Genomic DNA, 144,179 nt, shown 5'->3' with positions numbered 1-144,179 from the left:
GCTATTAAAGTCCTTTCAACTGATTGAATGAGGTCACCCAGGTTTTCAAGATAATCTCCTTTGCTTAAAGTGAACTGATTGTGGATGTTAAGCATGGTTTCAAAAATCTCACAGCACCATTCAGATTAGTGTTTGACTGAATAACTTCAGCTTAGCCTAGTGGACACAGAAAATTAACCAGCACAGTGACTTACCTCAAACATTTGGCTGTTCATATTTAAGTTAAGGCCCAGAAGCACTAATAGGGGAGCTCATAGGAGGGTCTTGCCAACCAGAAGCCTTTGCTTTAGTATGATAAAGGGGAGGAACAGAAACATATGATGGGAGTCCCCTAAAAATACCAGCATTTGGAAGTCTTTTCCCTGGAGGCTCTTGGCTTCCCTAGAGAAGTATCTGGAGTTTCTGTTCTCTTGCAAGGAGTGGGGGGATGCTGTGTGTGGGAGTCCTTCTGTAAGGGGCAGGGCTGTGGATGCAGTTGGGATTTCACCCACATCAGAATCTTTCAACCAGTGTCACTGTGTTTAAGTCCAAGTCTTCCTCCTGCCAAAATCCCACGGCTTCCAGGGTTCTGCAGGGCATGCTGGCTCCTTTTGGTCCATAGCCCTTTTTGTGAACTTCATCCTTACTCCACTTAAGCTTTGGCTCCTCAACATCTCATCATGCCTTTATTCACATTTGACCTGCCAAAATATTATTCTTGTGGATTTATTCATACATTAAAAAAAACTTGAACTGGGCTGGGGCTGGGGCTCAGTGGTAGAGCACTCACCTAGCACATGCAAGGCCCTGGCTTCGATCCTCAGCACCACATAAAAATAAAAAAAAATAAAATAAAGGTATTGTGTCCAACTACAACTAAAAAATAAATATTTTAAAAAACTAGAACTAATGTGTGGTTCCACCTGCCATTTCAAACCACTCAGGCTAGTTTTGTTTTTTTACATGAAATATCCGTGTTTAAATGTTGGGGAGAAAGTGGGGAAGGGTGTGTCTTTCTTTGCATCTGAGAATGCCACAGCCACCAGGGAGGGGTCTGTTGCACTGAGATTCAGTTGGATGCTGCAGAACATCCAGGTTTGAGCTTATTCTGAATACTAGTGGCTGCAAGGATATGTAAACTCACATCAAAATATCAGTATTCTATTAAAATTGAGATATAGTTATCATCTTCCCAATACCGCATGCTGTTCCTCCTTGGGGAGGCTCAGATGAGGTTGTTCTGTCCTTCTGGCTTGAGTGCCTCTAGATAAGATGAAAAATAAGGTTCTAAATAGAATGAATTATTGTAGAGGAGAAGGGATAGGATCCTAAGAAAAGAAATCTGACCTGGATGAAGAAGGGAAAAGAAGCAGAAGAAATTTAAATCACAGGAAAGGAAGTGGTAGCCTTTGAGAGAAAAGGACTGGGAATTGGGCATGAGAATCTCAGGCACCCATCCTTTGCCTCTGGTTATTCCCCTATCACAAATCCATTTTCATCGCCTTTTAATTTAATACACACTCTATTCTAAGTTTACTGTATCAGAGACTTCTGGAAACAGACCAAGGGCACAAATAGACTCTGAGAGAACAGGTGACTAGGAAACAGAAAAAAAAAAGATATTCAGCCCCACCAGAACCCATAGTTGGCCATTTCAACAACACTAAGAGACCTTGGAAACATTGCCCAAAACATGTTTTATTTAGTTGTTGATGTACTTTATTTAGTTAACTAATTTATTTATATGTGATGCTGAGAATTGATCCCAGTGCCTTATATATGCTAGGCAAGCACTCTACCACTGAGCCACAACCCCAGCCCACAAATATTTTTTTAAATGTGTAACTCAGCTGGGTGCATTGGTGCACACCTGTCATCCCAGTGGCTCAGGAGGCTGAGGCAGGAGGATCATGAGTTCAACATCAGCCTTAGCAAAAGTGAGGTGCTAAGTAACTCAGACCCTGTTTCTAAATAAAATACAAAATAGGGCTGGGAATGTGGCTCAGTGGTTGAGTGCCCCTGAGTTCAATCGCCAGTACCCCCACCCCACGGAAATGTGTGTATCTCTGGTTTAAAATTTTAATGTAGGATATTCTCTGTGCACATCTCAAGATTAGAGTTCACAGAAAAAACAACAGTGTTCAAGCATGGCATGGTGGTGTACACCTGTAATCCCAGCTACTCTACTCAGTCGGTCGAGGCAGGAGAATGGTGAGTTCAAGGTTGGCCTGGGCAATTTAGTGAGATCCTATCTCAAGTAAAATTTTTAAAAAGAAAAGAAAAAGAAAAAGAAAGAGAGAAAAGACAGTGAGTGGCCTTCGGGGGGGGGGGGGGGAACATTTTGTTAGTTTAAAATTACCAAGGTTTGTGGTTAGGGAGGCTATGGCAGGAGGATTGTAAGTAAAATGCCAGCCTCAGCAAGGGTGAGGCACTAAGCAACTCAGTGAGACCGTGTCTCTAAATAAAATACAAAATAGGGCTGGGAAGGTGGCTCAGTGGTTGAGTGCCCCTGAGTTCAATCCCTGGTTCAAAAAAAAAATTATCATGGTTTCAATATTTATATAACTAACAGATAAATGGATAAACTAAATGTAATATATATATACAATGAAATATTATTCAGCCATAAAATAAATTAAGTACTGATACATGCCACAAACCTTATGAACCTTTTTATTTTTAGTTTGTGGTACTGAGGGTTGAACCCAGGGCCTTACCATATGCTAGGCAAGCACTCTACCACTGAGCTATATCCCCTGCCTTTTTATGAGCCTTAAAAACATGATTTAGGGGCTGGGGCTGGGGCTCAGCGGTGGCACACTTGCCTGGTGTGAGTGAGGCACTGGGTTCAAATCTCAGCACCATATGTAAATAAATAAAATGAAAGTTTACCAACAACTAAAAACAAAAAAAAGGAATGCATCTCTACTGAACACATAGAGACTTAAAAAAAAAAACATGATTTAAGTGAAAGAAGCAAGACACAAAGGCCACATATTGAATGATTCTATTTATTCAAAAAGCCCACAATAGGCAAATCCATTGAGAAAGAATGCAGATTAGTAGTTGCCTAGGACTGATGGTGATGGGAAATTTGGAAATGATGGTTGAATGGTATAGGTTTCTTTTGAGGGTAGATTTGTTCTAAAATTAGATTGCAATGGTTTTGCATCTCTGTGAATATACTAAAACCATTGAATTGTACACTTTTTTTCAATATTTTTATAGTAGATGGACACAATACCTTTATTTTATTTTTATGTGGTTCTGAGGATCAAATCCAGTGCCTCACATGCTAGGCTATCACTCTCTGCCAACTAAGCTACAGTCCCAGCCCTGCAATGCACACTTTTAATGGGAGAATTATATGGTATATGAATTATATCTCAAAAAAACTATTATTTGGGCTGGGGTTGGGGCTTAACAGTAGTGCACTTGCCTGGCATGTGTGAGGCACTGGGTTTGATTCTCAGCACCACATATAAATAAATAAAATAAAGATCTATCAACAACTAAAAAAATAGTTTGTTTTTTTTTAAAAGCTGTTACTTCAAAAAAGCGTGGTATTCTAGAATACTAGAATTCTTACAATTTATAATTGCTAAGAGTTGAATATCTTTATGGATTGAGACCCTAGACTTTATGAGCACTAATGTTCCTTTAAGACAGTAGAGGTCTGAAAATTATAGAATTTTGGTTTGGCATAATATTCCTTTAGCACAATACGTTGGTGTGGTTGTTTTCACTTCAAAAATGCTAGTGGGGGCTGAGATTGTAGCTCGGTGGTAAAGTGCTTGCCTGGCATAAGTGAGGCACTGCGTTGACCCTCAGCACTGCATAAAAACAAACAAACAAATAAATTAAATAAAAGTATTGTGTCCTCCTACAATTAAAAAATATTTTAAAATGCTAATGGGCTAGGGGTATATCTCATTGTTAGTACATGCACTCAGCATGTGTGAGGTCCTGGGCTCAATCCCCAGCACCAAACAGAAAGCAAACAAACAAAAAGCAATTAAGATTACAATTAGTTGGGCTGGGGATGTGGCTCAAGCGGTAGCTCATGCGCAGGGCGCTGGGTTCAATCCTCAGCACCACATAAAATAAAATAAAGATGTTGTGTCCACCAAAAACTGAAAAATACATATTAAAAAATTCTCTCTCTCTCTCTCTCTCTCTCTCTCTCTCTCTCTCTCTCTCTCTCTCTCTCTCCTTTAAAAAAAAAGATTTGAGATAGTCAAATTACAGTCAAGTTCTAGTTATGCTACAGACTAACAGCATAAACTTGAACAACTCTCTCAACCTCTCAAAACCTGTCTCCTTGCTTGGAAATTGAGAATAAATAAACTCAGCCTCCCTTGTAGGTTTTTGGGGAGTATAAAATGAAAGGACAGATAAAAAAATGCTTATATGTTTTATGCACATGAATATGGTTCACTTGTTCATTTTGCTATTATCAGTATTAATAACTATCAAATTAAGATGTCACTGGCTAATGTTGTAAAAACTTTATTCTTTTAATTTGGCTTTACAGGAATTAAAAAATGTGTTTTACAAGCTAAGTACATTTTTTATTGGTCATTATTACCAAAGATTATATAATATATATTTTGAGAAATTTCCAGAAATATTATGTACAATGAGGGAATTTCGCTTGTGTCTATTATCTATACTTCTTTTATGCTCACTTAATCTCTAACCAGTCTGGTGAAACATTTTTCTAAATTAAATTGTTTTTAGGTGACAGTCTTGAATTCCAGTTTAGCTTTGTAAATATTTTATTGTGTAGCATAGAAATTTACCTGTAAATGTCCAATTTCCATTTCATTGTTTAGGCTTAAACTTGTCATGGCTAATGTGGAAAGAGGCAATCCTAGCTAAAAATTAAAGAGTTGCAAAATTTTGACTTTAAATTTCTACTGTAGACTCAATTTTATCTCAAGCAGTTAATATTCACATTTCCAATATATTCTTATGGGTTGATCAAGCACTCAAAGCATTTCATAAAAGGAATGTCAACATTTTTGGAAGAAGCATTTGTTTCTTTTACAAGTGTAATTGCATTGGAAATATTCTTTATCATTGTTTTCATTTCTGGGTATGGAACCAAGGGGCACTTAATCTCTCAGCTACATCCCCAGCTTTCTTTTTTTCTTTTTTGAGACAGGGTCTCCCTAAGTTTCCAAGGATAGTCTTGAATTTGTGATCCTCCTGGGTCAGCCTCCTGAGTCACTGGGATTATAGGCATACACTTACATGCCTGGTTTGCATTGGGAATAAAGTATTTTGCCATCAGAACAGAGCAAGTGTTGAAGGAGATGTTTCTTTTAATAAACAACAGAAATCGAAATATTTACCTATGAAACAATGTTTTCCTCAGAAAGCAACATTTTGGACTTTAAGATAGCAACAAATAGAAAATGTTTCAAAATGTAAACAAAGGACAATATGGTTTCTGAGGAATTTTCTGAGAAGGGAATATCAGGGATTGATATGACCAATTAGTTTATCAACCTCTCTGGGTATACTTAGCTTGGAGTGTCACCATGGCCAAATATGTTTTTCAGGATTTATAAATATATCTGGAAGGTTCCATGATGCCAATCTGGAATTAAATGAGATTCTATTTTTTAGTCATAATTTATTAGTTGGGATTCTTTTGGTTGCAAATGATAGAACCCCAAGCACAAAAGAAAATGTATTGATCTATATAACTGAAAAATCTAGGTGGTGGATATTTCTTCAGGCATGGCTGGATCCAGATATGCAAATAATGTCATTAGGAATCTTTCTATGTCAGCTCTTCTTCCAACATATTTGTTTTAAGAATGAGGCCATCTTTACAGTCTCAGGCTTACCACTCTCTTATCACTAACAATCCATTGAAGAGAATTTTTACCTTTTCTTGGATCCAGAAAGTCATGGGATTATATCTCATTGATTTAAGCCTATCACAATAGCCAAGGAGACCGAATGTACTGATGTACTGGGCCTGGGCCACCTTCCAACCCTGTAGCAAGGGTTTGCTGGCAGTGTGTCCTACATCACATGGATTTAGTGTGAGCACAGAGGTTGTCTGTACGAATACAATGTTAACTAGGTGGATAAAAGTGACAGATGCCCCCTATGCACATGGCAGGGAACCTAATAAAATGTGAAACTTAATATACTGTTTAATTTGATTTTTGTTTTTATTGTTTTGCAGGGCAGGGAATTGAATCTAGGGCCTCACACATGCTAGGCGAGTGCTCTACTACTTATCTATATCCCCAGTACCTCAGTGCACACATGTCTCTCTCTCTCTCTCTCTCTCTCTCTCTCTCTCTCTCTCTCTGGCACTGGGGATTGAACCCATGGGTGCTCTATCACTGAGCTACATCCCCAGTTCTTTTTAATTATTTTGTTTTTAGTTGTAGATGGGCAGCATGCCTTTATTTTATTTATTTATTTTTATGTGGTGCTGAGGACGAAACCCAGGGCTTTGCATGTGTGAGGCAAGCGCTCTGCCACTGAGCTACAGCCCTGGCCCTTTTTTAATTTTTATGTTGAGACAGGGTCTCTCTAAGACCTGAGGCTGACTTTGAACTTGTGATCCTCTTGCCTCAATTTCCTGAGTTGTTGGAAATATAGGCATATGCCATTATGCATGGCTGGGGTTTTTACTTTTTATAATTATTGGAGGTAAAGAGTTATATATAAGGGCTGGGGATATAGCACAAGGCTCTGGGTTCAATCCCTAGCACCACCTTAAAAAAAAAAAAAGAAAGAAAGAAAGAAAAGGAAGAAATTAGAATTCAAGAATAAATCTAAAAAATAGTTATATATAAAATTAAATTTTTGCATATTTTCTCCTGAGAGTTATCTGTTCTGATCTTTTGACCATTTCCATTGCATTTTCTTACTCATTACATATTAAGAATCTTATATATATATATATATATATATATATATATATATATATATATATAATATTTTTCAGATGTATAGACCTTTATTTCATATGTGGTGCTGAGAATCGAACCCAGTACCTCACACATGCTAGGCAAGCACTCTACCACTGAGTCACAGCCTCAGCCCTTAATATATATTTTTAATGATCTTAATATTTAACCCTTTTTTTCACGCTGGGAATTGAACCCAAAGCCTTATGGATACTATGCATGAGTTCTACCATTGAGCTATTGTCCAGGCCATTTTTTAAAAATATATATTTTTTAGTTGTTGATGCACCTTTATTTTTTATTTTTTTATTTTTATATGGTGCTGAGAATCAAACCCAGTGCCTCACACATGCTAGGCAAGCACTCTACCACTGAGTACAACCCCAGCCCCATCCCGTTTTAAAACAGATTTATTGAGATAAAATTAAAATATCATACATTTTCACCAATTTAAACTATAAAATTCAATAGCTTTTTGTATATTTGCATACTTGAGCAATCAACAGCGCAATCAATTTCAGAACATTTCATTACCTTAGAAAGGAATTCTGCTCTATGTACTGTTACCCTTAATCCCTCTGCCTCTCCATTCCCTGATAACCATTACTCTAATTTCTATCTCTCTGAATTTGCCTTTTCTGGAAATTTCATATGAATAGGATTACATAATATGTGGTCTTTTGTGTCTGTTTAATTTAGCATATTATTTTCAAGGTTCAACCATATTATATCATGCATAAGAATTTCATTCCTTTATAAGGCTAAATATTATTCCATTGTAACAATATACCACCTTTTGTTTATTCATTTGTTGATTGATATTTAGGTTGTTTCACCTTTTGGCTATTATGAATCATATTTCTATGAAGACTTTTGTATAAGTCTCTGTGTGGAGACATGTTTTCATTCCTCTTGGATAGGTAGCTAGAAGTAGAATTGTTGGACCATCTGGTAACTTTTTGAGAAACTGCTGGACTATTTTTCCAGTGTTTCCATCTTTAAAACTCACATCAACTCTGAATGGGGGTTCCACTTTGTTCTCATTCTTGCCAATGCTTTTTATTGTTCATGGATATATTTTTCAGTACTAGATATTGAACCTGGGGTGCTTTGTTACTGAGCTACACCCTTAGACCCCCTTTTAAAACCTTGAGGATTTTTTTCACTTTTTTTCAATACCTTTATTTCACTTATTTATTTTTATGTGGTGCTGAAGATCAAACCCAGGGTCTCGCATATGTGAGGCAAGCGCTCTACCACTGAGCCACAACCCCAGCCCTTTTTTTTTTTTTTACTTTTTAAATTTGTTCTTTTTAGATATACATGACAGTAGAGTGTATTTTGACATATTATACACACATGGAGTATAACTTATTCTAATTAGGATCCCATTCTTGTGGTTGTACATGATGTGGAGTTACACTGGTTGTGTATTCATATATGAACATAGGAAAGTTATGTCTGATTTATTCTACTGTGAGATGGGTCTTGATAATGCTGAGGCTAGCTTCAAACTTGTGATCCTCATTCTTCAGCCTCCTGAATAGATGGGATTATAGGCTTATGTATTGTTATTGTCCTTTTTTTTTTTTCTGGTACTGAGAGTTGAACCCTGGGGTGCTCTACCACTGAGAAACACCCCCAATCATTTTTAAAATTATTTTAAGACAGGGTCTTGCTAAGTTCCTGAGGCTGGCTTTGAACTGGCCATCCTACTGCCTCAACCTACTGAGTCACTGGGATTGCAGGCATCTACACAATACCTAACTTTGTTGTCCACGATTTGATTGTGGCCATTGGTAGTGGATATGAAGTGTATCTCATGATGGCATTGATGATGGTGGACAGTTTTCCATGTACTCATTGGCCATTTGCATGTATTGTTGCCTATCCAGTCTTTTTATTCATTTTATAATTTGGTTTCCTTATAACTTAGAGGGTTTTGTTTTAGGGGGTGGGTACAGAGGTACTTAACTGCTGAGCCACATCCTCAGTCCTGTTTTTTACATTTTATTTTGGGACAGGGTTTCACTGAGTTGCTTAGCGCCTCACTAAATTGCTGAGGCTGGTCTTTAACTTGTGGTCCTCTTGCTTCAGCTTCTTAAATCACTGGTATTATAGGCATGCACCATGGCAGTATAATATAGAGTTGTAAGAGTTCTTTATATATTTATTCTGGATATAAGACTCTTATCAGCTATATGATTTCTAAATATTTTCTCCCATTCAGTGGGTCCTTTGAAGTACATTTAAAAAATGTGATGATATCTAGTTTATCTATTTTTCTTTTGTTGCCTGTACTTTTGGTGTGATATCTAAGAAACCACTGCCTATTCCAATACCATGAAGACCTATGCCTGTTTTCTTCTACACATAGATATCCAGTTGTGCCAGCATCATTTGTTGAAAAGACTATTCTTTTTCTATTTAATTGTCTTGGCACTCTGGTCAGAAATAATTTATCTTAGGTGGAGGTGTTTGTTTCTGGGCTCTCAATTTGATCCCATTGATCTATAAGTATATTTTCTTACATCAGTATCACACTGATCAGATTATTGCAACTTTGTTGAGTTTTGAAATTGGGAAGTGAGTCCTATGACTTTATTCTTTCTCAAGGTTGTTTTGATTTATCTGGATTCTTGGAATGATATTATTCTTTTTATCACCAACTATCTTTGCAAATAAATGTCTATTTGTGATTTGATTTTATAATTTTTTCTTATACAGAATTTTACTCCTTCCAATTCTTGTAAAAATGTGATTTTAATAAACATGAATCACATACAGGCATATAGTGCATATTTGTATGAAAAAAAGACTTATTTAACTCAGGAAGGAAGGATGGTAAAGCTAGTCCAGAGTATTCAAAACATTTATTGAAGACATTTAGAAATAGATATTTAGTTTGCTGGGAAATGAATATTGTAATTAAACTGCCAAGTGACATATAAAAGTGGGTGAATATCATATAGGGCAATAACTGTACTAGTGCTATCTTTTCTACTGGAGAAAAATGATTTGCACAAAATTATTTCTAGGTTATCAATTCTTCTCAAGCTAAGGTATGAGTCTGTACCATTTGTGCCCTAATTAATAATAAATGTTAGTTACCATATACAAAGTTGCATTTTCCTAGAAAATTAGGTAATCCTTGGGAATATTTGTTGGACAATGCTCCAATATGACACCAGATTTATTAAAATCACAAAAATGTGCAATAGTCTTTGCCTTTTTCCAACTTTTGTGTAATTTTTCTTAGAAGTCTTCTCATGTAAAAATAGTGACACTTTTAAGATATTCTACTGAGGGGCTGGGGATGTGGCTCAAGCGGTAGCGCGCTTGCCTGGCATGCGTGCGGCCCGGGTTTGATCCTCAGCACCACATACCAACAAAGATGTTGTGTCCGCCGAAAACTAAAATAAATAAATATGTTTAAAAAAATGTGTATTTGCATAATTTAAGAATAAATATTAAAAAAAAGATATTCTACTGAGAATACAGGAGATGTATATTGAGCCATATGCTAGGCCTTTGTTTGTTGGTCAACTAAACTGATATTTTATCAATTTATTGTCATCCATTAATTCCTTCTTATGTATCAATTGTATCATAGGGTAGGGAGGTGTCCCTCTTCCAGCCTTCAAAACTGTGAAGATAGCAACCTAGAAGTTTTAAATTTTCTGATTTTATTAGTCTTTTCCTTTTTGATTTTTATATTATTCTATATTTGGAAAAATGTGTTGTTAATGTTCTAATAACTTTCTACATTTAAATTTATTTTCTACTTGTTTTATTCTTCTTTAAAAAAAGTTAAAAAACAGGGCTGAGGTTGTGGCTCAGTGGTAGAACACTTGCCTAGCACGCATGAGGCACTGGATTCCATCCTCAGCACCACATTAAAAACAAATGAAATAAATATGTTGTGTGTCCACCTACAACTAATTTTTTAAAAAAAGTTAAAAAGCAAAAATTGCTCACTGCAAAAAGGAACACACTGTTAGAAGTGTGTATCTTTCCCAAACATTTTCTATGCAATACAGATGAACAGAAGATAAAAAGTGGGATCAAAACTATAAATGTTGTTTAGAACCTACTTTCTTTCACTTGAAAATATAGCAGGGCATTTTTCCACATGTATATCAATTTCATAGTTTTTTTTTAAAGTTACACTAAGAAACGGCCTTCCCATCCCAAGATTATAATAATATCCTCCTATACTCATTTGTATCTTATTTATTTTTAACTATTTTTACAACAGTAGCTTTAGTAAAAGAAAATTAACATCATCCTATCCACAGTAGTGGGCAAATAATAAGTGGCTGCTTCCTCTATACTGCACACATATTCAAGAGAGGTTCCTGCAAACATTCTGCCTGTTAACACATTTAGACAACTTAAAGGTGTGTGTATGTGTGAGTGTGTATGCATGTATGTGTGTTTCCTCCTCTATTCACTGTACCTTTTTTATTTGGCTGCACTCACTTTCTCTCAGGTATAAATCAGTGATTCTCCATAGAGTGTTTAAAAGATCCAATTCGAATGATTGGCCTATATAATATCAGTCTACTCTCCTGCCAGAAAATTTTGGAAAGAATAAGGATTAAAGAGAAGAGTGGCATTTGTAATTCCCACAAGGGCTTCCAGCATTGGAATAAAATTGGGGCGAATCCGAAGGTTTGACCGAATTGCTGACTTAGTTTTACAGTGACATCCCAGACCTCTCAGTCAGCTACTGTGTCTTGGGTTTCTGTAGGTCCTCCACCATCCCTCCCTTCCAGGCCCAGGGGAAGTCTAGGCTCAGGGAGAGGAGAGGGCTCCGGCGCCCATCTTTTCCCACTTGGCTTTTTTAAGGGGTCGCCTCCTCTTCCCGCTTTTTTGTGCTCTCTCTAAAGCGCGTCAAGAGTTCCAAGCCCACAAGAGATTGCAGTCCAGGTGTGTGTTACTTGGCGCTTCTTAAGACCCCAGTGTTTGGGAATCAGGGATGTGGAGGGCGCTGGGCTCTGTAGCCCCCAGTCGGAGAGCGGAGTGCGCGCGCGCGCTGGTGGGGGCGGGGTTAGGGAGGGCACATTCCGGCTTTGGCTAGGGCTCTTTCAGACTGTCCCGGGCTCCTCTCCTCTTGGCGCCTTCAAAGACAGCAGCCCTGACAGGGCCACCTGCCTGCGCCCTTACTGTGCAAACCCCCCCGCGCCGCGGAGCTCTGCCTTGGCTAGCACTGGCTGGGATGCTAAGGAACCATCAAGACTTGCACGAGTTGCCATGGGAGTGCGAGGCCGGGCCGTCTCCTCCCACCACGTGCGCTAGCTTAGCCCGGCCTTCCCTCCCCTGACAATGGGCGTCTCCGCGGGGGTTCTCCCTGTCGGCTCCTAGCATCCCTCCTCCGCCTCTCCCGCCTCAGCTCATCCTCCGCGAAGCTAAGCGTGGGCGTGGGTACGCTCCCAGAAACAGTTGCCTTCGCAGTGACTGCGGCCGAAGCGCTGGGCGGGCGCACCGAACTCCGAGGAAGTTCCCGGGCTCCCGGAGCGCCGAAACTCTCAGGCCGCTGGCCCCACAGCTCCTGCGAGGGGGCTCCGGCAGGCCGCTGGTGGCGGCGGTGTGGCGCTCTGAGCAACCCGGGGGCGCAAAGGCGGCGCTCCAGGCGGAACTCCGAAACTGGGGGCTGGGGCAGCGGCGCCCGCCCGGGACTCCCGCGTGAGGATGGCGGCTGCAGGGTCCCGGCCCCACCTGATTTTGCCAGCGCCCGCGGTCAGGCACTTGCCCCAAGCTGCCGCCTCGGCGCTATGGACTCCAGGCCTCCGGCGGAACCCGGACGGCTACACTTTCATGCAGATAGCGCAGACTGTCCCGCTGCAGGTGGACATGGCCATGGCCCTGCAGCGCGTGAGAATTGAGGAGAAGTATGGCAAGAGCTATCTCTGTCTCCTGCAAGCGGTCTTCGTCGCAGGTAAGCCCTGTCCTTCCTAGCACTCCCCGCCCGGCGGCGGCCTCGGGCTCCTCCCTCGCTTGCTCCACTCCTCACCCGCTCCCTCCCCATCCTGCTCCTGGAGAAAGTACTTTGTCTTCGCTCCACACCCGGCACGCGTGCAACTCCCCACTGCAGTGGCTCTCCCATCTCCGATATCGCTGGGCCATCGTTCTCTGTCACTCTGGCCAGCCGCCGCGCTGCGGGCGTGCAGGTCTGGTCTCAGCTCGGACCCCGCAGGCAGACCGTGAGAAAGGCCAGAGGCGATGTGGGACTGTCTTTGCGGTTGATTCAGGTCTCGGTATCCGCTTCTCACTCGCATCTCAGAGGTAGGAATAGATCTTGTCTTCCACCTCTGCACCCCGCACACCAGAACCCAGCGCCCTGAGAGTGCGCTTCCCTTGTAATATTCCTTGAAGGCGGAAAAGCGATTAAACACGCACACGCACACACACACACACACACACACACACACACCAAAAAACACGTGTATTATGGGAAACCAAGTGAAAAGCGGGCCCAGATTCTGAAACCAGTGGAACTGCAGTTGGTTAAGGAGTTGTAGGGAAACAACTGCTGCCAAAAGATTTGGGCATTTCATTCCGACAAGTGCATCTTTCCAGCTTGTTCCGTGAGCTTCCCGGGGTCCTCACTACCAAAGCAGAAGCTCTTGTTTGTCCTTCAGGACAAACAAAACCAAAGCTACGGACTCACAAAACCTTCACTGCTGCTACTGCGGTTTGGTTAAGGGGCAAGAGTGGTGTAAGAATGAACTCCTTGTTCACACAGTTGACCAAACTAGAGTTGCCCAGCTTTGGGATTGGTATGGCTGCAAAGGTACAGAGGGCTGGAGCAGTGGCTTCCAGAAGTTCATATGGAACCATTCTGATTGGCGCGGGGTGGGAGACATTTGCAAGGTGCTGCAGTTGATGGACATGCCTTCCAGCGCTCCCTTGGTAGCTTTAGCTTATCATGTGCAATGCCTTGCAGTGGAAGTTTTGGTATTCTAAAAATAGACTTGGGGGACTGGAGTGGTGGCTCAGTGGTAGAGTGCTTACCTGGCATGTATGAGGCACTAGGTTTGATTCTCAGCATCGCATATAAATAAATAGAAGACAGCTCTGTTTGCAACTAAAGAATATTAAAAAAAAAAAAAAAAAGACATGGTAACAGGTTTTCCCAAATCAGGTAGTCACACCATATGTCCCAAATGTCACCCCTTATTAAAGTCTATTCATGCAAATCTCTTTAGTCAAAGCACGGAAACAGTTCAAGGCTTTGTCCAAGAATTATTGTGCCTGTTTTTTTTTTTTTTTAAGGTAGTTAATGGTATTTTCTGTATGTAATAATAAATCATTAAGGGGAGCAAGGTTAGGGGCACAAACTCCTTGAGAACAATTTAAATGTTTTTCACAGGCTACAAAAGAACTTCACTAACACTTTCTGTGCACTGCAGTGGAAAATACTTTATATCTTCTTTTCATTTATTGCCTGCATCATCCCAAAAGCTAAAAGCCATCTTCATGGGAGAAATGTATGTTTAATCACAAAACTGAAAAACAAGTTGGCATTTCCTTTTTTTGGGGGGGGGGCGGGGAGGGTGCTGGGGATTGATCCTAGGGGCACTTTACCACTGAGCTACATCCCCAGTCCTTTTTATTCATTTATTTGAGACAAGGTCTTACTCACTTGCTGAGGCTGACCTCAAATTTGCAATGTTCCTGCCTTAGCTTCCCTAGTTGCTGGGATTACAGGCATGTGCCACTCACTGCATCTAGCACAAGTTGACGTTTCTACTGCCGCTGGTTTGCTGATTTCTCCATTTTTAGAGTTGTGTGATGTTTCTTCTTTGTGAACTTTTGATGGTTCCTGCATATTATCAGGCTCCTTCCTGTCAGTGTCATTTCAGTGCATCATGGCACCTAAATGACACCAGTTGCTGTGTTGTGCTTTTGCATGGGCTGGCAGTGCTTTTGTCTTTCAGCATTTGCAGCCATAACCTCTACCTCCCAACATGCCCTAATGAAAGTATTGTGCCCACCTGACTAGTACTTTAGTACATAAGTTATTTTTGTTTATTCTTGAGGTATCATCTCTTTATGTTGTCCAGGCTGGTCTTGAATTCCTATGCTTAGATGATCCTCTTGCCTCAGCCTCCCGAGTAGTTGGGACTACAGGCATGTGCCACTGTGCCTGGCTTGTACTATAACTTTAAGTGGGAAACTACAATATGTGCTATAACTTTAAATTTAAAAATATTTATATACCAAATATGTTTACAAAGCTTTTCATTATGGTAAAGAAAGTTCTGAAAAATCACTTCATCTATGAGGGAATGATTAACTTTGCTTAGGGAGAGGAGAAGACTTCATGGAGACAGGGATGCCTGGCCTGAGTACAGTCTTGAGGGATGCATACAAAGTTCCAGATGGGCAAGGGATGGGGACACGGATATTCTAGCAAAGGAAATAAGATGTGCAAAGACAAGCAGAAAGGGGAGAGTATAAGTAGATTTGGGGAACTGTAGGTACATTTATTTATTTATTTTTCTTTATCCCCCAACTCCTGACCTGTAGGTGCTTTTAAAATGGTTGGAGCTGGGCATAGTGCCACTCACCTGTAGTCCCAGCTACTTGGAAGGAAGTTTGTGGCAAAAGTATCATTTGGGCCCATGAGTTTGAAACCAGCCTGGGCAACAGAAAGACCCTATCTTAAAAAAAAAAAAAGAAAAGAAAGAAAAAGAAAAAAAAGCTGGATGTGGTGGTGCATGTCTGTAATCCCAGTGACTCTGGAAGGCTGAGGCAGAAACATGGCAAATTTGAGACCAGCCTGAGCAACTTAACAAGACACTGTCTCAAAATAATAAAAAAGAAAGGACTGCGGGTATTCCTCAGTGGTAGAGCACCCCTGGGTTAAATCTCCAGTACCACAAAACAAAACAACAACAAAAACTGTATAAAATTATGGAAGTATGTAAAGTATGGAAGGTAGAGGAGAGAAATAAGTTTGGAGAGGTAGGCAGGGGCCATATCAAGCAGGGCCTTGCAAAACATGTTAAAGCATTTTCTCTTATTTCCAGGGCAGGGGAATATGTTGGTATATTATATATATATATTTGTTTATAGATCTTTATTTTATTTGTTTATATGTGGTGCTGAGAATCGAAGTCAGTGCCTCACACATGCCAGACAAGTGGACTACCACTGAGCCACTGCCCCAGCCCCCATGTTAGCATGTTTAAGCAGGAGAATAGATCAAGGCTGCTGTGGGTGGTTGTGTGGGTTGTGTGCTGCAGATTTCTTTGGGGCTCAATGTATGTATTTATTTTTAGTGAGCATTTTTTAATTAGTGCATTATAATTATACATAATAGTAGGTTTATTACATATTTGTATATGCATACTACATAATAGTATATTTTGGTCAATTACATTCTCTAGTATCGCCCCGTTTTCTCCTCTTCTCTCTTCCCCTTGTTCTCTTCCTCTATTTTACTGGGTTTCCTTTTATTTTCATGAGAATCTCCCACACACTTTTTTTCCCTTGTTTTCTTTCTAGCTTCCACACATGAGAGAAAACATGTGACCCTTGACTTACTGAGTTTGGCTTACTTCATTTGACATAATGCTCTGAGGTTCCATCCATTTTCCTGCAGATGACATAATTTCTTCTTTAAGGCTGAATACAACTCCATTGTGTATATATACCACATATTCTTTATTAATTCATCCGTTGATGGACACCTAGACTGGTTCCATAATTTGAGTGCTGTGAATTACACGTGATAAACATGGGTATGCATGTATCACTATAGCACGGCTTTTATTCTTTAGAATAAGTACCAAGGAATGGGATAGATGGGTCATATGGTGGTTTCATTCCTAGTCCTTGCAGGATCTTGATGCTGATTTCTATAGTGGTTGTATTAATTGACAATCCCACCAACAGTGTAAAAGTGTTCATTTTTTTCTGTACTTCTTCTCCAGCATTTATTATATTTGCTATTTGTATTTGTATTTTTTCTTTTTTTGATACTGGGTATTGAACCCAGGGACCCTTAACCACTGAGCCACATCCCTAGCCCTTTTGTATTTTATTTAGAGACAGATCTCACTGAGTTACTTAGGGCCTCACTAAATTGCTGAGACTGGGTTTGATTTCTCAATCCTCCTGCCTCAACCTCCCTTAGGTGCTGAGATTATAGGCATGTGCCACCATGCCTGGCCTATTATTTGTATTTTTTGGGGGGGTTTACCAGGGATTGAACTCAGGGGCCCTCAAACACTGAGACACATCCCCAGCCCTATTTTGTATTTTATTTAGAGACAGGGTCTCACTGAGTTGCTTAGCGCCTTGCTGTTGCTGAGGCTGGCTTTGAACTCATGATCCTCCTGTCTCAGCCTCCAGAGCCACTGGGATTACAGGGGTGCACTGCTGTACCTGGCCTATTACTCATATTCTTTTTTTTTAAGAGAGAGAGAGAGAGAGAGAGAGAGAGAGAGAGAGAGAGAGAGAATTTTAATATTTATTTTTTAGTTATTGGCGGACACAACATCTTTGTTGGTATGTGGTGCTGAGGATCGAACCCGGGCCGCACGCATGCCAGGCGAGCGCGCTACCGCTTGAGCCACATCCCCAGCCCCTATTACTCATATTCTTGATGACTGTCATTCTAACTGGAGCGAGACAAAATCTTGGTGTAGATTTTTTGTTATTTTTTAAATTTGTAGATGGACACAGTACCTTTGTTTTATGTATGTATGTATGTATGTATGTATGTATGTATGTATTTATGTGGTGTTGAGAATTGAAACCAGTGCTTCACATGGTGCTAGGCAAGTGCTCTACCACTGAGCTACAATCCCAGCCCCCCAGTGTAGTTTTGACTTACATTTTTTAAAATATTTATTTTTTAGTTTTAGGTGGACACAATATCTTTATTTTTTATTTTTATGTGGTATTGAGGATCTAACTCAGCGCCCTGCGCACGCCAGGAGAGTGCACTACTGCTTGAGCCACATCCCCAGCCCTTGACTTACGTTTTTAGGGGCTCTATTTATATATAGTACGCCATAAATTATACCCTGGCTAGGGCTGTACAGTATATGCACAAAGTGCACAGTGGTCAACAGTGACTATACATGATAGGACATCATGCTTTTACCAATATTCCCATTACAAAAGGGAAAGGAAGGAGGGAAAGCATGTTTGGGATTCAATTTACTTTATTCTTTTTATTTTTTTGTGGTGTTGAAGATAGAACCCAGGGCTTTGCACTTGTTAAGCATGTACTTTACCACTGAGCTACATTCAGCCTTGGGGTCCAATTTTGAGTGTGTTATTTCTGTGGAACATTCAGGTAGTACTGATCAACAGGTCTGGAGCTGGGAAGGAGTAAGAAGTGAATCTTATTTCTTACTGTCATCTATGGGATCCTTTAAGCAACTTGTATCACTGGAGTTTTTTCCTTAAACCTACTTATGTATGGGCTATGTATTAGTATATTTATCTAACTTAACCTCAGAAAACTCAGAAGTAGTTGTGAAAACCTGGTCACTACAATTTTTTTTTTTCTGGTGCTGGCGATTGTACCCAGGGCCTTGTGCATGCAAGGCAAGTATTCTACCAACTGAACTATATCCCCAGTACTACAAATTTTGTTTCATCAGATTTCATCTCATTCAGACATGTTTAGATCTCTAAATCACAATGGTATTTAACTAATCAGTGCATATCCAGTATGGTATAAAAATGTATTCCAGTGACAATGGGTCATTTATCAGGCCACATTATATTGACTGTTCTACATAACTGATTTTTCTGGGTAATTGAAGTTCAGTAGTTTTAATGCCTGGTTTTCTTTCTCTTCAAAATCTCTGAAAGCTTTTCAAAGACACTGTTTACCTTCCTAGCTCCTGAACCTGTCAATAACCATACCCTTTTTGATGACTCAGATTGTCTTTACAATAGTATTAGTTGTTTTAATGCACATTATACAGTACTACCCACAGGCTTCAGGGGAGAGCTCTTTGTCCCTATGTTAAATGGACACAGATTGTTCTGCCTTTTAATCTGTAATACTTGTTTTTTTTTCTATTTTTTCCACTTATTCCTTCTCTGTTAGCTCTCATTTCTTGCTGCTTCTGTTTTACCTGTTCATACCAACCAACTGTTATTGCCTCATGCTGTATGCTCCCACCTCCATTGCTCCTTTTGATGTATTAGGGGAACAAGATAAGCAAACTTGTTAGAATTGTCTGAAAAATTTGAGTAAATGGATTGTTAGTAGTCAGGCATAGTAGCTCATACCCATAATCCTAGTGGCTTGGGAGGCTGAGGCAGGCCAGCATCAGTACTTACAAGGCCCTAAGCAATTTAATGATACCCTGTCTCTAAATAAAATACAAAAAAAGGGCTGGGTGTGTGTCTCAGTGGTTAAGTTTCCCTGGGTTCAATCCCTAGTACCCTCCCCCCCAAAAATGTGAAAAGATCTTAAGAGACTTTATTTCTACTACCACATGTGATTTTAGTCCATAGACTCTGATATCTATTCTGATGGCATAAAAACTTTTTATTTTCTTCCTAGTTCTTGGCTTTGTTCTGGAGGGTTGATGCTCTTAAATAAGTTATCAGTAAAACCTTTGTAATATTAAGATATTATAGCATGTGAAATTGTGATCTTTTACTTCTTTAAAAAACAGATTAACTGTGTTCAGAATCTATCAGTAAATTCTGGTGCATTCTTAGAACATGGCCCCAGATTGAAAAGAAATGTCCCTTTCCCTGGTTGGAATCTTCTCTAGCAAGCTCCAGGGCTGAAGCAGGGGCTATCCCCATAAGGAGAAGGCACTTCTGATTGCCCACAGGGCCAGGGCTTCTTTCATTTGTTGCCAGGTCACTTTGCAAAGAGTTTTCTCCCAAGAAGTCTAGAGTCCCAGCACCTTCCTTCCAATAAAACCAATATAAAAGGGTTTGGATCATATAGGGATTGGTAAGGAATTAGGCTTTTACCATGAATGGATAAAGGAGCCATGGGAAAGTTTTGAACAAAGTAGTGACTTCTGTTTCAAGAAGATGCCCTGGATGCTGTATGGAGAATAGGCTAATGGTGATATAAAGATGGAAACACAGAGATCAATGAGGTGGCTCTTAGGATCCATGATGATAGCTGGAGCCAGAGAGGTGGTTTTGAAGGTGATGTGCAGTGATCAGATACTGCATATATTTTGAAGACAGAGCCACAAGAATTTGATAATTGTTTGGTAAGAGAGAAAGAAGAGGAATAAAAACCAATGCTAAGATATTTGGATGGAGCAAGCAGATGGCAGAAATTCATTAGTAGATTTGGGGGTGCCTGCAAGAGGAGCATGTTCATGAGGAAAAGCATGAACATGAGGACCTGAAGTGTGGTTTAGGACCTTTTAACTTGTGGTCTTTATTAGATAGATATTCATGTAGAGATGACAAGTATGCAGTTCCACACAAGAGTCTAGCATTCAAGAAAGAGGTCTGGGCTGGAGATATGGACTTGGAAGTCATCAGCCTTATACATGCATTTGGAAACTGGATAAATGAATACAGGATAGACAGAGAAGGAATCACTCAGAAGCCATATTTGTGCCCCACCAGTGAAGACTTGTGGTTGACCAATGGCATATCCCCAAGGCAACATTTTTTTTCCCCCCTGGGAAGGAGGAGAGCACAAAGTAGAAGGCAGTGCCCCAAAACAAATAATTTCTATGGTTTGTTCTTCAAATATTTGTGCTCTCAGATTGTTGAGAGTTCACTTTCACTAATGTTCAGTTGCTGAGAATTTGGAACCAAGTTAATTTACGCCTGAGGATGAAGATGGGGTCTATGTTTAAAGCTCTCCAAATAGGGAAGCTGTACAACCTCAGCGTTAGCTAATCCTTCCTATAGATATGAAAAATCTGTACTTTAGTCACATGTGGTTTAAGTTCATGCTGCAGATGAATCCTTTCCCATCTAATTCTTTCCTCAGTAGAAATATTAAGTAGCCTCTATTTTTCTTCCAATCAACTCCTTTATTTAAACAGCTCTGTAATTTTCAATATGTGATACAATTTTCTAAAAGAACCCCACATTTTAATGAAAAAACCAAAGGCTAATGGCAAATTGAAAAGGAGCATTTTACACTCATAGTGAAGTCTGAGCATGTAAAATAGTTGAATTTTAGCCTTCTAAGTTACCCTAGATGGCAAATATAATAATATTTTAATATAGTGATTTACTTTTTAAAAGTCAGAATATCTTCTGATATTCTTTCAAATATAAATTAATGATATTGTAACCTCTATCATTGAAGAAATTAGCTGTAGTGCTAGGGGTGTAATTGGTAGAGCATGTGCTTAGCTTGAGTGAGGCCCTGGGATGATCCCCACCACCACATGCAAAACAGTTAGCATAACAATTACCTATTAACCAGGCAGATGCTGTGAAAGGAGACTTTTAGCAACAAGGAGACTTTTTTTTTTAATTTTGTTAGCTGTAGTTGGACACAATACATTTATTTTATTTATTTATTTTTATGTGGTGTTGAGGATCTAGCCCAGTGCTAGGTGAGCACTCTGCTGCTGAACCACAACCCCAGCCCCATAAGGAGACTTTTTGAAATTTATCTGTGTGCATTCTCTCTGAATAATTATGAGCCAGCAACCCTGTTGAGGGATATCTGCTCTGTTTACAGATAATTTTTTGGCATCATCTGAAAAGCAAATGAGAGCTATTCCTACTCGGAGGTGTAGAAAAAAGTTTTGTTAGCAAGAGGGCAAGTGGGAGAAATGGAATCTCAATTTAGTTGTACCTGAGCCCTGATTTTTTTTTTTTTTTTTTTGGTACTGAGAAACAAACGCAATGCATGCTAAGTAAGTGCTCTGCCACTGAGCTACATCCCCAGTCCATGAGCCTATTTATTAAAAAAGGTTTTTATTGAGATAATTTATGTTCCAATACATTTAACCTATTTAAAATGAGAATTCAATGGTTTTTAACATTATCATAGAGTTGTGCAACCATTACCACAATCTAGGTTTTGAATATGCCCATTATTCCAAAAAGAAACCGCATACTCATTAGTAGTCACCCGCCTTTTTTCCCCATAGTTCCTTACCTCCACTCCCAGAAGCCACTGAAATAACTTATATATCTATAGAAATGCCAATTGTGGACATTTCATTTAAACAGAATCATGTAATATATGATCTCTGACTTCTTTCACTGACCATAGCAATTTCAAGGTTCATCTATGTTGTAGCAGGTATCAGCACATTATTCTTTTATATAAATGAATATTATTGCAATATATAAATACATCACATTTTATTTATCTGTTCATAAACTGATGGATATTTGGGTGGTTTCTACCTTCTGACTATCATAAATAATGTTGATGCAAATTTTCTTATGCAAGTTATTTTAATTTTTGTAGTTGTAGATGGACAGAATGCCTTTATTTTGTTTGTTTATTTTTATATAGTGCTAAGGATCAAACCCAGTGCCTTACATGTGCTAGGCAAGGGCTCTGTCACTGAGCTACAGCCTCAGCCCCTTATACAAATACTTGTGTGGTCATGTTTTCATTTCTCTTTGGTGTATATCTAGGAGTGGAAATTTCTGGGTCATGTTTATTCTTTGAGGAACTCCTAAACCCTTCTCCAAAGCAGCTGCACCATTTTAGATTCCCATTCTCAATGCATGAGGGCCCCACTTCTTCTGCATCCTTCCTTGTTAATCTCTTTCTTTTTGATTCCAACCTAGGAATCATAATGGGTGTGAAATGTTTTCTCTTTGGGGTTTTGACTTGCATTTCCCGACTGACTACTGGCAGTGAGCATCTTTTCTTCTTCTTTTTAAAAAATATATTTATTTATTTATTTTAGTTTTCCGCGGACACACCATTTTTGTTTGTATGTGGTGTTGAGGATCAAACCCGGGCTGCAGGCATGCCAGGCGAGCCATGCCAGGCGAGCGCTTGAGCCACATCCCCAGCCCCAGTGAGCATCTTTTCATGTGTTTATTGACCACTTTATCTTGTTTGGATAAATGTCTATGCAGATTCCTCCCCAAAGTTAAAGTTGGGCTATTCTTCTCTTTAGTGTTGGGTTTTAAGTTCCTTATGTTTTCTTGATTTGAAAGAGATCCTTATCAAATATTTGATTTGAAAACATTGGCTTTTATTTTCTGGGTTATATTTTCACCTACTTGATAGTTCCTTTAAAGCACAAATATTTTTAATTTTGATGAAGTCAAATTTAACTTTTTTTCATTTTTCCAAAAATATTTTTTTAGTTGTAAATGAACACAATACTTTTATTTTATTTATTTATGTTTATGTGGTGCTGAGGATCGAACCCAGTGCCTCACCCATGCTAGGCAAGTGCTCTATCACTGAGCTACAGCCCAGGCCTTCATTTTTACTTGTCTTTTTGGTGTCAAATATAAGAAAACATAGCCTAATCCAAGGTCATAAACAATTATAATTGTGTGTTCCTCTAAGAGTTGTATAGTTTTAATTCTTACATTTAAGTTGTTGATCCATTTTGAGTTTACTATTATGTATGGTGTGAGTTAGGATTCCATCTTTATTCTTCTGCATGTGCATGTCCAGGGGACCCAGCACCATTTGTTAAAGAGAATATTATTTTCCCATTAAAATATCTTGTTATCCTGAAAATCAGTTGGCCCTCGATATAAGGGTTTATTTCTTGACTCTAAATTCTATTCCATTCACCTGCCATTGTTAGTTGTTATACCTATCACGATTACTATAGCTTTGTACAAAATTTTGTACTGAAAAAGTATGAATTTTTAAGTTTTTTTTTTTTTTCAAGATTGGGAATGGGAATGGGAAAGACAGTAGAATGAATCAGACATACATTCCTATGTTCTCATATGAATACATGACCAGTGAAACTCCACATCATGTACAACCACAAGAATGGGAAGTTATACTCCATGTATGTATGATATGTCAAAATATACTCTACTGTCATGTGTATCTAAAAAGAACAAATAAAACATTTAAAAAGAATTAGGTAATTAAATTGAGAATACAGAAAAAAAAAAAAAGATTGCTTTAGCTATTCCCGGTCCCCAGTATGTCCATATGAATTTTAGGATTAGCTTGTCAATTACTATGTAAAAAGCCAGCTAGGATTTTGCTAGGAATTGGGTTGAATCTGTATATCAGTTTAGGAAGTATTTGAACCTGTTTTATAGTCATACAAATTGGGGTTCCCAAACTTTGGGGCATTAACTTTAAGGTATTTGAAGTTCTTTAATGGATATTTACATTCTTCCCACCAATGCTTATACTGGATACTTATTTCTCTTTTTTTTTGTCATGAATTTAGAAGGATTACAATATGTTAATTATTCTAGAGACTCTGCTAGGGCTTAGAGGCAAGAAGGTAACAACCAGAGCTCTCCTAAGACAAAACAAAAACAAAAATGAAAACAAAAACAGTGAAATATGTTCACTGATTCAGTTGTCATTGTGTTTATGATTCAACATTTGGCAGGCAAGTCTGTGTAGGATGGGAGTAAGTTAACGAGAAAATTGGAAGTGTGTGTTTTGATATCACACTGACCAGGAATCTGCAAAGACCTTTCCAGGCTGGACAAGACCATTTGTCAATCAAATGTGTAATCCCCCTCCCTGTGGCAGGAAATGTCTTTTAGGAAAATAGGTTGCAGTGGCTAAACAGATGGTCTTGGATGAGCTCTGCAGTGGATTTGCTGATTCTTTAAGCAGGAAAACCATTTACTTATCCCTATTTTTTACATATGTAGTTCTTTATAGGATGATTTCAGACCTTCTCAAAATTTACACTACATGTTTTGGTTTTGAGTAGTGAATTCATTAGACTGTGATTGTTAGGCAGATTCCCAAGGCAGTGGCAGCTCCTCCTGCTCTAAAGGAAAACCTCTTATCTCCGTTGGTGCTTTTGAATCTGGCAGGGTGGGGGGGGAGGGGGAGGGGGAAGGGGGTTGGATGGCACTGCTTGCTCTTAATTAAACACCTGTAAGAGATAGGGTCAAGGGGTTGCAACCAAGCTGATGGGTGGAGGTTTTCCGACTTGCCACTAGTTGCACTTCATTTTTCCTTGTGCAGTTTTTTATTTTTAATTTTTTGACCTCTTTTCTTTGTCTCTCACTCTTTATGGTTATATGGTTATTCTGTTTTTTTTTTTTTCTTTTTTTGAGATGGGGTCTCCCTACATTGCCCAGGCAGGCCTTGAATTTGTGCTTCTCCTGCTTCAGCCTCCCAAGTAGCTGGGATTACAGGCTTGAGCCACCATGTCCGGCAATTAGAATATTTTAGTGAACAAATGAAATCCCTGCCTTCAGGAAACTTATTTCTAACTGGTGAGAATGATAATAAAGAATTCACATATATCCAGATACTTTACTATAATGGATCATATTCTACATGTTTATCTAAGACTTGCATTTAAGTCTGTTTCAAAAAAAATTCAGGGCTGGGGTTATAGCTCAGTGGTAGAGTACATCATGCCTAGCACATGTGAAACACTGGGTTTGATCCTTAGCACCACATAAAAATAAATAAATAGTGCTGGGGATATGGCTCAGTGGTAGAGTACTGGTCTGGCATGCATAAGGCCCTGGGTTCAGTTCCTAGCACCCCCCCAAAATAAAAACTAAATAAAATAAAATAAAATTATATAAAAAACATTTTATTGTGAATTTTGTGGCATATGTAAAAGATTATAGGAAAATGACATGTATAATATAAAATCCCTTATGTTATTTTTAAATGTTTCTTTCATAGATCACAGAAAAGAATCTTTTAGCACAGAGAATTATTTGCCCAGTTTTGTCTTAGTGGGCTTATAATTTCAGTAAACCTACAGAGAACCTGGGGCATTTTGAGAATGATACATTCATTCTGTAAGCAGTTGTCCACACTGCTCCTGTCTGAATCAGAGGTTGAAAGTTAAAAGCTACTTTTGGTATGTCTTTACTGTAGGCTGGATGAATTTTCTATTTAGACTACTTCCGGCCATCAGAAAATTAGGTAAAATGCAATTCTCACAAGTACTTTATTTAATAAATGAGTCAGTGCTTGTGTAAAATATATTAATCATTGTAAGGAGCCCGTGGTTTTAAAATAATGTGTCACCCTTATTATAATCTTTAATTCCTTAATAGTCAAATGATCTTTTACTCAATTTTAGTAAAACATAGGAGTTTGGACTTAAAAAAAATCTAGGTGTCTACTTCCTACCTCCCCAACAATTATACCAAAACAACAACAAGAAAATTATGTATGTAATTTTCTTCAGTGGAAATAGAATTTTTGTTGTTATTTTTGGGGTCCTGGGGATTAAACCCAGAGTCCATACATGCTAACATGTGTTTTACCACTGAACTACGCTTTCAGTTCTGGAAATTGAGGTTTAAAATCAAGTTTTATATATATATATATATGTGTGTGTGTGTGTGTGTGTGTGTGTGTGTGTGTGTGTGTGTAAAATCTACATATTTGATGTGTGTATAAAATGCATGACATATACTAACTTCATTTAAAAAATATTTATTTTTTAGTCATAGTTGCACACAATACATTTATTTTATTTATTTTTCTGATGTGGTACTGAGGATCAAACCCAGGGCCTCGCATGTACTAGGCGAGCACTCTACCACTGTGCCACAATCTCAGCCCCCTAACTTCATTTTTAAAATTTGTACTGGGAATTCAACCAGGGATGCTTTTTCACTGAGTACATCCTCAGTCCTTTTTAGTTTTTATTTTTTTTATTTTATTTTTTTTTAAAGAGAGAGAGAGAGAGAGAGAGAGAGAGAGAGAGAGAGAGAGAATTTTTAATATTTATTTTTTAGTTCTCGGCGGACACAACATCTTTGTTGGTATGTGGTGCTGAGGATCGAACCCTGGGCCACACGCATGCCAGGCAAGCGTGCTACCGCTTGAGCCACATCCCCAGCCCTTAGTTTTTATTTTGAAACAGTGTCTCACTGAGTTCTGAGGCTGGCCTCAGAGTCACTGGGATTACAGGTGTGCAACTCTGCACCCAGCTCATTATATAGCTGGGGTGTGTGTGTGTGTATGTATATATATATATATATATATATATAGGCTGTACAGGATATATGTGTGTATATAGGATCTACATGATATATATAGTACATCCTGGGCTCAGTAATATTTTAACAGCTCATTTTTAATAAGACATTGATGACTCTTTTTGTAAAGATCCTATGTGAAAGAGAAAACTTATAGATGCTACTAGGATTTTTTTTTTTTCTGGTGATACTGGGGATTTAACCTGGGGTGTTCTACCAGTGAGCTGTATCCACAGAACCTTTTTTTTTAATGTTTATTTTGAAACAGGGGTGCTAAGTTGCTGAGTTTGGTCTTGAATTTGTGATCCTCCTGCCTCAGCTTCCTGAGTTGCTGGGATTATAGTTATGTGCCAAATTCACCTGGCTAGAACACAAATTTTGAAAAAGTTTGTATTTGAAAGATCTGATAAAGTTGAGTGGTAATTTAAATTTAACCTAGCTGGATCAGTGTCAGCTGCAGCTATCAGCCAGGAGTGTTCTTTACATTCAAGGATGTAGAGAGTTCTCTGGTCATCAATCCTTTTTTTTTTTTTTTTTTTTGATACTAGGGATTGAATCCAGAAATGTGTTACTATTGAGCCACATTTCCAGCCCCTGTTTTGTATTTTCTTTAGAGACAGGAATTCACTGAGTTGCTTAGGGCCTCACTTAAGTTGCTGAGGCTGGCTTTGAACTCATGATCCTGCTGCCTCAGCATCCCGGAGTCATTGGAATTATAGGCATGAGCCACTATGCCCTGCTGGTCGTGAATTCTTTATTTGTGCACTTGTGCGCTGCTAGTTAGGTTGAAGCATTAGCTGTTGAATATCCAGTCATCTGACACGGAAAACCTTACAGAGTTGTTTTAAATAATATTTCCTCTATTAAAAGTGAAATTATAGCCAGGAGGATGGCAGGTTGGAGGATGCAACTTAGTGAGGCCTGTCTCAACTACAAAATACAAAGGGCTGGCCATGTGGCTCAGTGGTAGAGTTCTCCAGGGTTCAATCCTCACTACCCCAATAAAGTGAAATTGTGTGATTAGGTATCTGTACTCACATTTTTTTTTCTATTTATCCGTATACTTTTTTTTTTATTATTGGTTGTTCAAAACATTACAAAGCTCTTGACATATCATATTTCATACATTTGATTCAAGTGGGTTATGAACTCCCAATTTTACCCCGTATACAGATTGCAGAATCACATCGGTTACACATCCACATTTTTACATAATGCCATACTAGTGACTGTTGTATTCTGCTGCCTTTCCTATCTTCTACTATCCCTCCTCCTCTCCCCTCCCATTTCTCTCTCTACCCCAACTACTGTAATTCATTTCTCTCCCTTGTTTTTTTCCCTTTCCCCTCACATCCTTTTATATGTAATTTTGTATAACAATGAGGGTCTCCTTCCATTTCCATGCAATTTCCCTTCTCTCTCCCTTTCCCTCCCACCTCTCGTCCCTGTTTAATGTTAATCTTTTTCTCATGCTCTTCCTCCCTGCTCTGTTCTTAGTTGCTCTCCTTATATCAAAGAAGACATTTGGTGTTTGTTTTTTAGGGATTTTGGCTAGCTTCACTTAGCATAGTCTGCTCTAATGCCATCCATTTTGCTGCAAATGCCATGATTTTGTCATTTTTTAGTGCTGAGTAATACTCCATTGTGTGTAAATGCCACATTTTTTATCCATTCATCTATTGAAGGGCATCTAGGTTGGTTCCACAGTCTTGCTATTGTGAATTGTGCTGCTATGAACATCGATGTAGCAGTATCCCTGTAGTATGCTCTTTTAAGGTCTTCAGGGAATAGTCCGAGAAGGGCAATAGCAGGGTCAAATGGTGGTTCCATTCCCAGCTTTCCCAGGAATCTCCATACTTCTTTCCAAATTGGCCTCACCAATTTGCAGTCCCACCAGCAATGTACAAGAGTACCCTTTTCCCCACATCCTCGCCAGCACTTGTTGTTGTTTGACTTCATAATGGCTGCCAATCTTACTGGAGTGAGATGGTATCTTAGGGTGGTTTTGATTTGCATTTCTCTGACTGCTAGAGATGGTGAGCATTTTTTCATTTTCTTGTTGATTGATTGTATGTCCTCCTCTGAGAAGTGTCTGTTCAGGTCCTTGGCCCATTTGTTGATTGGGTTATTTGTTATCTTATTGTTTAATTTTTTGAGTTCTTTGTATACTTTGTATACTTCTCTATCTGAAGTGTGAGGAGTAAAGATTTGTTCCCAGGATGTAGGCTCCCTATTTACCTCTCTTATTGTTTCTCTTATTGAGAAAAACCTTTTTAGTTTGAGTAAGTCACACTTGTTGATTCTTGATTTTAACTCTTGTGCTATGGGTGTCCTATTAAGGAATTTGGAGCCCACCCCACAGTCTCTAGGTCGGAGCCAACTTTTTCTTCTATCAGACGCAGAGTCTCTGATTTGATATCAAGCTCCTTGATCCATTTTGAGTTAACTTTTGTGCATGGCGAGAGAAAGGGATTCAGTTTCATTTTGTTGCATATGGATTTCCAGTTTTCCCAGCACCATTTGTTGAAGATGCTATCCTTTCTCCATTGCATGCTTTTAGCCCCTTTGTCAAATATAAGATAGTTGTAGTTTTGTGGATTGGTTTCTGTGTCCTCTATTCTGTACCATTGGTCCACCCTCCTGTTTTGGTACCAGTACCATGATGTTTGTGTTACTATTGCTCTGTAGTATAGTTTGAAGTCTGGTATCGCTATACCTCCTGATTCATACTTCCTGCTTAGAGTTGCTTTTGCTATTCTGGGTCTTTTATTTCTCCAGGTGAATTTCATGATTGCTTTATCTATTTCTACAAGAAATGCTGTTGGGAGTTTGATTGGCATTGCATTGAACCTATAGAGAACTTTTACTCACTTTTTAAAAAAAATTTTTTATAGTTGGATACAATACCTTTATTTTACTGTGGTGCTAAGGATGGAACCCAGGGCCTTGCACATGCTAGGCAAGTTCTCTACCGCTGAGCCACAACCCCAGCCCTGTACTCAGACTTTTTGATGACACTTAGAAGGAATATTTGGGAACAGTTTTGAGTTTGTACTTGCAAACCACATCACGGATTAGTTATAGCAAAGAGCAGCAGCCCTGTTTTTTATTTTTGATTTTGCACTTGTCAGTTTACAAAAGAGGGCTAGTTTTGCTTCCTTTGTTAATATGTTGGAAGGACTATTAACAGGTGTTGTGTGTTCTTCTGCATTCATTACAACTAAAAAGTAAGTCATTTTAATTGGATTTACTGTTGCAGATGCTGTGTATTTCAAAATTAGATTTTCTGAACTCCAGCGGACATTGAATAGCCACAGAGTAAGAGATCTGGCATTTAGTCATATGTCTACATGCATATTAGCTGCTCTCCAAAGGTCTGATATTATAATAAAAAAATTAAAAAGAGGCTAATGTAAATATCTATAACTGAATAGTATCTTAATAATTATTTAGTTGTTTTCTGTGGCTATAGTAGTTGGGAACCATCATTACATCTTTAAGTTCATGCTCAACCATGTACCTATTCATTTGCACTTTGGGGTTCTGAATGATGATTTGGATGATTTATAATGCCCTCCTCAGAAGCCTTTTTTCTCCATCTATTGTTAAGGAATAATCTGGAACTTTCAAAACTGTATGAAGGTTTTTTTTTTTCTTTTTTAAATTGAGCTTTTAGAATTATCCAAGGAGACTAATTCTCATTAACAGTCCTTTTCATGTCTATGTATAGTTTTGGAGATGATGCCAATACATGGTTTAAAAAGTCCCTTTTACCATAGGTCTGGCATTTAGCAAAGATTTTGTCATTTTTCAATGAAGTATACATTTAAAAAAACATGATCAAGTCACAAAAGAGCTTTGGCACTGGAGAATACTAAGAAAAGGCTCTACAGTGTAGGTTTTTATTTTCATATCTGTGAGCTTCTTCACATTGTATACGGACTTTATAAGTGGTTTTAAAGGTGGAGAATGAACTTTCAGAATCTTGTATTTTAATTATAGTACTTCATATTTCCATGTCTTTGGTTTATATATATACATATAAACATGTAGATATCAGTGTTTACAAAAGTTATTTCTTCACTTGCAACATAAAGAAACATGTATGATCCATGTAAAGGTGAGGAAGCTTGCTATGGTACTACTCTCTTCTTTGGGAGCAGGTCAGAAAACTTTTGAATAGTATAGAATTATAAAGAAAGTCATGTACAAAAGTATCTCAGGAGGGATTCATGATAGATTAAGCTATAAATCTCTTTTTGTTTTTCATTTGTTCTTTGTGATCTATTTTATCAGTTTAGATGTCTTTTCACTGTGTGCTCACAGCATCTGGGGCTCAATCCTATTGTAACACTTATCTGTCTGGCCTGGAACTGCCTCCAGCTTGTAGGTGAAGAGCCCAGTGAGTTCTGTTCAAGTGTTGTAACTCGTTTCCGTACCCCAGAACTGCACAGGGCATAGATAGGAGCCTAACAGAGATTTGCTGAAAGAACAAATACTTGAATAATTTGAGTGGCTGATACATGAAAGAAACACTTGAAGTTGTGTTGAAATGTCTATTCCTGTTTGTATTCCTGGACTTTCTTTGCATTTCTCATCTTCTACAGGTATGCTTCATGCTACTAGGGATAAAATCATCCCTGGATTCCTTCCTTCAAATCACAATTGAAAGGCTGAGCATCTGAGAGCAGCTAGCTCTGTGGATGTTCTTCCCTAATTTTGAACCTGTTCATAATCATGTGCTGTGTAAGCAAGTGGTAAAATGAGGTTGGATGCATATTTGGTTCTAGGCAACACTTTTGAATATGTTTTTTTTAAAAAATTATTTTTTTAGTTGTAGTTGGACACAATACCTTTATTCCATTCATTTATTTTTATGTGATGCTGAGGATCAAACCCAGGGCCCTGCACATGCTAGGAGAACGCTCTACCGCTGAGCCACAATCCCAACCCCTGAATATGTTTTTGACATTACCCATGTCTAGAATACCATCTCAGAGTTCCTTTGATCCTAGTTGCCACATCTAACATTTTTTTTTCATTTTAGACTGTTGTCACCCATGTTTATCCTTCAGCTCTTATCAATGTGAAACTGTATATGATATGTTTTTTTACAGTTATTAAAGAATTTTTAAGATGTCTTTCAAAATGAATGGTTTGTGAAAAATGAAAAGTAAACCTGTGGGAAGTGCCAAATCCAAATCCCAAAACTCATCTATAATAATTATATTGTTATATTTATAGGTACTTACTAATGTCAGATTTTTTTAAAAAAATGCTGCTTAAGTCATGGAGGTAGGAGATTATTAAATTGCCCTTGAAATGTACATTTTATATATTACAAATGTAGCAGAAAATCTTTTCAAATGTTTCTTGGCCATTCCTATTTTTTCTTTTCCATTTGTCTATCAGGTCATTTGCCTTTTTCTTGTTCACTTATAATATGTTATATATCCTTGATTTTAGTTGCTTTTTTAAATCAGCACACGTGTTGCAGGTATCATTGTGGCTTGTTTCATCCTCTTTTTTTTTCCGCTGCTGGAGATTGAACAGAGTCCTGCATGCGATCACTGAGCTGTACCTCCAACCCCTTATCAAATTTTTGTAATCATGTCTTTTGGTGAAAGAAATTTTTTTATGGTTTGTGCTTCTTGTATCCTGTTTAAAAAATGTATCCTCCTTGCAGTTTATATACAGATAATATTCTGTGTTTTCTCTCATCTGGCTCTCAGAACTATAAGATCTGAATCCTTACCAATGCATAGCCATTAAAACCAAGGTCTGGGGACTGAAGGTGGGTAATTCACTGGCACTTGATTAGCATGCAGGAGCCCCTGCTTACCATCCCCAGCACTGTAAACAAACAGACTAAGAAAAACAAGCTCAGTCACCTGGAATTGCCAAATGCCCTAGAGGCAACTGTCATTCTGCTATTCTTAGTTGGCTTCTCCCTCATAATATTAGCCCGAGTAACAGTTTTGGCCTCTGAGGATTTCCTTGTCTTTCCTGCCAGTTCAGCTATGCATTAAAAGTGATCTAATTTTATTTTTGCCATCTTATTTTTGTGTTTTGTAGTAGGAAGATTTTCTAAGATTTTTAGTTCTCTATTTTTCATACTTTGAAGTTCAATTTTTTTAGAATATTCAAATATGATAACAATGTTAGAGTTTTTCCTTATATACAAGATTTAAGATACAGATAAGAAAACATGATCCATTACCCTATTTGCAGGTGACTTAATAGGGAAAAGATGGGGGTGGTGTTCTGAGCCTGGAGCAGTTTGTGATTGGGGAAGGTGATGCAGAATTCAAGTCTTTGCCCAGTTATAATGTTGTGCTCATCATTGTCAGACACTGTAGGAATCCACACATTATACTAAACCTTTTAAATTATAATGCTGTTTTTCTTTATTCTATAACAGTGGTGAATGTTTATTGAGTAGTTACCATATACTAGGCACTGGTATGAGTGCTTTGTACATATTACAAAGTTTACTCATAATAACCTTATGAATTAGGTACTACCATTTCCCCAACTAAATAACCAGAGAGTTTAAACTGTGTGCCCAAGGTCACATAACTACCAATAGGTAGAGCTGGAATTCAAATTCATACAGTCTGTTTCTAGAGTATGCACTTATAAGCACTATGCTGTTTGAGTTATATAAGAAAGAAATACTTTCGAGACTGGGGTTTTAGCTCAGTGGTGGAGTGCTTGCCTAGCATGTGTGAGGTACTGGGTTCGATTTTCAGCACCACATAAAGGAAAATCAATAAAATAAAGATACTGTATCCACCACAACCAAAAAATATTGAAATAAAGAAATACTTACTTGTTCAGAAAAGCCAGAATTTAATGTGTATATATCACCCAAGAGAAGAACATACAAATATAACCACTGTGTTAACATATTGGTACTTGGTACTGTGATATCATGGTGTTTTTTTTTTTTTTTACAACCTTTGCCATTTTCTCCTTAGCATACATTTCCAAAAATTGAACATAGGTCTTCTATTCTTTTTTCTTTTTTTCTTATTTTGAACTGGGAATTTAACCCAGGGGACTTTATCACTGAGCCACATCCTTAGCCCTTTTTATTTTTTTATTTTGAGACAGTCTTGCTAAGTTGCTTAGGGTCTTGTTACTGAGGCTGGCCTTGAACTTTGGATCCTTCTGCCTCAGCCTCTTGAACCACTGGGGTTACAGGCATGTGCCATCCTACCCAGATCTTTGATTCATTTTTAGTTATATTTTTGTTTGTGATGGATGTGGCTATCCATTAAATTAACTTGTCCTTATAAAAAATCAATTGGCCCTTCATATAAAGGCTAATTTTTTTACTCTAAAAGAGTCTAAAAGACTCTATTCTTTTGATCTTTATGTGTGTTCTTATGCTAGTACCACACCATCTTGTTTATTGTAGCTTTTCACTGTTTTTAAATCAAGATTTTCTTTACTAAGTTTTGTTTTAACATGATTTTGGCTAATCTGGCTCCCTTCATTTTTGTGTGAGTTTTAGGATCCACTTGTCAATTTCTGCAAGAGAAAAAAAACTTCCTTTCAGTTTGAACCTATTTGTCAGTTTGGGGGTATATTACCACCTTAGTAATGTTTTTTTAAATTAATGAACATGGGATAGTTTCCCATTTCTTTGATTTTTAATTATTTTTTGATAATGTTTTGTAATGTTTGAGTATGTTTTACATTTATACTTTGCACAATGAAAAGACAATTTATTTTTTTATATTGATCTTTTTGGTATCCTTGCTGAACTTGTTAATTCATTCTTACAGGTGTGTGTGTGTGTGTGTTTGTGTGTGTGTGTGTGTGTGTGTGTGTTTATTCCTTAGTATTTTCTACATACTAGATCATGTCATTTGCAAGTAGAAGTAGTTTAGCTTTTTTTTTGGGGGGGGGAAGTAATTATGTATTGGGGGTTCCCCAAGCCCATAGCAAGTTAGATGATTTGCTAGGTAGACTCAGAAGACTCAGAATATAGTCACACTCATGCTTGATGTTTATCACAAAAATGTATATGTGTGTGTGTGTGTGTGTGTGTATATATATATATATATATATATATATACACATTTATTTATTTTTGGAATTTCCTATCTTTCCTTTTTTATTATTATATTTGATTGGTTCTGTGGCACTTAGTACAGAGATTTGGGCAAAAAAAGAAAAACTGAATCAAATATGATTACATTCAGATCTAAGATACATTCAGATTTCAGAAATGTTAATATTTGAACAAAATGGACACCTAAGAATAGTACTTATGCCAAATTTTATTTATAGTTTTATAACTCATAAAAGAGCTTTTCTCTTCCCATTTCTACCCATGTTGTTCTATACATGCTTCTACACAACTTGAATTAGGGGAAGACATCAGTGAATTGCCTGAGTTTATACCAAAAGTCAGTAGCTACTTGAGTGTAGAATCCACCATTTCTACATCCCTACCATTTTTTTTTTGTCAGGGTTGCATGCTTGGATAACACCTTTGTACAAGCTAGTTGCTTGTGGATCAGAGGCCATCCAGAAGCCTGCTTTCCTTCTCTGGAGGCCCAGCTCATGTGTCATATCATCTATGAAACCTTTTTCTCCCTGTCTCAGTTTAGATGTTATAATCTCTCCCCTCCTGGGTCTGTAATATACATTTCTATTATAGCATGTATCTAAAATTGTGGCCAGTAATTTATGTGTCATATATTCTGTTAATATTTAAGCTTTGTAAGATGAGGGACTCTGTTCATATTTCCATGGGCCACAACACCTAGCCAAATATGAACTCAGTAGATGTTTCCTGAATTGAATTACAATGAATTAGAAAGAGGCCCCAGTAGGTGTTAGCAAAAGGATTTAGCATGACTCCTGCTTTTATATTGTACAGAATTATGCTAGTGTTTCATAATGTGTCTTTATTGCAGAACAAAGTACCACATAGTTTGTTCTACTGTAGTCTAATGGGAATTCATTTTGTGATGGTTTCAGAATTACACTTTTATTTGTTCCACCTTTTAAAGCATAACATTTGTCAAGACAGCACTTCAAATTGTTGCATGTGCTAAGTCATTAATGTTTACAGATGGTGTAGAGTATCTGTTGTTCAGAATCAAAAGGAGAAATTACTCTCATAGAATCCCATCTGCTTTGCAGCAGGATGTAGTACTCACAAGCAAAGCTAATTTTATCTGCCTTACACATCAGCAGTAGGGAACTTTCAAAGAGATGATTGCTAGAAGTAAGTATCACGGTAAAGAATTTCAGGCTGTAAAAATAATGAAGTTTCTCATAAAAGATTATTGATAATTAAAAAATATTTAATTTTTAGTTGTAGTTGGACACAATATCTTCATTTTATTTATTTATTTTTATGTGGTGCTGATGATCGAATCCAGGGTCTCACACATGCTAGGCGAGCACTCTACCACTGAGCCACAATCCCAGCCCCAATAAATATTCTTTTTTAAATTTTTTTAAATTGTTGGTGGACCTTTATTTTATTTATTGATATGTGGTGCTGACAATTGAACCTAGTGCCTCACACATGCTAGGCAAGTGCTCTACCACTGAGCCACAACCTCAACTCTGATAAATATTCTTGATATGGTTTGGAGTGAAACCCATCCTAGAAGAAAATGGGAGTTCAGGAGGTCATATTTAGTTAATAATTTGCATTAAAACTAATTGAGTGTATTTGTTTGAGTACAGATTATAGATGGCCTATATGAAGATTAGGGAACCACTCAGATGACATCATAAAAGCTTTTCTAAATCTTCTAATATTTTCTACTTTATGTCCAAACTATACCTGGCACCTGGCAGTTGTTCACTATGAGTATCTTAAATTAATAAATGTGTGAACTGCAGCCTTTCTCAGCCTGTTCCCTGCTCTGTAGGATGGGGATTTTAATATCCACCTTGGAGGATAGATTCTAAGATACAGGGAAACTGCATGTAAAGTGCCTGTGCAGTACCTGGCAAATGCTGGGAGGTTTGTAAGTGATGTCTATCATTAATCATTTGGTACACCCCCTGCCCCCATTCTCTTATTGGTGGTGACAGCGTGTTGATTGCCATGATCTTTCTAGTTGTCATTTCCTCCATTTTCCTTTCTATTTTTTATTTTTTTATCTTTCATTTAAAAAAATTGTTGTTGTTGATGGACCTTTATTTTATTAATTTATATGTGGTGCTGAGGATCGAACCCAGTGCTTCACACATGCCAGGTAAGTGCTCTACCATGAAGCCACAACCCCAGCCCTTATCCTTCAGTTTTACCTCTCATTTGTTTTTAGGAAAACATGTAAGAATAAAGGCATTTGCTCATTTAAGCAGTTTATTTGCCCTGTGTTGTGCTTGGACAAAGTGGTATCCATGTACAGCATGGTTCACAACTTGGAATCTTTTTTTTTAATTTAAAAAATATTTTTAGTTATAGATGGACACAATGTCTTTATTTTATTTATTTATTTTTATGTGGTGCTGAGGATCAAACTCAGTGCCTCACATGTGCTAGGCGAGCACTCTACCACTGAGCCACAACCCCAGACCATAAATTGGATTCTTTTATCATATATGAACAGGAATCCCAGAGAGGGGATAAATGGACATGAGAGAGTCACTGTGAAACAAAAGCTGAAGGGTTGAATTATTGGTGTTATACTCCACGATCTGAAGTAAAAATGTTTGTTTTTTTATTTTTTATAAAATGGGCAGGCTTGTAGATACCAGTTTACTTAATTTTTTTTAAATGATCATTTTCTCTATAGGAATCATTAATAAGCTCAGTAGAATTTAAAATCTCGTAAATGATAATCTATACTCCAATTACACAGCATAGACTCTTAGAGAAATAAGACCAGAAAGATCAATTCCAACCCAACTAGATTCTTGATTGTCTTCTGTAGCAACTCACCACAGAGCTGCTTGGTCTTTTTTTTTTTTTTTTTTTTAGTATATATTTATTTTAGTTGTTGATTGACCTTTATTTTATTAACTTATATGCAGTGCTGAGAATTAAACCTAATGCCTCATACATGTCAGGCAAGTGTGCTACCTCTGAGCCACATCCCCAGCCCCTGCTTGGTCTTTGAACACTGCTAGTGATGGGGAAAGGCTTCTTCATCTACCATGACAGTCATTTTATCTGCAGTCAGTTCTGACATTTAGAACAAAGTATTTCTTCATATAAGGTCTTTATAGCTTTCTTTTTTTAAAAAAAATTTAGTCATAAATGGATCTTTTATTCAGTTTTTTTTTTATTTATATGCAGTGCTGAAGATCAAACCCAGGGGCTCACACATGCCAGGCAAGTGCTCTACCACTGAGCCACAGCTCCAACCCCCTGTTTGTCTTTCTTTGAGTGGAAAAACCAACTAGCCAGCCAACCAACCAACCCACAAACCAACCAATGAATCAAAAGAATAATTGGTCAAATAGGTTTGGAAAATACCACATACAGAGCCTATACCCAAAGTCATAATGTGTCATATCAAAGCATCTTTAATCTTCAAATATTTCATAAACTTATTTGATTATAAATCTTTACTTTTGCCCAGAACATCTATCCAGGAATAGTTTAGAACAATATTTGGTACATATTAGATGCTCAGTAAATACTTGTTTTTAAACAAAATTGAATGAGGGCTATGGTTGTGGCCCAGTGGTAGAGTGCTTGCCTCACACATGTGAGGCATTGTGTTTGAGCCTCAGTGCACCATATAAAAATAAATAAAATAAAGGTATTGTCCATCTACAACTAAAAAAATATTTTTTAAAATTGAGTGAATACAAAATAAATCTTTATGAAATTTTCAGTACACTCTGTATTATTATGATACATGTTCTGCATATCTGCAAGTGACACAAGCAAAATGGAGCAACTGATTGGATGGGTATCCCTTCTTTCTCTCTGTGAACCATTCCAGATATATTAATTCCCATACTTTGTATGACTTTAAAAATTCTTATTTGAGTACTGAGCTTATATCCTCATTTGCACAACTACCTTTTGTATTAGAAAAGAAACAAGTAGCGGTTTATGGTGAAGACAATATGAGCCTGACTCTTGCTTTCTTATCATACATGTAGAACAAATGATTCGGCAAGTGCTTTTCTTATCTTTTGTTCTCAGTTTGTACTTGATTGTGTTTGATTGTACAAGCATGAGGTTCTTCTGCAGAGCTTTTTTAAAAAAACTTGATAGCATAAAGAGTTTTTTAAGCTCATAGTTCTACAGATTCAAGGTTATGCTTTGGCTCTAGATGGGGATCTTATGATTGTTTCTATCACAACAGGAGCGTGGCTGTGGAAGGAAGAGATGGTATTGCTAAACAGGAAGCCAGAGCTTCAGGAGTCCCATAAGGATTACCTTAATCTCTTCAGTGGGAAGCTTCCCCAGTGACCTAAGGAGCTCCCTCTAGGTCCCACCTCTTATTCAGCAGAGCTCTTAAATGATGATCTGCTCCACTAAAGTGTTTTAATTAAAGGGTATTTATAAGATTATTTATTGAGTTACACCCTTTTTTTTTGCCTTCCCAACCAGCAGTATTTCATCTTAGCAACCAACTAGTGCAAAGTAAGGAGAACGCACACTTTTTTTTTTTTTTTTGTAACGGAACTTTCAACATGGGGCAGCTTGACAAACTTCTTATGAAACGTGCATCTGGTCAGCAAGGAACATGCTGTAATGTGGCTTGATCCAGCTTTGGTGATCTAGGCCTTTTATTTCTCATGCTCTGGAGTAAAAGAGTTTAAAGGGTCAGCAAGAGAAACGTTATAAATCATATTTGTTCTCAGTTTTGCATTTCAGGAGGAAATCGCATGGAAATGCAAGAGGGCCAGATACAAAGCAGGGTAGAATTCAGTGTCACAACTTTCTCAGAATCCAGTACTCGTTACTTCTCTTTATTTTCAGCAACACTGTCACCTCTGTGACTGCTCAGCGATGACCCCATATCTCCTGTGTTATTTTCTCTCTGTTCAGTGTTTTCAACCCAGAACCTGATCATTTCTTTTTTTTTTTAAAGAGAGAGAGAGAGAATTTTTAAAAATATTTATTTATTTTTTTTTAGTTTTCGGTGGACACAGTATCTTTATTTTTATGTGGTGCTGAGGATTGAACCCAGCGCCCTGTGCATGCCAGGTGAGTGCACTACCTCTTGAGCCACATCCCCAGCCCCCTGATCATTTCTTAAAGTACTTATCTCTTTACACACATATTTTAGTTGTTGATGGACTTTATTTTTATTAATTAATTAATTTCTTTAAATTTTTTTGTAATTGTAGATGGACAGAATTCCTTTATTTTATTTGTTTATTTTTATGTGGTGCTGAGGATCCAACCCAATGCTTTGCACATGCTAGGCAAGCTTCTGCCACTGAGCTACAACACTAGTCCTATTAATTTATTTTATTTTTTTTTTATAATATTTATTTTTTTAGTTTTAGGTGGACACAATATATTTTTTTTATTTTATTTTTTTTAAGAGAGAGAGAGAGAGAGAGAGAGAGGGAATTTTAATATTTATTTTTTAGTTTTCAGCGGACACAACATCTTTGTTTGTATGTGGTGCTGAGGATCCAACCCAGGCCGCATGCATGCCAGGTGAGCGCGCTACCGCTTGAGCCATATCCCCAGCCCATGGACACAATATCTTTATTTTATTTTTATGTGATGTTGAGGATCAAACCCAGCACCTTGCACATGTCAGGCAAGTGCACTACTGCTTGAGCCACATCTCCAGCCCTAATTTATTTTTTATGTGGTGCTGAGAAAAGAACCCAGTGCCTCACACATGCTAGGTAAATGCTCTACCACGGAGCTACAACCCCAGCCCAGTAACATCTCTTTTAATCATGATTTCATCTTTTTTCATTAGTATGGAAATGTGTTATTTATTTATTTTTGAAACCGGCAGCGTTCAATCACTCAGCCACATCCCCAGCCCTTTTTAAACATATTTTATTTAGATACAGGGTCTCCCTGAATTGCCTAGGGCCTCTCTAAATTGCTGAGGCTGTCTTTGAACTTGCAGTCCTCCTGCTTCAGCCTCATGAGCTGATGGGATTACAGATATGTGCCACTGTGCCTGCCTAGAAATGTTATTTTGTTGGCACAATTCTGGGAGATATTTTAGATATAGAAAACACCATTATGTTTTTATATATCTGTGGATTTCACATGTTGGATCTCATAGAATGGGTATAATAAGGGGAGTGGCGGGGAGTGACTTACTTAAGATTATAGAGCAACAAAATTGCTGAGCTAACACAAGGTCCTGGTCTTCCTACTCCTAGCCCACAGCCTTTTATTTTATGCCCTGAGGCCTCTCTTATTGCATGAATGTCTGAATTGTAGAGTAAATAGATATAGTTTCTATAGTTATGCAAGAGTCTAATGATATGGGAGGACTTGACTTGCACATATTAGTACTTCCATATCTGTCATCTGACATAAAATTCATATATTACTTTTTTGTTTTTGGTACTGGGGATTGAATCTAGGGTCATGTTAACACTGAGCTATATCCCCTAGTTGTGGTGTTTTTGTTTTTGTTTTTCTGAGGCAGGGCCTGTCTTAGTTGCTGAGGCTGGTCTTGATCTTGTGATCCTCCTGCCTCACCCTCCCAAGCTGCTGGAATTACAGTACATGCTGGAGCACCTGGCATCAATTGCTCTTTGTAGGTATTTCTACTGATAAATCAGGGGAGAAATTTGGATCTCTTATTATATAGGCAAATTTTTATGTCAAATGATCTTTCATTTAAACCTTAGACTGTTGTCAGTTTTATAGGCTTATGAGGACAGGGAGAATTCGAGCCCTTTTTCCACTATCCTTCCTCCATGTCTCCATGCCTAAAAATATCAATATGTGACACATATTTGTGGCTGCTAGAAAATTCTTTTACCTGAGGAAACATGCAACATTGATAGAATAATTGCAAATGTCAGTGTGTATGCTTTGGCTTAGGACATGACAAGAATCTAATATTACAAGACATTTTTAAGAATGGATTGTATGTTCTGACCAATTGCAGGTTTGTAATGGCTTGTAGCTTCTTGTCAATTAATTAATTTATGTTTCAAAAGGGGTGGGGTGGTCATTCTGTAACAGAGACCCTATTCTGCTGTCTCATGTGTCATCAAGAATCTGTTTATTTAATACCCTTGAGAAGGATTGACCTTGATAAACCACATCCAAATGGTATGATTTTAGGAACACTACAAGGGTAGTGTGTCATCAGTCTCACACCATCAGAGTCTAGGACTTTGAAGACACTTTTTATCAGAGAGCAGGTGAAAAAATATGGCTTCAGTAAGAGACATGAAACTGCAGGCACTAAACTCAGCAATCCAAAATAGCCTGGTTTGATGACCTGTTTTCTTTTAAAATGTTATCCTTATTCATGGACCAGAAGCAGATAATGGACTTTGATTTTTGGCTCCTGTAGAGTTTCGTAGATTTGAATATTACAAGTTAGCACTTAAGATCTGGGACAACTAAAATATATTGAATAATGCACAGGCATAGTTTCATTTATAATGATAAAAAATGAGTTAACCTGCTATTGTATATCAAACACCTACTCTTATGCCTGATATTTCACATTTCCTTGGCAGAGTACCTTGTGAGGTAGTGTAATTATTCCTGATTTATAGATGAGGAAATTGAGACTTAGAGGGGGCTTTAACTTGCCTAGGGTTATATAGCTAGTAAATGCAACAAGCTGGATTTGAATCCAGGCCTTTGTGACTCAGAAGACCACAAGGTAAATTGCCTCATTGTACTCTCTGAAACACCTTCCTGACTTATAAGATGCATAAAAATATCTACATCAGGGTTATTTTGAGGATCCTAAGGGTGCTTTGTTGTTAATAATAAAGCTTTGTGGAATGAAAGGCACTATCAGAAGAAGACAATGTGCTACAATATCTCAGTGTGACTATCCATCCTTGAAATAATTCCGGATGTCCTGGAGTTTGCATCTTTGCCCTTGGCTTTCTGGTGAGTGAGAGCAGTTTATGTCCCGGACGTAGATTGAGAAGTAGGTCGCGCGTCCTACGTGCCTGGTGATATTTTTAAGAGCATAATTTCCGTGCCTTATAGCTGAGAGGAGGAAAGAGAAGATTAGCAGTGTGTCTGTGGATGGAGATCTGCTGGAGCTCCAGGGTTGTTTTGGCCACATTGAGAAATCATGTATATGTTTTCAACTGTATTTTAGCATGGATGTTATTTCCTCTTATTTCTTATTTGTTATAGAAACAGAGCTGCTCCTCCGTGTAAAGGACATCAGTCATTTCTTAATGCAAGACATCGCCTTCCTGTCTGGTAAGCAAACTTTCTCATGTATTTAGTGTAGACAAATGTATGAAATGATCAGCAGAGTTAGTTTGGCACTTATAATTCTCTCTCTCTCTCTCTCTCTCTCTCTCTCTCTGTGTGTGTGTGTGTGTGTGTGTGTGTGTGTGTGTGTGTGTCTGTATGTTTGAAAAGCATTATTTTAACATATATGAATATATTGTACACTAGTTGCTAACCAAATGGACATTTAGAGACTAATCAGAGGTTTTAAAGACGTTTAAATGTATGATTAGAACCAACCTTAACTACTCTTATACTTTTGGTTTTCAGACAAGGCTTCAGACATCCATGACGGGGAATATATCTTGTAGGTAGGCACAGGGTGAGTGAGAGAGTGGCGGCTGAGGTAGCTTCTTTGAGGTTTTTCTCCTTCACTGTTGTTCCTATTACTCAAAGGTTTATTGCATATGTCGATAGGTGATCCTAATTAAGCAGCAAGCATTAAGTTTATTTTTAGGCTTCATTTACATATGATGAAATTTACTTTTCTCAAATAGGTATATGCATTTTTCTATAATTTTTAAATATTGCAGTGAAGTACATATAACATAAAATTTGCCATCTTAAACACTCCCACCTTTTTTATACTGGGGATTGAACTCAGGGGCACTTGACCACTGAGCCACATCCCCATCCCTATTTTGTATTTTATTTAGAGACAGGGTCTCACTGAGTTGCTTAAGGTCTTGTTAATTTGCTGAGTCTGGCCTCAAACTTGAGATTCTCCTGCCTCAGCTTCCCAAGTCATTGGGATTTCATACATGTGCTATGATGTCTGGCAGAATTTCTTTCTTTTTTAAGGATGAATTACATTTCATTGTATGTATATACCAAACTTTGTTTATTCATTCATATTGATGGATACATGGATTGCTTCTGCCTTCACTATTGTTTCTAATGCTTCTAAGTAGCATTATATATTTTTAGAGATATAATTATGGTAAACCACTCTGCCCATTTTGCTTCTGGTCATATTCTAGAGAAAATTTTGCTTAAAAATAAGCACATTATTTTTTAGATATTATAGTAATTCGAATGATACCATTATACATTTTATTTATTTATTTAGCTATTAGGGATTGAACCCAGGGGCAGTTTACCTCTGAGGCATATCCCCTGCACTTTTTTATTTTTATTTTGAGATAGAGTTGTGCTAAATTGCTGAGGCTAATCTTGAATTTGTGGAGGCTAGTCTTGAACTTGTAATCTTCCTGCCTCAGCCTCCCTCCCAAATCACTGGGATTATAGGTGCGTACCACCATGCCTGGCCTACATTTTATTTATTATATTAAACAGATAAAGAAAAAGTTACCAGAATATGCATTGCTTTTATGAAAATGGTATTTTCTAGATAGTACAAGAAGCTATCTTATTTATTTCTCCTACATGCTCATTTTAATAAATAAGCATTTACTTTGTAGGTAATACTAATCGGACACTTTAGTCTGGCTTCTGCTTTTTGATGATCATAATTAATTGTAATTGTGAATTTGGGGTGATTTATTTAATGTGGTTTTATATTTTATTTTACAAAGTATATAACAGCACTTCCTTATCTGTGATTTTACTTTTTGTAGTTTCAGTTACCTGTGATCAACTATGGTCTAAAAATATTAAATGAAAAATTCTAGAAATAAGCAATCCCTAAGTTTTAAATGGTACACCATTCTGAAATCTCATACTGTCCCACTCTGTCCCACCTGGGATGTGAATCATCCTTTTGTCTAGTATCTACACGCTGTGTAACTAGCTTGTTAGTCAATTAGTAACCATGTTTGTAGGCAGATCAGCTGTCATGATTTTACAGGGCTTATGTTAAGTAACCCTTATTTTTCTTAAGAATAGTCCCAAAGCACAAGAATACTGATACTAGGGCTGGGATGTAGTTCAGTGATAGAGTGCTTGCTTGGCATGTAGAGGCCTTTGGTTCCATACCCAGCACTGCAAACCCCTGCCAAAACAAAAAATAATAATGATGCTAAAGGTGATACCAGGGCATAAAACATGGAAGGACAGATTAACTTGGGGACTATGAGCAACCCTGCAGGGCATATAGGAAAAAAACATTTTTAGTAGGATTGGTACTCCCTGTGGTTTTAGACCCCCAGGGTCTTAGAATGCATTCCCCATGGATAAAGGGGGATTACTGTTCTGTCTTAGTAAATTTAGTGGTATGTTAGGTTTACTTTTAAGATTTAGAGATTTTACTTAAGATTATCAGTGTTTTCCAGTCTGGAGTTGTAACTCAGTGGTAGAATATTCAGCTAGCATGTGAGGCCTTGGGTTTGACCCCCAGCACTGCAAGAAATAAACAAAAGTTTATCAGTGATTTTTTTTTTTTGAGCTGGGGATGGAACCCAGAGCCTCATGAATGCTAGCCAAGTGCTCTGTCACAGAGCTACAACTGCCTGCCCCTCAGTATTTTCTAAAGGATTCTGAATTACAATCTTCCTCAGGGTTTGCTGCTCCCTACCCTTCTCCACACTTTTCATTCCTTATCTGCTTTTTTTTTTTAAATTGTAGTTGTAGATGGACAGAATGCCTTTATTTTCTTTATATGTGGTGCTGAGGATCGAACCCAGTGCCTCTTGCATGCTAGGCAAGTGCGTTACCCAGGCCCCAGCCCCCTTATCTGCTTTTTGTATTTATTTTAAAAATGTTTATGGTTTCTTTTGAGGAGAATGTTCCCAGAGTGAAAAATAATTAAAACTTCCCAATTAGAGTATAAATATCTTTTGTTCTTTTCTCACAAATTTACTATCTAGTACAGTACTGTTAGGTGCTGAGTGGTATATAGATTAATCAGTGATATTTTACCCCTATAGGAGCCAAATATCCTTTCCTTTGATGGGTGTAGTTTGCATTAGTATTAAATTGTTCTGTCCTAAACTAGAGTGCTCGTCAGCTTTCTTAGCAAGTTTATAGTTATATTTTTATATATAGGATATATATTCAATTATATATATTATTTATATACTTTGTTGTATATCATGCCTTACCTATAGAAGCCCTTTGTTTAATGATTTGCTAAACCTTTTGGTTCAGGGTTGTACAGTTTCTCTTTTGAGTTCTTTGAAAACTCTCAGGTGGATTCCATTATTCTTACTGATTATTTCCATTCTGCTCTTTAATTCTAGGATACCATATAGCAAAGATTAATGCTTTTTTTTTTTTTTTTTGAGAGAGTGGGGGGGGGGAGAGAGAGAGAGAGAGAGAGAGAGAGAGAGAGAGAGAGAGAGAGAGAGAGATATTTATTTTTAGTTCTCGGCGGACACAACATCTTTGTTGGTATGTGGCGCTGAGGATCGAACCCGGGCCGCACGCATGCCAGGCGAGCGCGCTACCGCTTGAGCCACATCCCCAGCCCAGATTAATGCTTTTTTGATTTAATAATCTTGATTTGTTCAATTCAAAAGATAATTTGAGAACTATCCCTCAAGTTTCCCTTAGTAAAGATTAAGATAAATAATTAATTTGATTTTTTTCCCATGTGCACTAGAGAAAAGTGTGTATCTTGTTTTCATTTGGTGGAGGGTTCCATAGAGTTCATTTAGGTCATGTTGGTTGAGAGTTTGTTCATTTATTCAGTATCCTTGCAAATGTTTTGCTGCATGTTCTATTAGTTATTGAGAGATGGGTGGTTAACCACTTAGCCATATCCCCAGCTCCACTAACCCCTTCTTTTTTGGTACTGGGATTGAACCCAGGGGCACTTGATCACTGAGCCACATCCCTATCCCTATTTTGTATTTTCTTTAGAGACAGCATCTCACTGAGTTGCTTAAGGCCTCACTAAATCGCAGAGGCTGGCTTTGAACTCATGATCCTCCTGCCTTAGCACTGGGATTATAGGCATGCGCCACTGTGCCCGGCTCCAGCCCTTTTTTCTATTTTTTATTTTGAGACAGGGTCTCACAAAGTTGCTTATGGCCTTGCTAAATTGCTGAGGTTGGCTTTGAACTTGCAATCCTCCTGTTTTAGCCTACCAACCACCTGGGATTATAGGCATGCACCACGGTACTCAGCTGAAATTTCTGACTAAAATTGTAGATTTGTCTATTTCTTCTTGCCGCTTTATCAGTTTTTGCTTCATATATTTTGAAAGCTCTGTTATAAGGTGCATAAGTATTTTGGATTATGTTCCCTTAATGAATTAATCACATTATCATTACCAAATGAACTTCTTATTAGCTAGTAATATTCTTGGCTCTTAAATCTACTTTGTGTAATATTAGATTCTTTTTGACTACTATTAGCCTGGTGCATCTTTTTCTATCCTTTTCTTTTAGTACATTTGTTCTTTTTTTTTTTTAAATAGTTGTTGACAGACCTTTATTTTATTCATTTATTTAAACATGGTGCTGAGACCTGAACCTAGTGCCTCACACTTACCAGGCAAGTGCTCTACCACTGAGCCACAATCACAGCCCCAGTACATTTGTTCTTTTGTGTTTAAAGTTTATTTACTGTAGGTAGCATATGGTTGGATCTTTTTAAAATTTTTTTTAGTTGTTAATGGATTTTTACTTTATTTATTTATTTTTATGTGGTGCTGAGGGTTGAACCCAGGGCCGCACACATGCCAGGCAAGTGCTCTACCACTGAGCCACAAACCCAGCCCTAGGTTGGATCATTTTTTATCTAGTTTGATGATCTTTCACTTTTTTTTTAATAAATATATCACCCCACCCACTTAAATCTTCTTTATCTCCATAAAAAGGTATGTAGTTTTTTTCTTTGATCTTTCACTTTTAATTGTAATGTTTAGATCATTTTCATGTAATATGATTATTCATATGGTTGGGTTTAAATCTACCATATTACTATTTATTTTATATTTCTCCCATTCATCGTTTTTCCTCCATTTCTTCCTTTTTTTGGATTGAGTATTTTTATCACTCCATTTTATCTCCTTTGCCATTATCATATTTTATCACACATTGAATTTTTAAAAGTACTTTTACATATTCACTTTGATTCAGCCAATAAGAATCACAATTGTGTGTATATTTTTTCTATTAGCAAGCTAAATTAAAAGATCACCCTGCAAATTTCTTCCTAAAATAATCGTTCAAATTCCATTTAGCACTTAATTTTTATTGATCACTCACTCTCTGTGTAGGTGTTTAGGCCAGCTGCAGTTTGGGACCTTAAACGTGTAAAAACTCATTTCAGCACTACATGGCATTCATACTCAATGTACTTCATCACCCAGGCTGAATAGGGGGCTACAGGGCTTGGCAGAGGGACGTATAGAGATGGCAGTTTACCTCAAAATGAAAGCCCAGTGCCAATCCAGTTATTCTCCACAAGGAATCTCAATGACAGTTATCCCTACTCCAGGTCCTTATGGAAATGGGCCAAGGGAAGTCTCACCTACAACTCCTGGGACCCGAGCTTCCCCATGGTACCCATCTAGTCGAGGTACAGCTGGAGGAGGTACTACTGCTGCATAGAAATTCTCCTGGTTCACAGTATGGTGGGGGGCCTAAGAGATGGAACCTGGAGGGACCGAATTTTAACCCCTTGCCCTGTTTGAACTTTGATTCACCATCCAGGCTATACATTAAATTGTTTTAAATTTTTAGTTGTAGATGTATACAATACCTTTATTTTATTTATTTATTTTTATGTGGTGCTGAGGATCGAACCCAGTGCCTCACACATGCTTGGCAAGTGCTCTACCTCTGAGCCATAACCCCAGCCCTCCATGTTAAATTTTAACAGTGAATTTGTGAGTTTTTTTGTGTTAATAAAATCTCTATACTACTGCTGCTATTTATTTTGTTGTTATTTTCATAAATACATTAGACCATCACTTACTTCCTCTAGTTTGTTTCTTCCATCTTTTTATGCTTACCATGATTCTGTGAGGTCAATTTTTTTAAGTTCTCCAGTTGCTGTCAATCCCTCATTTGGATTTCAGGTTCTTAACACTGATACAGAAACAGTTATTCCCTAAGCTCCCTTGATTATCCAACTTGGGAGATCAGCTATTTCTTCAACTATATTTATTACACATATTTCATGAAATTTTCTTCTGGCTATATTCATTCTTCTTTCTTTGATTTTTCGTTTAGAAGCCATTCTGCCACTTTTTCAACTTAAAGTATGAGGAGCTTGCTGCCATTTTAGTTTATGTGGATACTAATACCCTTAAAAAATTTTGTTGACCTCAGTCTTCTAAACCCTTCCCTCCTTTATATCTAGAATCCTTTTCCTTGTATTGTTGTCACATAAATTGTTAATTTGGTTGATTTTGTTTTACTATTTTAGGTGGCCGGGGAAAGGACAATGCTTGGATCATTACATTTCCAGAAAACTGTAATTTTAGATGTATACCAGAGGAAGTAATAGCAAAAGTCCTCACTTACCTGACATCTATTGCAAGGTGTAGCATTTTATTCTTTTTTTCAATATGTTTTATATCAAGCACCCATTCAAATGTTATACCAGGAAAATGGCTTGTTAATACAGCTATTATTATTATTATTATTATTGTGAATAATAAACAAACTTACCTTCAGAGTAGAAAAAAAATATAACCAAAGAGGAAACTGACAGCTACCTAATTGCTATAAACATTATACTGAGGGTCTATGAAAACAAAATTAGCAGTCTAAAAGTATTTGTTCTCATGAAGACTAAGAATGATGATCTTACATAAAGACTTTAATTTACATTAAGAGTGAGGATAGACCTTCTTCATTTCTTCCAAGGATCACAAGACTGTATCTCAAGTAGACTCAATAGTGGCATTGGGAGATACTAGGAGGAATGAATTGACATTAGAATCATTTGAAATGAGAATGCTTTACAATGAAAAATTGAAAAGTCTCCTTAGAAATTTTTTTAAACGTTGAAGACAGCTTTTTAAAGGAAACATATTCCATTTACTAACCCTGAAGAATAAGAGAGCATAAATCTAGAATGTAACATTTGAAGAGTCTTGTGAGCAAAAATCAAATCCTAGAAGACCAAATTTGTAGTTTAACTGTTGAAGCTTAAAAGTGGTGTTTTTAGGGCAAATAAATGTTATATAATTCACTGAACTATCTTCTCAAGGAACAAGCTAGAGGTAGCAAAATATATTTAATAGTATTTTTCTGAATGAATGGATCATTGGCTGTTGATGAAAAGTTAAATGTGGTTGTGATGAAGAACAGTTATCTTTGGGTTTCCCACCCCCAAGAAATCCACTTTAGTGACCTATCTTCATTGCATTATTACTTTCCTATTTAAAAGATTGGCATTAGTGTTGAAGAAGAAATTTTAAATCATGAGTACGGGAACATAAATTAAACTGCTTATATAAGCATTTTGTAATAGATTTCAAAATATAAATCTGTTTTTAGTCAAAGATCAAATGTAAATGAAATAATCAGAAATAAAGGCATATAGAGAAAATTTGGGTAATTACTAAGGCAAAGTTATCATTTCCACTTACCTTGCAGGCAAAATGGGTCTGATTCCCGGTTTACCATTATTTTGGATCGAAGATTGGATACATGGTCCTCTCTTAAGATATCTCTCCAAAAAATCTCTGTAAGTACCTTTGTATTCTATAGTAACTTCTTTTTTTGGTTTACATTATACTCTCTGTTTTGGGGTTGTAGATTGTTTTGATGTTGACAGAAACAATAAGCAGATGAGATAATGAGGAGGAAATGTAGGAAGAAGATTTGTAGAGGAGACAGAGGTAAATAAACAACTCCCCAAATGCAAATCTTAATGGGAAAGGATGAATAGTTGGTTGTTCAAGTTATAAGTGAGCAAAGACACATGGTTCTATATGCCTTTCAGAGCAAGGCAAGTTTTTATGGGAACTTAAAGAAAAGCTGTGATGTATACTCATTGCATGTAGAAAAGTATAATGAAGAAAGTTTAAAATATAATGAATAAATCTAGCCACCCAGAAATAAGCCCTTTATAACATTTTAGTATGCATCTTTCTAGACTTGGATAAGGTAGGGAGATGAGTCACCTACAAAATAACAAATTTCCCATATTGGAATCTAGTCCCCAGTATTCTAAGACCCAGTAAATGAACAGTTTTCCAAAAAGAAACAATATGAGGAATATAATCCTGCCCACAGCCAGGATGATCTTTTACATTATTAGGCTCACTAGGATATAGTGACATTGTGTGACACTTTCCTTTCATATATGAGTAGGGGGAACACACAGACTCCTCCTGAGCTGACAAGATTGGTACTGTTTTTGGAAGTTTCATGTGGCCCACTTCTATCAGACCAGAGTTGCTGGGAATCAGTTATTACCAGCCATCTGAAATTCTTTAACAGTTTTTGAGTTTCCATTACTTTGTTTATTTTTTATATTATTTCAAAAATTCATTTGTAGTAATTTGTTATACATGACATCAGAATGCATTTCAGTTCATAGTACACAAATGGAGCACAGTTTTTCATTTCTCTGGTTGTACACAAAGTAGACACGAATGGTGTCTATTTTGTGTACATCCATTACTTTATTTTGCAAAAAAAAGGACACTCAGCAATTTATGATATAGTGGGGCGTTAAATTTATTTTTAGCTGATACATTAAAATATAAAAATTGTCACAGTGTGGTGGTACATTCCTATAATCCCAGCAATGGGGGGGGGGAGATAAGGACAACTGAGGCAGAAGGATCACAATTTCCAGGCCAGCCTCAGCAACTTAGTGAAGCCTTAAGCAACTTAGCGAGACCTTGTCTCAAAATAAAAAGGGATGTAGCTATCTGACATTTGGTTCAACCTTTCCAAAATATATGTAGCAATGTAATTTCATCATCTATGAGATAATTAAAGGATGTAGCTTAGTGGTAAGGATACCCTTGGGTTAATCACCAGTACTGTAAAAAAATTTTACATATTTATAGGGTACCATGTGATGTTTTGATACATACATACATTATATAATGTAAAACTCAGCACTTTGTAATAGATTATCTCTTTAAATGTATATCATTACTTTATGGTGAAAACATCCTTTTCCCTAGCTTTTTGAAATATACATTATCATTATCTATAGTTACCCTACTATGCCTAGAAAACAAGAACTTCTTAGTTCTATCATCTGAAATTCTAATTTTGTCTCCTTGCTGATTTAGGAGGCCACTCCCACTAGAGGAAGTAGATTTAGTTGCAAAGACAAGACCAAAGTATAGGTTGTTGGAGTTCTAAGTGAATACTCCTTTTTGCTATACTATTTTATCAATTAGTATAAAAATATATTAGCACTCAAAGCAGAATGTAGTGGCATGGCATGCCCCTATAATCCCAGCCACTTGGGAGGCTGAGACAGGATCTTGCTTGAGCCCAGGATTTCCAGACCAGCTTGGGCAACGTAGTGAGACCTAGTCTCAAAGGGAAAATAAAATACTAGCATTTACATGGCAAAATGAGTGAGATCATTATTCTTTCCCTATCCAGCATGAATTATTCCTCATCTTGGGCTAATTTGCAAAGTTTTTTTTTAAGAGTTGTTTGATCATAAGTAGTGGAGAGAATACCAGCTTCAAATAAGTTACTAAAATAAAATAGCAGAACCTTCATGTATATTTTTGCTTTTTCAAAAAGCATTCACACTTATTAAGTAATGTTGATTCTCTTTATTTCCTAGCAGGTATTACAGGCAGGTATCACCATAATTATCTCATAGATGATGAAATTACATTGCTACATATATTTTGAAAAGGTTGAACCCAAGGTCAGATAGCTAAGTAACCAAAATAGCTAAAGCAAGAAATGAAATTTCATGAATTTCAGTTGGTTCCCTTTCTACTTGCTGCTTTGTGTCATTTTCCAAATGAAATATGGATATACAACAACTAAATGCAGTGGCTTTTTTGCCTTGTAGAAGGTAAATCTGCCCTCCATATATTATTGAGTCCTATCAGTGGGGCTAAATGAAGTAAAAGTAATTTTCCTTGCTGTGGCCTTTTTGGATTTTCTTTGAGCTTGTGGAATAGTCTTTGGTTTATGCCAATAATCAATTATTTTATACTAAGTATAGCACTTGTTGCAATAAAATATTTTTTTTACTGCCTGGTTTTCTTTTTCTTTTGGCCAACACTATACGTCATTTATTTTATTTTATTTTTTTTATTAACTCTTTTTTTTTATTGGTTGTTCACAACATTACAAAGCTCTTGACATATTATATTTCATACATTAGATTGAAGTGGGTTATGAACCCCCAATTTTACCCCAAATGCAGATTGCAGAATCACGTCAGTTACACATCCACAATTTTACATAATGCCCTAATAGTAATTTTTGTATTCTGCTACCTTTCCTATCCCCTACTATCCCCCCTCCCCTCCCTCCCCTCCACTATACGTAATTTAAAATTTCAATATCTGTTTGGCACATGACATCAGTCTTTTGGTAAAGTTTTACTTATATTAATCAAATAGGTTGGTTGGAACAGATGTATCATTTTGCATAAAAGAAACAGATTATGTGGATTCTATCCATTTGAAGCCAATAGAGGGGTACCACTTGTCCCTAAAGAGTGATATTCTCCTTTTTGTTTTCTTAGGAATGCTCTCTCAGTGGGGAAGGATGAACCATTTTCAGTAAAGAGCTCAGTGCTCAGGGTCCTTTTGTTCTCATAACTGCCAAATTGATGGGGGGGGGTAAGGTGGGGTACAGGTGCTTGTGACATGAGCTGACAACATTGGTACTGTTTTTGGAAGTTTCATATGGCCTACTTCTATCAGACCAGAGTTGCTGGGAATCAGTTATTACCAGCCATATGAAATTCTTTCTTTAATAGTTTTTGAGTTTCCCTTACTATATTTATTTTTTATATTATTTAAAAAAAAATTTTGTTCTAATTTGTTATACATGACATCAGAATGCATTTCAGTTCATAGTACAGAAATGGAGCACAATTTTTCATTTCTCTTTTTGTACACAAAGTAGACATGAATGGTGTGGCTATAGGTGTTTTGTATTTTTTCAACCATTTTAAATGTTTCTGATACTTAAGAGCACATTAATTATATCTCAACTATCAGTAGCTATTGGGCACTGTTTGAAATAAAGGTAAGTATTGAATATGAGCTCATTTCAAGAATGTAAGTTGACCCTTCCTAAAGAATTTTTAGTGGAAGTTACAATTATGTAGGCAGGTGTAACTATGGCATATTACTTTAAGTGTCTGTGAAATAATAATATAATTCAATTTGAAGACCTTAATTTACAGATTTCAAAATAAAAAGTTAGGTTATACTTTATAATTAACGAGAAGAGATTTTTAAAAAATTATTGTTGATTGACATAATAATTGTACATTTTAATGGGAGTACAATATGATGTTTTAATTAATATATACATTGTATAATGATCAATTCAGGGTAACTAGCATATATCTATCACCTAAAACATTTATGATTTCTTTGTGGTGAGAAAATTAAAAATTCTGTCTTCTAGCTCTTTTGGGGGAAAGGTTAGTTTGAGTGAGAATCCTATCCATTGTAGAAGTTTACATGTTCTGTTCTTTTTAGATTACTATCAGGGCAGAATTTCACAAACTGTGACCTTTCCCAATACTTAAATCCAGGGTAGAATTTAATAAAAAGTTAAACAATGCAGCTTTGTAATTTAAATCATAGACCAGGGTAGGACAAGAGTAAAATCTATCAGTTAATACTACCTTCACAGAGATTCTTAGCATTCCACCTTAAAAATCCAACTGCGTAGAGGGGAGAAAGCCAGTCCCATCAGACTGTTCCTAGGAGGAGAGACTGATTTTTTTTTTCTTCCTCCACTCTTAGGACATGCCTGATCTTCTTGAGCAGTCCAGCACAAGCTAATCCACAAGGTTCAATCAGGCTAAGTAATTGGGGGAATGTGTCAACTCTGAATTACAATGAGCAGCAGGGAAGGATCTGTCAGCTGACTAATCAGGGATAGTGGATTTTTTTGCAGCGCTGCCACAGTGGTAATGGAAGCAGCTACGGTAGCTTTGTTTGATAGAGATTTTTGGCTGCCGTTTTTAAATACTACCCCAGAAGCAGCTCATATTTCATCAATGTTGCATTGACAATTGGAAAAGAAGAGTATAATTGTGTCTAGGCGAGATGGCAGAAGCAAATCCCCCGAGAGGCAAGATGAGGTTCAGAAGGAATGCGGTAAGGACTCTGCCTGCAGTCCTGGAAAGCCTATTCCCAAGTTCAAGTGCAGGGATGCTGCAGCATGGTGCTATAGCACAAACTGCTGAGTGGGGCTTTTAAGGACAGAAGGAGAGAGAATGTTGTCTTGTATTTGCATGGATTGCATTGATGTGATTACTGTGATAGTGGCGTAGGGTGATTTAAGGAAGTGGAGGAGGTAGTATATGATTTCAAAATGTCATCAAGTTTATAAGGGAGCATGTTCGTCATGTTATTTGTTTGAGTGTATTAACAATGTTGATTCATTTGGCAGTATAGCTTTAAATCATGGGTTACAATAATATATAACAAAAGGATTTCTCCTCTGTTTGCCCATCATCAAGTAGAGTATGATATCATGGAGAGGGTTGGAGGTGATTTCATCAGCACTTAAAAAGGCAGACTTCTTGGGTGTTATTGTACAAGTGAAAAAATGTAAAATTCTGTAATTATTTGAAATCTTTATGGTTTTAGATCTTCTCCAGACTTAAAGTTTAAAGATGCAAAATTCTAGCCTGTTGACAACTTTTTTTCTTTTAAGGAAAAAAAGTGACTCTTTATTCAGGATAAACTAAAATTTGGAAATCTCTCCTCAGATAATTTTTCAAATACTCTTCTACCTATTTTTTTCCTTCATTTATTCATTCATATACTAAATTACCTAGAAAATTTCTAACATGATCTTTAGATATATATTTTGGAGAAATGTTGAAATAACACTAATCAATTTAATGGCAAACTAGTCATCGACAAGGCTTTAAATGCCACTCATTTTCTTTCAAACCTGAGATACTGTTATTGATATTATGGTGTAAAATATAAACTTGTTTACTGAAAAAAATCAAGATAGCACACACAAAAAGGTAAGAAGATAAAAATTGGCCATAGGGAAAAAAAATGATATTTTGAATCAAGAGTAAGACAGGGACAGCATAAATTTCATTGTTATTGCATGATAGTGAGCATCATGGGTGAGTAAATGATTTTTCTTAATACAGCTCTTAGCACAGAATGCTGTTTTTAAAATTAGGGTATGACTCTTCATTTTGATAAAATTATGTATTAAGCTCTACCAACGATTTTGTCGTAGGAGAATAATACTGTTAGACATTTAACAAACAATTTGCAGTGCATAAGAAATGCCTGTGTATGTGTTTTGAAGTATTGTATGGAAATGATATTAGTACTTTTGTTATCAAAGGTAACTGACTTAAGCTTTCAGAAAGTTCCTAATTCCTTTCTGTACATAGATGTTTTCTCCATGCCAAGCTTAGTTTCAAATATACATATATATATATATATTAATATAAACACATATAAATACAGCACACAGGTAGGTACTCATGGAATAGATGTGTCTAGTACTGTAATATATATACCATGGGTTCCAGTGGTCAATATTAGAATGGCTACTGGGCTGAAGGAACTCCCAACTAGTAGAGAAGGGGGAATATGTTTATAAATAGTTATTTCAGAAGAACTTCTGGTTGGTGGGGAAGACCTTATACAAGAGATGATATTTGTTTGGACCTTAAGTAAAACCATATGTTTCTATTATCTTTCCTTGATTCTTATCTGTGTTTTTTCCCCTCAAAAATGAATTAAGTGGCCTCTAGGAACAGGTGTCCTGAAATGAAACTGTTTGAATTAAATCCACAGCCTGGAACTATAGTGGCAGGCAAATTTGTTTTACTTACATGGATAGGACTTGACCAAGGTGAAAAATTTGAATCCCGACTTGTGACAGACTGGTTTGACCTTGAAGGATCTTTGGAATTGGGCTGATCCTGGGGACCATGATAGGCCTAGAAGGATGATGGTCCAGTGAAGTTATAAATCCAATGAAAAGATTGAACTGGTTGCTTGGTTGAAATTGCAGTTATAATAGCTGAGTGAGGGGGAGGAGATGAAGAGATAGATATGTGACAACAAGGACAAACACAAAGAAGGAATATCGGTTGGGGCTGGCCTGCTCCTGAGGTCACTTGGCAAATTGTTTGGCAACATGTGGGTAACTCATTATTTCTGTAGTCTCTAATGGTGGGGGTATGGGAGAACAGAGTAGAAGTGGCTCATGCCGTTAAAAACTATGTTCTATAGCTTAAGGTCATAAGATGTCCCCAGCATGTTCTATAAAGATGGTTTAGATCTTATCAAGGTCAATCACATGTCAGCATCTCAACATTCTATTCTGTCATGATATTAAACTATAATAGTTTCTATTCAGTGGGTGCCATTATGCTAAATTGTTTCCCATAACTTGGTTTGAATGTTGTTATTGGTTCTATTTTATAGAGTCAAGCTCAAGTGATTCATAAATGAAAAATATTAAGTCTAAGTGTTCAGTGTATAAACTGTTAAGTGACTGGGAAGAGCTTGCTTCAGATCCAGATAGGCCTTAGTGCTACTGCTTATCAACTGTGCTTCAGTTTGCTCATCTGTAAAAGGGGAATAATACCTACTTCATTGCAGTGTTATGCAGGCTAAATAGGACAGTGTGTATAACAAGCCCTGCAGGTATATTATGGCTTTCAGTCAAGGGACCCTTTTATTTTTACTGCCTGTATTTTCCCTGAAGGTTGAAAAACAAAAGATATGGGAATATAAACTGCATTGTAAGTACACAAAATTTTATGTTGTATGAGACATTTTAAATATTTTAAAAGAAATAACTAGAATAATTAAAAACTTGATAGGGTAGGTGAATTGCCTCACTTAGATATCACACAAAAGAATATTAAACAAGGTTACTTTCTGGAGTTTAATAGTGAAATGATGTACAGAGTTTATGCCTGTCATGCTTGTTATTGCTGTTATTATTGCTGAAAGATGATGTACCTAGGCAGTCAGGGTAGGTGTAACTAAAAGGAGAGAAACATGTTGTCTATGAGGGAAAGGTGATAGGAAGCTTGTTTTGTGTCCGTTACCTTAAAGAACCAGTAAGAGCTGCTGCAGAGGCCTGGGGTGGGGCTATGTACAATGATTGGACACATGGCTCTGAGCCTTATGACGATGAGCAACATTTTCCTTTTTAGTGATATGCCTTCAAGCAGTCACATGTTGGAACTCTAAAAAAAAATGCATACGAGAAGCTAAAACCAATGCTGTTTCCTCTCTCATGAAAAGTCTTTTTTTTTTTTTTTAAATGAAAAGCAAAAAAATAAAACAAAGCTGACCCTTGACCACATCCGTTTGCTTTTTTGACAAGTTCTCAAAAAATGATTTATGGTTTTAGAATCTGGAGTTTGATTTTGGAGAAAATAGAAAGTATGCCTTTTCATGTTTATATAACCATACAGATTAGAAATTCTTAAAGCAGCATACCAAAACATTTAGAAATGTATTCTCAAAAGTATAATGGGAAAGCTCAATTGACTTGATCTCTATTTGCTGTGATAATATGCATCTGAAACCATATGCTATTTGGTTGTTCATTTAAATGCCAGATTTAATATGGATTATCTTGAAAATTTTAGTTATATAAATATCTGTATATAGAGAAAATGCTTTAGACATGCATAAAATAATCTTTTGTTATTCGTGTTACTGGAGATTGAACTATATCCCCATCCTCTTTTATTTATTTTTTTTAATTTTGAGACAAGGTCTTACTGAATTGTCCATGCTCGCCTAGAACATGTGATCCTCCTACTCAGCCTTTTGAATAGGCAAACTAATTCTAAATCCATGTATCCTATCAGGTTTAAATTTCTCCAGAATGCTCTGTCCCATTCAAATATCATTGGTGGCAATCACAGAAAGGGATGTGTATTTGCCCATGTTCAGAGGTGTGAGGTGTTTTTGTTGAGAGATTGTGAATGGGCATCACATACTATACAACCCTTTTTTTTATATATATATTTTTTGAGACAAGGTGTTGTTAAGTTACTCAGGGCCTTGTTAAGTTTTAAGCAAACTTTCAACTTGTTTCCCATCTTTAAAAAAAAATGTTTAACAGAGAGATTTCTGAATTCTCTTGAGAAAACAAAGATTGGACCCTACTGGGCCCACTTTTCTACATGACATTTAGCTGTAACAGACTAGAGAGCCTCCCCACTTTTGGATGCTCTCAAGTACATCACAGTTCTCACCATTTCCTATCGTTTCTCACCATATAGGAAAGCATGTCAATTGCTTGAATTAAATCCTGCCTACATCACATTTACATTATTTCCCTAACACATGGTAGGCATTCGGGTTTGTCTTTGTTTAGTTTCAGGTTTAGAGTTTCAGCCTTGAATCTGATTGTTGCATTATCCCCCTATGGTTCTGCAAATTCCTGTTGATCAAGAGTGTGGTTCAACAATCAGGTGAACCTGGGTTTAATGCTGCCTCTTACAAGCTAGAGGGTCTCAAAAAATTTCTTTTTTATTTTTAATACTGGAGATTGAACCCAGTGGCGCTCAACCACTGAGCCACATCACCAGCCTTTTTTTGTTTGTTTTTGGGACAAGGTCTCCCCGAGTTGCTTAGGGTCTCACTAAGTTGCTGAGGCTGGCTTTGAACTCATGATCCTCCCATCTCAGCCTCCTGAGTTGCTGGAATTACAGCCGTGAATCACCATGCCCAGCCTGGAAAAATTTCTTAACCTCACAAAACCTCAGTGTATCGGTTTCCTATTGTTGCTGTAACAGATTGCTACAGACTTGGTGACTTGAAAAAAAGTTTATTGTTATGGTTCTGGAAGTCAGAAGTCCAAGGTTAGTATTGTGGGCTAAAACCAGGAAGACAACTTGGCTGCGTTCCTTCTAGTGGTTCTAGAGGAGAGTCCATATCCATGAGTTTTTCAGCTTCTAAAGACTCTCCACATTCCCTGGCTTGTGGCCCTTCAATCATTCTGACCTCTGCTTTTGTCACTGCATCTCCTTTTCTGATTCTCCTGCCTCCTTCTCATTATTTTTCTTTTTCTGTGGTATGGAATGAAATCCATGGTCTTGAACTTGCTAGGCAAGTGCTCTATCACTGAACCACATTCTTAGCCCCCCTTTTGCTAATAAAGATCCTTTTGATTACAGTGGTCCCACCCTGATAAATCAGAATAATCTTTCCATGAACCTACTATTTACAAACACTTGGTACAGTGTTGTAATAATGTTCATTAAGAGCACAATTCTTGGAATAAGCATTTAATAAATAGTGACACTGCCTTATGCTGCTATCCAATCTCCTTTCCCTACTTTAAGGCTTTGAAAGTACTGAATGAAGAGCAAGAGTGAGAGTGAGAGAGAGCAAGAGTGAGATTGTGTGTATTTATTTTCAGGATGTGTGCGTGTGTGAGAGAGAGGGACAGACAGACAGACAGACAGACACACACACACACACACACACACACACAGAGAGAGAGAGAGAGAGAGAGAGAGAGAGAGAGAGAGAGAGAAGCTATGAAAGATAGTTATACATGTACTGTTGTAGATTCACTTTTATTATGACAGTTTGGCAAATACCTGTTAAAGTCTGAGATTAACTAATGGGAGTGAGATTGAAAAATCAAGTATGTCTATTCATATATGGGCAGGAAGGCTAGAAACTTTAACTGGTTAATCAAAATTGTATGCCACTCAATTATTTAGTACCTGTATAGCTATTGCCCCCAAATAGCTATTAAATTTAAGAGTAGCTATCTAGTTAGAAGAATATTTAGGAAGAGAATTCTTAAATAATCCTAAAATAAAAAGCATTGTCAATTTAATTATACAGGCAATAAATGAGGTTTTAATCCTTTGGTGATGTATTTTCTTTAAAAATGCAAATTTTGTGGACTTTTTTGTGACAAGTAAATCACAAAAGATTTTGAATGAGTTAGGGAAAGAGAATGTATAATAAAAATAATAAGAATGTTTTACTGAAGAATGATCTGATGTTTCTATATATGTTGATTTGAAATAAGACCTTTCCAGCAGCAGGGTTCATGGCTACCAGTAGCTCTGGAATGATGTCTTTAAAGTTTCCTTACCTTGGTGCTGTTTTTAAAAATCTTGGACAGGACTATGCTTATGCTTACATCAGATTTTTATACTAACACACTACTAATCATTGTAAGTTGGAGGGGTGGGATCATGGAGGAAAATAACAGTATTGATTTGGACTCAATGTTTAGAATAAAAAAGGAGGAGTGGTTTCTCTCTCTCTTTTTTTTTTTTTTTGTGCTGGGATTGAACCCAGGGCCTTGGGCTTGAGAGACAAGCACTCTTCCAACTGAGCTATACCCCCAGCACCGAGGAGTGGTTTCTCAAAGGAAGAGGGGAATTGTAGGTTGAACAGTCATCCCAATTTGTGTGAATTTATACTATTGTGTAAATTATTATGTGCTTGTGACTATTCAGTTCTCTTTCTCTCACTCTAGTTCTCATTGCTACCTAATTGTTTATGGTTTTTATTACCATCACAAATTGAGTTTTTAAAGTCCCCAGTTGTAGACAACATTTCTGGAAGAGTATGTCTTATACTTTAGTGAAAATTATTATTTTCCTTTTTCTTTTTTAAAACTATTTTTTTGGGGGGGGCTGGGGATATAGCTCAGTTGGTAGAGTTCTTGCCTCACATGCACAGGGCTCTGGGTTCAATCCCCAGCACCACTACCAAAAAATATTTTTTGTTGTTGTTGATGGACCTTTATTTTATTTATTTTTATGTGATGCTGAGAATCAGACCCAGTGTCTGACACATACTAGGCAAGTGCTCAATCCCAGCCCTCTTTTCTTTTTTAATAGACTATTTTGGAGAGTAGTTTTTTGGTTCACAACAAAATTGAGCAGGAAGTACAGAGAGTTCTCATAGAGTTCTTGTGCCCCCAATATCTTTTTAACTTTTGTTTTATAGCTTTGTTCAATTGCTATTATTATAGCATGCCTGGAATATGAGTGAATTTTAAACATTTTTGATAGATTTTGCTTTATTATGCTTTAATCTTCCCTCTTGAGACTGATGACTCCTGACTCTACACTCTCAGCTTAGACCTTTCCCTCCCCACCCCCTTACTCCTATATAACAGCTGTCTGATGGTCATCCTGATGTCCTGCAACCCTTCCAGCCCAACATGCTTACAAAGGGGAATCAGAATCTTGCTTCCCTCCTTCAAACCTGCTTCTCGTGTTCTCTTCATCTCAGTGAGGGTGGTACCATTCACACCATTACTGAAGCCCCAGATTTTGAGATTGATTTGATCGAGTCCCTCCTTTCTTATCTAATGCATCCAATATTTATGTCTTACTGATTGTACCTCCTAAATTCTTTTTTTTTTTTTTTTTTGGTACTGGGGATTGAATTCAGGGGCCCTTGACCACTGAGCCACATCCCCAGCCCTATTTTGTATTTTATTTAGAGGCAGGGTCTCACTGAGTTGCTTAGGGCTTCATTTTTGCTGAGGCTGACTTTGAACTCACTATCCTCCTATCTCAGCCTCCGCAGCCACTGGGTTTACAGGCATGCACTACCACGCCCGGCTATACCTCCTAAATTCTACCCTTATTTCTGCCATTTTTGTTCTGGTTCACAATTCCTGGCTTAGATTTTACTATACTAACCCTCCTAGTGCATCTGTCTGTGTCTATTCCTTTCCAAATCCACTTCTTTCCTAAAGCCAAAGTAATCTTTCTAAAATGCAAATCTGATGGGGTTGTGGATATAGATCACTGGTAGAGCACTTGCCTATGGCCCTGGGATCTATTCCTAATACCATGATAAACTTAAAAATTTGCAAATCTGATTATGTTGTTCTGTTGCTTGAAACCTCTTAGAGATTCCCTTTACTTCTAGGAAAGACTCCAAGATCTTTCTTGATATGGTTGTTGGCTGCCTTTCCAACACTATCTTTCTGTATCTCCCAGCATCACTTTCCTCTAGCTTTTTTGACTGTGATCTCTTCAAGACTTGGGATAGTTTACCTATTAAGAGCATAGACCTAGGTACAATTTAAGATTTCGCCAGCTGTGGTAATTTATACTTAAATTCTCTGAGCCACATTTTGTTTGTAAAAGGGGGAGACTCCTTTATAGGATTATTGTGAAGAGGAATTATGACAAATACTTGGCATAAAGTAGGCATTTATTACCAGGTGATTTATTAATATTGGGTCATATTATTGTCATTTCTCCCTATTTTTTCCATATTTTATTTATTTACTTATTTATTATTTGTTCTAATTATTTATACATGACAGTAGAATGTATTTTGACACATTGTACACATATGGAGTACAGCTTCTCCTGCCTCTGTCTGAATGTGATGCAGAGTCACACTGGTAGTGTAATCATACATGTATACAGGGTAATAATGTCTATCTCATTCCACCATTATTCCCACCTTCTGTATTTTTAATTGGTGTATTATGTACATAATGATGGGATTTGTTGTTACATATTCAGAGGTGCAAATAATATAACAATAGAAATTGCACAATATCATTCCCTAGTATTTCCCCTTTCCTCCCTCTCCCTGGTCCCTTTCCCTGACTCTATCGATCTCCCTTTGATTTTCATCAGTTTTTTGAGAAACTTTCATACTGTTTTCTATAATGGCTGTTCTAATGTAATCCCCATCAACAGGGTATAAGAGTTCCCCTTTCTCAAGTCATTATTATCATTATTATTATTGTCTTTTTTATTATTGTATATTAGGTAATAGTCATTCTAGGTAGGGTAAAAATATCCCTTTTTTTTTTAAATATCCCTTTCTTTTACTTTTTCCTATCTAGCTTCCACATATGAAAGAAAACATACAATCCTTGATCTTCTGAGTTTGGCTTATTTCTCTTAACATGATGCTCTCATGTTCCATTCATTTTCCTGAAAACAACATACTTTCATTTTTCTTATGACTAAATAAAACTCCATTGTGTAGATATACCATGTTTTCTTTATCCATTCATCTGTTGAGTGAACCATGCTATTTCTATAGTTTGGCTATTTTGAATTGTGCTGCTATTAACATGGGTATGCATGTATTGCTATAGAATAATGATTGTAATTCTTGATGGGATATGCACCAAGGAATGGTATAGCTAGATCATCATATGGTGGTTCCATGCCTAGTATTTTGAGAAATCTTTTTACTGATTTCCATTAGTGGTTGTACTAATTTACAGTTCTTCTCACAGTGTAAGTGTTCTTTTTTCTCTACATCCTCTCTAGCATTTATTATTGCTTGTATTCTTGATGACTCCTCTGAATAGACATGTCTTAAAAGAAGATATAAAAATGGCCAACAGAAATTGAAAAAAATGTTCAATAAAATTAATCATCAGGGAAATGCATTCAAAACCACAATAAGGTATTGTCTTACTCTAGCTAGAATGACTATTATCTAAAAGACAATAATAACAAATGGTGGCAAAGGTGTGGAAAAAGGGGAACTCTTATACACTCTTGGTTTGATTAAGTTAGAACAGCCATTATAGAAAACGGTATGAAAGTTTCTCAAAAAACTGAAAACAGAACTACCATGTGACTCAGCAATCCCACTTCTGGGTATATACCCAAATGACTTGAAATGATTATATCAAAGAGATAACCTGTATGCCCATGTTTATTACAGCACTAACAACAATAGCCAAAATGTGGAATCAGTTAAGGTATCCATCAGTGAATGAATGGATATAGAAAATGTGGCATATATACACAGTGGAATATGATTCAGTCATAAAAAACGTGAAATCCTATCATTTTTTGGCAGTGTAGATAAAACTTGAGGATATTATATTAAGTGAAGTAAGCCAAGGACAGAAAGATAAATACTATATGTTCTCATAGAGTATTGTATGAAGACAATTCTGGAAATGAAAAAAGTTGATCACATAGGAGGAGAGTAGTATAGAAGTCATTGGAGGAAAAGGAGCGGGGAATAGGGAAGTCAGAGGGAGGTGGGATAATTAGTACCATAGTACAGTTATAGAAGGGGAAGTAGTTTGATTCTTCCTAACATACAGAAATGATAATATTAGATGGAACTGCTAATTACTATGATTTGATCATTACACATTTTATATATGTATCAAATTATAATACTGTACCCCATAAATGAGTATGAATTTTCTTTCAGTTAAAAACAAAAAGTAAAATATAAAAACAAAACTAACTTAAAAATGAAGTGTTAGAGTGTAATACTTTGAAACTTGGGACCTATTTATCTATTGTGAGAAAATTCCATACCAGGAACACTAAGGATTTGACCTAATAATCTTATAGTATTTTTATTTCTATTTTCATGTTTTTGGATTTTTATCAGCATCCATTTTTTTAAGAATTGGCCTTTTACTGACTTTTATTACTTTAAACTTTATTCCTTCAATTACATATTTTCTGACATGTGCTCAGTCAAGTGCTTGGTTTTGCCAATTTTGTCTCATTCTTTTGTTCCTTCTTTCGACAGGCTTCTTTCCCTGGGAACTTGCACTTAGTTTTGGTTTTACGTCCTACCAGTTTTCTTCAACGAACTTTCACAGACATTGGATTTCGATTTAGTCAGGAGGATTTCATGCTCAAATTACCAGTAAGAATATATTATTTAAATGTTTCGTCCCTTTAATTCTCATGAAGATTTTGTCCCATGCTGTTTGTTTTAACATGTGCTTACATAAAGCTTTTAAAATAAAAAAATTCTTTGAAAAATGCAAATTTCAAATGGCCCCAAGTCTTCTGCTTCTACTGTTAAGAAACAGATCAAGCAATTTATAACAAAACCAATTTCCTTATAGAATAAATGTTATATGTATGTGTTTATGTGTATATGTATGTATGTGTGTGCATAATCAGGAACTTTTATTTTTAGTAAAAAAGAGTATGTTTTATGTATTTGAACTCCCATTAACTCACATCCTGAGCTGGTTCAGAGTATCACGTTCTTTATTTTGAAAATATGTTTTTATATGTTTTTATTGTTAGGAATACAGTGTTCATAAATTTTGATACTTTTGGAAAGATCAGTCCCTCCTGATAAATTATAGCTTACAATCTACAGTCCTTTTACTTTGTTGTGAGTGTAGTATTCTTTCACAAGCTGAGCCACTTACAATGAAAACTTTTAGATGAAAGATAATTAGGTGTTTGGGTTTTTATGTAGGTTAATGTTGCTGTAGAGAAATGTTTTGTAAATAAAGACTTATTACCTAAATAAGGTAATGCAAACGTGTGGGGTTCATGTACAAGAGAGAACTGTTAGAACCATTTATAGAAGATGAATTTCTGCTAAATGTATGCTAAAGTTCATTTTACAGTTTAATGGAGGGATGTCATGAAGGACAGTTAACAGTATCTTTTTTGCTTATTTATATAGGTTGTTATGCTGAGCTCAGTTAGTGATTTGCTGGCATACATTGATGACAAGCAGTTAACCCCTGAGTTAGGCGGCACCTTGCAGTACTGCCACAGTGAATGGATCATCTTCAGAAATGTATGTTGCTTTTGCCCTTACCGTAGAGCCTATAGTTCATATTAGTCTTTAAATCTAGTTCTAGAATTTTTTTTTCCTATTTGAGAAAAACAGATTTTTTCGGGGCTCCTACTTTTCAAATACATTTAAAATTCAACATCTTGATTTTTCTTCCATAGGCAATATCTAGAAATGAAGAGTCACTAGGGTTGGCAGTTGAAGGAGAGGTCTAGAGAACGAGGAAATCTTACTCTGCCAAACCCTGCCTGTGGTCATGTAGTAACTTGAAGAAACAAAGGGTTTGGGTTCAGATCCTGTCACTGCTGATTTTTAGCTGTATGACCTTGGACAATATACACAACCTCTCTTAATCCTAGTTTTCCAAGCTATAAAATGGGAATAATAATACCTTACCTCATAGGAGTCTTGGGGAGATTAAATAATATACCTAATGCAAAAAGATTGGCTCAGTGCATAGCATATGACAAACCCTCAACAAGTCAAGTAATATTAATCTCATCATCCTAGGGATTTTTCTGAGGCAATTACATTTGTAGCAGAGTCCTTCTGTTTTAGAAATTTTCGAACAAGTGAAGGTTATGTGCTTCCCAGGTCGGAATCAGGTCAGAATCCATATTAAATGTGTTAACTTCAAATTCCAGAGAAACGGGAATTTTTCTGAAGAAAATAATGATGTTTCATTAAATCAGGGTTTCATTTTCCTCATCCTGCTTCTTTATCCAACAGTTCATTTAATAATTCATTCAACAATTCATTCATCCACATGAAGGTGTGTTGTCAAGATAATAATATCTATCCTTTAATAACCTACAAAACCAAAATAAGGAGCAAATACCTTGAGCTGCATGGTAGATAGATGGTTCATGTAATCTCTACATTTTGTCCATCTCTCTGTAAGTAATGGATTTTGTAAAAAAAAAAAAAACAAATTAACAACACAACCTTATTTGCCATTTTAGGGCAATAGAGCCTTTGATATGGCATTTCAGATCTTCAATAGTACTTGCAATGAATTATTGTGACAACTTGTCCCCCCTCTTTCCTAAGACCATTACCTTGTTTGGAATGCTAATGCTATTCATAAATGGTTATAAACAAATATAAAGTGACTTTGCTGTTCTCATCTCTTTAACAGTAAACTTATGATGGCACTTTTACCCATTGCAGAGTTTGTAGAATAAGGAAAGCTCTGTGATTTTTAAGGACATAAAATGGATTATTCAGTACATGGTATCTTTAAGAAATAATTTTTTTTGGGGTGGTGCTGGGGATTGAACCCAGGGCCTTGTGCATGCCAGACAAGTACTCTATCACTGAACTATATTCTTAGCCCCCCCCCAAATTTTTTATCAGTGTCTAAGACAAAAGTTCATAAATTTAGAAAAAAGACATCCAAGAAGAACCATAACTTTGCTCTTAGTTTCTTAGAGCCTTAGATGCAAAGTTAGAGTTGATTGCCAAGGGTAATGCCAGAGTTCCCAACATACATGTTTGATGTTATACCCAAATAAAAATAAATGCAATTATTGGTCCAGGTTTTGCTATGTTGGCAGAGTTTCCATAAAAGAATCACTGGCTCTTTGCAGGCTATAGAAAATTTTGCCCTCACAGTGAAAGAAATGGCTCAGATGTTACAGTCCTTTGGAACTGAACTCGCTGAGACAGAACTACCAGATGATATTCCTTCAATAGAAGAAATCCTGGCAATTCGTGCCGAAAGGTATCATTTATTGAAGGTATGTCTGAATGGACAAGCAAAAGTTTTACATGGTCTTTTTCCAGAAATATGTTTGACACATCAATTTCACACTGATTGTTACATGTTTGTATATTTATATTTAAAAGTATAAAAATAATATTCCACAAGAGAAGAATGTTCTGGATAGGCTGAACTTTTAAGTGTCCCTTCTGCAAATGGTATATTGTCTTGGGAAATTGTTTATTTGAAAATAGAATATATTATAAATGATACAGAATAAGAAATCTACAGTCATTTGTTAATCTCATATTCTTTATATTATAGAGAAGCCTTCTCATTCGGAAAGCAAGTGTAAGAGTCACAGTTCACAGGTGTTCTGTTTTAATTTCCTCTACAGGTACAGTGTGAAATGGGAGAAGGTGCATTTGATGAGGAGCCAGAAAGCCTGATTTCTTCTCCCATCTCTGCCATGATCTAGTGTTCTGGCCAAGGCCATGTTGCTCAGTAGATTATGAGCTTTCTTCTCCACAGAGTACTAGTGCTTAATGTTTTCTTTGGTAAACCAGGAGTGGCAACTGAATTCAGTTTTCCTACTCATTTCTGATCATAGAGTTTGGGTTGTGAAAGATTCTGAAGCACAGTTTTGACAATGAGCAAGTACTTTGAGGGTCTCTTTCCTCAAAAAGTTTAATAACATTCTCAACAAATACCACACATCCAATTATCACTGTTTCATTCATATGTTAATAGGCATACTGGGCACACTGTCATATTTGAGCTTTGTGTACAGGTTGCATATTTCAGTTAAAAGAGGAGAGAAACTGAATGTTTGAACTATAACCTAAAAGCCAAACTTTTTCCAAGGAAAGAAAACTGTATTTTATAAACTGTGTGATGTTGGGCAGTTTGCTTATCCTCCTGAGTTTCAGTTTCTTTATATGTGTAATGAGGTTGATAATGATGATTGTGCATATCTTATGTATGGTTGTGTGAAGGTGGAATGAGGTAAAGTGTGTGGTGTATGTATAGCAGTGCTTGGAACACAGCTCATGCTTATATATTCAACTTTTTTTCTCTTTGTAATCCTGGGGATTGAACCCAGGGACTCACACATGCTGGGTAAGTGCTCTACCACTGAGTCATACCTTCAGCCCCTTAGGCCCAAATTTTTACTTACAATTTTAGGGGACCCTTGAAACTACTGAAGAAAGTCTTATGTTACTTTTTGATGTCTGAAGAAAGTCTATGTTTTTAGACCAGTCTCCAGTCATAAGACCTTCTAAATAGAAACATATACTTCATGGTGTTATTTAACGCCAAATGTGAAGTAAAATAAGACTTATGGTGGGAAGTGATTGCTAACAATTAAGGATTAGTAAGAAAGGTACATGATTCTTTTTCAATATACACTTGACATCTGTAACTCTATGTTTTCTATTTTGATAGTTTTTATTGTGCTAGTACTGCCTTATTTGAACGCTTTAAAATATTACCAGAACAGAATGGAATAGATTAGAACTTGCTACCAGCAAGAGAAGGAGGCAGCAAAGAGAACACATGGTACTTCTCCTGGTAACAATTTTATAGAACAGTGATTGAAACATCCATCTCTAAGGCAAAGGGCTTCTTGGATCTTCAAAGCTTGTGGATTTTGTAGTATTGAAATATCCTTGATTTTTCAGATAGCTGTGCAAGGAAAGCCCATTCTAGAGCTGCTATTTCTATTCTACATGCCATGTATGTATATTCCCTTCCCTTCAGGTTGTTCAGGTTGGATCACTGATCAGCTGATATATCCCATTGTGCCTTTGTACAGAATGATATTACAGCTGTAACCAAAGAAGGAAAAATTCTTCTAACAAATCTGGAAGTGCCTGACACTGGAGAAGCTGTCAGTTCGAGTATTGAACGTCATCAGCAAATAAATGGTGACTGGCAAACTATTAATAAGTAAGTATACTTTTTTTTTTTTTACTTCAGAGTTAACTTATTTATATTTTCAAGAAGGAATTATACATTTTTGTTACATTCCATTATGTGTGAAACTCTGAAAATCTGAGAACTTCTTGCCAGGGTCATCCCACAGAAATTAGCTTGCCTGCAGAACTAAGTTCTGTGAACATTGTCTCTGTCTTAACCAAGTGCTACAGACTGTGACCTTGTCTATAATTCTTAATGTCCAGACCAGTTTTATTGACGTAGCTGTGATACAGGTGTTTTTTTTTTAATAAATTCTTTGATTTTTCTTTGTTAAGATTGCTGGCTCAAGTGCATGACATGGAAACAGCTTTTGATGGATTTTGGGAAAAACACCAATTAAAAATGGAGCAGTATCTGCAACTGTGGAAGTTTGAGCAAGATTTTCAAGAGGTCAGTTAAAGGATTTCTTATACATTTCTTTTCATTATGCCAGAGGTTCTTACTTCTTGAGCATCAGAATCCAGTCTTAAAATATGCCCATATATACCTATAGAAAGACTGTAAAGCATGTATAAGTGAGCGTTGACTTAGAATGCACAAAACCTCTACTAAAATTCTCAGACTTCTCTTCTTCAACTTACCCATTTCCTATGAGATGGTATTTAGGTGCCAACATGTATGAAAGGGACAAAGTTTCTGTCTTCCTTGAGGTTTGTTATTCATTTTAGATATTAAGTGTTTATAGGCTGTGTGATAGCATTCCAAGGAAATAATACCCACTTCCTACTTGGTGTTTAAATACCATATACCTGAGCTGAGCTTATGATTTAACCAAGGTTTTTTTTTTTTTTTTTTTTTTTGATCCAGGACTTGATTTCTATGAAAAGCCTGACAGATGCAATTAAATCATGTTTAGTTACATATTTTTTTAGAGAGAGAGAGAGAGAATTTTTTAATATTTATTTTTTTAGTTTTCGGTGGATTCAACATCTTTTTTATTTTATTTTTATGTGGTGCTGAGGATCGAACCCAGCACCCTGTGCATGCCAGGCAAGCACGCTACCACTTGAGTCACATCCCCAGCCCCTAGTTACATATTATTTAAAAGATCGAAAGTATATTTCAGTTTCACCCACCTGGATAATCCATCATAAGTGGCCAATACCCATACTTTAGTTTCTTCCATCTGTGTAGCAGCCCTGTCGAAGCTCCTCACAGACACAGTACTTGGTCATGCTCATCAAGGAAAATTCCATTTCTTTTCTCTCCTGTGTGTGTCTAGCTTGTGTTCTGCTCATGAATGGCTTACTTGCCTGGTATTCATTTGTTCTCTAAGAATTAGGTGTTTTGGAGGAGCACAGCATTCTGGACTTAGGGCTCAGTTATTCCCAACCCAATACTCACAAAATAGGACTTTCCTGAGTGTACCAACTATGTTATCTACTCATATGTGAATTTGCATCCAATCGGCATTCTTGTCCTGTGGTTATATTCTGTTTCTTCAAGTCATTGCTGTCTCTAATCAGTATTCTTGTTTTACAGTGTGCCCTTATTGACAGTCTGTATCTCATAGTTACTTGAAGAAAGGTTTTTTTTTGTTTGTTTAGAAGGTTCCTCTTTTTTTTTTTTTAAGAAAAACTTACTTGGGGCTGGGATTGTAGCTCAATGGTTAAATGCTCCTGGATTCAATCCCCAGTACCCAAAACAAAACAAACAAACAAAGAACAAAGCAAGAAAAAAAGAAAGAAAAAAATCATTTGGAAATTTCAACTTATAGAAAACTTGCAAACATAAGGAAAGTAGAAACACCCATTTATCTTCTCCCCAGATTAACTTATTTATAATATTTTGCCAAATTTGCTCTATTATTTCTATTCCCTTGCTCATATGTATATACAGATAATTTTTTTTTGTGAGCATTGAGAATAAGTTTTATACATTATGGACTTCCTAAATATTTCATTTGTTTTCTAATAATTATTCTCATATATCCATAGTACTGTTATGAAATTCAGTACATTTAACAACAATGTAATACTTTTATACTTTCTACCATCAATATTTCAATTCTGTCCATTAACCCAGTAATGGCCTTTATAGTATTTCTTGTTCTTTCCATACAGGGTCTACTCTAGAGTTCAGTATTGAATTGTCATGTCCCTTTAGTCTCCTTGAATCTGGAACATTTTCACAACCTTTATTTGTATTTTATGACATTAATATTTTGAAGAATGTAGTCTATTTTAAAATAAGATTTCTTCATTTTGAGTTTGACATCTCATGATTAGCTTTAGTCTATGTGACCAACTAGATGACTACATAAGTGATGTACTCTTCTCAGGGTATCACACCTGCCTCTCATTGTTGATATGGATTTTGATTAACCAGAAAAATGTTACTGAATTTCTCCTATTGTTACCCCTTGTCCCATAACTAGTAGAATATGTGTTGAGAGGAAATTTAAAGCAATACAATTATCTTGCTCCTAATCAAAATTTCCCATAGATTTAGCATCAATCTTCTTTTCTGTTTCTTTCCTGAACAACTCTTTACTATGGTAATTGTTAAATGATGATTTTCCAACACTTATCCATCCACAGTAGGAACTGTGCTAAAGCAAGAGTCTTTCCTTTTTCTCATTTATTAATTTGATTCATATATTTATCATGATTTATAATTTATTACTATTCTTTCTTCTGTTTTTTCTTTTTTGTGAATTGAACTCAGGGCCTCACATATGCTGTGCAAATGGTCTACTGCTGAACTACATCCCCAGTCCTTTTCTTTTTCCTTTTCATTTTTTTTTTAAATTTGGGACCAAGTCTAAATTGCTGAGGTTGACTTCTAACTTACAGTCCTCCTGCCTCAGACTCCCGAGTGGCTGGGTTTATAGGTGTGTACCAATGTGCCTTGCTTCTTTTACTGTTCTTCACTACTTTATTATTGAAACTGGTTACTCTGTCCTTGTGATGTTCCCCAGTATTTTTTTTAAATAAAATCATTTGTTACTTTCTGGCATGAAGAGATATTTCAAACTTATCTTGCACCTATTCTGCAGCTATTAACCCTTGGAAATGAACATTTTCTTAAGGACCCTACTTTCTTTACTGAGAAACATCATTAAAGATTAAGATGTAGTTGCTGGGGGCGGGGGTGCTGGGGTTGTGGCTCAGTGGTAGACCATTTGGTAGACCAGCACCTAGCATGTGTGAGGCTCTGGGTTCAATCCTCAGTACCACATTAAAAATAAATAAATAGGACGGGCTTTGTTTGCAGGATTATTCACCATAAAGCTGGGGAATTTGTGTGCATATATATATACATATGTATATGTTTATATACATACATGCAAATACATGTCTATATATGACTGTACACATACATAGTGATCTTGTATGAATCATGAGTATACTTGGAAAGTTAAATTTTAACAGATTACATCTATTTGTGTAGGTAAAATAGCTGAGCATATTTTCATATGTTTAATTTTTCATATTGACATTCTTATTTGATGACATTCACTATAAAACTTGATCATACATAGTGGGGTAGGGAGGGGGAGCATGGGAGGAATAGACAAACTCTAGATATGGCAGAGGGGTGGGAGGGGAAGGGAAGAGGCATGGGGTTAAATGGTGGAATGTGATGACCATTATTATTCAAAGTACATGTATGAAGACACGAATTGATGTGAATATATTGTGTGTACAACCAGAGATATGAAAAATTGTGTTCTATATATGTAATAAGAACTGCAAAGCATTCCACTGTCATATATAAATAAAAATAAATTTAAAAAAAACCTTGATCATAAAGACAGAATGCCAGGAGGGTGCAGTAATGCAGGCCCATAATCACAGTGACTCAAGAGGCTGAGGCAAGAGGATCATAAGTTTGAGGCCAGCCTGAGCAAACTTGTTAGACTGTCTCAGAAGATAAGAAAAGGTTTGTGGAATGTAATTCAGTGGTAGAGCACCCTGGGTTCAATCCCTAGTTACCCCCGCCAATAAATAAATCTAAATAAATTCAGAATGATTAATTATTTGTATGTTTTTAAAAAATCTCTTTTATTTCCTATGTTTAGCTTGTCACTGAAGTTGAACTTCTATTAAATCAGCAAGCTGAGCTGGATGATGTAACAGGGAATATAGCTCAAGTAAAACAAAAAATTAAAAAATTGGAAAACTTAGATGAAAAGTCTCAGGTAAGATTTTATTTTAAATATCCACTGTGTTTATTGAGTATAATAGTTTTGTTTTGGTGGAACTAAGTAATATGAACCCTTATTGTGCTTAATCTTCTAACAGCATTCTTTTTTAATTGGCACAATGATATTGATCTAAATTTTGTTTTGTTCAATGTGGCCCCAATGTGACATTGATGGAATGACATATAGTTGTAAAGGAAGGCCTCTGAGATAATGGCTTGAACTGTTTCAACCCCAGTAGTTGGAACAACAGCATAAATCATTTTGGAAACACTAGAAAAATGTCATCAAGAATGGTATTGGGCATGTGTAACTAATTAGAACAAATTTTTTTTAAAAAAGAATGGTATTAGGTACTTAGAAATGATGGAAACATACCAAAACATAATTCCTTAAATGCCCACCATATGATATATTCAGTTGAACCAAATGGAGACTCACACAACTAGTCTACTGAGTCTTACTAGCTGTGTGACCTTAGGTATATTAATTTTTAAGTCTTAACCTCCTCATCTATAAATTGAGAATAAAATGATCTGCTTTGCAGAGTGATTGTAAGGATTTATTCAGATGTATATAAAGTAATTAGAGCAGCACCAGAGATGTTTATTAAGTACTTAAAGGAAGTAGCTGTCATTATTTCTGCTAGTCTTAAAACTTGTATTAATGGCTTTAGTACTTAACATATTCTATCTTTGTTCGCCTCTCTTGGACGTGAGAGCAAGGCTATGCTTTCTAAGATGTGTTCTTAGTAAACAGATCAGTGGGTGAACCACACATATGTAAAAATAAAAACTGAGAAACAGCAATTGTAGTAATCAGTTCTGGCATTATGATTGTAGACCTCCATGATTTTGTATTAATTTTACATTTTCCTCTGGCATAGTAGAAAAAGAATGCAAGCTGGCTTGGAAACTAGGGGGCTTTTTGTGGTACTAAGGATTGAACCTCATGCATGCTAAGTACTCTACCACTGAACTGCATCCCTAGTTGCATTTTTGTTTTCATTTTTAATTGTGATATAAAACACATAACATAAAATTTGCCATTTAAACCATTTTTATATTACAGTATTATGATTTAATTCACCATTATTTATATTTTAAGAATATGAATGTAAAACCTAGTATTTATGAAGCATTATACTAAAATCTTTACACATACATGTCTCATGTTCATGACAGCCTCCTAAAATAGATGCCTTAACTCTCCACATTTTATAGATGAGGTAATTGAAAAACAAGACCTACTGGTTTTGCCAATCATTCTACATTTGGTTAGCAAAATTGAGAAGCATCTGACTCATTCTTAGGCTTTATATTAATCATGCATAAAATTGATGAGGTGAAACCACTTTATATATCTTTTCGGATATCTTAAATTAGATAGTAAAATGACTCTAAATTTCACTTGAAGGCTAAATGCATATGAATAGTAAAGAAAATTCAGAAAACAAGGTAATGCTTTACCAGTTGCCTAAAACATGCAACTTTATTATACAAAGATGATAATTCAAATCAGCAATGAGAAAGAATACTCAGTAAGTGGTATAGGGACAACTGGTTAGAATTTAATCTGGGAAAACCATTTAAGATGTCAGTAAATGTTTTATATGGCATCAGTCTTATTTTAGTATGTTAAAATCTATTAACTACAATTGAAGCATAATAGTCCAATGCTCTCAGTTCAGGATTGTGCAAAACAAAAGGGAAAGAACAATCATATATCTGGAAAAGTTTTATCATGAAAGATACAGGTGAAGTTTACATAGTATCTGCTTCTATACACTCGAAGTAGATTTTTTTTTAGAAAGAAATTTATTTTCTTTTTAATACCTTTATTTCACTTATTTATTTTTATGTGGTGCTGAGGATTGAACCCAAGGTCTTACACGTGCTAGGTGAACGCCCTACCACTGAGCCACAACCCTAGCCCCCTCAAAGTAGTTTTTAAAAATGACCACTGACTTGATAAATTCTCTGGTAGAGATTTGCACTACTCGCCTATATCTGGCTCTCCTTTTCATTTAGGCACATATATTTTGGTGGGCTAAGTGATTACTTGTGACCAATTAGTTCAAAGAATTAAGATACAATACTGTATGACTTAAAATGTGACATATCCCAGATGGAGTGAACAATAAAGAGAGTGAGGCTCCATCTGCCTAGATTACTTAGTGGCTGTGTGTAGCAAAGTATTTTTTTTTTTAAAGTCCAACTATTTTACCCAGCAATAAAAGAGAATAAAATCATAGCATTTGCAGGTAAATGGATGGCAATGGAGAAGATAATGCTAAGTGAAGTTAGCCAATCCCCCCAAAACAAATGCTGAATGTTTTCTCTGATATAAGGAGGCTGACTTATAGTGGGGTAGGGAGGGGGAGCATGGGAGGAATAGATGAATTCTAGATAGGGAAGAGGGGTTGGAGGGAAAGGGAGGGGGCAGGGGATTAGCAAGGATGGTGGAATGTGATGGCCATTATTATCCAAAGTACAGGTATGAAGACAAAAATTGGTGTGAACATACTTTATATACAAACAGAGGTATGAAAAATTGTTCTATATGTGTAATAAGAATTGTGATGCATTCCGTTGTCATGAATTAAAAAAAATAAAACCAATTAAAAAAGAAAAGAAGAACATAAAAAAATAAAGTACAACTATTAATGCATATTAATTGAACAAATTAATGGGATTCACTGCGCTATTTCCATCTTTGTATATATTGTGCTTTGATCATGTCTATCTTCCCTTCCACCCTCTCTTGGCCTCACCTATCTTCCCCTCCTCTCCTCTCTTTTCCCCTTTCCCTTCACTTCCTTTCCCTTCCCATCTAGTCATCCCTCTTTTATTTTCAGGTCATCTTTTTTGTTTGTTTTCATATATAAGAGAAAACATGGGATACTCATCTTTTTGCATCTGGCTTCTTTTGCTTAACATGATGTTCTCAAGTTCCATTCATTTTCCTGCAAATGATAAGATTTCATTATTCTTAATGGCTTAATAATACTCCATTGTGTATATATACCATATATTTTTTTATGTGTCTCTCTCTTGACAGGCACCTAGGCTGATTCAGTAACTTGGTTATTATGAATAGTGCAGCAATAAACATAGGTATGCAGGTGTCTCTTTAGTATACTCACTTCATTTCCTTTAATAAATATCCAGGCACGGTACAGCTGGATCATATATTAGTTCTAATTTTGAAGAACCTCCATGCTATTTTCCATAATACAAATTTACAGTGTATACATTTCCTTTATTCCTTCCTGCATTCTCACATTATTTTTTATAACAGTTTTTTTTTGACTGAGTTGAAATGGAATCTCAGTGTAGTTTTTAACTTGTAGTTCTCTGATGGCTAATGATTGTAAGTAGTTTTTAATAATTTTTTGGCCATCTATAATTCTTCTTTTGAGAAGTATCTGTTCAGATCATTTGCCTATTTATTTATTTAAGACCTTTATTTTATTTGTGTTTTTTTATTTTTATTTTTATTTGGTGCTGAGAATTGAACCCAGTGCCTCACACATGCTAGGCAAGTGCTCTACCACTGACCCACAACCCCTGGCCCCTGTCTGTTTTTTAAATAACCTTATTTTATTTGTTTATATAATTAATGTGCTGAAGATTGAACCCAGTGCCTCATATGTGCTGGGTAAGCACTCTATTACTGAGCTACAACTCCAGCCCCCTCATTTGTTCATTTTTTTGATTGGACTACTTATTAAGTTGGACTATTAAGTTTTTTGAGTTCCTTATATGTTCTGCATATGAATCCTCCATCAGATGAATAACTGGAAAAGATTTTCTCCCACTCTGTAGGTGGTCCTTTTTTTTTAAAGAGAGAGAGAGAGAAGAGAGAAGAGAGAGAGAGAGAGAGAGAGAGAGAGAGAGAGAGAGAGAGAGAGAGAGAATTCTTTAATATTTTTCAGTTTTTGGTGGACACAACATCTTTATTTTATTTTTTATGTGGTGCTGAGGATCGAACTCAGCGCCCAGTGCATGCCAGGAGAGCACGTTATCCCTTGAGCCACATCCCCAGCCCCTGTAGGTTGTCTTTTTATGCTTTTGATCATTTCCTTTGTTGCAAAGTATGCAGAAGCTTTTAAATTTGATCTAATTCCATTTGTCAATTCTTGATTTTGTTTCCTGAGCTATTGGATTCCTACTCAGGAAATAGTTGTCTGTGCTAATATTTTGGAGTGTTTCCCTATGTTTTCTTATAGTATTAGTTTTAAAGTTTCAGATCTTACATTAAAGTCTTTGATCTACTTTGAGTTGATTTTTGTACAGGGTGAGAAATAAGGGTCTAGTTTCAGTTTTCTACAGTTCTTTCAGCACCTTTGTTGATGAAGCTGCATTTTCTCTAATATAAGTTTTTTTGCACCTTTGTTGAGAATTAGTTGGCTATAAATGCATGTGTTTTTTTTTCTGGGTCCTCTATTCTATTACATTGGTCTATGTGTCTGTTTTAATGACAGTGACATGTGACTTTTGTTACTATACCTCTGTAGTATGTTTTGAATCCAGGAATTATATGACTTCAGCATTGTTCTTTTTGCTCAGGATTGCTTTGAGTGTTCAGGGTCTTTAGTACTTCCATTTGAATATTAGGATTATTTTTTCTAGTTCTGTGAAAAATATCATTGGTGTATATCATTCAAAGTGTATTGTTCATTTTGCATGTGTTTGTGTAATTTCCCTTGCTGTTGACTTCTAGTGTCATCCCATTATGATCCAATAAGATGCAAGAAATTAGTTCAGTTTTTTGAATTTGTGAAGACATGCTTTATGGTCTAATGTGTGAACTATTTTTGGAAAAAGTTCCATGTGCTGATGAAAAGAATGTGTATTCTGCAGTTGTTGAATAAAATATTTTGTAGATTTCTGTTAATCTACAAAATGTTAATAATACTATAGATCCATTTGATCTATAGTATAATATAACTGATGTTTCTTTGTTATTTTTCTGTGTAATCTATCTGTTGGTGACAGTGAGGGTATTAAAATCACCTGCTATTATTGTACTAGGAGTGAATTCTCCCTTTATGTCCAATAGAGTTTGCCTTATAAAATTGGCAGCTCTAATGTTTGGTGCATATGTATATATTTATAATCATCTTATATAAGATGATTATAAATATCTTATATATTATAAGATATATATATTTATAATCATCTTATATATATTTATATATATATAAGATATATATATAAATAAATAAGATATAGTATATATTTATATATAAATATATAAGATATATATTTATATATATATAAGATATATATATTTATATATATTTATAATCATCTTATATATATTTATAATCATCCCTTTGTCAATGTGTAGTGACCTTCTTTGTCTTTTCTAACTTATTTTGGCTCATAGATTACTTTGTCAGATATGAATCACTATTCCTACTTGCTTTTGGATTTTCTTTACATGGATTATCACTTTTCATCTTTTCACTTTCAGTCTGTGCATATCTTTGTCAGTGAGGTGAGTTTCTTGCAGGCAGTGGATTATTGGATCTTGAATTTTAATCCAATCATACATGCAATCTGTGTCTTTTAATTGGAGAATTAACATATTTGCTTTCAGGATTATTATTGAAAGATGTTGTGTGGTGTGTAGTTGGTTACAGTTATGTTGTTTTTCTTCTGTTTGTTTTGAATATTGTATGTTCATATTCTCCTCTCTTACTCATCTAGATTTTTCGGTTATCTGTATTAATAATGTCTGATTCTTTCCTAATTCTCTGAAGATTTGTTTTCCCCTTATTTCAAGATTTATTTCTTTCCCATGCTGTCCTGATTGTGTTTATCATTTTTCATTTTTGGATGTAGGAAGTTTTTGGTTTCTTGGGTTTTTTGTTTGTGGTGCTAGGGATTGAACCCAGGGCGTCATGCCTGCTAGGCAAGCATTATACCACTAATCTTCATCCCTAACCCCCTCTTAAATAGCTTCTGTAATGCAACACACTTGGAACCACTTCTCTCCCTCTGGCACTTCTAATAAAATCCACCAGGTATGGAGGAGGGGGGGTAATGGGTCACAGCTGCAGCTTGTTATAATTCCTCTCAGGTCCCCCCAGAAGGTTGGGCAGAAAAGCAAGCTGTGCTCTGTCTTTCCCAATGAACAAGTTAAGGGAATGTTCACCACACCTGAAGTAGATTCTCTCTGGAGGCTTTATAGACTGTGCACCCTAGTTACGGTAAATGTTGGGGCTGCGCTGAGCCCTTCTAACATTATTACATTTTGTGAGTGTGGTGCTGTACAGGTATATATTTGCTCTGGAGGCTTTTATGTTGTGTTCCCTGAGGTGAAGCAAATGTCCATGCCTTTGTGGATCCACAGAATACCTCTAAGGGTGAGGGGAATAACTGTACCATCAAGTTCTGTTTTAGAAGGGTATGGGAACCAAGCATTTTGCTAGTCTCAATCCTGGTGCCTTCAGATTTGGTCCCCTTGTGAAACAATACATGACCAGTGTCACTTTATGGCACAGAGAGCAGGATTGCTGAATGTCTGTGTGCCCTGCCCCAGTCCCAGCCTACGCTCCCCCCGCAGCACATACCTCTCAGTGAGCTTTTTATCAGAGACACTCCTTCAAGCCCTGTCTTGTGTAGTTGCTGCCTCCCCAATGTGATGAGGTGTTCACTGGGTCCCTGAGATGTGATTTTGCTAGGTTTTCTGACCCCCCTAGCAGTTTAGTCTCTAACCATAGGACCCTCTGCAAGATGGCTCTTGGCTATAGCATTCTGAGGGTTTGCTGAGAGATGCAGTGAGTTCCTTCTCTAAAGCTAGCTTTTTATGCAGGTCACCTATTTATATAGACTATTTATTTGCAGGGTGCAGCCTTCTGCACCATGCTGTGTGACTCTTTCACCTTTATCCCTTCAGAGGGGACAGTACCCTTTCCCCACTAAGCTGCTGAGTACCAGGAGCTGGGATATTCCATTTCTCCTGCTTTGCTGTTCTCCGTACTCTACCGTGTTGTTTTCTTTCTTTCTTTCTTTTTTTTGTACTGGGATTGAACTAAAGTTGCTTTGAACTCTGGATCTTCCTGCCTCTGCCTCCCAAGCTGCTGGGATTACAGGCATGCACCAACACGCCTGGCCATTAGGTAGTCTTCTGTGCCATCAATTTCCAATGCTTATCCATGGTTCCTTATCTCCACCAGCAGCAAACTACTGTCCACTGTCTCTGTTTTGCTATCTTTTTGGGGCCGGGATACCAAGAATTGAATTCAGGGGCACTCAACCACTGAGCCACATCCCCAGCCCTATTTTGTATTTTATTTAGATACAGGGTCTCACTGAGTTGCTTAGGGCCTTGTCGTTGCAGAGGCTGGCTTTGAACTCACGATCCTCCTGCCTCAGCCCAGGGATTATAGGCATGCCCCACCACACCTGGCTGTTCTGCCATCTTGAAGCTTTGTCTATCTTAACCATTTTTAAATGTTTAGTTCAGTAGTGCTTGGTAAATTCACGTCACTATGCATGAGATCTTCTGAACTTTTTTCATTTTTTGAAACTGAATTTCTAGACCCGTTAAACAGCAACTCCCCATTTTAATCTTGTCTTTCCCACTAGCTAGACAGGCTAGTCCCTTTATCATTTCTTGCTTTAGTTTTCTTTATTTTGCCTTGATGTGCATTTCCTGAGCTCCTCCCATGATTTAGTCACTATACTGGGGGAGTTAGAAGTTGACAGAGCAGAAGCAATGATGCAAAATTCCCTTTTGACATTTATATTAGGTATGTTAAAAGTGCTCAGGTGAGGGGCTGGAGCTCAGTGGTAGAGTGCTTGCCTAGCACAGGTGAGGCACTGGATTCAATTCTCAGCACCAGATATAAATAAATAAAATAAAGGTCTATTGACAACTAAAAAAACATTTTTTTTAAAAAAAAGTGCTCAGGTGAGCGTTTTCTCTCATTTGGAAGCTAGAGAGAGGAAAAGGATCTAATGGAAATAGTAAGGGAGACCAGCAGAGTAGAGTAAGGGGATTAATAGGGAATGAGAAAGGGAGGGCATGGAGAAGTACTGGACGACAACGTCTACCAAATTATGCTGTGTCCAGTTTAAATATACCACAGTGAACCCTATAAAAAAAAAGGGAAGGTAACTGGGGAATGAGATTGATCCCACTATTAGGTATAATTATAATGCACCAATAAAAATAAGTAATCATGTGAATAGTGATTATAAGGAGATTTGCAAGCCTGGAATGATATGAAGTACATTAGCTTTTGCTTGGCTGGTGTGTATCTGAATTGCTGTATGTGTTTGTGTTTTAAATCTGTGCATATCAGGAGAAGTAAATGTCTTCTACATTCTCAGTGGGATGGGATGTTAACTTTCAATTTCTGTAACCAGAAATGCATAAGCTTCTGCTCTAGCTAATTATTATAACTAAGTTTTTTTTTTTGGGGGGGGAAGCCTGCAGAAGTATGGCATCAAATCATCTTTTTGGCCATGTATGTCCCCTGCTCAAACAATTTGCTTCTAAATTGTTTTCTTTTTTTCCTCTGTATGAACAGAGGTCATGCAGTCATTATTTTCTTTCTTTCTTAAAACCAGGATCTATTAACAAAGGCCCGATTTGTGATATTACATGGACACAGGCTTGCAGCAAACCACCATTATGCACTTGATTTAATCTGCCAGAGATGCAATGAGCTACGTTACCTTTCTGATATTTTGGTTAATGAGATCAAGGCAAAACGGATTCAGCTTAGCAGGACCTTCAAAATGCATAAACTCCTACAGCAGGTAGTGTGATGGGAAATGATCCATTTCTGAAAAAGAGAGTAAGTTTATTCTTGGGTTCTCCTGGCCTGACATAAATTGCCTTTATGGCACACTTTTTATCTTTTCAGAGGCTATAGGATCAGAGTCTGGTATAGCTGTGAATTTAATTTTCAAAGGGTCTTAAGGACTGAGTTTGATTATGGTTTTTCAGTCTATCTATTTACTGAAACAGTATCCATGGCAGATTTGGTACAGTACAAATTTTGCCCTCTGTTCTGAATATCAAGATTGTGGTGGTAATGGCTTCCTTTCTACTTTGGGTGTATCTCTGAAGACTCTGCTGGTGACAGTTTATGCTCAGAACACTTTTAAAAGTCTGAGGAGCATTTTATATAGCTTGAAATTCCTTTCACATTTTATAGTACAGCTCTAAAAAATTAAACAGTGACTGGAAAATACTCCTCCATGGCTTGTGGATCTGAGCCCTTTTCTGATTAGGCAATAAATTGAAAAGTCACCATACAGATCTGGCATTGTCAATTGAATGTAAAATAGGAGTATCACTTACAGACATCATATCTGAACACAAACATTTTGATTTGTACATCTTTTCTGGTAAGGAAACATTTATTCTTGTCCTTTGCAATCAATAAACATTTATATTACACTTTATAGTTTGCTAGAAGTTTCATATTTCAGTTATTGACTTTGGGAAAATAGTGTGCAACTAAAGTGTTAGTATTGAGAAAATGGCCAGACCCCTGCTGCAGAATAAATTACTTGTTATAAAATAAATACAGTGCTTCCTAACCTTGACTGTGCATCAGCAATACCTGCGGAGCTCTGTAAAAGTATAAATGTCTGACTTATGGCCCAGAGCTGCTGAATTAGAATTTCTGGGGGGCAGAACCCAGATATCTTTATCTTTGAACAGCTCTGAAAGCAATCCTAATTCACAGCAGTGAGGGCTGATGACTGCTCTCTTAACGGCAAACCTGTTTCCTCTTTATTCATTCATATTTGCTTTCTTGATTTTCTCACTAGGCTCGTCAGTGCTGTGATGAAGGGGAATGTCTTTTAGCTAATCAGGAAATGGATAAGTTTCAGTCTAAAGAAGATGCCCAGAAAGCCCTTCAAGACATTGAAAATTTTCTTGAAATGGCTCTACCTTTTATCAATTACGATGCTGAAACCCTGCAGTATGAATTTGATGTAATGTTATCTCCTGAACTCAAGGTAGGAGGTGGTTTTGTTTTGTTTTGTTTTTGAAACAAATAAGAAAATCAGTTATTGTACCATAAGCTCTTTTTTATCTTACAACTAACTTTGTCAACTTGAATGTGTGCAGTCGTTTTTGAGAATAAGAGGTGATAATAGTGCCACTGTCAAGCATCAAAAAATCCAAAGGTGGGGCTGGGGATGTGGCTTAAGCGGTAGCGCTGGCCTGGCATGCAGGGGGCACAGGGTTCAATCCTCAGCACCACATAAAAATAAAGATGTTGTGTCCACCGAAAACTAAAAAATAAATATTAAAAAAAATCCAAAGGCATGTGCTTACCATATAATGAAAACTAATTTCTTTTGTGAGCTCCAATTTCATTATTTTCAAACTTTTAAAATACACTAGGAGCTCTTACAGACAGGGCCAAAGCTGATATAGAATGTTGGGCCCATGTCAGAAGCACTCTACCTCAAGTATCTTTCCTTTGTGCCATAGTGGCCACCTACAGGTGCTCTATGAACACAGATCTGGCTTTCCTACTCTGTTTGAAATGAAGGATTAAAGAAAGGGTCTGGGTATTCTTGGAGGAGGGGGAGCAAGTAGAAGTTGGTATGGTTAAACGGGAGAGCTATAGGTTGGTTTGGTACTGTTCCCTTGGAACATGAAGAACATGAAGTATCACAAATGATCTTATCATGTTGTAGATAAGAGCATTTGTGATACTATTTGCTGATAAAATGTGTAAATGACCCTAAGTTTGGAACAATATGTAAATCCATGCCTAGCTGCAAATCCTTAGGGTTGCCCCAGAAGATCAGAAACATGCTTTGGCAATAACCAAGAGGTTCTCTGGAAGCAACCAAGCTTAACTCTAGTTGCTTCAAAGTATCTAGGAGGGGCAGAAGGATATGTTTTCCATTGGTGGCTCTGAGGAGCCAGGAACACACTGAGAACTAAAGAGCAGACTAAGATGTAACAAAGTACTATGACAATTTGTTCATTTGATTGTTTTTAAAACGATTTTATGACTGCTTGTTAGATTTCTTCCTCATGTTGTTTTGAGGTCTTGGCTCTATATCCATTTGAAGAAAATACATTAATCCACTTTCTGCTATTTTCCTAAATTTCTTCTAGTTGTATTTTAAACTGTTTTAGTCTGAATGTGAGAAATGTAATACGGCTTTTGTTCTGATCCCATTTCACAATATACTTCATAGAATTGTTATGCAACCTACAGGTTCAAATGCAGACTGTCCAACTCAAGCTTGAAAATATTAGAACTATATTTGAGAATCAGCAGGCTGGTTTCAGGAACCTGAGAGATAAGCATGTGAGGCCAATCCAATTTGTGGTACCTGCCTCTGAAAATTTGATCAGAGCTAGAGCACCATTTTTTCCAACTAAACATGGTAAAAATCTCTTGTATTCAACTTATCTATCTCTGCTTGTCTTACTATTATTTACTTTGTTACTCTTGATGCTGAATTCTTTTTTCAGGTCTGATATATTAAAATTTTATTTTAGCATCTTTGGCCATATTTAAGTGATACTGCGAAAGGCAGGAGTCACATTGAGACTATTGTATAATCATAAAATGTAGTAACAGAATAGTGCAGGATGATGGACATCTCAGGAGTGATTATTTCTACCCTTAAAAATGAGTGTGAAAATGTATTGGCATCAAGCTGACACTTCGGTAGGTGGTAGAAGGTATATGAAACTAATATACATATGTGTTCATGTTACTTATTGAATAAGTAATTTTACTATGTTAAACTATTATGTCCAACTATTACTTGGTTCTTATATGCTTCTGATATGTGAATGGCTTAGATAATAGGATGGTTTTTCTTTTCTAAATAGGTAATGGTAAACAGTAATTTTATTGGTGATTTCCTGTTAGAGTCCACTTTCAAGTTTTAATCTTTGTAGTCTATTTAACTGTGTAACATCCACTTCCTTTCTGAGTTCTGTGGGAGAAAAAATTATCCTTATAATGGTTTTGAACTACTATGAAAACTACTACCCCAAGGACTTCCTTGAGCTGCCTGTAGGGCCTCTTCCGGGAAAGTTTTTTGGTGTTTGAGGCATTAAATTGGTGAAATGGGCGAACTTGGACTAAAATTGTTCTCTCTGATGTAGGTAGAATCAGAGACTTCACTAGTGTAGGGAAACTGCTTTGAAATTCAGAGAAGGCTTGAGCCAGAGATAATGAACATAAAAATACAGAAGTGGATCAGATTTAAAAAAAAAGGTGGTGAAAGCAAGTAAACTAAGATAAGACAATGAAAGTTAAATAGTTGTAGTTATGAAATATACAAATATTAAAAATAAAGCTGTGGGCAATGCCTGAAATGAATAATGCTGCCTATATTGAAGATGCTAGAAATATCAAACACACTGGGGGAAAAAGTTTTTAAAAAATCAACCAAAAAAAGGGGAATGGTCATAGTGGGGTAGGGAGGGGGAGCATGGGAGGAATAGATGAACTCTAGATAGGGCAGAGGGTTGGGAGGGGAAGGGAGGGGGCAGGGGGTTGTTAACAATGGTGGAATGTGATGGTCATTATTATCCAAAGTACAGGTATGAAGGCACAAACTGGTGTCAATATACTATGTATACAACCAGAGATATGAAAAATTGACCTCTTTATATGTAATAAGAGTTATAATGCATTCCACTGTTATATATAAATTAAAAAAACTAATTTAAAAAAAATTAAAAGTTGGGGGGGGGAGTGGATAAAATCCAAGAGCTGTGAGACTACCTATGAGAACAGGTTGATATTCCTAAGCAAAAGATATACTGTTAGGTATTTCTGGCTCCATTGGCTGTGTGACCTTGGGCAGTTCACTTAACCTTTTTTAGCTTTAATTTCTTGGTCTGTAAAATAAGGACCATAATAACCTCCTGACTTCAAAGGGAAGACAAAGTGAAAAACATTGTAGACTATAAGAGTACTCAGTTAAATATCCAAGGGACATTTAATAAACTGTCCTTTCCCTCTAGTTAAGACTTCTTGCTTAATTGTCCTCTGAAGTGGTGCATCTTAGGTTGAAAATTAGGGTTGTGAATAGATTGTCCAGGACCCACTGGCGTCATTAATCATTCAAAGAGAATTTTGTTTTGTATCGTTTCATTTTTCTTTCTCATATTCTTATTTAATTATACTTTCCTTCTGCAGTGGGAATTGGATACTCTTTCTTTCAAGCATGTAAGCTTTTTTCAAAAGGTACCCATTTTTATTATATTACTTATCAGTACATTTTCTGAGTTTGTGTACATGTGAAAAACCAGTTTGGCATCTAAATTCAGCAGCAATTCATTCTTGAGTTCTGCCCACAAGGAACTTTTTTCTTTCCATTTTTTTCCCATAATGACTACCAATTATTCTCAGTATTAAACTTACCTTTGAAAATGAACATGTAAAAAGTAACTTATGCTCCTAAACTCAGAATCTGTAATAAAATGACCATTAGAAATAGAAAAAAAAATGGTAGTTTAAAGCGAATCCGGCTTTCATTCTTTTGAAAGATTCTCATGCCTTCCACAACCCAGCCATTTGTTGGAAGTAGCTTGGGTTTGCTTTAGTTAAGACTGCCTAATGTATTTATGAGAAAGAAGGCAGCTTAATGAATAAATGGCATGGACACATAAATGATTTTATCCATTATTGACCATGGTTTGTAAATGAAATCAAAGCATTATTTATGCTGCAAACTTTGTTCCTTTTACGACATTGTTCTGTGAGTAAATGGGGATTATAACAATCTATTCCAGGCTGTTCTTTAGGACTTTTACTTGCAAAGACAATTATATAAGATTGAACCAAATCAAAATTTGTTTATTTTTCATAAAAATGAGTCAAACTGTTTTTTTTGTTGTTCTTTGTTTTTGTTCATTTTTTTCTTTGTATTGAATTGTGTACCTAGCACAGTGACTGGCAACTAGCAGGATATAATAAATATTTGTTGAATTATCAGCAAGGACAGAGAGGAATCTTGGAAGGACATTTTCAGTGAGGGATAAAGCATTAAATGCGGTTTGAGCTTCTAAGTCAGTATCTGTAGTCTAGATCTTTGTTATAAGCTTTAGACTTATGCTTACAATTTGCTTCCTTGGATTTCTCATAGGAAACTTGAACTCAGTACACTCCAAATGAATGCCTTTCTCCTGCAGACCTTTTCTTCTTCTGCAAATGGCACTATGATTTCCCTAGTTGCCGAAGCTTAGAACCTCAGTTCTTGTTTCTTACTCCTGCCCCACCTCTAATTGGTCAAAAACTCCTACATCCTGTGGATATTTACTCCCTAAGTACCTCTCTTACCCATCTACTTTTCCATCCCTATTGCTTTCCTTACTGCCACTTTCCTAGTCCAAGCTAACATCCGTGGCTTGACAACTGCAACAGTCTCCCTGTCTCCACACTCCCCCTGCCTGCTTTTCCTTCCTTTTCTTCCATGTCTTACTCACACATACACTCTTGCCTCCCTTTCCCTTGGTAGCTCCTAATTCTCCCTCAGATTTCATATTTCTAGGCCACTTCCTTCAGGTAAGCTTTTCCTTCCCATCTCTTTCCTCCCCTGAGCTAGGTGTTCATGCCGTGATAACAGGCCTCCCAGTTCTCTTCAGCTTTAGTATGTATTTCTTCAGCTTTAGTATAATTGCTTGTTTTCTGACTCACTTGCTAGACTATAAGTTCTTTAAGAGCATGGACTGGGTACACTTCATCTTTGTGCATCCCCAAAGAGCTTAGTGTATCATATGGCACTCCATCATTTTGTATATATTTATATTGCTGAAAGAATGAATATATTTTCACAAAAGACATTTTTATAGTTAGTTGTGTATATATTCCTTTTGCCTCTCTTAATGTATTTACAAAAACTTGATTAGTAAAACCAATGATTATTTCCTAAGTTAACTTTAGAAATAAGTTTGAACCTCTGTATATCAGGTTTCTTTAAAGTGGGGCACAAAGTGGGTTTTTTTTTGAGAAACTGATTTTACATGGTAATTCCCACCAAATTTGCTATATATTTATATGTGATTATATAATAATCATGCATAAAAATCATATGCACAATAGATTTATACTTTAATAAACGAAAGTGATGTATGCAAAACCTAGAGTGTACAACATTACATCCTTTTCCTGAGTGTGCCTGGCTGCCACTGAGAAGTGAAGGATAAACAGTGTTTTTTCTTGCTGAGAAGGGAATCCATGTAACTTGTATGGGGGACAGCCTTTTGGCAGCCCTGGTAACTTAATCTACTCTTTGGACCATGCCCTTGGCTTTTTAGGAACATCTAACTTATTGCTCAATAATACAGGGGCTCACCCTTTATAAATATCATAAATTATTTAAAAATAAAAATTAAAATGTTGAAAAGATGGTGGAATGAGATGGACATCATTATCCTAGGTACATGTATTGAATACACATGTGGTGTGACACTACATTGTGTACAAACAGAGAAATGAAAAGTTGTGCTTCAAAAAACATGCTCAATTCATAATTTCTTGATCTTTAAATTTATTTTTATGTACACAGTCAAGAATAATTCTTCCATCACTGTCAGAAAATGTTTCAGAGATAAATAAAAGAAGCCATAAGTGAGACCTAAAAAATAATAAAGTTTTGAATTTTGATGAAGGGTTTCTTTATTTGGGGAATTTTAACATATTTTTGAAATGTTAGTTTAGTTAGTGGTTAGAAACATGTACTCTAATTGTAGACTATATGGATTTAAACAACTACCTCTGCTTCTTGAACAATATACTGACCTTAGTCCTTATCTATGAAATGAGTATAGGAGTCCTTACCTACCTCCCAGGGAGGATATGAGGATTATAAAAGAGAATGTATCCATAGGGCTTACATCAGTACCTGGTGCGCAGTAAGTATCAAATAAATGATAGATTCTCTAATTTCTAGGATAAATTAGAATTTTTTAAGAGAATTTTTGATCCACATATGATTTACAATCTGATTAAATGTTTACATGTTAGAATGACCATGAAACCTGAAAATATTTACAAATCTACAAATAATTATGAGCATTAATACCTAGCTTTGTGCTTAGCAAGTAAGAGAATGTTTGAGGAAATGGGTGAGTACTTAGCAAAATCATGCCCAATAAGAAGTTGAAATGGTATGTTATGTCTAACCAATAACTGTCTCCTATAGTGTGATTTAAAAATACTAATACAAACATGTTGGACTATGAATTCTAATTATTTAATAAATTTACATGTGTTTTCATTAAAAATGTTGACTTTAATTCTGGTTTGAAATTCTTCTTTCATATTTTTGTACCAGGGAAGAAGACTTGGAGACAAAATCAGAGCAACTTAAAGGTAAATATCATCAATTAATTCAAAACTCATTTTATTGCTGTAGTTGCAGAATTGGTATGGGGCTTAAGCCATATTTTTCACTCACTGGACCAATATTGTGCATCTCAAAGCTGATTTTATCTTAACGATAAAAGCTGCTGCTGCATTGTGTCTAATTGCAGTACTGATATAGTCACAGATGTATGAACAATTTCTTAAGTCCTAGCTCATGTTCAGAATCACTTCTGTAGAGTATTAAGTTCCAGCTTCTCTACACCACACCTCCATAAACCTAAATAACATCATACCTTTCTACAGAAGGAACTTCCTTTCATGAAGGATTCCAATCCCTCAAGTATGAAGGGAGGACAGGGGCCAAGTTCTAATGAACCATGCAGAGGCTAACCGTGGTTCAGAAAGAAATCCATTAATTTCTTCGTATATATAGAATTCCTCCACCTCTTATCCTCAGTTTCACTTTCACAGTTTCAGTTATCCGTGGTTAATTGTGCTCCAAAAATATTAAGAGGGAGAGGGAAAGATAGAAAAAGGGAGATTCAGGGTGGGGGCAGAGGAGTGCACATAATACAATATATGGTTAAAATTGTTCCATTTTATTAGGTTATTGTTAATCTCTTAACTGTGCCTAATTTATAAGTTATATTTTATCATAGGCACATATGTATTGGGAAAAAAATCATATGTACAATAGTCCTCCCTTCTCAGTTCTCCATGATAGGGTGGGATCTGCAGAGAATAGTCTCATGATAGCTACAAGAGCCTACATTTTATTTGTGTGTTCTTGATGTTAAATAAGACAAGGACATATCTCCAAGAGGCTATATTGTATGGCATAGGGGTACAAATTGTAGAACTAGATTGCTTTTAATTTCACTTCCATCACTTACTAGTGGTATAACTTTAGGTAAATTCTGTGGATCTCAGTCACCTTATTTATAAAATAGGGATAGTAATATATGACATGAAGTTAGTGTAAAGATAAAATAATATTTATGAAGCACTTGAACAATGTATGGCATATGGTAATATTCTAAGTTCTTATTTTAATATTGTGAAGCTAGTGAATGGCCTATATTGATGTATACAAGGCCTGGTCAGCATGTTGTACGACCACAACTTACTAGTTTCAAGAAGGAAATGAAGTGAATGCCAAATTCTGTAGTCTTCCATGTCTTTCCAGCCTCTTGGAGATATTTCCATGTCTTTCCATTCTAATGTCAACTCATGACACCTCTTCTTAGATTTATTCAGTTCCATATCCCCAGGGAAAAATCATGAGATGGTGGCTCTGTGCATTTTCTTGGTGGGGCATCCAGCTAAACACAGTTCCAAATTGCATTCTTTTGATTCAAGTAAATTTTAGGAATCCTTAGGTTTTGAAAATAATGTTATATTTCAAATCTTTCCACATATGTATTTCAGAAATCTGATAGGAGTAAATGGAACATACCTACCTGATAAATGTAGTATGCAGTATTTTTAGTGTTAAGTATAATATTAAAATGATGATAATAGTTGGTACATTTGCCAGGTGTAACAAAGCATATTCACAGGAGGGAATATGATAAAAGTGATAACCCACAGACTTTGACACTTGGGCTTGACTGTCTCATCACCTATTAAATATGAGACTTTTAAAAAAATTAGTCTTAAAATTAATCTTCTTAATTTTTTTTTTGTAGTTATAGATGGACAGAATGCCTTTATTTTGTTTTTATTTGGTGCTGAGGATCAAACCCAGTGCCTCACACATGCTAGGCAAGTCCTCTGCCACTAAGCTAAAGCCCCAGCCCTTAAGCATGTGACTTTGATCATGTTACTAAACCTCTATGAGTCTCATTTTTCCCCATCTTTAAAATGGAAAAAAGAATGCCTTAGCTTTCTAAATTGCTGAGGATTGATTACAATGATGTATGTCAAGCACTTAGGATTGTGTCTGCATAATATGTAGAAATTTGTTACAAATGTTCTTGTTCACAAGTATTGCCATGCATAGGCCACATTTTTTTTGAAATATTTAATTGATAAATCCAGTACTTCATTTTAGGTTTTAGCTGTCACAAAATAATGTTGAATTTACTTAGAGGTCAGGTTTTTGGCAAGCTCAAATGTCTAATATAGGTGGGATCCCAGGAATATATTTTAAATGTTTCTGAAGAGCAATTTACCATCACAAATTTCATGTAGTTGACTCAGTAGACCAGTCCAAGTTCTGTAGAGTCTGCAAAAAAAGGCAACAGTTTAGGATCAGGGAAGCTATTTGTAGGAACAACTAACATGTGACAGAGAGGAGACACAGAGATGTACAAGGTACAGCCATTTTGAAAAAGGATAGTTCTCTGTCTCAGTAGCCCTGGAAATGCATCATTAGATTTTATCATATTTAAGTTTTTGATGATACCACTGAGTTATTAAGAAAAGGATCATTTATGTTGTTTATCTTTGATTAAAAAACTTAAGGATGCATGTAATATTTGCTAGGAGCTTTTCTGTAAAAAAACTAAGACTAAAAAGCCATTTTGGTTTTTCAATGAATAAATTTTAATTATCTGGAAAATATACTTTTATGAATTGACTTTCTTTCCCTAAAGTGCCAGATAAATGAAAATATACAAAATAAATTAATATCTTAAATCTTATCTTTTCAAGTAACTCAAATCTTTCATTTTACTAATATATATCAAAACTACTTTTTAAAAAAATCTGTTATTTTTCAGTTTATGTACAGTTAGGACCTGAAGTAAACCTAATTTGAGCTATGTGTCCTTGAAGAACTATACACATACATGCTAATATAACTTTTGTTTTTATAATTTCAGATTGAAGTAGTCCATGATTGTCAGGAGAAGAGAAGTTCTGCTCAACCCTCCAGTTTGGACAATGACAATAGCTTGGATGTTTTAAAGAAGTATCTTTTATTTATTTACATAAACTCATATACACATCACCCCCGTAGGACTCTTTGATTCAGTGTTGAAAAGCCAATGTGCTTAGAATTTTGAGCACATTTCCAGCACGTCATGCCCACTGTAATCCTAGTGACTTTGGATGCTGAGGCAGGAGGATGGCAAGTTCAAGGCCAGCCTCAACAACTTAGTGAGGCCCTGAGAAACTTAGCAAGACCCTGTCTCAAAATAATTTTTTTTGTGTTCACAGATATGGGTTCTTCTTGGGTGTGATAAAGAGTGCTAGCTGAGGTGTGAGTCTTGAATTTAGGCTTCACCAACCTATAGTCTGTTTATGTTACTTGAGGAAAATTATTTAGAATTTTTCAGATTTTTCATTTCTCCTTTTTTTTTCCCAGATGGGAAATAAAAATGAAACGTTTTTCTTTTTAATTTGTTTTTTCAGCTTTAGTGAGGTATAATTGACAACTATCATTGTATATATTTAAGGAATATAATGTGATACTTTGAGACTTTGATACAAGTATACTTTATGAAGTGATTATCATACTTGAGTTAGTTAACATATCTGTCACCTAATAAATTTGCTTCTTTTGGTGGTGAGGCTACTAAGTATCTAAGATCTAATTTCATTTTTTTTGATAGATCATTACATTTATTTAGTACAATGTCCTTGCTTTATAAATATTACCCCAACCAAGTGGGACTTATAAAAAGCTAGGTAAAGAACATTGAGGAACAGTTAGATAACATGCCCACTAGTAGATGGCAGATCTAGGGTTTGAGGCCAAGAAGTTTGATTTAGGAATTTGTGTACTTTTTCACTTTTTTTTTAGTACCTGGGACTGAACCCAGGGATGCTTTGCCACTGAGCTACATCCCCAGTTTTTATTTTTTTTTATTTTGAGACGGCATCTCACTAAAGTTGCTTAGACTAGCCTCAAACATATGATCCTGTGTCTCAGCCTCCCAAGTTGCTGGTATCACTGGGATTATAAGCATGTGCCACTTTATTGCTTCTTAAAGTCACATATATCCATATCTTATTTAGGTTAACTGACATTATAAACTGAACATTCTTAAAATATCTGCTTTAAGTTTTTTTTTTATTATTTTTTTATTGGTTGTTCACAACATTACAAAGCTCTTGACATATAATATTTCATACATTAGATTGAAGTGGGTTATGAACTCCCAATTTTACCCCAAATGCAGATTGCAGAATCACGTCGGTTACATCCACAATTTTACATAATGCCCTATTAGTAATTGTTGTATTCTGCTACCTTTCCTATCCCCTACTATCCCCCCTCCCCTCCCCTCCCATCTTCTCTCTCTACCCCATCTACTGTAATTCATTTCTCTCCTTGTTTATTTTCCCATTCCCCTCACAACCTCTTATATGTAATTTTGTATAGCAATGAGAGTCTCCCTTCATTTCCATGCAATTTCCCTTTTCTCTCCCTTTCCCTCCCATCTCATGTCTCTGTTTAATGTTAATCTTTTCTTCCTGCTCTTCCTCCCTGCTCTGTTCATAGTTGCTCTCATTATATCAAAGAAGACATTTTGTGTTTGTTTTTTAGGGATTGGCTAGCTTCACTAAGCATAATCTGCTCTAGTGCCATCCATTTCCCTGCAAATTCTATGATTTTGTCATTTTTTATTGCTGCATAGTACTCCATTGTGTATAGAAGCCACATTTTTTTTTATCCATTCATCTATTGAAGGGCATCTGGGTTGGTTCCACAGTCTAGCTATTGTGAATTGTGCTGCTATGAACATCGATGTGGCAGTATCCCTGTAGAATGCTCTTTTAAGGTCTTCAGGGAATAGTCCGAGAAGGGCAATAGCAGGGTCAAATGGTGGTTCCATTCCCATCTTTCCCAGGAATCTCCAAACTGCTTTCCAAATTGGCCTCACCAATTTGCAGTCCCACCAGCAATGTACAAGTGTATCCTTTTCTCCACATCCTCACCAGCACTTGTTGTTGTTTGACTTCATAGTGACTGCCAATCTTACTGGGGTGAGATGGTATCTTAGGGTGGTTTTGATTCGCATTTCTCTGACTGCTAGAGATGGTGAGCATTTTTCATGTACTTGTTGATTGATTGTATATCCTCCTCTGAGAAGTGTCTGTTCAGGTCCTTGGCCCATTTGTTGATTGGGTTATTTGTTATCTTATTGTCTAATTTTTTGAGTTCTTTGTATACTCTGGATATTAGGGCTCTATCTGAAGTGTGAGGAGTAAAAATTTGTTCCCAGGATGTGGGCTCCCTATTTACCTCTCTTATTGTTTCTCTTGCTGAGAAAAAACTTTTTAGTTTAAGTAAGTCCCATTTGTTGATTCTTGATTTTAACTCTTGTGCTATAGGTGTCCTATTAAGGAATTTGGAGCCCACCCCACAGTCTCTAGGTCGGAGCCAACTTTTTCTTCTATCAGACGCAGAGTCTCTGATTTGATATCAAGCTCCTTGATCCATTTTGAGTTAACTTTTGTGCATGGCGAGAGAAAGGGATTCAGTTTCATTTTGTTGCATATGGATTTCCAGTTTTCCCAACACCATTTGTTGAAGATGCTATCCTTCCTCCATTGCATGCTTTTAGCCCCTTTATCAAATATAAGATAGTTGTAACTTTGTGGATTAGTCTCTGTGTCCTCTATTCTATACCATTGGTCCACCCGCCTGTTTTGGTACCAGTACCATGCTATTTTTGTCACTATTGCTCTGTAATATAGTTTGAAATCTGGTATCGCTATACCGCCTGATTCACACTTCCTGCTTAGAATTGCTTTTGCTATTCTGGGTCTTTTATTTTTCCATATGAATTTCATGATTGCTTTATCTATTTCTACAAGAAATGCCGTTGGGATTTTGATTGGCATTGCATTAAACCTATAGAGAACTTTTGGTAATATCGCCATTTTGATGATGTTAGTTCTGCCTATCCATGAACAGGGTATATTTTTCCATCTTCTAAGATCTTCTTCTACTTCTCTCTTTAGGGTTCTGTAGTTTTCATTGTATAAATCTTTCACCTCTTTTGTTAGGTTGATTCCCAAGTATTTTATTTTTTTTGAGGATATTGTGAATGGAGTGTTTTTCCTCATTTCCGTTTCAGAAGTTTTGTTGCTGATATACAGAAATGCCTTTGATTTATGCATGTTGATTTTATATCCTGCCACTTTGCTGAATTCGTTTATTAGTTCTAGTAGTTTCTTTGTAGACCCTTTTGGGTCTTCTAGGTATAGAATCATGTCATCCGCAAATAGTGATAATTTAAGTTCTTCTTTTCCTATTTTTATGCCTTTAATTTCTTTCGTCTGTTTAATTGCTCTGGCTAGTATTTCAAGGACTAAATTAAATAGAAGTGGTGATAGAGGGCATCCCTGTCTTGTTCCAGATTTTAGAGGGAATGCCTTTAACTTTTGTCCATTCAGAATCATGCTAGCCTGAGGCTTGGCATAGATAGCTTTTACAATGTCAAGGTAAGTTCCTGTTATCCCTAGTTTTTCTAATGTTTTGAACATAAAGGGATGCTGTACTTTGTCGAATGCTTTCTCTGCGTCTATCGAGATGATCATATGGTTCTTATCTTTAAGTCTATTGATGTGGTGAATAACATTTATTGATTTCCGTATATTGAACCATCCTTGCATCCCAGGGATGAATCCTACTTGATCATGGTGCACAATTTTTTTGATGTGTTTTTGTATTCGATTCGCCAGAATTTTATTGAGGATTTTTGCATCTAGGTTCATTAGAGATATTGGTCTGTAGTTTTCTTTCTTTGAGTTGTCTTTGTCTGGTTTCGGAATCAGGGTGATGTTGGCCTCATAGAATGAATTTGGAAGAGCTACCTCTTTTTCTATTTCCTGAAATAACTTGAAAAGTATTGGTATTAATTCTTCTTTAAAGGTTTTGTAAAACTCCGCTGTATACCCATCCGGTCCTGGGCTTTTCTTGGTTGGTAGTCTTTTGATGGCTTCTTCAATTTCATCCATTGATATTGGTCTGTTCAAATTGTGTGTATCCTCCTGACTCAGTCAGGGCAAATCATATGACTTAAGAAATTTATCGATGTCTTCACTATCTTCTATTTTATTGGAATAGAGGTTTTCAAAATAATTTCTAATTGTCTTCTGTATTTCTGTAGCATCTGTTGTGATATTGCCTTTTTCATCCCGTATGTTAGTAATTTGAGTTCTCTCTCTTCTTCTCTTCGTTAGCATGGCTAAAGGTCTGTTGATCTTATTTATTTTTTTGAAGAACCAACTTTTAGTTTTGTTAATTTTTTCAATAGTTTCTTTTGTTTCAATTTCATTGATTTCCACTCTCATTTTAATTATTTCTTGCCTTCTGCTACATTTGCTGTTGTTTTGCTCTTCCTTTTCTAGGGCTTTGAGATGATGTGTGAGCTCATTTATTTGTTGGTTTTTTCTTTTTTTCAGGAATGACCACCAGGCGATGAATTTTCCTCTTAAAACTGCTTTCATTGTGTCCCATAGATTCCGATATGTTGTGTCTGTATTTTCATTTATCTCTAAGAATTTTTTGATTTCCTCCTTTATGTCTTCTGTAACCCATTGATCATTCAGTAACATATTGTTCATTTTCCATGTGATGTGGGCTTTTTCCTTCCTTCTTTTATCATTGATTTCCAGTTTCATTCCATTATGATCAGATAAAATGCATGGTATTATCTCCACCCCTTTATATTTACTGAGGGTTGCCCTATGGCATAATATCTGGTCTATTTTTGAGAAGGATCCATGTGATGCTGAGAAAAAAGTATATCCATTTGATGATGGTTGATATATTCTATATATGTCAGTTAAGTCTAGGTTATTGATTGTGGTATTGAGTTCTATAGTTTCTTTATTCAACTTTTGTTTGGAGGATCTGTCCAATGGTGAGAGAGGTGTGTTGAAGTCACCCATAATTATTGTGTTGTGGTCTATTTGATTCTTGAACTTGAGAATTTGTTTTATGAATGTCGCAGCACCATTATTTGGTGCATAAATATTGATAATTGTTATGTCTTGTTGGTGAATGGTTCCTTTTAACAGTATATAATGTCCTTCTTTATCCCTTTTGATTAACTTAGTCTTGAAGTCGATTTTATTCGATATGAGGATGGCCACCCCTGCTTGCTTACGAGGACCGTGTGCGTGGTGTATTTTTTCCCATCCTTTCACCTTCAGCCTGTGTATGTCTTTTCCAATCAGATGTGTCTCCTGGAGGCAGCATATTGTTGGATTTGTTTTTTTAATCCATGATATCAGCCTATGTCGCTTTATTGGAGAGTTTAATCCATTAACATTCAGAGTTACTATTGATATATGGTTTGTACTTCCATCCATGTTTGATTATTTATCCTTTTTTAAAAAAAAATTAGTTTGTTTCTCCATGATTATTTTTCCCCTCGCCCTCTGTCTTTACTGAGGCACTTCCCACTGATGGTTTTGGTTATTGTTTTTCATTTCTTCCTCGTGTAGTGTTTTGCTCAAAATGCTTTGCAATGCTGGTTTTCTGGCTGCAAATTCTTTTAACTTTTGTTTATCATGAAAGATTTTTCTTTCGTTGTCATACCTGAAGCTTAATTTTGCTGGATACAGAATTCTTGGTTGGCATCCATTGTCTTTCAGTGTTTGAAATACATTGTTCCATGACCTTCTTGCTTTCAGTGTCTGTAATGAAAAATCCATTGTTAACCTTATTGGTTTACCCCTGATTGTAATCTGTCTCCTTTCTCTTGTAGCTTTTAATATTTTCTCTTTGTTCTGTATATTGGATATCTTCATAACAATGTGTCTTGGCGTTGGTCTACTGTGATTTTGTGTGCTCGGTGTCCTGTATGCACCTTCAATTTGTATATCTGTTTCCTTTTTTATTTCTGGAAAGTTTTCTGTAATTATTTCATTCAGCAGGTTTCTCATTCCCTTGGTTTGAATCTCTGTACCTTCTTCTATCCCGATGACTCGTAAGTTTGGTTTCTTCATGTTATCCCATAACTCTTGGATGTTTTTCTCGTGATTTTTTACCAGCCTTTCTGAGTTGGCTAGACTCTTTTCAAGATGGTATATTTTGTCTTCATTATCTGACGTTCTGGTTTCTACTTGCTCCACTCTGTTAGTGATACTCTCAATTGAGTTTTTAATTTGGTTTATCGTTTCCTTCATTTCTAGAATTATTGTTTGATTATTTTTTATAATCTCTATCTCCTGATAAAGATGCTTAACTTCTTCTTTTATCTGTTTATGAAATTCATTCTCAATGTGTTCTTTCACTGCTTGGATTTGCTGTCTTGTATCCTCTTTAAGATTCCATTCCATCTGTCAAAGGTGTTCCTTGAGTTCTTTATATGACCATTTTTCTGATGACTCTAGGTCCTCCTGAATATTTAGGCTGTCCTGCATTGTTTGTACTCCTTTTCTTCCTTGCTTTTTGAAGCTGCTCATGTTACTTCTTGTTCTGTTTGACTGCTGAGTTACTGTTTACTCCTATAAATTTATTAGATGCTTGGGAGGAAAGGTATTAGAAGGGAAGGGAAGAAGTCACTAAAGAGAATGAGAGTAAGCAGGTAGAATTCAAGGAAGGGAGGATAAGATAATTGAAAAGAAATGAAAAGACAAAAGAAGAAAAAATAGGAAATAAAAAAAGGAAAAAAAAATTAAAAAAATAATAAAAAAATTAAAATTAAAATTAGAAGAAAAAAAAAATTAAAAATTTTGTAAAAAAAAATTAAAAAACAACAAGAAAGAAAAATGAAAATGAAAGAAAAATCCAAATCAAAAAAAAAAAGAGAAAAGAAAAAAGAAAAAAAAAACTAATAAATGCAGCCTTAGAGTTTGATTAACTTCTCTTCCAGTAGGTAGCACTGTGCCCACCAGGCCAAGTTTCTCCTGTCAATACGCGGGCACCAATCACTGTGCAGCAGCTCCTCCCAGACTGGGCGAGTCTCCAATCCTGAGTGCCTAGGGCCTCCTCTTGTGTCTAGTCACTTCCCACTTTTCCTCTAGCCAGGCCCCTCTCACGGGTGACGCTCACCACAATACTGGCTACACGCCAGGTCTGCTGCTCCCGGGAGCCCTGTTTTCATGAACAACTGGGCACACTCTTCCAGTTTGCCCTTCCCTCAGACCCTAAGTTTGTAGAGCTTGGGGCTGAGAATCCTCAGCGAATTTTACTTGTCCTCCGGTAGCCACGCCCCCGGTAGCTGGTACAAGAGACCTCAGCTGTCAGCACTGGTGGGAGCGGTAGTTCCGCGCCGCAAGTCCCGCGCCACCTCTGATTCCCTTGGTCTGGCTATCGCGCTCATGGGAGAGCTGGGAGGGGCCCTTATGGGAGAGCTGGGAGGGGCCCTTAAGGTTTCCCCGATGTGTGGAGAGGGAAGGCTAGGGAATTACACACCTGTAGCCGCAGGTTTCAATGAAGTTATCTCCTCCGCTGCAGTCTGATGACGTCAGTTCTCTGCCATGGTGGTGTCTCTTGCAAATGGTGACAGTTTGTTTCCCTTTGCCGGGTGACCAATGCAACGGGTGGGTCCTTACTGTCTCTCCCAAGCCCTGTTTCAAACCTGTGGCCACTACCTATGAAGGCTCGGTAGGATTTTGAGAAAGGGTACCTCCGTAGGATCAGAAGGGCTGACCAGTTGTTTCAGCAGGATGGATTAGTGCTGAGTCACAGCTGTTTGTCTGCGGGAAGCAGGTGAATGGGAGCTTGAATTCAGCCGATCCAGGCTCAGTGTGTGTTCTGAGAGGCCCAGACTGTTCGCCCCAGATCCACGTCAGCTCAGCATTGCCTAGTGATCCTGAGCAAACAGATTTAGGTTGTTTACGACTCCCTATGCCTGCACAGCTGAAGAGGTCAGAGACTTGATCTCTCTGCGCCTGCCGCCATGTTGGAATCCCCCCTCTGCTTTAAGTTTTTAAAAGCCATTTTGGGTGTGCAGTTCAATAGTGTTCACTATATCTGCTGTGTAACAGCTAAGATCTACTTTCTAAGCAAATTTCCAGGATATGATACAGTATAAAAATTAGAGTCAGCATGTGGATGTTCAATCCCCAGAGCTGATTCAACTTATAAGTGAAAGTTTAAATCCTTTGGTCAACATCATTTCTTCTTTTTTAAAATAGGTGAAAATGAATGAAATGAAAAAGGATTGTATAGATACTGTTTTAAAGACACTAACATTAATCATTGTTTGGCTAACTTTTACAATATTGTATTAATATTCTAGACTTGCATATTTCCCTTTTAAATTTTATGTCACAGACTGATAAGTAGCCAGTATTTTGCAGCAAGTTGAATGTGGACTTTTAAATGCTACATGCTTTAAGATGTTAGAAGACATATTGGTAAGAGGAAAATTAAATATAAAGTTAGTTGATGTTGAAATGTATTTTATTTTACAGAGACAGTAGACAAAATTACTACAGAAACTTAAGTATGATTTACACTTGGGAAGACCAGTATAATACATCTATTGTGTATCTTAGAAAAATTCAGAATATTACCTGGAACAGGGGAAAGTGATGCTAAGAATGCTACTATCTTTTATTATTTTTTTTTGAGAAAGGGTACTAAGAACTCAGAAAAGTATGCCGCCCAAAAATAAATACATAAACATCAGACATTTAGGAATAGATTTTGTGAGTTTTTTAGTAAATTGATTCTTAATCTTAGTGAATTAGAAATAATTTTGTAAGTCAATAATAACCCTTGAGTACCCCTGTTTCTTTTGAATATATTTTAAACAGCTCTGTGGGTAGTACTTTCAGTTATTTTGATGCCAAAACCCAAACCACTGGTAGTTCCAATGACTTAAGTATTTTTTCCTTCAAAGGCTTATAATAACTGAAACAATGTTATACAATTCTAAATAATATAATAAATGGTAAATATGGTCTTTTCATTTTAGCCACGTCCTAAATGAGCTGATACAGACTGAGAGAGTGTATGTTCGAGAGCTGTTTACTGTGCTGTTGGTAAGTGACTCCCATTTTCCTGAATGGTCCCTTGATACATTCATTAGAAAGTGTTTAAGGCAGTTTTCGAGTTCTGCCTCCTTCCTCAATTGTCACATGGTAGTAGTGGATATGGCACCCATTGTTTGAGGCTGCATGTTTAAATGTGTATATTTATATTCTCTCTCAGTACTGGGAATTGGTGATTCAGAATTTGTTACAGAAGAGAAATGCTATTCTCTTAGGGATACAGTAGATTGTTATAATTAATCCCAAGGTGCTATTTAGAGATTGTGGTAAAAAGAACCGAGAATAGGATAAAAATACTCATTTGACATAAATGTCACAATATTTATTTGGTCAGAAAAAAAATCTAAACACTTATTGCCAATTTAAGAAGTTGATTACCTGTACTATACTTTTTCATACTTGATTTCTATTTTGTTATCAACAATGCAGCTATCTTGAAAGGCCAAAGACTATCATTTTATTCTGCCCATCCAGTGGAAATCCTTAACTTCCCTATGTTGCTTTCTAAAGAAAAATGTTATGGATAACATTTAAATATCCTAGATCCCAAAGTTAACATTCAAACAGCTTTACCCACAAATCCCTATATATTGTACTGTACTTAGACCTTTAGTTGCCCAATCAACTATTAATGTAAATATTATAAAGAAGCCTAAATATATTTATTTTTTATAGGGCTATCGAGCGGAGATGGATAATCCAGAGATGTTTGATCTTATGCCACCTGTCCTGAGAAATAAAAAAGATGTTCTCTTTGGAAATATGGCAGAAATATATGAATTCCATAACAAGTATGTAATTGTCAAATTGAGTATTTTTTCATGATATTTTTGAAAGGGCCATTGACCAGTTTATTATTTTTCACATTTTTTCTCTGAAAATTTCACAGCATTTTCATGAGCAGCCTGGAAAATTGCTCTGATGCTCCAGAAAGAGTGGGACCTTGCTTCCTGGAAAGGGTTAGTCTAATTTTTTTTTAAGTTATATAAATACGCGCCACCAAAATAAAAACTCACTTATGAGAGTATATTCAGAGTCAAAATAGGTTTTTAAAACATCTTTGTTTTTGAAGAAGTGACATCAACTCCAGTAAGTACTTAATGCAAAACCAAGTTTTGTTGTAGAAACTGATGTAATGGGGTATCCAGAGCATGTGTTGCATATTCTATAGTAGCAAATACTTCAGTGTCTCAACTCCTAGGAATGGTGATCCTAGGGATTCAGGGATCATTCTGGGTGTTAAAATGTGAGAGTTGGGATCCTCTTAGCAAAACCACCCTGGGCTTGGTTATTTTTAACCTAAAAGATGCCTTGGTATTCCCTTGCAATTCATGTAAAAATCTTATAATTAGATCTAGTCTGGCATTCAGCCAGCAAGGCATTTATCACAGGAACTTCACAAAACAGAAAGTTGTCTTTTCTTTTAATTTAACTAAGTCATTCAGGGATGCTCATTATTCCATGTCCCAAGAGTACACTCAGTAAAATTGACTTTCTAGGTTAGTGATTGTGTTCTCCTACGTTAGAGTTTTCCCTCAGAAATAGATTTTTGCTTACCCTGTTTTGCTTTTGTAGTTCCTCCTCTTCCTGAAAGATCAGTTCTGCTTTGGTTTGGGAGTCATTTTTGATAGATATAATTGTTGAAACTCAAAATGAGTATTTGTTCCAGAAAGTGTTTATAAAATGAGAAGAGAATAAGGCTAAGAAAGAACTGCATATCAATGTCTTTCTCAACGTGTTCTAACTTGAAACTCATTTGAACTATGGACAGTTTCTTTCCCAACAGTGGTGAATCTTCCCTTTGGATTACTACATAAGAACACTACTCACTGGAAATTTTACATTTACTGTGTATCTTTACATGTATACACAAATTCTCTCACAAACTTGATGAGAAAATCTTTGAGACAGGGTCCATATCCTATATATGTATCTCTCATGAGGTTAGTAGAGTTCTTGGCAGCTAGTAATGGTTTAATAAATGATTATTGATGGTAATGTTTATTCATTAAACAACCATCTACTGAACATCTTCTTTGTACCAAGTGCTGTACTAGGTGATGTGGATACCCAGCCAAAGACTATTTATTCAGGTAGAAAAACATGGAAACCATTAATTTCATATAGCACCCGTTGTCCTATATTAGAGATATACAAAGGGTCCTGTGGGAGTCCAAATAAGGAACATCGTGTTAGTTTGAATATGAAGAGGGCTCCTTTAGGTCATAGTCCCTATAATGCTTTGCCATACTCACTCTTATTCTGCTTTTCTTGGTAAGAAAAGTTCATATTTGCAAATTGTTAATATGTTTGAATTTGTTCTCATCACAGAAGGATGATTTTCAGATATATGCAAAATACTGTCAGAATAAGCCCAGATCAGAGATAATTTGGAAGAAGTATTCAGAATGTGCCTTTTTCCAGGTATGATAATTAAGTATTGGATATGTTTTTTTCTGGGAGATAGTGGGATACTTCTTATTTATAAGTTCATTTCTACTTTGAGTAACTTATATATGCAAGTAAGTTAAAGAGCAATTCTCCTGTCTTCAAAACACACACACACACACACACACACACACACACACACACGCACACACACACACTTTCTGTTCCCTAGAAGCAACCACTTCCGGTGCTTTTAACTACTTCTTTTGATATTTACCTCTATATATCCAAATAGCATGCTCATCCTCCTCCTTCCTACCCTGTAAAAAGAGGATTTAGCTCTTTCACTGCCACTTGACCATATACACATATAGTTCTTTCTTCCAAAATTTCCAATATAGTTATATTGTAATTTTGGTTAGATTTATGTACTGCATTTAATTGTTGAGATTATTATTTCTCTGCTTAAATAATCCATTTGATATAGTATGATTGCTTTTCCTCCCCTTTTGTTTTTCTTACAGTTGTTTTTTTACTCACACAATTTTCTAGATACTTGTCTTAATTCTACTGACACTTCTTCCAGTTTTAGGAGTTATAAAAATATACTCTTGCAATATTTATATACATTGATTTTCTTTAAATTGTATCTTCTTGAAGAAGTATCTCCTAGGGGTTTCTGGCCAGGCAATCTTGACTCACTAGGCCTGATGCATAGCTTTCATCTCAGGATCTTGGTGAATATCATTTTTGAGACACCGTTCACTTGTCTCTTGAATAGGTTCTCTTGTTTCCTAGGTGCCACAACCTTATCATTCTTGTTGTATTTCCTTGTTTGGTAGAAAATATCTTCCAGTAATGTGTTGAGAAAATGTGCAATATAGGTAAATGTTTTCAAGAACATGTGTGTCTGCAAATATCTTTTTTTTTTTCTTCCATAACACTTTGATTGCTAACATGACTGGGTATAAAGTTCTAGGTAAGAAATGATAATCCTCAGGAATTTAAAGGAGTTGCTAAATTGCATCATTTTTTTTTTGGGGGGGTGTACCAGGGATTGAACCCAGGGGCACTCCACCACTGAGCCACATCCTCAGTCCAATTTTGTATTTTATTTAGAGACAGGGTCTCACTCAATTGCTTAGTGCGTCACCATTGCCAAGGCTGGCTTTGAACTTGTAATCCTCCTGCCTCAGCCTTCTTAGCTGCTGGGATTACAAGCATGTTCCACTGCACCCAGCTAGCATCAGATTTTTGTTCCATTGCAGGAGATCCAATTTTTGTCCTTTGGGAGCTTATGAAAACTTATTTTGGGTATTGGTGCCATTTTCATTCATTATGCTAGTCTTGTGCTGATGACATTGAATTTTGAGCTGCCAGTCCAAATTTACTATTTTTTTTCTATTTGATTTCCTCCATCCAGTTTTTTCCATTCTCCAATTTCTGGAATTTCTATTGTACAGATGTTACGTATCTTGGACTGATCATCTAATATCTTTTCTTTCTGTTCTTTACCTCTTTGTATTCTTGTTATACTTTCTGGGATATATCTTTCACTCTTACTATTGAGGATTTTATTTCTGCCACTATGTCCTTAATTTTGAAAAGAATAACTTTTTGTTCTCTTGGTTCCTCTTAATACAATCCTGTTTTTGTTTCATAAGTTCAATATGTTTGCTTATTGATATGAAGATAATAGATTTTTACTTCTTTTTTTTTTCTTAACTAGGGGTCGAACCCAGGGGTGCTATACCACTGAGTTACATCACCAGTCCTTTAAAAATATTTTTTAGTTGTAGTTGGATATGATACCTTATTTTATTTATTCATTTTTTTTATGTGGTGCTGAGGATCTAAGCCAGGGCCTCGCACGTACTAGGCGAGTGCTCTATCACTGAGCCACAGCCCCAGCCTTATCACCAGCCCTTTTTATTTTTTAATTTGAGACAGGGTCTCACTAAGTTGCTCAGGCAACTTGAACTCAAACTTCTGATCCTTCTGCCTCAGCCTCCTGAATCACTAGGATTACTGGTTTGTGCCATATGATTTTACTTTACAAAGTAGTTTTCTTCTCATGGCATAGATCCCATTATCTTCAAATTGCTTCTATTTTTTTCCTCTTTTTTCATTTAGTTCCTGCCACTCATCTTAGATGTTTTCCTCAAAAGTCTGATGGTAGTTGTCTGTTCACTTACCTTAGGAGTGAGCTTTAAAAAACTCATTGGAAAGTTCCTATGCATTTGTGGATTTATTGACCATGATCCTCTTGGTTGTGTGATTTGTCTGAAGTAGTTTCCTTAGGGGGATTCCTCAATACCTATATGTTTAGTTCCTTTGCTTGTCAGCTGTTTAGAGTTCCCAACCTGCTACCCAATGTATAAGGGTCTGCCTGACAATGTTGTGGATGCCATATTTGGGGCAAACACTGTGAGTCCCTAATTTGGTAAATAGATATTCAGGTACTCTCCTTGCCTTCAATATGGCATTGTGCCCTCAGATTGCATCCTTGTATCCCTTAGTCCAGGGGCCCTCTGTTTTACTCTTTATAATCTAATATCTAATATCTGTTATTCTTTCATCAGGAGTGAAGGGCAGCTACCTAGTTGAGCATAATAGTATGTTTATCTGAGAGATTTTGATTTTCATGTTTATTTTTAGCTTTTTGTGCCCATTTAAATTTTGGGGGGAACAGTTTTATTGAAATATAAGGAAAATACTATAAAAATCACCGTTTAAATATATATATAGTTCAGTGGTTTTACTATATTTACAAGATTGTACAACCATGGTCGCAGTCAATTTAGGAACATTTTTACTTTTATAAAGAAAACACCCTGTACCTTCTAGCAAGTCACCTCCTATTTCTCCCAATCCCTACAGCCCTAGGCAACCCCTATTCTGCTTTCTGTCTCTCATGGATTTGCCTGTTCTGGGCATTTTATGTAAATGGAATCCCATAATATATGATCTTTGTGTTTAGCTTCTTTCACTTAGCTTGTTAGCAAGTGTCATCCATGTTGTACCATTTATCAATTCTTCATTCCTTCTTTATGTCAGAATAATATTTCATTTAGTGATTATATTACATTTCATTTACCCAGTCATCAGTTGTGGGACATTTGGGGTGTTTCCACCTTTTGATTAGTATGAATGATGCTGCTGGGAAAACTTTTCTACTAGTTTTTGTGTAAATATGTGGTTTATTTTTTAATTTCTATTGGCTGTATACATGTAAGTAAAATTGCTGGATAATACTGTGACTCTCTGTCAGCCTTTTAAAGGATATATTGGACTATTTTCCAAACTGGCTACACTGTTTCACATTTCTACCAACAATATATATGAGGGTACTGATTGTTCCACATCCTTACCACACTCAATATCTAATTATTTCTTAAATGGGCTTTGAACAACCATTCTTTTTGAACCCCAGATTTATTTTGTGTCTTCAGAGTTATTTCATGTCTATAATCTTGAGTTTTTGTAATGGGAGTATGTGTGTGTTTGTGGTGGGTGGTGCGGGGGGAATGGTCTATAACAGATTGATCCTTTCCTCGGCTTTTTCCTCTGCCAACTTGAGATTTGTTTTTCTCAAGCATGCTCAATTGTTTACTACTTGTTGGTGTGGTTTTCATTTTCCAAATTTGACAATACTTTCTAGTTTCTCATCTTTGGGTTTTTGCCTTCTGAAAAGTATCTTTTCCATCATTTTACTTAGCTTTCAGGAATGAGGAGCTGCAAATGCATGCACCAGCCCACTATCTTTAACCATAAATTATTAATACTTATTCTTTGAATTAGATTGAATATTATATTTTATCCATATCCAGTGGAGGGTCCTGGATCTTATTTAGTTAATTTTGTGTTCTGAATTTCCTATATGTATATTTATTCCTCACCATACCCATCTTGCCCTAATTATGGGCCTTCCACTATTCCCAGGACCCAATGTCATGACCCTTATATTTATAGTGGCAGTGAGCCAATTACTGAATGAAATATAGCACCAGTTGATAAAGACTGTATTTTTCTTGTGATCTTAAAAAAATCTGTTCTCATGCCCAGTCTGATTTATATTTAGCACAACCTATTTCTTTTCTGGGCCTTGGCCTATGGAGCTGAGTCTTTTGTTAATTTTCTTGGATATATTGAAGAACTTTTTAATCATGCTAATCTATTGTCATTCCTTGCTTTCTCACCTTAAACATTACACATCAATAAGAATTTACATGTCAAATGTTTTTAGTCTTCAAAATGTTAGAATTTTCTACCTCCCAAGTCCTTGAAATACTGTTTATTGTTTCTCAGTTATAATGACTTAAAATTTCTGTACCATATGTAATACTAATTTTTCTGATAAATGTTCTTTGAGATGTAAGCAACATTCATGCATTGAGTCTCATCAAAGAACACTTGGTATTTTTACATGTACATGTGTTAATTTAAATTTATTGATAATTATCTTTTAATTGCAGGAATGTCAGAGAAAATTAAAACACAGACTTGGTCTGGATTCCTATTTGCTCAAGCCAGTACAGCGAATCACTAAATATCAGTTACTCTTAAAGGTAATTACATGAAACATTTCTTTCCTTTTTTACTCACATTTTTGGGTCAGATGTGGAAAAGCCATTAAAAAGGAAGTTGCTGACTAGGAAGTGCTAGAAATAGGTAGGCGCATTGAGTGGGTAGGCAGGAGTTGGCAGTAGACAGTGCAGTGTGCTCCTTCATGATGGCAGTGCAGAGGACAGGCATAGATAACAGGCTGAGAACATCTGGAGGATTAAGTATTTAATTCTCCATGCTAGGTACTTAATTTATGTACAGTGTTGTACTAAAGAACTTTTGATATTAAGATCTAAATAAACATTTCTTTGAAACTGTACTTCATATTGCTTTCTCAATCAACAATGCCAATGCTGTTCTTCTAGTGTAATGTGGAAAGATTACTAAAATATTGAGCTAAGTATGAATATAACATAGTTTGCTTTAAAATGTATTTTCATAATGTCCTATGCTGTGTGCATCATGAATGCATCATGGATAAAACAAGTTATTGTATGTAGATAATGAAAAAACCCACACATATAATTGCTTTAAAAAATAATATCTAGTGTGACTAAATAGCTATTGTTTTTCAGCTCCAAAAGCATTGGATGCCTTTGTTGCATAGAGTTCAGTCACTCTTCTACTTCTTTCCCAATTTTAACACTGTGATTAAATAGATAAATGTGACAAAGAGCATATGAAAGAAATTATGCAAAAGTGTCATTATCTTTGATTCCTTCTTGAGAGCATGTTAGCCAAAAATTTATTCATTTTCTGCAGCTATGTTAATATGTGCTTAATATTAAGTTTAATTCCTGATTTCTAATTACAGGAGCTATTAAAATATAGCAAGGACTGTGAAGGATCTACTCAATTAAAGGAGGCCCTTGACACAATGCTGGATTTACTGAAGTCAGTTAATGACTCCATGCATCAGATTGCAATAAATGGCTACATTGTAAGTAAACTTTTAAGACTATGAATTTTTAGGGGGTAAGCTTGTCACCATCACTTTCTTACCCTTCTGAAATCACCTGAAAAAGAACATAGAAGAGGTAGATAAATGGATATCATTACTCATTATGCATCATTACAGATCAAGTGGATTTGCAATGTTCTTATCTTCAACAGCCTGTTCCCAAGTCCAGACCTAGGGAGATTTCGATTGAAGGAATGTTTGGGTCACCCAAAGAGACATATTGTCCCAGAATTGCTGCTTGCCCTAGCCTAGGAAAGATAGGGTTTTAATAAAAAGAGGACATCTTTGGAGCTTGCAGCCTTTTAATAAATTAGCTCCACCCAGTGGGGAAACTTGGACCTGGTGTATGTCAGGTACCTAACCGGATTGAGGAATCTATGGGAGTTACCCTGTCATCTCACATGGAATTGATATGAAGCCAGGGAAAAGGAAATTTCTTTTGGCTTCCACCCCTACAGTAATTTTATACAGATGTGATGCATGGCACATTTTAATTTAAAAAGTTATAATGAGTGCAGTTTTTAAAACAAACAAATTATGCTTCAGCGTTTTAGTAGGTCAAGCTAAACACTAAATGCTGATGTCAGAGATTTGAATGTAGCTTTGCCTTCTACTAATGGGATTTGATTTTCTATTCTAGGGAAACTTAAATGAGCTTGGCAAGATGATAATGCATGGTGGATTCAGTGTCTGGATAGGGCACAAGAAAGGTGCTACAAAAATGAAGGATTTTGCTAGATTCAAACCAATGCAGCGACACCTCTTCTTGTATGAGAAAGCTGTTGTTTTCTGCAAAAGGCGCACTGAATCTGGAGAAGGCTCTGATAGATACCCATCATATAGTTTTAAGCATTGTTTGAAAGTAAGACAATTTGAATTGTGTAATGTAATAGCATTCTCTATATATGTTTCATTCTGTACACTTTTTCGGTTCAAGTGGGTGGGTTTTATACTTTGTTTAAAAGGAATCTTCAGTAGAAGTACTATTGAAGTCCAATAAAGCAGAACTTCTTTTCTCAAAATGAGAGTGAGGGAGTACAAAACTTGTATACCTTCTTTTCTCCCTCTCAGCAGCAATCCCAGGTATTCTCCAAGGGGCTTCCTAGCAATCTGCAGAGCACAGTTTGAAATGACAGGGAGAGATCCACATTCCCCCATGAGCACTCTCTTACCAGTGGTACCAGATGCAGTTCTTGATTTATTAGCAAGGGACCTTTATGTTGCAGGAGAGACAAGGAGGAAAGGATTTCTCCCTTTTCCTCAAAGCAGTTTAAAATTGAAGGACTTTCATACTAAGCGTACTTTCCTTTCTGTATCCCTCCTCCATTCCCAAGCATCATGCTTTCTGTGTGTACAAAGCTACCTATGGCTGAATCCATTCCATACCTGTTCTTTCGTATCCCTTAAAATTATATATTATTTCCTGTAAGCCAAGTTTTCAATCTGCCTAAATGTTAGTGTGTATTAAAGTGGGAGCAGTAAATTACTTGAGGAAGTCACTGACAACCCAGTAATACTTCCAGCTGGTTTTACTATCAGAACCAGAGGAATATCCAATTCACATGAGGCTGTAATTGGTTTTGATTTCTCTATGCTTCATGTTTTTCAAGTTCTAAATTCTAAAAGCAACATGATATCTGTTGCATAGAAGTTGCAAGATACAGAAAACTATTATTCTTTATTCTGCAGTCACTATCATTTAGTCATTTTTCATGAAAATGTTTTATCATAGTTGTCATTACCAGTAAATTTGAGAACCAGTAGAATTTTCAGCATTTTTAAAGAGGACAGGCAGTGTCCTGTGATAGGCCTTTGGAAATAATATAAGAAGGCTACCAGATAAGCAGACTCTGCTTTTGATTCTCCCTATAGGGTCAGCTGCCTCTTGCTGTTCCAAACAAGATTCCTGTGCAGGGTTGGGTCTCTGAGCCCTTCCCACTATTTTCCCTTCTTCACTTCTGTATCCACAGCAGCTTCACCGCTTAATTTTTATCATTTTTTTAGTTGTAGACGGACACAATATCTTAATTTTATTTATTTATTTATTTATTTATTTATTTATTTATTTATTTATTTATTTATATGTGGTGCTGAGGATTGAACCCAGTGTCTCATGCATGCTAGGCAAGCATTCTACCACTGAGCCACAACCCCGGCCCTGCTTCTTTTTTTTTTCCAATTTTATTTTTAGTTGTAGTTGGACACAATATCTTTATTTTATGTTTATGTGGTGCTGAGGCTCGAACCCAGCTAGGCAAGCACTCTACTATTTAGCTACAGCCCCAGCCCAGCTTCATAGATTCTTTAGGATTCCAGCTGTCATTATCACAAATGCCCAGATGCTACTTTGATGCTTGCAGTCTATGTCCAAAACCCCAAATCTCTAAGGGTCTTTTATGACTCTAATGAACATTGATTGAGAGCCAAGGAGTCATAATCTATTTCAGACAGGGTTTAGATCTTTTGCTGTGTGTGTACCTATTCCTTGGGAAGGTACTTTGCTTTCCTAGACATATTTTTCAAATCCATTTGATTCACTTTTTAGTTGTAAGGTGACCTAGTTACTACCTAATGTAGCACTTCTGATGTGTACTGATTTTCTAGTTTGTTTGTTTGTTTGTTTGTTTATTTATTTATTTATTTATTTATTTATTTATTTATGGGGGTACTGGGGATTGAACCCGGGGTACTGAAGCACTATGCCACATTCCCAGCCCTTTTTATTTTTTATGTTGAGACAGGGTCTCACTTAGTTGCTGAGGCTGGTCTCAAACTTTTCATCTTTCTGCCTCAGCTTCCCAAGTTGCTGGGATTACAGGCATGCACTACCATGCCTGACTTTACTTGTATTTTGACACAATGATGGGCATGCCAACAGAATTTCTCAAGTACATTAAAGTAAGGCAGGATTGATATGAAGTAATGACGTCAGGAGAATTGAAAATACAATAGTTACCATGGAAATGGCATGGGATAGATGCAGGAAACATTTCAAGGGAAGGTAGACTTGAGCTGAGTGACTTGCTAGATACAAGAAATAAATAATACTTGACATTTGAAGAAAGAAAATCTGTCAGATTCTTCTTTGGTTCCCCAACAATTTCAAGTATCCTTAATTAAAAAAAAAAAAAAAAAAAAAAGAAAGAAACATTGATGCTGCAAGGTTTTAAACCAGGATTCCTGGTAAACTGGTGATGCTTTAGACTGAGAAATCAGGGTATTTCTTAGGTTTTATTATGCTTACTTCCTCTTGCTCATGTACCATGGAGATTCCACCATTAAGCAATTGCTAGTATTATTAGACAGCATGTTGTTAGTGAACCATCAGGGTAATTGAATTTAAAGTCTTACCCTTGGTGGGCTTGCCCAGTACAGATGCACTACTGCTGAGCAACTTGTCGCTCACTTTAAATGGACTCTTTGTCTTGACTGCATCACAGCAAGCTGGAGTCTCATGGCCTGATCATGTTTTTCTAATGACCACATGCTATATTTTAAGCCAGCCACTTATATGCAAAGACAAACTCTATGTAAGATCACTGTTAACCAGAGGAAGAAATTTGAGTTCTTCAGATTCCTCAGTTCATGTGTTTACTATTATCACCAATTCTTTTAATTTAAAAAAATAAACATGCACATATACTTACAATGTGTTGTCCAACTCCAAAATTCATTTAGTCACTAGAGATATGCTCTATGCCAGCAATGACAAATAACAAAACTAATGGAATTCAAATAAGAGAAGGAATAGGAAATGAATTCATATTTTTATTGGCTCATTATAATTATAATAGTGGGATTAATACATCATGTAACATAAGAATTCATTTTTTAAATAGTTCATTTTGTAATCAGCATTTAATATACACTATTTAACTCTTAAATGAGCTCCTTGAAATAGGTGTTCTTCCCACTGCAAGTTAAGGAAATGGAATTTCAGAAAAGTTCAGCAACTAGCACCAGGAAACACTAGTGAATGGTAGAGATGGACTTCCAACCCAGCCCTCTCTGACTTCAAAGCCCATTTGCTTTCTTATCATATATTAAGGGAAGATCATGTGTTGAAACAAAATTAATTTTAAAAAAGGTTGAATGTGAGATTATTATTTTTATTCTTTGTAGATATACATGGCAGTAGAGTGTATTTTGACACATTATAAATACAGAGTGAGATTATTATTCATCTTACATCTTAATATTTGAGCAAAAGTAGGTTACAGTGGTATAGTAAGAACATAAATATGTTTTGGGCCATTTTGAAAGTAGCTTCCACCTACATTCAGGATGGAGTTAGAGGCTCTTTCATTAGGTTGCATTTCATTTCTAAGCATAATTGCTTTCCTTTTCCTTGATTTGGGAGTCTCACTAGCACTACCCTTAATGATTCTTGGTTTTAATTAGGGCCATTTGGGGGGCTCATAAGTGGAACAGTATGAGATAGTCTTTCAGGTAATTAGGGTAGGAATTGAAAGAAAAGAGGAAAGGGAGAAAAGAGCTAAAAGAGAAGGTGCATACAAGGGAGTGAAATTGCCCCAAATGTAATTAACCGAGGTATTAGCAGCAAATGATGAAAGAAAATTGTGCAAAGTACAGACATTTAGAGGAGGAGAAAAGCTGTGGTAAGGAAAAGATACTGTGTACAAAAGTTTTACTGACTATAGGAAGATATCACTGTCTTATGATAGAGATTTTGGTTTCTATAGAGTCTGAAGGATTGGTGGAAGTAGAGAGATTCCTAGCTGGTTCTTCCTTGCCTTATAAATTGGATGTTTATAACTTGTAGGGATGCTATAGAGATTAGTTAATCTTGTAAGTGTATTACTTATCTGACAGATAATAATTTCAAAAACTAAGTTTCATTAATTTCAGGTGGCTTTTCTCACTAATATTTAATTAGATTTCACTGATAATTTGCTTGAATAGCACACAGATAATTTATAAAAGAATTGAATCATAGATGGGCTGTATGGATGTTTAGATTTATAACATTTGTGTCAATCACTGGAATGGAGCTTGCAGTCTGAACACTAAAAGTGCATAGTTTCATGAAAACAAATACTCGTGCCTATGATTGTTTTTATTTTGCCCAAATAAAACATTCTCTTTAACTAAGAATATGATGGGGTATATTTAATGTAATTGTATATTCAAAATAAAATGCTCATGAAAATTTTATTTCTTATAGATGGATGAAGTTGGAATCACAGAATATGTAAAAGGTGACAACCGCAAGTTTGAAATCTGGTATGGTGGGAAGGAAGAAGTTTATATTATACAGGTTGGTCATTTTAAAATTATTCTAGAAACTGTAATCTGAATTAACATATAAAATCTGAGTAGTGGCATGGGCCTGTAATCCCAGTGATATAGGATGCTGAAGTAGGAGGATCATAAATTCAAGGCCAGCCTTGACAACATAGTGAGACCCTGTCAGAAAGGGGGTGGAGAGAAAGAATGAAAGGAAGAAGTCTGAGTGGCACAGGAAATAATTTTGGTCACATTTTAAAAGGCCCCACTCTCAACTGTTATTATTTGAGTATTCTTTAAGGTATATTTAAACATTTTTGTGCAGTAGCACATGATTTCTTTAAATTGAGGTAAACTTGGGTGTTTTTTAGGGCTTTAATTTTTACCACTACACAAGGAGATCTATCAGCTGTAGCTGATGGTTTGGGAGGTACTTCCCTGCCTCATCAAGTTTCTAGAGTTAGAGATTGTAATAGTTCCGAGTTCTCTTGTTGTCATCATTTGAAGTGTACATGATTACAAGATGCAACAGTTAAGGTTTGCTCCCTGCTTCTAAAGAATATTGTTAAAGCCCTGGCCAGATGTGATATAAGGTCCATCTTACATTACAGAAGGGGACAGGAAGCAGATCCTTTCAAGATGTCGTTATCAAATATTCAATAAATCTTTGTATCCTGACTTGTGACTGAATCTGTTGCAAGTGCTCAGCAATTTTTGTTTATTTTAATTCTGTACTGTTTGCAGTTCATAAAAATGCTTAAAGATATAGTATTTGGCCAGGCACAGTGATGCACATCTGTAATCCCAGTGAGTCAGGAAGCTAATACAGGAGGATGACAAGGTCAAGGCCAGCCTCCACAACTTAGTGAGACCCTTTCTCAAAAAAAAAAAAAGGGCTGGGTATGTGGCTCAGTAGGTAAGCACCCCTGCGTTTAATCCCTAGTACCAAACAAAGCTTGGAATCATTTAACAAATGTATCTTGTGAGTAATGGGAGGATATGTAGGGAAGCTTTCATGTTATCAGTCACTAAGATCATTCTCCAAACAATTTTAATTCTGGAAGTATTAGAGCATTATTTTACCAAAACTAAACATAAAAAAAAATACATTTTTAAAAGAACCTCCCTCCTTGCCAGGCATGGTGGCACACACCTGTAATCCCAGCAGCTCGAGAGGCAAAGGCAGGAGGATCATGAGTTCAAAGCCAGCCTCAGCAACTTAGCAAGGCCCTAAGCAACTCAGAGAGACCCTGTATCTAAATAAAATATAAAAAGGGCTGGTGATGTGGCTCAGTGGTTAAGCATCCCATGGGATTCAATTCCTGTTACCAAAAAAAAAACTTAAAATGAATGAACTTATACTTTGCATTCTATCCATTTGTTATTATTCGATTATTAATTAAGGGCAATTTTATAATGGCTTGAACTGTATTATTTCATCTATCTTATGGCTAATGATTTACTCCTTCCCTACAAGTTTTAAGAATCAAAATACTAGAATTTGAATATGGTATTTTAAGGAGTAGATCATGTTTGATATACTTAATTGCATTTGTTTAATTATAAAAGCATTCTTTTTAGAAGAAATATACCTTCTACCCTTTTTAATCTTTAGGCTCCGAATGTAGATGTGAAGATGTCATGGTTAAAAGAAATAAGAAATATTTTGTTGAAGCAACAGGAACTTATGACAGGTAAATTCAAACATATATTCTTTTTTTTTCCATTCTTTGTTTTTTTTTTTTAAATTTTTTCCAAACATATATTCTTTAGAACAAGTATAGTAACAGCTCATTGGCTCAGATTTTGTGAATTTTTTTTTCAGAGAATGGGGCTAATATTTACTTTATTCTGTTTAAAATGAAATAGTTTATTAAACAGCAAGAGAATTCAAACACTACAAAATGAACCTCTGCTTGAGAAGCTGTTTAAAAGCAGCACAGAGATCTGACTGTTAATTCCTAGTCCTTCCCAGGAGATTATTCATTTTAGGACCTCAAGTAATTTGTACCTGGTGAAGTTGGGATAGGGGACAGATTCTTGTTCAAAATGTGAACTCCTTGAATAAAATATTACATGATTTGGACCTTTCCAAATTCTACCTTCAGACTGGCCTTTCCTCTGGTTACTTCAGGTCTCTGAAAGATTTGTGTGTAAGTGTGTGAGTATGTTTGTAAACGTTGTTGGCCTTGTAGGGCTGGGATTGTGTCTCAGTGGTAGAGTGCTCACCTAGCACGTGAGAGGCCCTGGGCTTGATCCTCAGCACCAGATAAAATAAATAAATAAAATAAAGGTATTGTGTCCAACTATAACTAAAAAAATTTAAAAAAATTTGTTGGCCTTTAAGTAGGAAGTATAGCTTCTAAATGATGCTTATATAAGGTTTGTTTTATTTACAGTTAAAAAACGGAAGCAACAAGAACCGATTACAGAACAGGAACGGCTTTCTCCTCAGCAGAGTGATGAGTAAGTGATAATTCTTTAAGAACTATCACTCCTGCAATCTTCTGTTTTCCATAGGTAATGTGAAGCAATGCAATTAAGGTATCTCAGACAAGAACCAACCCATCATTTTAGCAATAACTCATCAAATTCCACAAACATCATTTTCTCAGTTCTGATCTTGTATTGGAGTCTAATAGTCCTTAACAGTTGTATCTCAGGCTGGATTTAGAACAAAATTAAAATGGTTTGTTCTCAGTATATCATGATAATTGGAGACAGAGTTATAAGAATATGGGAACAAAGCAGATGAAGAACTGGCTCATAGCTTTGTAAGCTTTGTAATCTTTCTCTGTCCTTCCTTCTCTCCCTCTCCCACCCCCTCTCTCTTTTTGGTACCCAGGATTGAATCCAGGGGTGCTTAACCACTGGGCTTCATCCTCGGCCTTTTTTTTTTTTTTTTTTTTTTTTTTTTTTGCATTTTGAGTCAGGCAGGGTCTTACTAAGTTGCTTAAGTCCTTTCTAACTTGTTGAGGTTGGCTTTGAACTTGTGATTCTCCTGTTTCAGCCTCCTAAGCTGCTGGGATTGCCATTGTACCCAGCTAGCTTTGTAATCTCTTGAATGGAGGCTACTTGTTTGTAATTTGTTCTTTCTTTGTATAAGTTAGAAGGTATGGATACTGGCATGGAACTGAACTTGGATGTAGCCAGGAAGTCTTTAAGGAAAGTGGCAGTCTTATATGACAGCACACTGCTACTGATTTAAGAGATATGGTCTGTCCTGCATCTAGTAATTCTAAAGGGTAGACTGTCCACAGAACATTCGAATGTACACAGTAAGAATTTCCACACTGATTCCAAAACCCTGGCACAGAGATTGACCATGCAGTATCTGCATGATGGTGGGATCATTGTGAATAACTTATTAGATTCTTTTTCCTTTGTTGCACATCATTTTTTAGAAGTAGATAAAATCAGAGGCAACACATGGTGTTTCATTTGAGGCTTTAGGATAATAAATCATAAAAGTCTTTCATCTTTAGAGTTTACAATACCCAGTCTTTTTATCATATATTAGAGAAATAAAGACTTATTTTTATGCAGTAGTTGACTTAATAGTAGCTGGTACAAATGTGACAATACAAATGAATTTAATTTTTTTTTCTTTTTTTGATACCAGGGATTGAACTCAGGGGCACTTAACCACTGAGCCACATCCCCAGTCCTATTTTGTATTTTATTTAGAGACAGAGTCTCACTGAGTTGCTTAGCAGCTCACTTTAGCGAGGCTGGCTTTCACCTTGTGATCATCCTGTCTCGACTTCCCAAGATACTGGGATTTCAGGGGTGTGCTCAATTAAATTTTCATCTTCATTTATACAAAACTTATCTGATTCACTGAGATTAGAAGCTCACAGAGCAACAGGGATTGTACACAGTGTACCTACCTTGGATCTAGACAGGATTAGTTTTTGCTTTGCATAACAGAGAACCTGTTGGATTGAATCCTATCATTTAGGCTTTTGCATACTACACACAGATCTCAAAAGGGGGAAATATCTGCTCTTTGAATGAATTTTCTGAGAATGGAAGAAATACCATTTCTAAATTCTTACTATTTCTTAGATTATGTGAAAGCTCACTTATTTTTATACATTATTATTTCAGAAAGCAACAGGGAGCTTTTCTAAGTATCCAGGAAACTGAATCGGAACAACCCAGTGCTATGGTGGCGGTCAGTGAGGCAGTTGTGTCAGTTCAGGCAGAAGCAAATGCAGGTATGTGTCATGGTCATCCTCAGATGAGATTCATGGCTGTGCAAGTTCTTTTTTTTAATCTCCCATTGTTAATTTGGAAAATCTATGTCTGTTATTTTTGTCTAAAGAAAACAAAGCCAACCCATTTTTATCAGGCTCTCCTATCTTGCATATGCAAATCATTCTGTTGGGCACTACAGAGCAGTGGTTGTCAAAGTATGGTCCCTGGACCCAGGAACATTAGTATCACCTGGGGACTTGTTATATGGAAGGCACATTTCTTCGGCTCTGTCTTAGACATTCTGTATCAGAAACTCCAAGTATGAGGCTTAGCCACTGAAATTTTGAGCAGCTCTCTATGATTCGGATCCCTGCTCAAGTTTGGGAATCCCTGCATTAGAGGATGCAGTGATGAATGAAATGCATCTACTGGTGCCAGTGCACCCTTCACTTACCATGGTTTGATGAATAGGGAAGGATCGCTTACAGATGGAATATTTATTGTCCTTATGGAAATTGTGTTATATGAAGTGATTTTAAATAGTTTATTTAGTTCAACAAATGTTATAATATAATATGGCCTGTGTGCCAGGAATTGTGCAAAAGTTTGGGCCTAAAGTATAATTAAAATGCACTCAGCTGCATTCTCACATAGCTGGGAGGGTAGAGAGATAATTTAACAAGCAATTAAAATTATATGTGGCAAGTGTTAAAATAGGGTGCTATAGAAGCACACAGTAGTATTACCTAAACAACTTGGACACCACTAGAGAGATGACAATAAGGTGCTATAGAAGCACACAGTAGTATTACCTAAACAACTTGGACACCACTAGAGAGATGACAATAAGGTGCTATAGAAGCACACAGTAGTATTACCTAAACAACTTGGACACCACTAGAGAGATGCCAATTAGGGTGCCTGACTCAGTATTTTAATCTGATATAGAATCTGATAGGTACTATTTGAGTGGAACCAATTAAAAAATGCTGTAGAAAGAATTTTTTATAACAGGTGACTTTCTAAGAGAGGGTAAATATTTTCTAAAATGATATTTAACTTATTACTTTTAACAACTTACAACCAATCTCACCTTGTGACCATTCTAAAAATTAAAGAAGTATACAACTGGCCCCTTTGTGAAAGGTCAAAAATTATAAAAGAGTGTGGTCTAATCTACAATTATAATACAGATGAAGATACAAATCTTGGTCCATTGAAGGTTAAAACCTTGAATATCACAGCTAGTTTACTTCTCACCTTGCAGTGAACCAGCACTGTTAAGTAACTGCTACACTCAACATTTTTCTTATAGTTTGGACTGAGATGTCACAATCTGCAGGAATCTCTGAAGAGCCTGAAGAATGGTCAAGCAACTATTTCTACTCTACTTACGATGACCATGAAGAAGAAGATAGGCCCCTAATGGTTAGTAATGGCATATTCAATTGAAATTCTTTAGGCAGTTTCACTGATGAAATAGATGGAGCCCATAGGGACAATCTTTTGTCAGCATCCTTAAAGTCATTAGGTACTTTCCATAGCCAGAAGATTTGAAGCAAATCATATGAACATTCAGTAAGTACTTCTCTTTTTATGTAGAATTTGTTTGAGTTCCTACTGAAGTTGATTGAATAGTCAATCTTTTCAAATCTCTACAAATTTACCAACTTTATCTTTTTTTCAAAAATTATTTTCATTATTTTTCTCCCCCATTATATAGAATTTGTTTAAGTTTTTATTTTGAAATAATTATAAATCCATAGGGAGTTAACAAAAATAGTATTAAAGTCCTGTTTATTCTTTACCCAGGCTTTCCGATGGTAATATGTTACATAATTATACTGTAATATCATCTGGAAATGGAACTTAGTACTATCCACAGACCTTGTTTATATTTCACCAATTTTCCATGCACCTATTTATGTGTATATATAGTTCTGTATAATTTTATCCACCACTGAGTTTTCCATTTATGCGTATAAGATAGAATTAGAGAATAAAGGAGCTTCAGACAAACTTTAGAAATCAATTTATAATCCAGATCAGAAAATATAGGAAGTAAAAATTCCATGCTAAAAAGTATTTAATAATACCTCGGGGGGGAATATATTTTAGTGGGTTCTCAAAAAATGTGCTCATGATATCAAACGTCAGCATGCTAGAGCAAGGGTGTACCCCATAAAGTGAAAGGGTTTGGGGTGGAAGTATTTCATAGAAGAAATAGTTTCCAAGTTGTTAGGATCCTACCAAGTTAGTAGAGGGGCATTAGAACTGACTGCTTAGGGTGAATCCTGCTTCTCTGAAGTCATTAGCTTGGAGAGTGGAAATGATGCTTTGCAGTGGACTGCTCCTAGGTGCCCTTCAGAGGAACCAATTCATTTTGGAAGGCTGAATGTTGGTGTCAGAGATTAATGGCGTTGATAATCACAAAGCTGCACAGCATTGACTCTGAAATGCTTGTTTTTTAAAAAAGTAGTAGATGTTTTTTTTTCTGGTAATGATATGATGACCATTATACATATTTGCATGGTAGCTTACATTCACTAAATGATTTATCAATTAATATTACCAGTATTAGTGTGAAAAAGGCCAAGCTTTATTACCTCTAATTTACAGAGGCAGAAACTGTGGTGAGTAAAAGATTTGCTTAGAGTTGATTGTCTAGACCAGCAGTTCTCAAATCATGAATGAAGGAATCCTTTACATTTTTAGAAAATACACCACTCCAAAGAACTCTTATTTATGGAGATTATATCTATTCATATTTACCTTACTATAAATTAAAACTGAGAAATAAGATTTATTTTAAATTAATAAACCCATTTTAAATGTGTATAAACAACATTTTTATTTAAGAGTCATATTTTTCAAAACAAAACAATTGGCAAGAAGAGTGGTGTTTTACTTTTGTAAATTACTTTAACATACGGCTTAGTAAAAGACAGCTGGATTTGCATATCTGCTCTTGTGTTTAACCTATTGTACTTGGTGGCCTTTAGAAGACTCCACTGTGAGAGGCTGAGAATGAAAAAGGCAAATGCTGTCTTAATGTATGCTTAACCTGTCAGACCCTTCAAAAAAGTTCTCAGGAACCCCCAGTGGTCTGCCTCCTACACTTTGAGGACCACTGGTTTAGACTAATAACACAAAGAAGTTTAATTTCCATAATTAATTCTATCTGAGAATGAAGTGGATCAAGGTAGTTGTTCAGATGTGAGAGGCATCTTCCTTTAGAGGAACCCAATTTGTGTTTAAACATTTGCTACAGATCTATGAAAGGATTGTCAGGAACTGTCTTAAGTAGCCATTTTTCCAGTTATGATGTCAAAAAATAAAGTAAATATGCAAAATTGATTAATGCTTTAATCACAGTGGATGGGAATACAGAAAAACCTCTTGGTTTTCCTCTCTTCTCTAAATAATTTTCTGAGTTGTGCTAAGGAAAACATGGGGAAGAGCAATACTGTGCATTCTATACATCTCCCCAGAGAAGTTGGGATAAGCTGTTCTTCTGGCTTCACTTTATCAAGTCAAATGACTGAGAAATAATGGGTTCCACTTCCCTTGTAGAGACCCGTGTCAGAGATGGCTCTCCTATTTTGATGAAGCTGCTATGTCAAATAGCAAGTAGCTCTTTCCTGCCTGCTCCTCAGCTCATTTGGAAAAAATACTGCTCAAAAGACATTCAGCCCAAATGATGTGGATATTGTTTTCAGGTTGATTCCTTTGGACATGCAAAGAATCAATAGCACATAACTATTTCCTTACTTTCATTTACAACATTTTAATTATGATACTCTTTATTTCTAAAATCATGCATTTCAACATGTAAAATATTGTGCTGCAAAAATTCTCATCTCGGAATACTTTTGGACTTGAAAAATCACTTCTTCTCTATCTACTTTGTAACCAAATGCAATCAGTGTGCCTTGGATTATTTAGCTTATTATGAACTAAGTTAAAATTATGGCTGCAAAATGATTACAGTCAAGTGAAGCACAACATTATGATTTAATATGCTTTTATTGAACCTAGAGCTTTGGTGCCTCTTACTTTAACCTGTGCAAAATGATAGAATTCATAAATCCTTTGGGGGGTGTTAGTAAATTTTGTTCAGGGCTATTGCCTTTTGTATGTGCCAAGATAAAATTTTCCTGACAGTAGTTTACAAATAATTGTATTTAAAATTTAATATTTTCATGCTTGTTTTCTTTTCTGGTTTATGCTTATAATTCATGTAACAAATTAGTTGTGCTCTATTATTTTCTGTACATTTCACGCTGTGATTCTTTTTCCAAATAAAAAAGAATTCTTCAGGTTATATAAACACATGTTCTGTTTTTTTTTTCCTATCACAAACTGCTCCACTTGGTTCCTGCAAAGCTACTGCAGCTACCCCATTTATCATTGAAGTAAAGACTGAATTCCTTGTTACAGAGAGCAGGCAGTTCTTGAAGGAGTTTTGCAATCAAGTTTGTAATATAATTTTTCAAAACACCATTACAATCTCTAGGCAAACATAAAGCCCTAGCAGACTGCAGGAAGAGAGGTTCAGAAGACCTCCTAATTAGAAATGGAGATGTCATTCAGCTTCTCCATGAAGATGCTGTGGGTCAATGATAGGTGCATTTATAATGCCATTGATGACTTCTGGCTGATGCAGATGGGCAGCTAATCAAAAGGTATGCTTTATCTGTATTTTTGTTATACAGCCTACAATAGCAGAGCGATCACATTTTCGTTGCTTCAGCCATGCCTATATAGCTTATTGAAGGGAATGTTAACCTTTGGTGAGTGAAAGATGCTTCAAAAGAATCAAATGAGTCTACATGTTCTTTTGTGGTTTGCCTTTGGCTCAAAATTTAGCTGATATATCTGGCTATTGTAATGGCTACAGATCACATTACATTTGATTAAGTCATTCATAATCACATATCTAATAAATGCCCATGAAGTGTCAGGGACCATGCTTTCCTACTTTACAACATAGCCACAATTCTCTTTTTGGTTCAATTATTAACTTTTGAGCTTTGTCATACTCTTCTTTTGCATTTGACTTTTTATAGCATCCATTGTAAAGATAGGTCTGCCTAATATACTGTTTAATTATGAGAGAATCCAAAGCAGGAAGAAATAAAACAATTCTGTATCTACGGCGTCAATAACTTGAACTGAGATGCTGCACTGACTGTTCTATAACTGTAAAAGTGAACGAGCATATGCACAACGGTAGAAATGAATGATGGATCATTAGGTTACTAGAAAAAATTGGTTATTACTCTAAGTCCTTTATAAGTTACTCAAAGAACTCAAACATAATGAAATGGAAGTCTTTTTGAACATATGCAAGAGCTTGAAGAAAATTTGAGCTGCATTGCTATCTGTTTTTATCTCCTTACCATTGTGGGCTACTAATTCGTTTATTATTTAGGTTGGTGAAAAATCTAAGCAGAAGTCAAGATCTGATTCTAGTGAACAGTGTTCAGATCTTAATCCATGACTATAGGTTTTAGAATGCCAAAATTTATAAATATAATATGAACACACAGTATGTTTGTTTGAAGGTTAAAATTTCTAAATCCTTGTCAAATGTGACACTGGCATAGAGTAAGACCCTCTCTGCACTTAGAAATATAGCTGCCAATTTATTGTTTTAACTAGGATTTAATTTTTTTCCTTCAATAGATTTATATTTGTGAATAGTTTTATAAGACATACTAAACTTTTCTCTACAACATTGATAAGCCTGAGAGAGATTTCAGATACTGTAGTGTCTTAAGAGATCCTTCAGAATTAGAAGCTGATGTTATGCTTTTAAGCTTCCAGCCTTACTGGACAAGAATTCTTTACCAGTGTGTATTTTTTACTTTGACCTAGGAACATGTTATTTCTCTATGGTAGGTTTCTGCTACATGAATGTGAACACACATATACCTGTGTCTACACCTAAGACTTAGGTGTGAAGGTAGTAGGTAGTAATGAGAAGTAACCTGATATTGGTTTCTAGTAACTCAACTTCAGGAAAAAATAATCTATATACAAATCGGTATTCTTTTTTATTGGCACATTATAATTATATATAATAGTGGGATTTATTGTGACATATTTGTACATGTACATAACATAATTTGGTCAATTTCCTTCCCTAGTACTTCCCCTTTCCCTCCCTCCCTCCACCTGGTCCCCTTACAGACCAGTGTGCTTACAGACTTTCTTGTGATATTTACCTATCTATAAAAAAGAACAAAAAAGAAAGATTATTATTGTTATATATACATAATTCTGAAATGTTACTTTGGCTTTGTGTTTGAATTCCAGAATGGTATACTGTTTCCAACTGAATCTAATAGACTAGGGGTAATTTATTTGGTCTCAAGTTTCATTTATGACATGAAACCCAATTGAAGGATGATAAGGCTCAATGTAAATATTGGGTCACATGGGAAGCCCTAAGTACTCTAATCTGGGTCACTTCTGAAAGGTTCTTAGCACTAATTGTTGGGTTATTTAGATAATTGTTTAATGATTTAGATAATTAATAACCTGAAGAATCTGTAATGTTAAAATAGAACTGATTGACAGATATTTAAAATCTATATCCAACAACTGCAAAACACACCATTACTTTTAGGACTAGAAGGAATATTCATCAAGATAGACTATATACTGTTTCATTAAAAAAAGTCCTTAAAAAACAAATGCCAAATGTCTTCTTTGATATAAGGGGAGTAACCAAGGACAGGGTAGAGACGAAGAGCTGGAGAAGAAGATTAACATTAAACAGGGATGATAGGCGGGAGGGAAAGGGAGAGTTAAGGGAAATTGCATGGAACTGGAAGGTGAGCCTCAGGGTTATACACAATTACATATAAGAGGAAAGGAGGAGTAGGAGAAAAATTATATAAGTGGAAGAAACGATTTATAGTAGAGGGGATGGAGAGAGAGAAGGGGAGGGGAGGGGGGAGGGGAGGGGAGGGGAGGGGGGACAGTGGAGAATGGGATAGACAGCAGAATACATCAGTCACTAGAAAGGCAATTTGTAAATCAATGGAAATGTAACTGATGTGACACAGCAATCTGTATATGGGGTAAAAATGGGAGTTCATAACCCACTTGAATCAATCTGTGAAATATGGTATATTAAGAACTATGTAATGTTTTGAACAACCAACAATAAAATAATTTAAAAAAAAAGTCCTAATAAGGGGCTGGGGTTGTGGGCCAGTGGTAGAGCACTTGCCTAGCACGTGTGAGGCACTGGGTTCAATTCTCAGCACCACAGAAAAATAAAGGTCCAAAAACGAAAATAATAATAATGATAATGATAATAATAATAATACTTTTAAAAAGTCTTAATAAGTTTACAAATATTGGAATCATATAAAGTCTCAAGATATTATATTAGAAACCAATACCTCAAATTATTTGAATATTGAACAATAGACACCTAAGCAATACATAGGATAAAAAAGAAAGCACAAGGGAAACTAGAATCATTCCAAATTGAATGAAAAAGGAAACGTAACATACCAAAGTTGTGGCTTCAGTTAAAGAGGAGGGAAATGGAAGAAAACCCATAGCTTTAAATACCTGCATTAGACACTTAAAAATCAGAGTGATTCACCACATTAACATAATGAAAGGGGAAATTACATATAATCAGTTCAACAGATGCAGAAAAGTAATTGACAAACCTCATACTCTGTCATTATGAAAATTCACAGCAAAGTAGAAAAAAAGGGAAATTCGTCAATCTGATCACGTACACTTAGAAAAAAAATCCCATAGCTGACATCTTAATAGGGAAATATTAGAAGTTTCCCCGCATAATTGGAAATGAGCCAAGGATGTATATTCTGACAGTCAGTATTATACTGGAATTCCTAGCCAATGCCCTAAGTGAATGAAAAGATAAAAAGAAGAGACAAAAGTATCATGATTAGCAGTTTATATGTATTACAAAACTATAAGGAATCTACACATAAGAAGCCCCGAATAGAACTAATAAGTGAATTTTACAAGGCCGTGGTATATAAAATTATATACAAAATAAATTATAATTATCCTAGCAACAAAAATTGAACAAATGAAATTTCAAAAATCAATGTTAGAGATGTAAAACAAAGTAAATAGGAATGCCTCTAACAACAGATGTGAAAGGCTTTTCTACAGACAACTACAGACCTTTGCTAAGATATATATAAGATGACCTTAAGAAAAATGGGGACAAATACCAAGTCCATAGATTAGAAATATCAATATTAAGTAATCTGTCTTCCACAAATTGGCTTATAGATTCAATGCAAATCAAAATCAAAATCTCACGAGTAACTAATTAGAAAAAATAAAAAAATCAAAATCTCAGCAAGCTCTTTTGAAAAATTTTAAAAAGATGTGTTTATTTTAAATTGCATATTAAAAGGCAAGAATTATTGTGAAAATTGGAGGACTTACATATCTGATTTCAATACTTAATGTATACTACACTAATGAGTATAATTTAGCAATAATATGTTGAAAAATAGAGATTTTGGAAATGGACATGTGTATATTTAATTTTTTAATTTTTTTTAATTGAAAGATTGAATTTTATACTGTGTACAACATTTGAAATTTGTAGAATAACTAAATTTGGCTAATTCACATAATATTACCTCAACTATTTTATTTTTATAGTGAGAATGCTTAACATTCACTCTCATTGTTTTCAAGAATATAGTATAGTGCTATTATCGTCATCATGTTGTACAAAAGGTCTCTTGAATGTATTCCTCCTATCTAACTGAAATTTTATATCCTTTGACTAACATCAGCCCAGTCCCACAACTGCTCTAGCTCCTGGTAACCAGGCACAGAAATAAAATTCTACATAATCTCACTCATGTGGAACCTAAAAAATTAATTTGTAATCAAATTCCACATCAACTATGGGAAAAGAAGGATGTTTTTACAAATGGTCCTGAACAACTGGGTATTCATATAGAAGATAAAATGAACCTACATCATATACCTCACTCCTTATATGAATTTGAGTTGAATAATAGATCTAAACATAAAGGCTAGAATCATAAATCATAAGGCAAACACAGGACAATATGTTCCTAAATTTGCATAGTTAATAATGTCTTATACAACACAAAAAGCACCAACCATAAAAGAAGAGTATTAGACAAATACAAACAAACATTACACGTGCTGAATTGAGCACTTTACAACTTAACAAATGTATGCCTGTTGGTATAGGATAAATAAGACAGTGACATTTTGAACACTTTCAAAAGCTAATTGATTCTAATGACTCACGTTCCCCCCAATTTAACTTGTTCCATGTTAACACATTGAAGAGTTAAGTTTCAAAATAAATATGAGCAGTATTCTAACTACTTTGTGCTTACTTGAAATGGTTAACAAGAAAGAGAAGAAGCACAACTCACTTAAAATTCATGCTCCAAGAACTGTTTAACATTTATACATCAAGTTTTAAAAAGCAATTTTAAAAATCAATGAAATCATGAAATAACACTATAATGTATTTACTAGAAATTAATGATCTTTTTGTCTCCTAGATTTTAAAGTGGAAACACTAAATGTATATATCTAGCTTCCATATAATATTGTCATTTTTGTTCAACATTAAGAAGGCCTAGTATAGTTTTTCCCATAACATATCATCATTTTAAATGTAGAGCCAGATGTCCTCATACTTAATTCAGGACAAAGTTAATTACATGAATTTTTTTCTAACCAATGAAGGACATATAAAATTACATATTTGATTAGTTTTAATTGGAAATGACTTCATTACTGTAACCCCAGTAGGCTTAGGGCATATTAACATTGTTTGAAAAGTACATGGCAAAACAACAACTTTTATCTACTTTTGGCCTGTGCACATTTTTCAGGCAGTGTAGAGCTAATCTATATATTTGTTAACATGCATACACTTTGGGGTGGGGGGGAGTCACATTATTTTCTATGAGTGTACATTTTCAATATCCATTATTTAAATATTTTAGTTATAGTTGGACATAATACCTTTGCTTTATTTATTTATTTTTATGTGGTGCTGAGGATCAAACTCAGGGCCTTACGTATGTTAGGCAAGCACTGTACCACTGAGCCACAACCCTAGCCCTCCATTTTTTTTTTCTTTTTGCATTACTGTTAGGGGAGTTGAAATGTAATCTAAAATATATCAATATTATCAACATCACTTAGAGCATTTATTTCTCTCTTCTTAGTATGACATGCTGCTACATAAGAGGGCAAGGTCTCTCTATTGGTCCCTATTCTCAGAAGCTTCTGAGTTAAATATTATTAAAATAAACAGCACTGTAAGCGGGGCATGGTGGTGCATACCTGTAATCCCAGTGGCTCAGGAGGAGCTCAGTGGTAGAGCATCCCTGGGTTCAATCCTTAGTACAAAAATCTAAAACAAACAAACAAAAATCCCACAACAATAATACTTTTAATAATATGCATTTATAATTAATTTTGAAATGATAAATCAATACTTTGTGACAGATTCGTTGAATCCTCTAACATCCCATGGTCTTGATATTACATTGATTAGAGCAAAATAGTATATTGTAGTTTATAAAAATAATTGTAAGTCTGGGACTGTAGCTCAGTGGCAGAGTTTTTGCCTAGCAGGGGTGAGGCACTGTGTTCAATCCTTAGCACCACATAAACAAAGTAAAGGCATTCTGTTCATCTATAACTACAAAAAAAATCATTGTAATGTTTGTCAATTAGTGGATTAGAAAACAACATTGGAGTATACATGCAACTGTCAACAGCATTTAGTTTAAAAAATAGAGTACTTCATTTGTAATTGAGCAAATTGAATGTAAACATCTCCTTGCTACTTATACAGTTAACATATTTCATACTACCTTTATGCACAAAGCATAATTCATAGAATACTTATAAAATAGATGCCTTGACAAATAATTATTGAACTGAATAATGACTTTTACATTAAAATAAACAACCAGAAGGTACTGTCTGCAATTTATGTTGGACCTTTTGAATCCTCACATTGACTTTTAGAAGTTATAGCATAGACAACATTTTTGGCCTTAATTGAGTATTAACATCATATTACTTTGTAGACAGAACTCTAACATAAGGAAACTAAGTTCCTCTTGAATTAAGGACAGAATAGACTTTTTAAAATAAAGATTTCCTTTAGGAGGTGTGAGGTAGGTTATATTTCCTAAATGTGTTATAGATAAACAGAATGTTTTTAGCACAGAGTTGGACTTTATCCTTCATAGCTGTCTTGGTCTTGCCAAGAAGCCATGTTCACAACTTCCATTTGGTCCAGGTGAAATTAAAATGTTTTTATGACATCTAGTGAGATTCCATCTGAAAATCTGAATTCAAATCTTTAGAACATTTACAAATAAAATGTTTTACCTGTATTTTCTTTCTCCCTTTCCCTTTCCCTTTCCCTTTCCCTTTCCCTTTCCCTTTCCCTTTCCCTTTCCCTTTCCCTTTTCCTTTTCCTTTTCCTTTCCTTTCCTTTTTTTTGGTATCAGGGATTGAACTCAGGGGCACTAGACCACTGAGCCCCATCCGCAGCCCTATTTTGTATTTTCTTTAGAGACAGGGTCTCACTGAGTTGCTTAGCACCTTGCTAAGTTGCTGAGGCTGACTTTGAACTCGAGATCCTCCTGCCTCAGCCTCCTGAGCCACTGGGATTACAGGCATGAGCCATTGCACCCGGCTTTACCTGTATTCTTTTGGTAACTTTTCAGTACAAAACAATAAAATTTCAAAGAGAAAGGAAACATAATCAGAGATTTTAAACTTTTTTGTTGATAATTTATTAGTAATTCTGTTAGCTATGACTATAATGTACCAAAAAGATACATTCTGAAGGAACTCTTACACATTGATACTTGGGGTCTTTAGAGTTGTCTTAAGATTCTAAAAAGATCCAAAGCTAAAAAACCCTGTAGTTTTGGTAGGGGGTTAGCAGTGATGGTAGAATGTGATGGACATCATTATCCAAAGTACATGTATGAAGACACGAATTGGTGTGAACATACTTTATATATAACCAGAGATATGAAAAATTGTTCTCTATATGCGTAATATGAATTGTAATGCATTCTGTCATTTATTTAAAAAAATCAATAAAAACTCTGTAGTTTTGATGTGTTGAAGTTTACATTTAAAAAATTTAGTTGTAGATGAACACAATATCTTTATTTTTATTTATTTATTTTTATGTGGTGCTGAGGATCGAACCCAGGGCCTCACATGTGTGAGGCAAGCACTCTACCACTGAGCCACAACCCCAGCCCTGAAGTATACAATTTATGCACTGAAATCTAGACACATGTCACAGCATTGTTAAATATTTTTGTTGTTTTAATTTTAAAATTTTTTATTTTAAAAATTTGTTCTTTTTAGTTATACATGACAGTATATTTTGACATATTTATAAAAATATGGAAAGTTAATTCATTCCACTTTCTTTTATTTTCTGTCCCCCTCCCTTCCCTTCATTCCTCTTTGTCTAATCTACTGAACTTTTATTTTTCCTCTACCTGCCTTATTGTGTATTAACATTCACATATCAGAGAGAACATTCGACCTTTGTTTTTATGGGATTGGCTTATTTTGCTTAATATAATCCAGATCCATCCATTTTCCAGCAAATGTCATAAAGCCATTCTTTTTTATGGCTGAGTAATATTCCATTGTGTATATATACAACATTTTCTTTATTGATTTTTTTCTTTTAAATATTTTTTTTAGTTGTAGATGAACACAATGCCTTTATTTTGTTTATTTATTTATATGTGGTGCTGAGGATTGAACTCAGTGCCTCATGTATATGCGGCAAATGCTCTACCACAATCCCAGCCCCTTTAATGATTTTTTTTCATCTGTTGAAGTACATCTAGGTTGATTCCATAGTTTATCTATTGTGAATTGAGCTGCTATAAATGTTAATGTGGCTGCATCACTATAGTATGCTGATTTTAAGTCCTTTGGGTATAGACCTAGGAGTAGGATAACTGGGTTAAGTGGTGATTCCATTTCAAGTTTTTGAGAAATCTCCATATTGCTTTCCATAGTGGTTATACCAATTTGCAGTCCTGCCAGCAATGTGTGGGTATACCCTTATCCCCACATCCTTGCCAACATTTATTGTTACTTGTATTCTTGATAATTGCCATTATGACTGGAGTGAGATGGATTCTCAATGTAGTTTTAATTTGGATTTCTGTAATTAACAGAAATGTTGAACATTTTTTTTCATATATTTGTTGACCATTTGTATTTCTTCTTCTGTGAAGTGCCTGTTCAGTTCCTTTGCCCATTTATTGATTTTATATATATATATATATATATATATATATATATATATATATATATATATATATTTTTTTTTTTTTGGTGATAAGTTTTTTTTGGAGTTCTTTATATATACTGGAAATTAACACTATATCTGAGGTGCAGGTGGCAAAGATTTTCTCCTATTCTGTAGGCTCTCTTTTTGTGCTCTTGATTGTTTCCTTTGCTGTGAAGAAGGTTTTTAGTGATACTATCCCATTTTTTTTTCTTGCAATTTAGGAGTGTTGTAGAAGAATTCAGTACCTAAGCTGACATGATAGAGTGTTGTGCCTACATTTTCTTGTAGTAGTTCATTAATTAAAAGAATAGAAATTCACCAAATAAATAACATTACATCTCAATTGTGGATGTGTAACCGATGTGATTCTGCAATCTGCATTTGGGGTAAAATTGGGGGTTCATAACCCACTTCAATCTAATGTATGAAATATGATATATCAAGAGCTTTGTAATGTTGTGAACAACCAATAAAAAAAAAATAAAAATAAATATATGAAAAAAGGAACTTATGGAATTTGTAGGAAAATGGATGAAACTTGGGACCATTAGGTTAAGTCAAACAAGCCAAACTCAGTAGGTCAAGGGCCCTATGTTTAAAAAAAAAATAACATTATATCTCAAAGTCCTGGAAAAAGAAGAACAAATCAACACTAAAAGCAGTAGAAGACAGGAAATAATTAAAATCAGAGCCTAAATCAATGAAACTGAAAGAACAACAACAACAAAAACAAAGAAATCATGAAACAAAAACTTGGTTCTCTGAAAAAAAATTGATAAAATTGAGAAACACTTAGCCAGGCTAACCAAGAGAAAGAGGGAAAAAACTCAAATTTCTAACATTTGTGATTCAAAAGGAAATATCACAGATACCACTGAAATATAGAAGATAATTAGATACTATTTTGAAAACTTATACTCCAATAAAATAGAAAATCTTGAAGACATTGGCAGATTTCTAGAAACATTTGAACTATCCAAATTGAACCAGGAGGACATAGAAAATTTAAATAGATCAATTTCAGGCAATTAATTTCATTGCCTGAAATTGAAGAGGCTGTCAAAAGCCTACCAACTAAGTTAAATATTCATAGTTGCAATAGATACGTTCTTTTAACAAAGGTCTACTTTTCAGTGTCTTCTTTTTGAATTTTTTAGAAAACCTATGCTAGTATAGGTTTTCTTAAATTATGTCATAAGTCTTTAGGGTTTAAAAATAATGCATGAATTGACGGCTTTCTTTTAGTTATGTAAATAACTAAATCACTGTTTTGAAGCACATGGTCAGTTGTTGCGGTTACTGTTCAATGTATGCTTGGAGTATTTATGTTCTAGACCACTGAAGACAACAGTTTGAGATTTCTGCCTTTAGAATCATGGTTTGCTGTTTGGACATATTATAGGTGCATATTTTCCTGTGTTTGTCTTTTGTGATGAACAATAAACACAGTAAGTATATGTAATATATCATTTATCTTTCAAATAGGTTTATGTATTATATCAAGGTAACAGATTATGCCAATAGTATCATTTGTTGTAACAATTTGTATTACAAATCAATTGTATTTTATTTAAAGCTACCTATCAATGATAAATCTTCTCATGTCCAATGGCTGGAATTCACTGTGGTGGATTTATAAGTTATTCATGGAAATGTTTATATGTTTGATAATCCACTTATTGCTTTGCAACAATAAATTGAAGTCACAATACATTTCTTTTATGTACTGATCCTGTGATTAGAAAACTGAATTAGGAGATATAATTTTAAAATAATGGAGCTCCTCTGCACAAAATGTTTAATTTCATGGTATTAAACTAGAGGATTTTAGTCACTTTAAGATGATACTGAGTTCTGTAGATCCAAATGTATAGTTATAGTCTTGACTGTTTTAAACACTGTACAATGAATGCCATATTTGAATGTATGTACACATGTAACTGCACTTTGTTAATTTTATTAAGCTATAAATGTGTATTTCTATAAAACATAGCAGCAATTTCCCTTTAAGTCTTCAAAATTTAATTACATTGTAAATGTACTTACAATGTAAATGTAGTCACATTAATTCTACATTAAAAATATCCAGCCTTAAATTCTTCATGTATTTTTTCAGTTTAGTATAGTATCATTTGTAGTTGAAAATCCCTTTCCTCTCATGTATTAGTGATAAACTCCTAAAGGGACCAAGTGTATTTTCAGTTAAATGTTTACCTTCAGCCTTGCTTCATGATTCTGAGAGAGAGAGCGGGAGGGAGGGGGAGAGAGAGGAATGATCTGGCCAGAGCCAGAGTAAAATGTTTTGCTCAAAAGTTTCTTTACTGGACTGGGGTTGTGGCTCAGTGGCAGAGCACTCATCTAGCATGTGTAAGGCACTGGGTTCGATCCTCAGCACCACATAAAAATAAATAATTAATTAAAGTTATGTACATCTACAACTAAAAAAAATATTTTTAGAAAAGGCTCTTTGCTTAAACCTATAAGATAGTAATAAAAGAAGTTTCAGGACTTTGATAGCCATGTCTGTGAGTGGATATTTCCACACAGTGAAAAGGTCTGTTTCCATATAATGGAGCCCAAGGAACACCTAGATATTTGCAGTTGTTTTCTAAACTATCACTTGCTTTGCAAAGGGCTCTTTAGTTCAGAGTGCCAGACCTAATGGTCTACTTCATAGCCCATTTGGCAGCTAGAACTTAGGGTTTAATACTGGGGGGGGGCAAACATTGGTTTGAAGTATGTTGGTTTGATTGAATCTTCCTTTTTTAAAAAATCTGAGATTGTTTTTGATGTCTTAATGAGTAGCCCATCAATTTTGAGCTCTTTTGAGGAAGCACCATCAGTAAAACACTAAATCAGTAAGTCAATCCACCTCCCTGAAAATTAAAACCTGTGTTCAAGTTTCTATTACTATATTGGCTGAGTAGCAATGTTACTGTTGATATTTCTGAAATTATGTGTAATTCTCACATTAGAGAATTCACGGTTGTTCTTAAAGCCCCCCGATATCTGGACTACAATATTTTCTTAAGAGAGAAAAATCTCAATTATGTTTTGTAAAGTTTGTGAAGGAGCAGAAGAAATAGTCTACTTGAAGTAAAAATTAAGTCTGGTTTTGTTTTGGGTTTAGTCAGAAATTAGTGTTACAGACTTTCTTTAAGAAAAATGCTTATTATAAAATAGGTACTGTGATACCCAGGAACCTTCTTCTACCAAGGGGAAGCAGACTACAGTGTTTAGCGAGCCAAGTCTCAGCAATTAAGTAGCAAAACACATCATTTTAATTGCATTTCAGTACACATTTCCACATTAATTTGGAATGGTTAGTTATGGGGCAAAATGCTTAGGAAGAAACCCAGTGTTAAAACCTAAACCCTTATATTGCTGCAAAGGCAAAATGCTTAGGAAGAAACCAGTGTTAAAACCTAAACCCTTTATATTGCTGCAAAGGAAATAGTAGTGTTTTTTTGTTCATTAAAAAATTTAATTCCTGGGGCTGGGGTTGTGGCTTGTTCACTTAGCACGTGCAAGGCCCTGGGTTCGATCCTCAGCACCACATAAAAATAAATAAATAAATGTATTTTTAAAAAGATTTAAAAAAATTAATTCCTTTTTTAGGGCTGGGGACGTAGCTCAGTGTTAGAATGTGTGCTTAGCAAGTATAAGATTCTGGGTTTCATCATAACAGGCCCCCACTAAAAAAGAAAAAAAAAGAAAAGAAAAAAAGTAACCCACTTAATTGATATTTAAGTTGAAATGCTTTTTTTGAAAGTTCATGGCATATTCAAGTCTTGAATTTTTCCTTGCTTTTGATGAGGGTCTACCCACCACTATTTATTGGTAACCTGACATTTTGGATTCTAATATTAGACACCAAAATAATTTCCTCCTGACTCTGGGAAGGATGTGGAATTATACCCAAGAAGGACATGTATTTTAACAACTGTAGTTAGTTCTAAAATACCTGGACTCAATGAAAAATAGGCATTCTACATGTGAGTGTTAGTATTGTAAAAGTCTATATGTATTTCTAAAAATCCAAGTTTTGGCAAGGGCATGAAAGAAGAAGCTCTCATGCTCTACTACTGGGAGCATAAATTGGTAAAATCCTTTGGTGAGCCATTTGCTAATACCAAGTAACATTGAAATAAATGTTCTATGGCTTAGCAATTCCACTCCTAAGTATGTGACCCAGACAAACACATAGGTGCCAGAATAGTTATAGCAGCATTGTTTGGGAGAGAAAAATATTTGGAAACATCATGATCATGAGCAGAAGTTCATATAAGTTGATTATGGAAGGTCATACAATAAAAATCTATATAGAAAAGAAAATGAATGACTTAGAGTCAAACACAATGTCATCAATGAATCTCACAAGACAAAATGGCAGGCAGAAATAATATGGAAGCATTTGTACAAAGTTATAAAATATGTAGAACAATGTATATTTCAGTGGAAATTTAGAGCAAAAGAATATGGACCTTCTGGATAATGATGAGCACTAAATGAAGAATTACCTACCTCTGAAAATGGACAGGCAGCTGGAGACATGATGAGAAATGGATGGATGTCAGCACATGGAAATTCATGTTATTCTCTGTACATTTTATGTTTGTAATATTTCATGCTGCAAAACGTTCTGCTCACTTTAATTCAGTACTGGAAAAGTAGAATAAAATGTCTCATCTCCTGGTGATTGAAATGTAGCAAAACTGCATCAAATTTACCTTCCATATATCCCTGTGGGGTTTTATTTTTTTAAGTTCTCTTACATGCTCACTGCAAATAACAGTCAAGAACTCTTCTCCACAATATTTATAAAATATCTACAAATTGCTATGAAGTAACATTGGCACAGCTGAAAACTACCGTAAAATAAATCTTATAAAGATTTATTGTAGGAGAAATATTTGTACTGAAGAAATATCATGCTTTTTATGTCAAAAAGATTACCTGTACCATCTGAGAACATCTTTAAAGCTGTGCTATCTCAATATTTCTATTTCATGAACATTCTGCTTCTTGAACCTATTTTAATTTAGAGTATTCATTTAGTGCTTGTTCTTAGCAATAATTGGGTAGCTGGACTGCAAAAATGGTGAGTGTTTAGTCAAATAATTACATAGTGTCCAATGGTGTGTTGATAAATATTTAAACAATGGAGACTCTTATAAAAACACCCCGAAGCCTTGTTAGTATCATTCTGATTTCTGTAGTATAACTACCCTGACCATGATGGATTTTAAGCTATTAGCATGAAGTTGGTGAAGTGGGAGTTGGGTAGTGATGTACCCAGTTGTTGTTAAAAGTGAATTTGGGGCCACTGGATTAGGTTGCCCTCATAAGGAAACTGAAGCCCAACATAAACAGTAAAATGAGGACTTTCCCATCAGAGCCATCCACTAACATCTAATAGTGTCTTTCACTCTAACCAGTGAAATATATATATATTTTTATCTTCCTTTGTGTCTTCCTGGTACTGCAGCAGGACTCTCAAAGCCTTTTGGTTCCAGGCACTGCCCGATTCATGAATCAATCTTTGCTCAAGTAAACTATTAAATTTATTTTGTTTAAGGTTTTTCAATTGACATTGGCTTTTGTGAGTTAGTACATGCCAATTGTAGCATGCCATTGGTTGTATCTGATGAAATGCATGCAGTAGGCCCATAGTAAATGTTCAGTAAAATTCTTCATTACATGTGTGCTGTGATTTTGAAATTATAAAAATCCAACCACTAGGTAATGTGCAACTGTACTGTTAGCATATCTGTGATTCAATTTACATTATATAAAGGACACAGAGATGCTAATCTTAGGTATGATCATCTAGGACTAAAAACAGCATATGGAAGAGAGCAGGGACAATGAAAAGTGGGGAAGCATATTAGGAGACATTAAATTCCTGTGGCCAAGAACAACCATTGGAGATATTCAACATCATTGAAAGGTAATTTGTTGGGTGATAATTCTAGGGAGAATGAAATCTAAAAAATGCCAAGAACCAAATCCTTAAAAATAAGATACAACAATAAAACAGCTACCTAATGAAGACAGAAAGCACAAACGAGAGAGGCAAACACAGCTGCTGGAGATCACAAGCACAAGAACAACAGATGCAAAGGATGCGGATGGGACCACAGTCTTCTAGCTCATTTGTATTTCCTACAAATTTGTGATCATTCCTTACATCCTGGGAAGAAAGTGAAGGTAGGAGTTCTTTTTATATTTGCCTTCCTTTCTATGGCTTATCCCTTATATGTTCAAGACAAATATTCCTATTTTAGAAGACTGGGAGGGAGTTTTGTGCAGTATTGTGGTTACTAATAGAATTTTCCCCCTTCCATTTCATTCATACATTGGTTTCTTCATCTAACATACATGCACTGAATTTCTCAGAGAGTTTTTGCATTCCTAATTTGGTTTCTTTTAGAACTGGGTTTTAATCTCATGAAAATGTATGCTTATTTTTGTAATATAATCCAGGAGGAAAATATGGTTTTATATACAGATCTTTACTAAAGCAGATAATATGTACATCACGGGACCCATTTATCTTTCTGAGTTCAGCACGTAAGCCATGTCACAGTTATTAAGCTAGAGAAGTTGAATACTATAACCATTCTAAAAGATTAAGAGTGACAGCTGTGGGGAGGTTCACTATGTTGGTATGTTTTTAGAGATTAGGATCTCGTATTTAACACTGTAGCAAAGCAACTTTTTGAATGAAGTCTTTGGAATCAGGAATATCTCTGTTTCTATCTCCACCTTCTCTTACCCAAAAAGGTGGCTTTCCTACTAGAATGAAATGATCTGACCAGGACTTTGAAATAGCTCTGTCATATTTTGTGAGAGTATGGAGAAAATGTTTTGACTCTATTCCAGAAACATTTGTCTCTCTCTCACTTTCATGTGTGTGTGTGTGTGTGTGTGTGTGTCTGTCTGTCTGTCTGTCTGCTAGTCTTTCCCATTGATACCTTTATCCTTATTAGAAGTTGAGATTAACTTGGGAATTTCAAGGCAGTTATCAGTGGCTCCAAGGAGAGGATGAAAAAGGTCTGCCTTGAAACTACTATAGGAGAAAAGGAGGAGAGTGATCTGTGGACCTGGATGGTTGAAACGAGTGGGTTCCAATAGTCCTTTGCCTGATGTGACTCCTTCACCAGTCTCCATAGTTTGCAGAACATGTAGATATCTGTGCAACCTGAAAAGTTCTAAATCTTACACACCTCACATTTAAGAAAGAGCCCTGATTCTGATTGCTGTACTCAAGCCTGTCACCAGCTGTAGTATGTTTCTAAGTCATGCACAGCTGTACTAGACTCAGTAAGTACTGTACTAGATTCAATGAGCCTTTTTTAGGTTTTTTTTTTTTTTTTGTACTGGAGATTGAACCCAGGAGTGCTTAACCACTGAGAAATATCCCCAGCTCCTTATATTTTTATTTTGAAACAGGGTCTCACTTAGTTGCTTTGGGCCTCACTAAATTGTTGAGGCTGGCCTCAAACTGGTAATCCTTTTGCCTCAGCCTGTCAACCTGCTGGGATTTCAAATGTTTGGGACCATACCTGTCTTTCAGTAGGCCTTTTTTTTTTTAAAGAGAGAGAGAGAGAGAGAGAGAGAGAGAGAGAGAGAGAGAGAGAGAGAGAGAATTTTAATATTTATTTTTTAGTTTTCGGCAGACACAACATCTTTGTATGTGGTGCTGAGGATCGAACCCGGGCCGCACGCATGCCAGGAGAGCGCACTACCGCTTGAGCCACATCCCCAGCCCTTTCAGTAGGCCTTTGATGGCTTCCTTCAACCCTCCAACTACAGCTCCTGGAGTATCCTGCAGTCTTGGTGAGCTGCACATGTCTTCCTCAGCATGGTTGCAAAGAATAAAGTTGAAATGTTTCTGGAATGGTTGTTTGCCAGATGATAAGTATGGATATGCTCTAGAAGTCAAATGTCACATCTGGAAAGCCCAGTTCTCACAGCCAGAATAAACACCAGACATCAGAGTCACATGTTCACGCTACATGTGTTTACTGAGTACCTGCTGTGAGCCAGGGTCTGTAGATTCAGTTTGCTGCAACTCTGCATTCCAGGAACCTGTTGGTCTTCTTGATTTTGTCACTTATTTATCAATTAGAGCACCCAGTAAGAATTCCAGGCAGTTTTCAGTCCCTTACTGAATGCATTGCCATCAATACAGAAAGTCCCAGCTGCCCTAAAAATAATGACAGAGTTAATGTACTCCAGCTGAAAGCACTTCATTTTCTTAGCACAGGTTGGAAGATGAGTTCTATTCCTGGTAACACAATGGCAATTGCGTTACCTTGGCTTTATCTTGGCCTTAATTTCCACATCTGTAAGGGTGGAGTGAATTGGATACTGTTTAATGGACCTTTCCTCTTTAACATTCTTAGATTGTAAGCATTCAGAAATTGTTTAGAATTTGTAATTAAGCAATTTTGTAAACTGGCATGTCACGGTCCAGGAGAGTAAGGGAATTGAAAGAGAAAATCAGAAGGGAATTTACTTCTGTCGCCATAAAGTAGCTAATATTAAAAAAAAAAAAGAAACTAAAACCAATCATAGTTAAACACAATGACTGCACTATATTAACACACTTTTCATCAGTCAGCAAGGGTTCTATTTTAATCTGTCACTTACAATATTATAGCAGCATGTCTCAGCCTATTTAGGTTAAGTAGCTACAGCGATTTTGAAAGCACTAATGATCCCTATACAGCATCTGCAAATGCCCTGGCTAGGCAGAGCCCAGCCAGGTCCTGGCTCAGAGACTGCTGCTTCTTTTAGGTGGGATTACAGCTCCCATATGTTTAGTGGTGATGGCATGCCACAGGAGACTTATGATGAATTCAGTCATTTTTGAGCTCATAGGAAAAGGGATAACCGCGGCTCAGTAATATGTGGGCCCAAAAGCCCTCCCTCTGCCACAGGGAAGGCCAATCACAGGAGGTATGAGGCCAGTTCCCCATTGCTCTCTTTGTAAGGGGTGGTCTCCATGGCAACAAGGCCAGAGCGTCTCTTTCCCAATTGCAGAGCCCCCAGGGCTGTAGACCTTTAGTTATTTAGATTTGAAGTAAAATATTTCACACATCTACTGGCATCCTGTTTAAACATAAGGTTGACAATTGTAGTGTCTCCTCTTTCCTTTAACCATTAATAACATAAGTGATGGGCTGGGGATGTGGCTCAGGCGGTAGCGCGCTCGCCTGGCATGCGTGTGGCCCGGGTTCGATCCTCAGCACCACATACAAACAAAGATGTTGTGTCCGCCAAATACTAAAAAGTAAATATTAAAAATTCTCTCTCTCTCTTTAAAAAAAAATAACATAAGTGATTTCTTTTATGTGTTCCTGAAACCTAAATCTCAGGCATTGTTTTCATTTAAATATGTTCTCTTTTTGTGATGCTCAATGTAAGACTAATCACTACTCTGCAATAAACATGGATTCAGATACTGTGGACTTCTTGAGCACCTACTGTTTATTAATATGTTAGGCATTTCATAAAATAATTTACATACATTATTTAAGTCCCCAAATATATCCATGTTAACTCACATTTAATCAACATTATTGGTGTTTGGCACATAGTATCCACTGTCATTTGTTGAGTAAAAGACTGAAAAAAGCCAGGCATGGCAGGATATGCCTGTAATCCTAGCGACTCAAGAGGCTGAGGCAGGAGGATTACAAGTTTGAAGTCAATCTGGGCAATTTAGGGGGAGACCTTGTCTCAAAATAATAAAAAGGATTGGGGATATAGCTCAGAGGTGGAGAACCCCTGGGTTCAATCCTCAGTACTATACATGTGAGCATTCTCCCACACATACATACACAAAGACTCAAAAAAAAAAAAAACCACCAAACAAATAAACAAATCACAGACTGTCAAGGTCATAAAGGCTTTTGGAGAGTATCCTGTTAAACTCTCTATACAAATGGAGAAATCAAATTCCATAACGGTTGTGACTTTTCCCAGGTCATATTCACAGCTAATTAGAACCCATGCCATCCTAGGTGTATTGCATTCAGACACATTGTTCCGAGTGTTTTGCTGAATGTAGCATTTGGGATACCTCTATGTGAACTATTTAACAAGAAACATGGAGACATTTGAAAATATTTCAAATTTTATTGATACTTATGTTTATAAGACTAAAGTAGGAGGACTTTAAAGAAATCAATGAGTGAGGTGTGTCTGAGACTATGGCGGGGGCAGGGGGTGGGTTCCAAACATGATTTTGTCAGTAATCCCACATCAATACAGAGTGACTGAGTCACATCAAATAAACTCACAAAAACTCAGTAGGAACTAGAACACCAGTTTATTAATTCATAAGTAGAATGACATGTTGGTTGGTCAGCAGCCCTCTAGGAAATTCAGTAGAGAAAGATTAATCATAATCACAAAGTTCCTTGGTGAACATGGAA

The 144,179-nt window shown here is 36.0% G+C and overlaps 1 protein-coding gene across 2 annotated transcripts; it reads left to right on the top strand.

The window, feature by feature from the left end:
* Window positions 1-43,301: 43,301 nt before the first annotated feature.
* MCF2 (MCF.2 cell line derived transforming sequence) lies at window positions 43,302-124,979 on the top strand (the record flags this gene model as incomplete). 2 transcript variants are annotated; one of them, XM_081277641.1, is made up of 28 exons in its annotated part: window positions 43,302-43,341; window positions 49,651-49,765; window positions 50,829-50,919; window positions 65,903-66,022; window positions 66,806-66,922; window positions 68,509-68,658; window positions 70,438-70,571; window positions 70,877-70,991; window positions 74,626-74,745; window positions 83,337-83,528; window positions 84,552-84,743; window positions 85,967-86,138; window positions 87,914-87,961; window positions 91,053-91,090; window positions 93,910-93,998; window positions 102,919-102,985; window positions 103,670-103,785; window positions 103,884-103,953; window positions 105,326-105,418; window positions 109,858-109,950; window positions 110,763-110,888; window positions 111,550-111,771; window positions 116,095-116,187; window positions 117,772-117,850; window positions 118,556-118,622; window positions 120,267-120,376; window positions 121,672-121,788; window positions 124,873-124,979. In XM_081277641.1, the coding sequence occupies 28 exons, from the start codon at window positions 43,317-43,319 to the stop codon at window positions 124,977-124,979; spliced, it is 3,078 nt and encodes a 1,025-aa protein (XP_081133767.1). The 2 variants fall into 2 exon arrangements, with proteins under 2 accessions (XP_081133767.1, XP_081133768.1); XM_081277642.1 differs by lacking the exons at window positions 43,302-43,341; window positions 49,651-49,765; window positions 50,829-50,919; window positions 124,873-124,979 and adding exons at window positions 55,466-55,516; window positions 123,930-123,962 and having other exon boundaries at window positions 121,672-121,784.
* Window positions 124,980-144,179: the final 19,200 nt, after the last annotated feature.

The sequence above is a fragment of the Spermophilus citellus genome (assembly GCF_964194105.1).
Source record: "Spermophilus citellus genome assembly, chromosome: X".
Classification (NCBI taxonomy): Eukaryota; Metazoa; Chordata; class Mammalia; order Rodentia; family Sciuridae; genus Spermophilus; species Spermophilus citellus.
This window is presented reverse-complemented; position numbering and strand designations above follow the sequence as displayed.